The sequence below is a fragment of the Mastacembelus armatus genome, chromosome 9 (assembly GCF_900324485.2).
Source record: "Mastacembelus armatus chromosome 9, fMasArm1.2, whole genome shotgun sequence".
Lineage (NCBI taxonomy): Eukaryota > Metazoa > Chordata > Actinopteri > Synbranchiformes > Mastacembelidae > Mastacembelus > Mastacembelus armatus.
The window spans coordinates 11,430,633-11,574,811 of record NC_046641.1 but is presented as its reverse complement, the minus strand read 5'-3'; the positions used below and the strand labels follow the sequence as shown (position 1 = coordinate 11,574,811).

At 38.5% G+C, this 144,179-nt stretch overlaps 1 protein-coding gene across 4 annotated transcripts; it reads right to left on the bottom strand.

Annotated features, from left to right (window-relative positions):
• Nucleotides 1-37,860: 37,860 nt before the first annotated feature.
• Nucleotides 37,861-142,595, bottom strand: edil3a (EGF-like repeats and discoidin I-like domains 3a). 4 transcript variants are annotated; one of them, XM_026320726.1, is made up of 10 exons: nucleotides 142,211-142,595; nucleotides 115,809-115,838; nucleotides 107,507-107,635; nucleotides 86,555-86,668; nucleotides 78,437-78,618; nucleotides 66,398-66,553; nucleotides 63,777-63,921; nucleotides 63,388-63,572; nucleotides 47,721-47,876; nucleotides 37,861-41,074 (listed from the first exon to the last, which is right to left on the bottom strand). In XM_026320726.1, exons 1-10 carry the CDS (start codon nucleotides 142,278-142,280, stop codon nucleotides 40,925-40,927), a joined length of 1,317 nt encoding a protein of 438 aa, XP_026176511.1. In that variant the 5' UTR covers nucleotides 142,281-142,595; the 3' UTR covers nucleotides 37,861-40,924. The 4 variants fall into 4 exon arrangements, with proteins under 4 accessions (XP_026176511.1, XP_026176512.1, XP_026176513.1 ...); XM_026320727.1 differs by having other exon boundaries at nucleotides 115,809-115,835; XM_026320728.1 differs by lacking the exon at nucleotides 115,809-115,838.
• Between the last annotated feature and the right edge of the window lie 1,584 nt (nucleotides 142,596-144,179).

The following is a 144,179-nucleotide window of genomic DNA, read 5'->3' as shown; positions in this document are numbered from 1 at the left end:
TTCATACTGCTATGTAAACACTAGTAAAAGTGCCTTTAAGCAGTCCTTCTAAAATGAACATGGGTGGGCTAGGGGGGCGGTGGGGTGGCTGAGGTTATAAGACCACCGTACAATTCTAAAGCATCAGAATAGACAGGAAGGCCACCCCCAGACTCAGATGTTGTTTAGGGACAGTGTTATGGTACTGTGCCCAGTTGCTCCTGGTTTTTACTGAGGTTCCCTATATATGTACCAACTGAAGAACCATGGGTGGAAACTTTAAAGCCTAACTAGTCTCCAGTGGCTTGTAACAGTTTGGTAAACTTCTGCATAATGTTCTTTTGTTTCTTTGCAAAATGCACGAGATATCCTTGTACTTCAATTGACTCAAACTCTTATTTGTTGCCAGCTGCAAGAACATAAATGTATCTTTCAGAGCAACAATTAGGATATGCTTTTTCCATGAAGGAAGGGCAATTTCACAAAGTGTGATGAACTATAGAGCACAGAAGCTATGATCCAGAATTTGCTGTGCAATCAGATCCAAGAAAGTTCAGTTTTCCACCGTAGCTGCCCAACCCTGGTGTGTTCTGGGCAAAGTGACAACTCTTCAGTATAGCAGGGTTGTGTAATGCTCTCTTCATGCAAACTCCCTTTCCTTCTACTTACGGTTTGTTTTTTGATTAGTGTATGGGCCATCCACTCTTGCCCCTAAGTTAAGCATAACATCACACTGCTCCTAGGTGATTATTACAATACAAGACAATGTCATTTATTGTTAAAAAAAATGGTGTGAACCACAGAAATTATACAGGCTATAAAGCATGTACTCTACAAGAGTGCAGAGTGTTGATGAAATCTTCTTTTTATGTGATTCTGTTCGAAATCAGCCTGGCAAATAGTGCTGCAATTATGCGACATGCAGCTGCCTCTGTTTCCCTTTTCCAGGGTCTGCTCACTGTAACATGAGAAACGCTTACACACGTTCTCTACATGGAACCATCAATTAAAAAAACAGAGGGACGAAGAAAAGGAGAGAAAGAGAGAGCGGTGGCTCTAAACACTAAGACTGCCTTTAGGGCTTTTCTAATATTTAATACTTTTATAACATTAAAAGCCTTTGTAATCTAGGAAATAAAGTTATTTGAGTGTTCTGGTGAACAGATGCCTCCTCCTTTCGTTTTCATTCTCCTACATAATGACATCTCTTGGATAATGGCAAAGATTTCCCTCCAAAGATGTTTTAAATGTTGTGTTTTATCCATCACAGAGAACACCAGCTACAGTCAGCTTGCATTCCATGTCCACAGCAGTGAAACAGCATGTAGACGTCCGGTGAAGTCTCTTTCTAATCTCCACCTGCAGCACTGTCCACTTATTTTCTCTCCATCTGTGTGCTCAGTATATTCCCACTACCCATGGTTCCTCCAAAATATGGCCAAATAAACTCTTGGTGTCAGCTGCCTCCTTTGGCTGCATGTAAGCAATGTAGTCACACCACATCTGTGCTAATTATTTATTTAAAATGAAAACAAAGTATCATCCTCTGTAAAAAAAAAAAAAGCCACTAATATTTTAAAACACTGGTGATGCAATAGAATTTTATATTGTACAATAATCTGTTGGAAAAGAAGCATCAGCATATACAGGAATTATAGGAAATCAGCCATATGCCTGGCTAGAACTTATTCATAAATGACCTCCTCTGTTGTTTTCATGGGGAATAAAGCAATTAAAAAACCTTATGAACAATATATGGAACAGTATAGTTCTTTGTGTAGTGCTGCTCGTACACTTGAAAGAACCAAGCTGAAACCACAATGTTTTGTGTGTGTGTAAAGTTGGGTGGAGGCTGGTTTTGTGCTTACAAAGTTAATATTAACAATTTCTCATCTGTCTTGTATGATAAACCAGATGCTAGAGCTGAAGAAAACAGGACACACCAAACTGACAATAGAGATGGTTATAGGATGAGGTTACCTCATACAGCTGTGCTCTTGTATGGGGTTAAAGTTTGTTTTTTAAAGAGAAAAATTAAAATCCTTAACTATTCTCTTTTATGAGGGGTCTGTGCTATTTGATTGCTATATAGATACCCTGCTGGGCAATACAGCTTTTGGCTATTGAACATTAAGCTGTTTCAAATCTATTCTTCTGTCTTTACCATCAGCAGGCAGTAATGTAACAAAAACACATAGCCCTGTAAAACCTGTGCAGACTCACTGGCAAATAGCTCAATTATCGTTAGTTCTGTAGGTGAAAAAAATGTTAGGGAAACAGAGAAAAAGAAAATATTAGAGTGTGGTATTGTCATCTGTCTGTCGTGGTTAGTTGTGGTAACAGTAAGTGAGCTCGTAGCTAAAACCCCGTGATTTTTATTTCAGAGCTCTTTGATGCCATGTGGAAACTGCCTTTGCTTACCATCAGTCTCAGTCTGTCAAGTAAGAAAACATGCACCATGATGTTTGAATAATGGTCATAGGATCTGAAACTCAGTTTGAGTTCCATTTATGTAGGAAATATTATTTCCTATTCCTTATTCTTATGTCAGCACTTGATCCGAGCATAGTTTTTCAAACGAACCCCATTAAACATCTTCTCGTGCTAAGGGTGGTTAAACATGATGAATGTCCAACTGAATGATGGTTGAGTACATCACCCTGGACTCCTAACCACAGCAGTGGTTACATGTCACAAACTGCAGTCACAAAATATAGTGAAATTATTATTACATCAATAGCAAATTCCAGTGTAAGCAGGATGTATGCATGATAAGTTGCTGTGATTACAGTCTGGATTCATTTATTGTAGAGTCTTCTTTAGATTAAGTACAACACGTTTTGAAAATAGCCATATGTCTACAGAGTCCTTGAAACTTTATATCATTACCCACTGTGACTGCATTACACACACAAGCTCAGTGAAGCAATTCAAAATTCCTCTCTACTTAAGAAACTACACACTGACTCCATGGATGTTTTAACTGAATTTGCTTCTACTGTAGTGAAGGAAAAAAAAAACCTATTTGCACAGCAGGTGACATCCTGACCTAGATTATGGTATCCTATTGCATGTCATTCAGCAGAGACTATGGCTATGTTTACATTACAGGCTGAAGTTGCCCAAATCAGATTTTTTGTTTCCTTCCAATAGAGTATGAACAAATTAACTCTGACATATTGATATCAGATCTGAGCCGCTTGCATATCCAATTCCATATATTGTTTTTTCTCACTATGCATAGACATATTTCCTGTCATTATCATTAAGTATAAACACCTCACACCCTGGGAAAAAATGACATGAATAAGCCCAAAATTGGGTTGACACAAGAAACGTTTCAAACTACATGGGTATCAGGTCTCCTTTCATAAAGGCAGCCATGTTGCACCACCACGTTTCTACATTAGCCCAGGAAGGACAAACCAAACACTGGCATTAAATAGGGAATGTTTTGTTTTAAAAGCGATGACCACCGTACTCTCTCTCATGCCTAGGAACGAGTGCGTGGGGTGTGAGGGGTGCTCAGAAGGTGGGATTGTGCAATCTGGCCACGAGAGGCCAAAAACATGAATGAAAACCACCAACACAAAAAAAAATCTGATGTGACTAAAAATTTGGAGTTGAAAAATAAGGTCTGTAATGTGACCTGAGGTAATGAGGTAGATCTTCATTACTCAGTTAGGTGAAGAGGTTAAATTTAAACAGGTAAACTATGAGTGGATAGACAGATAGTGCATAGACATCAGATAATTGTTCTAATGTGCTAGCAACTAAAAATATAAGAACATTATAAATATGATGGATATCTATGTTATGTCCTTTCATAGATTTTGAAAGGAATCGATCAGTCTGAACTAAAGAAAAGGAAACCTTTGGACACTGTAATACTGTAAGTCTCTTGTACATAGCCACACGGTTCTGTGCCTGATCCTGTCAGATCTCATTAAGCTAAGCAGGGCTGGGCCTGATTAGTACTTGGATTGGAAGACTCAGACTCAGACACTGAAGTTGGACAAGCCAGTGCGGTCTTAGTGTCGGTCCAAAGCATGAGTAAATTAGAGGATTGCATCAGGTAGGGCATCAGATGAAAAACTTGTGCCAAATCAATCATGCGGATCAAGTGATCCATTTTGGTGACACCTAACAGGAGCAGCCAAAAAAAACCCCCCAAAAAAAGCAGTAAATCTCTTGCATATGTTTTTAATTGTCTTTAAAGCACAATGATGCCAATGAATTAATGACGTGGGATTTTCGTAGGTTTCAGGACTTGTTGGCTCAACCACAACTTTAGAAACAGCCTCTGACTTGCTGGTCTGCTGCACTGCTGCAAATGATTCAACTCAACACAGACCCATTGTTAGAAGAAATGGGGGGAAACATTTGGTATCACTTAATTCTGAGTGCTCCCATATGCTTCCTCAAGCATTTAAGGTTCAAGGAGAGACACCTGTGACAAGTTTTCATCTGGTAATATTCTGTAGGAATATTAAAGTATTTTGTAGAACAGTTCAATACATGAAAATCTTTAGAACCAATTAATTCTGAAGTCTGTAAAATAATCAGTTTGCAGTGGTACTTGCTCCGGCACATTTCTCTCTTGCTCATTGCTCATGTGGTTGCTGGACTTGTTGACCCTCTCTCTGCCCATTAATGTCCATTTCGAAGGCAACTGTACTCAGTGTAGTGAAAATTGATGCCACACACATTGTACTATATGTATACTGACCCAATAACTCTGGAGCTTACTTTGATTGATGTAACTGCTGTTTATTTTCATTTTCCTTTGGAGCATCTTGTATGAAGTCACATGCTGTCAGGAACCGTATCGCTGTTTACTGCTGTTTACTGGTTTATTCAGGTACATAAACCAGGACATGTAATGCTCATCTAATGATGTCCTGCAGAGATTGTGCTGCAGGATTTGGTAAAGGCATAATGCAGTAGAAATAACTGAATAACAGGTGTTAGAGAAGTTGCCAGATATTCCTCACTGATGCTTCTGTCATGGGAAAAAAAAAAAAAAAGTATGAGCTGAGCCATACTGGGCAGTACTGGATCTTTTTTTTTCTTAAGTTATGAGGTGTAACCTGGACAGAAAGTGTAGACAGAAAACTATCCAATCTCATATTGACACATTTTATTTTAGAGTTTGCATGTCTTAGGACCATGGAAGAAAACAAGCATCGGTAGTAAACGCTGACAAACAGAAATTCCCCACAAAGCTCCATGAGCCAAATTAAATCCTGTGACATTTTTCTGTGAGATGACATTGCCATCCAGTAAAAATTACTACATAATTTACATAAAGAAATACACATAAAATACATGAAATACAGATGGATGGGTGCTAAAAAAGTTAAGCACATTTTATTTTATAAGTCACCAACTACAGTAATAAAAGGACAGTGAATAACAATAATCCTAGACTGAACTGAACAGAATACTTCTCATTAAAAGCAAAAATCTATTTATGCGCCCTGGCCTCTACTGGCCTAATAAGGACACAACACTTCATTAGATGAGGCAACTCATACATTGGTAAACAAAATTATATCATCAGTGGGCAATGCTGCAAATGAACATTATTATGCTTACTATAAGTGATGTTTCATGGGTTGTACTGGCACAGCTCCATTGTACCTTGTAGAGATTCAGTTTTTTTGTTGGATCTCTAAATAGTGGAAATAGTGGATCTCTAAATAGCGTACTACAAACAATACTACTATAAACTATACTATAAACTAATAGTCCTACAGGACTAATAGTGTGTTGTTTGATTGTCAAACAAATAAAAATGTTTTTTTTTTCCTTTTCCCCTCAGCTAAAAGTTTTGCAAGCTTACATAATTCCTGGATACACATAAGGCTAAAAAAGTCATACAAGATGCTTTGTTAATTACGAATGCATGAGCAGAACAAAACAATAATAAAACCACAGGGCTTCAGCTTCTCATGACCAAGTAATTCCAGGACTGAATAAATAATAAAGTTATTTATTCTATAGCTTTGGTGGTTCCAGAGTAAAGGGAGTCAAACATCAATAATTTCTATCATCAACAAAGAGGCAGATTAAAGGCAAAAAAACACTGTTGTGTATTATTAGTGTGGCATTGTTCTCTTTTTGCAGTAAACCTGCCCTGCATGTGCAATAAAGGCACACTAAAATTTTGCTGTGCTGTAATACCTTCAGATGGCATAGCTCAGAGGTTTAACATAAATACTTCAGTGTCCCTGATGGGTAATTGTCTTGTGAATTATTTATTTTGTGTCACTCCTCTATGTAGTGTTGTCCTCTGTATGGCCCACATGATGTGTTGCAGTCAGGTCAGCTTGAGCACCAACACACCGTTTATCACACTGAAACATTTTAGTTTCTGCTCACAAACAGGGCAGATCCTATTATGTTAACACTATATCATGATTAATACAGTGACTACCTCTAAGCCTTTATCCCTGTTTAAGTGGCTTCCAGCTCTGGTTAATGACTGTATGATGCAGTAATGGGTGATGTCATTAAACTCACACTGTGCATTAACACATCGAACACTGTGTCATGCTGATAAAGAATCATACTGATTACTGCAAACCCACAGAGGATGCTAGATTTGTTGTACAGTAGATATAACACAATGTAGGTGGTGTAGTCATGTTGATTGTCTTGAATACAAACATTTGCAAAAATAAATCCTGGCTTTGTGATCAGAGATGTATATCTTGACAAGATATATGCTGAGGAAATAAAAACAAATGCACTCTATCTGTCTTCTTCTGTATCTTTTGTAGTTGTACAGTCAAAACTGTAGCTCACATACAGTATAGCTGTCTGTAGTTGTAGTTATTTGTCTTACTGAACTATAAAATTTCTAACTGTATGATGAAACACATTAAAGACTGATATATATTTCAGAGGAACAATGGCTCCATAAACAGATAGTAAACCCAAACCTGAGGTGTAAAGAGTAGATTGTTTTATTACCTATTCATGGTTATAAAACTCCACTACCAGAAAGTGCCACAACATCGTCCTATGACAGCGCAACTGCAGCTTGGGAGCAGAAAGTCATGTAAAGCATATGTGATTGCCATGTATTGGTCACTGACCTTTGACATCTATTAGACTTTGGGTTCTTTCTCAAACAAGGACCAGGGGGAAACCGCAAAGCAAGAGAAACTGCTGTGGTGGCTCTGTTATTCTCTTTTTTTAAAAGCTGGAGTCAAATATATTCAGCTGTCTAAAATCTTCTTGCTGTGCTTCATACTTCATTTCTGTATTTTTAATTTTTTTTTTTCACCAGTGCTGTTTTCTATAAACAGACTGCTGAAAAGTGCTGCTTGTTATTTTTGTCATGGACTATAAATTCTTAATGCTCATTAATTATAATGTTGAGTTTAAAATAACGCAGTATGTTCTCAATTGTTTAACCAAACCATTGCAAGATCTTTTACATCAACAAAAATGCAGTACTCTTCATTCAACAAAAATACCAGATGGTCACTGCATCACTCAAATGAAATATGACATTTTTATGTCAGATACCGGCCTAAACCCCAGTGCAGTTCCTCCAGCAAATTCCCTGCGTAGCTTGTGGCATATCTACAGCTGGGTGAGGAGACAAGATGGATCGCTGGAGTGACAGCCAGCAAAACACCCACAGAAAGACTTGGTATGGCTCCATGACTACACAGACAGGCTGCAGCGCATGGATGAGACTCAAAGCTAATGACAGATTCATGCCTGGGTTTAATGTGTGAGACTGTGTTGCTGGAGTGTTCTATAAGTGTGAGGACACTAGTTGATGTAACAAATTTCCGAGCCCTTTACCGTAACCTTAATCATCGCAAATAAATTAACCTTAAACCCTGCCTAAACCTAATTCTAACCTTCTCCCTAAAACTAAGTGTTGTCCCTTTATTATCAGTACAGTAACTCAAGACAGAGGACATATGGTGCAGTTTTATTTGCAACGAGATACTTCACAGTAACACCCATTACACTGAAATGGTACATGTGCACACCCGCCAGGGGGCACTGCACTAAACTCTTCTAAAACTCTGTCCAAGTATGATTTTTTCAATAATTAACAATATCCTTCTGTAAATGCTGGTAATGTACATACATTGTATCTTATTATATGGTAACATGTTCTAATCTGATCAAGTTAACTGCTTTGACAGGGAATTTCAAACACACATTTACGACAAAACAGACCAGGATGGAGTCCAGAACAAATGAGCACCAGCTTTGAAAGTGTGTGACATGTCCACATTAAATACCAAATGTTGCCCTGAGGAAGTGACTTAGTCATGATAATTGGAAGCAAACTTCAAAACAAATACGCAGAGTTCAAAAGGAGACCCTGCCCTTTTTTCTTTGGGGATGTAATGACTCTCCTTCAAACTCTGCAGGCACAATGTGACATTCATATCAATCAGACTCAGTCTGCCACTTGTGCTGTCTCGCTTTCTTTCCCCCGTTTCTGCCATCAACCTGTTTGCATCTTATTCTGTTTTATTTTCAGATTTTTCAAAAAGACGTAATGTGAAAACATGCACATTAAAGGAAACAATTTCTGTCTTGGCAAAAAGGAAACGGAGACACTGTTTTCTTATTAAGTTAAATGAAAAAAAAAACCATTAAATCACTGTTAAAGTAAATGTACAAGTTTGTAAAGAGAGCTAATTCCAGACATTGCTGAAGTGCCAAGGGCCGCTGGCAGAACATCTCCAAAGGCTAAAAGATTGTTTCACAACATGACAACAAAAAAACGGCATCAGCAACAACAGTTTATAGTGCACCACAAAAAAAATCACATTTCCTTGAGTTGTGCCTGCGCTGTACAGTAGAGTCATGACAAATGAGGGGACATTGAGTGGAATCCAGGTGACATTCTTTGGCTGACTGCCTTTTCTCTGCCCACCCAAGGGAGTAATTTCACACTGTTGAGAGGATCCGGCACACATTTTTCAAACAGAGGGAGGAAGCAGCTGGAATGGATGGTAGCATTTGATTTCCCATGTGTGCACCTGATGATGGGTCCGGTTTTGATAAGTTTTCATGGATTATATAACTCTGGAGTTTTCTGAAAACACCCTTACAAGGTGAAATGAACTCTCTAGGCAAAAAGCAGACAGAAAGAACATCTGGTATGTTAGTTTAAAAATGAATCTCAGAAGTGCTTTTGTTTTCGCCCTTTCATTTTGCTCTTCCACTTCTCTTCTCTCCTCAGACGTCTTGGGAAAAGCGTGGGGAGACAACAGCAGAAGTCTCTGATACGGCGACGACACCAACCCTATCTGTTTTTCTGGGTGAATTCTCATAAGGATTATCTATGGTTATGCTTTTATTTTTTGACAGGTCGATTGAACAGCACTAGCTTGTTTTCTCTCCTAACATAGCACCCAGAGCAATGGAAAATACTTTGTGTGCTATCATCAAAGACAACAATAATCCTCTGTACTGAAATATATAGAACTACTGTCATAAGAAAGCAAAGAAAAGGCGGACATGGGAGGAATACAAGAATATGACCCAGCAGAAAAGGAATATTTTTAATACTAGAGCCAGTTAACAGTGTTACAGTGGAGCACTCGCTTTTTACCGTAGGTACACTATGACAAATCATACTCATACTTTCCTATATGATCATAGCGCATTCACTGACATAGGCCTATATAATATAAGCATGACAGTTCTGTTGACCAATGAAAACTGCAATCTGTAGACTGTAAAGTAGCTCCATCAGAACCTCTTTGGCTATACCATCCTTGTCATATGAAGGAATGCCCTGGGCAGAGAAGCTGCTGAAATGGAGCTGGTAGAATCCTTTAAAACTCACTTTAGCTGCCACAAAGGTTTTGGCTCCCACATTAGTTTCTATCTGCCAGTGTGCAGGAGAGGAGAAACACCAGGGGTGTCACGAGGGACAGGCTCAACGAATGAGCCAATTGTTCAGGGTCAAAAGTGTATTTTAAACTTCCATGCTTGCAGATGTGTTTGGATGCAAAGTGGCATGTGGCAATTAGAAATAATCATAATGAGAAATTGTAAATGGAAGAAAATTTATATTAAAAACTTTAAGAATCCTTTTGCTACTATAATATATTAAACTAATTGATTTGGATAATTTAAGACAAATCTTCAACATCAATTAGTTCTCTATATAATATAGCATATATTATGAAAACTTACATATATAGCATTAATTCATAATTTAAAGGGAATGTTCTATGGTACTTTCCTGTCATATCTGCTGGATTTCTAAAACTGACTGAGCTTACATTTCTGTCAACCAGCAAGATCCTTTGCATATTTATTGGTCTTATTAAAAAGGTCTTATTGGTAACATAAAACATAATGCAGTCACTCTCCTCCATCACATTCTTTCATGACACCTACAGACCAGCCCAGTCACGTACAGGAGCAGCCACAACACCCTGAGAAAGTGAAATTCCGCAGTTCGCTGCCATTTCAACAAAGCGTAAGGCAGGTCAAAGGTCAAAAACAATCAGTGTCATTGAGGGAAAGTGACAAAGCAGCAGACCCAGGTTAATATTGACTTTCTCTGTGTACCGATGTTCTTCCTACTCAGAGACCTAAGGCAGACAGTACAAGGACAGTGGGTTTGGCTGGGCCGCCCCCATAAACCCTACAAAAAGAGGAAGGTGGTAAATGTGCTTCATCTCTTCTTCCTCCAATCATCCATGGCCATTAGATTCCAGCAGATATGAGCCATCAGGTATGATGGTGACACTATTTAAATTACTCAAACGTACAAATTAAACCCTGACAACCTCTGTTTTTCATCTGCACAGCAACAGGCCTGATAGCTTCCTGCTTAAGCGTTATTGAGCTATGATTGGCTGGTAACATTGACCTCAGCACATGATCAATCATTGCTACCTCCAGGCTGCCCTTATTATCAGTCTCTAAAGGGACAATACCATGATGGATATCGCTATAGTGATATCGTTCATCTACCTGGGGGCTGGTAATGGAGTGGGACCACCTCCACACTCAGCCACTCAGACGTAAGTGAACATAAAGAAAAGGTAGAGAACAGAAAGGGGAGAGACACAACAGTCCATTTAGTGCAGTATATGTTACGTTACATCAGGTAACTGATGTAAGATGTTTGTCAGCCTGCTTGCCAAGGCACATGCTTTTCGATGCTGAAAAGGATTGCATCCAGGTCCATTATCACCTACCAAAAGGATAACATATTTGTAGACACTGGTATAAAGATAGATGCAGTAGATTCATCCAAGACAAGATATTCATTCCGGCCCATTTGTCATTCAACATGCAACTTAACTGAGCAGCTGTGGATAATAAATTTAGTCAAAACAGCAGGTGGAGCTGTCGGTATAGTTTTTTTTCCCTTTGAAATAAATTACTCCGATCTGAATTTACTGTACCTTTGTACGTATGTAAATTTATTTTAAAAAAAAAAAGCTTAATAAAAAGAATCATATTTTTATCTGTTGTACAAGTTTGAACTTTGCAGTTTTGCAGCTCTGCAGACAGAGTGACTGAGCAAGAATATATACATATGTAAATATGTAAATTGCATTAACACAATGTCAGAATAAGTTTGACAAGGAAAACAAAATCTTTGTGCAGCACTGAACAAATACTAAAGAGATTGTAACTATATTTTGTGAGGATGTTTTTGTTTCCTTTTTCCCACCCACAAGCATTTTGACAACCAAGGGCAGTAATATAATTACTGTAAGTGCAGTGTGACCCAGTGAACAGCAGATAGCACCATTGGACACATCATACTCCACCTGTAGTTTTCCCCTCTTTATACAGAGTGCTCAAGCAGTGAGGCTGTTTTAAAAGGGTAGGTGGATGCAATCATTGCGCTTTGTATGTAACACATATGCACTAGGCTTTTTTTCCTGACCTTTCATATCTTAACGTGACATCTTTTTTTTGCTTAAGCATTTTTATATAACTCCTTTGATAACTGTAGTTCTCATGTTCCCAGAGAAGAAAAATTTACAATACATCAAAGAAGCATGAAAACAAAAGAGGGTTTGGCAGGCAGGGGGTGTAAACTTATCTTAGGCAGTGTACTGAAAAACACCCACGATGTGGTGCATTGCATAATGTTACACTGGGATGACTCGTTACATAAAATCATGTACTGTAACAATGCTGCAGGAAAGTCATATCACGATGGCATTACACACACACACACACACAGATATACATACATAAAATTCTCTTTTATTTTCACATCAGCTCTTTCTAACTGGAAATTTTTTTCTTCATTTTGCCATTTTTGAAAGCCACAGACTTTGTAAGTGAAAGCACTGAAGGATAATGGCCTTTACCTGAATTCACTTCATTACTGTTATGAACAGAATAGGTCACACTGACTCTGTCTGTGTGAATATTTGTCTTTTGAGATGTGTGTTTGAAATGTGACTGCCGAGTGTGGAACTCAAGTTTCTTTTGTTATTTCCTTTTTTTTTATTTTCGTGTTCCATTTAATAATTTCAGATATTCACTTAGGAGTCTCAGCGACACACCTAGAGTGTGCGCAGTCCTAAAAGTGTTACAGCACTGTCTGTATCTATATCCTTGCTTTTATATCCTCTCTTTAGAGACCACATGACAAAAGATACAGGTAATGAGTTAATTTGAAAAGGAAAAAAAAAAAAAAAAGTTAATGGGAATGAAGGATGAGTAGGAAAAGGAGTATGAATAGTGGCTTTGGGTAGAAGTCATCAGTGTTTCAAAGTAAGCTTCCTATTCCAGTGGAGCTTGTAAGTTATATGCTGGACAGACAAAAAGACTGGAATTAAACATTTAAAACCAGAAAATTTTCTCTCCATGAGATGGATCCAGTTTGTTGAGCAAAAGGAGCTGAGGTATCATGTTTACTTCCAAACTAGTGGTCAACATGGACATCTTACCTAAGGGTAGTTGGTCAGTCTGGAAGGTATGGGACTATGTTCAATATTAGCACTCTCCTCATCAAATCCCCCACAGCTCAGTCCAGCTGCAAGATCAGTGAGCTCCAAATACTCAGATGGTTTTTTTAACAGAAAATTACTTTTTTTAAATGATGATGAAAATAAATCATGGTTGGTTTTGAATTTAAAGGCAGCCTATCTCCACTGGGCTGTGATGTGTGCACACGTTGGACAAAATATGTTGTGGTGATTTAAGTCAACATTTTTTCAGAGCAGTTTTTCTTGATACTCTCAACATATTTGGACACTGAGGCTCCTCCCATACTCATGTTGTTTTTTGTCTTGAGTCTGTTAAGCGCTCCCTTAGCCCACCTGATCTCTTCACCTTTGGTTCTGTTTGTTGAAGAAGGAGTGAAGTGGTATTGAGGCATTCTCTTAACACACCCCTCTCCACCACCGTCGGTGTTGCCTCCTCGACCTGCATTATTGAACATGCTGCAGCAAGGCCAGGAGGCAAGACATCAGGTCAGTGTCACAGAATCAAGATCCATTGTAGTGGACAAGCTTTATTTAAATCAGGGTCATGGCTGTTCTGAGGCAAGCATGCAGCACATTACCATTTGTTAATAATCTTTGAATGGATCCTGTCTTCCTTTTAACATCATTGATGTTGAGTTCAGGGGCCCTAAACCCTATCAACAAGAGTTAATGGAAAAACAAATTTCTCAAAAACACTCCCAGATGCAAGCGTTAATGAACGTTTTTCTTCTCTTAAATCAGAAACAGGGATATCTATAATGAAATAATCATGTTGGGAAACCACCATATTGAGAGTTTGAGTTCCAAGGACATATGATTTTAAAAACTATTGATTTCTCTTAGTCTTGTAATTTGAGTCAGGGGCATTCAATTCCAAGAAGAAATATCTGTTTCATCAATGCTGCTACCAGGCTAAACTACAGTATAGGCCTGCAAGATGTGGATCATCAAGAATTTCTTCCTAAAGCCCCCAGAGCTCTCCTATGCTTTCACACATGAGCAGGCAAACCATCAAATATCCTGCACGGGGCAGAATTCTGAAGTATGTGCACTGCACAGGTCATCTAATGTCATACTGTAGCTTTCTCTCACTTCTTTCTTCCATCTGGCTGTTTTATTCAGGGGGTTTCAGTCTTTCCAGACCATGATTTTCCAGTCTGGTGTGTGATGCTCATACTTAAAGAACCTTAAGGTGGAAGAGGTATCACCTGGAATGCCAAGGCAATTAATCCTCTGTCCTGCTCTAGGTCACAGGAAGACGTACTTGGACAGAATTTGATCACTTCAAAGGAAAATGTCCAGATTTATTAAAAAAAAAAACTATGATGGTACTTAAAAGTACTTTGACTTACGGCCATAATGTGCTACCATTTTGCAATATTTTCTGTAACTTCTAACATTTTTGTGGTTCCATTTAATTTTGGATTCAAAATGATGCAAATGAAAATCCCCCCATAACAAAATCAGTCCTTTAGAATTATGTACCATTTGTGAAATGAATATAAATGTGCCATCTGCACAGCTTGGATCACTGGCCTCTATTCAAGAGCAGACAGTAAAATGGGTCGCATTGTGTTACGTTGTCCTGGAAACTCTAACTCTGAGAAGGCAGTATGCTAAAGTATGAAGAGAAGAAAAACTTCAGACTAAATATTCAAGTATTTACATATGAGTCATTATCCAATCACTGCCACACACCAGTGCACTAGATGATGAGGGGTTTAGCGAGGTGCACTGGGAGACACTCAGCTGGAAAGTGGGTGCGATAAGTGAGCGGGTGTGTTTCTGTGTGTGATGAGACTAGCAGCAGTGACTGAGCTGTTTAGTATGACAGAAAGACCAGCTGGAGTCACAGTTAAGATTGAGTGTTAGATTTTTTTCCGTTTTTCTCTCCTGCAGGTAAGAAAAAAAGCAGTGCTCATGTGCAAATTCTCTTTTCAATATTCTGATTTGCATCTGCTATCAGCAAATAAATTATAAGCTTTTGAAACCAAGCAACCAAATCAAAAAAATCTCACATACACACAATTTGTTCTTGTGTCTCAGACACAAACGAAGTAACAGGCTCGAAAATTACAACGATTCAAGTACAGATTTCCTCATTGTTTAAAGAAAGTGTTTTCACAAGATGTACCAATTTTTTTTTTCAGCATATTACAGCAAAATTAGGTTGGAAGCACATGGAACCATAACAAAATTCACAATCTGATAGGGGCTCAGGAATTAGGTTTTATGGCCAACACCGCAATGCAGTCCCCATAAATTGTAAAAAAAAAACAAAAAAAAAAAGGTTTTGATGTATAATAACTGATTTTTTTAGAGTCTGAGATGCTATGAGCCTCATTTGTTGTCATACAGAATTCATGGCTGGATGCTGTGAGAATTTACAGAATTATCAGTGTGTGCCATAGAGCAGCATTGTTGGACTTGGATGCAATGTGCATGTTTGGCTCCAAAGCACAAACTGAAAGATAAACTCAGCTTGCACTATGCCTAACAGAGAACCAACCATTTGAACAGTGTGATGAAGTGTAGCCATCTATGCATTATTATATCATCATTTTATTAGTAATTATTATTTTATATATATATATATTATTATATATTATTAATGATGTTTAATGTATAATAAGTGTAACATGTGCAGTTGTATACATATGCATTTACTAACTAATGATAGCATGTACACTGCTGTTTTATTTGAAGAGTCTAATGCTTTTTTTTAGCTGTATTAGACTGTAGTTAGTAATTAATTTATTTATTTTACAAACTCATAAACAGCTGAGGAATTTTATCATAGACAGCAATGACTACAACTACTACTGACGGCTAGTATTTCATAATAATGTATATATTTACTATATAATTTAATAGCTTATACAACCTCCCATAAGCAGGAACCAGTGTCTCAACTAAAGAAAGAAACCTCGCTCAGTAGAAGTGATGACAGTAACTGGCAGGAGCAACATTTAACTGTGTGTTTTAGCTGTAAAACAAGGACTTTTGAATGTTTATATGATCTTTTTGCATGACACATTCCTCTCTCTCTCCATTTGAGGTGTTTGTTTTCTTGTAATACCAATAATAGCAACAAAGGTGCACTGTGCATCTTGGTGCAGCCATAGGTTTTCCCACATGTCTAACACAGCCTGTGGTGTGGTGTTGTATGTTAACCAGTGAGATAAAAATTGAAACAGTAAAAATCAATTAAAAATAACGAAAAAATATTGTGGCGCTCAGTTAGACTGAAGTTATCAAACCACTCCAGTGCAGGCATCCACAGGTCTATGCTTGTGTACTTGTACCACCAGTTTTTGAGAGAAGTCCTCTACAGGTCAGAAAAATTCTTTGATACAGTGAGAGTTAGTCGCTCAGAGAGAGCACAGGTGACAGATATGCATTATGCATGGGAGAGGAAGGAAAGGCTGGATATAAAAAGAACACTTAGATATTCACAGTTACACATACAGTTGAACAGAGCCATAATGTACTGTTGCCTGTGCAACTATATTAAATAGATCTAGACAAGCACACACACACACACGCTTATACACACATACAGTACAAAAACTATATACATATATGTACATATGTGTGTGTGTGTGTGTGTGTGTGTGTGTGTGTGTGTGTGTGTGTGTGTTGAACACATTTGTGTATGGATTGCCTAAATAGCCTTCAACCATGCTGATACCTCCATCATAGCTGACCTCATGTTCCATCTCCCTCAGGGCCAGGAGGCAGTCTGGGGCTGCAAAAATACTTTAAAAAGAAAGTCTCAAGTCTGTCCATTTGTTGTTCTCTTCTAGGCCAAACGACAAACGCTACAGTAAAATTGCCTCCATGATCAAAAGTTGCAAACCTGATGTCAGCAGCAGCATGTCATACGCAGCAGTCAGCCATCTACTGGAGTCCCACAGAGAAGTCCAGGCAGATTCATGTTTGTCCTCTGTTGCGTTTGTGATTGATAATGCAGGTAGAGAAGTTGGTATAGGGGTTGACTGTGTCTGTAATTACCTACAGAAGATTAATAATAGAGATTCACTGGCAATAAGATTCTGCCTGTATCAAGTTAATTTTATTAAAATGAGGAAGATTTGGTTTGTAATTACTAAAACAGTTCTACTGTTTAACACTACGAACGTCAAAAACCTTTAGCCTTGATGATGGGGACCTATTCTTTGAACTGATCTACATTAATGTTACAAAATACTCATGTGAGAGGAGTCACATTAACTTTTGCAGCTTATTGCTTCAGTATAATATTGTGGTTCATTTTCATTGGTGTCATAAATACAGTCCCAGTCAGAGCAGGCAGCTGTTTTCCATGAAAAAGCACCAAGCAGCAGAGAGTTACTGGCTAGCAAGTGAACATAGTGGCATATTTAGCAACTAAAGAGCTCAGGAGTTGACAAAGGTATATTATGGACTTTCATTCTGGTCTGAAACATGTCTCCAAATGAATACTAGTATAATATATTGTTACTTGTTGAAGAGTTTTATCTATTTCATTTGAGTATAGGTTCTTCCATATAAGGAAAAAGCATAAAGCAAAAAAAACAAAACAAAAAAACATCCAAAATATAATACAAAAAGATTTTAGACAAAAATAATATAGAATTACAAAAGCAATATACTGCCTCTAGGAGAGAATAAGAGGAGTTGAGTTACTGTATGAAGTCAGGCAGGGTTGAAATAGCTGACATGTGAACCCAATGAAGAAAGAAGCTTAACTGAGACTCAGATGAGTCTGAGCAGAGAACAGTGGAGAAAGCACATGGGAGAGGAGGTTAGTAACACACATACAGTAAACATTTACACACGATTGTGTGGAGTGCCTCGTAATTAGTCTTTCAACAGGCTGGACATTGTTAATCTTAATCTGTCTCTTATCTCTAGTTCCAGATGAGGAGAATTAGTGGCCTTCAACCGGCCACTTGGCTTCTCTTCACGTCTCTGCCATTTCTCTTCATTATGGCTTTACAGGACCATGTGGCCCAACGCGATACTGCTACACACCATGGCTAGCTCGTTAGCCCTATTCCCATTTTGCCTGATGAATGATATGCGGCCTCTGTGGCACTGGTGACTCAGCGACATTGATTCTGAAACTCGAAAGGTTCTTTAATCATGTTAAAATTGTAATGCAGTGCTCATTGTCCTCTTAGCATCAATGTATTCTCACATTCACATGAGGAGATAAATGCACCTACACATCCACATAGTTAAACGCACAACTGGGATATTCACTTTCTTATTCATAACTCTTTAGCAGACACTGTGCCATCCGTGGGAAACTTTGACCTTGGTAGAATTGCTTTAGGTATGTTTTAGTCTTACTTTACCATGTTTTTGCCTCTGCAACCTTAGTTCAGTGTCTCTGATACTCATTTGGATTTTTTTTTTTTTGTTTTGCTTATAAAATGAGTTATCTTTCAAAAGAGAACAGGGTTATGAATATAATCATAAACACAAAAGAACAGCTGGCTGAATGTGCTGTGTTTAAACATTTTTTTTTATTTTGGGTACACCATTTTTGAGCTTGTGCACAAACATGAGTGGTGTCAAGTGAAAGGTTAAACACACTCCTGAATCCTCTAAAGCAGGGGTGGGAAACCCATGTTCCTCTAGGGCCACTGCCCTGCTTGTTTTCCAAGAGTACCCACAGCTAATTACCTAGATCAGATGTGTTTAGTCAATCAGAAGCCGGCAGATACCATCTCAGATGAGGATGGAGTGGGGGAAGATAAATTAAATTGCTATCTATCTTCAGCAGTGGGTAGCTCACGGATCGCTGGAAAGCAAGCAGGGCAGTGGCCACTGAGGAACATGTGTTGTTCACCCCTGCTTTAAAGCAAGGTGCACTTATAAAGTTCGTAAATTTGTTTCCTCGTCATCTGGGTTTACCTTAGCCTGAATGCACATGGCATCCCCTGTAACAATCAATATAAAATGAATTAATACATTCTAAGACTATACTGCATTTATTTGCCCCTGAGGCCCAGCCTTCGACAGGTTATATGTTGAAACTAGCCCATAGCATTTTGGTGAAATTGCTCTTGGCGTCGATAAAGCATTTCATAGTCATGCCATTCACAGCACAGTAATCCCAGAACAGGCTATGCCAAAAACAAGAGATAAATAAGTAATGAAGAAGCAAGTGGAGAAAAAAACAACAGCAAGAATGAAAGACAATATAAGAACACTGAGTGAAAAAACTGCACGTGCATCTTATCTATGAAAGTTTTTATCCCCCTTACTCTTCTCAATTAAAGATATAACCCTGGTCTTGTCCCAGAAGAATAACACCTTCAGCATGGACCTGTGCCATCCGAATGCTAGTTCATTAATGTTATTCTTATGCAAATGCAGTTTTCCCCTCATCTTCCTTTTTATGTTCTAATGAAGCATCTGTTGTGCAGTCAGCATCGCACGCTCTGACTACATGTAGGAAAATCACCAGATACATGTCTCAACACTCCTGAGTGTTGCCTTCGCTTCCATGACATTGTAAAGGAGATAAACTGGATACATTCATTGTAATGAAGCTTTGATGATTCAAGGAAAAGAGGTGATGCTGTTTCCTTATTTTATGCCTTATAAATATGTAAAATGTAAACATTGCAATGAAGGAATTATAGAAAATCATACAAAAAGCAATTTCCTGCCATCATAAAATGACTTGGCTCCCAGTTCACTGATTTACTGAGAAAGGCTTTATTGCATTTAAACCTCTACAGACATAAAAACCAAAGCCCTTAATAATAACGACATATTACTTGATCAGGGAGTACACTAGCGGCATGACTCTAGGGATACCAATGATTAGTCCAGTCTGAAATACCTTAGCAACTATTGAATGTTTTTCCATAACATTTGTATATTAAACAATTTGTTGTACACAAATTTGTCAACACAATAATTAGATTGGTTTGAACTGACATTACAGATGCCAGTGCATTAAAGACATGCAATAAAACGAAAGCCATTTGAAAGATACAACCCTGTAAATATTACGTACTTACTGGGGACTTGCATAATCCATATGTACCATAGTCAATAAGTAGTCACCAGAAAAAATATAAGTATTAACAAAAATATCTTGTTCATACTCACTCCTAAAGTTCACTAGAATCTTGTGACTTTTTTAAGCAACAAAATAAACTCAGCCCTTTGAGTCTTCCTAAAAACCATTAGGAGGTGATGAAAAACAACATACACGATTCAAAGTGTCTGTTTTGTGCTGGCTCAGTTATTGCAAATGGCACAAGAATTTGGTTGGAACTGAAAAGATCACTTAAAATCCTTTATGGAGGCATTGTACACACAGACTGCAACATTCCCTATTAAGAATGGTGGCCCAAAATATACTACTTTAAACATTGTACTTTCACTTAAGAGTATAGCAGCTTAACAGAGAAATGATCATATTCACATCCATCCTGGAAAAGAGGAGGAATGCTCCTTGTAATGACACTTCTCCAGAGATATTTCAGTTAACATATTGTTGTTCATGTTGGTGATGAGTGACTGTGATACAAAGCTAATGAAGAGCGTAAGTTTCAAGTGCAAACTTGTTAGGTGAAATGAGAGACTCTGTCGGGAAAGTCAGACAGTGTGATGGTGTGATTTCACATAAGGTGTGAAACCAAGTAAAAAAAATTTTGAAGTAAGAGATGCAGGGATCATAACAAAGGAGAAGGAGATAATAATGATCGCACTGAGCTGGCAATGACGTTATTACATTACAAAAAAAAAAGCATTTCGATTAGATGTGTGGGACGTATCTTGTCACATTTGTTTTCTGTTTTAACAACAAACACTTTCTTTTTGGGCGATGTTAACATGACATGTTAACATTGCACGCTACATTTCTGTTTTTCAGAGCAATGATAGGATGAGCGACTTATTTCATCATCCTTGTTATAAAACAAAGAATCCAAATGGCTCAGTAATTAAAACGTCATTAATTTTCGTTATTAATTTTGTCTCTTATCAGACTTCACAGACAGTTCTTAGTGCAAGCCTGTAAGGAAGATAGAGCTTGTGCGTTCCTGGACAGCATCACATGCTGCTACCACTCTTACATTGGCTATCTCAGTAACGGGATATATGGGGCTACAACAGACTGTACGGCATTTTGACAATTAGGCAATTACATTTCATCTGTGTAATACTGCAATTGGCTTGCAGAAATGGTTGCCTTGCGCAAGTATCTCATTTCAAACGTAAATTAGGTTTAATGATCAGTAGCTTTGATTATTCATAAGCTTTTCTCTTTACATCACAGACTTCACATGCATAATGTGCTAGTGAACGCAAACGTAGGAATGCACATACACATATATTTCCAGTGAGATGCATATTAAGTGGGACAGACCAGAATGCTAATTTTCAGTCAGATGTTTTTTTTTTTATTTCGGTAGCATGAATGGAACTGTGGCCTGTTATGTTATTTCCACTGAATAATTTTTTAGAAATAATATAGGATGATAGTGATCCACTGCTAACGCTTCTCAGTTTTGTTTTGTCCTCATTCCACAAAATGTCAACCAAATTTAAATGTAAAGTATATTACTTCCAAAAATACTGATATGAAATTAAATGATATAATACACTATGGGAACATCTAGTATAGATTTGCCATCCTCTTTGAACAATTAACAGTTTAAAGGTCCACGTTAGTGTTTGATGCTGTTTTTAGATATTTAAAGGCTTACCTTGAGTCTTCTCTCCTACTTGCACTTAGAACTGAAAGTAAATTTTAAAAAAATGTATACACGTTAGAAATTACACACTGTGAGTTATTCCCTCCATCGGTGGAGAGAATCCAGCCTGAACATTTGCCCGCCCCCACAACCCTCCACCACATGCCAAAACAATACTGAATAAGAAAAAAAAAAAAACAACTTTGGCATTGAAAAAAATGAGAAAGAAAACAAAAAAGAAAAGATTGTAATTTATTTAAATATTAACTTCTTTTAATAAAGTTATTTACAGTACACATACTTCAATGAAAAGGCAATGTTTTTCCTTCCCAATTTTTTTTTGTGCAAAGTGTCACTGTTCTGTCTCCACCGTATATCAGTTAAATAACTGAATAAACACTTATTCACAATAATCACAATCACTAAAAGGAAATACTATTACACCCCTAATTTGAGATGTTACCTTTGAAGGACAGGAAACCACTGGGAACCCTGTAAGATCTCCAAGTCATAAGAAAACTATTATATAATTGATGTTGTTTGACAGATTAGCCTAATGTGATGAATCTCCTCTTTCCATCATTCCCATCTGTTTGACCCCTATAAGACTTTAGCTGCTCATGCTTGAACCGGGGCTTACTGCTGAGCAGATCTGGCTGAATGTGCTGCATTACACAGGGGGCTCATGACGCAGATCAAATAGGCTGAGCAATGACTGGACACAGCTAAGACAGGTCACCTACCCTGGTAGATGAACAACTGGTGGCATGAGTCCTGGTGATGTCTTGAGCCCCAAGCCAACCAAAAGTGCTTGCAGTAGGTGGCCTGACCTGAACAGATGAGAACACAAGCACGGCCAGCTGCCGGGGACAGATGCCACCATTTGGAGAGCAATAGTGGGTTTTAACCATCCATGTTATTGGGCTGCGTTGTCAAGGCAGCTCTCAGGCTGGAGTCACTGCACAAGCACAATGTTTTCAAGTTTCACTCATTCTGCCCCAACAGGCTGCTTTATCTACTCTAGGTTTCGACAAGTGTTGTACTGTTTCTGTCATTGTTTCTTCTATTCTTGTCCTTATTGAAGAGACTATTACAACCCATAAGATTAATAATACACAGGCAAACAGATGCCATGATGCTTATTTTACACACAACAGGGCATTTTGTTGTAGCCAGATATCTAAGTGTTTTTGTCAATGTTGTCTAAGGATTCATATTGAAAATTCTTCCATAATGAGTCAGTATTATGTGAAAAGATTAAAAAGTCTGTGGTGCTTGATATGCTCCACTGCAGCATCACATATTAGCAGACAGGCTAAGGATATGATAAAATAGGTCTCTCATTTCATAGCGTATGACACATCAGTGATGCATATTATTATCACTTCTCCTGGGCTGTTTGACTGCTACCTTCCTCTGATTTTGATATCATGCCTAGGGTAGGAATACAAGATTTTCCTTTTCTCAAATAACCTCTGAAATCAGAGAGACTCTGCAGCTCGCTCCGTCAGAGCACTACACGGGCTGAGAATGTTCCTAACATAGTTGATTTAACTGTCATATCACATCTGCATCAGCAGCAGTGGTGCTGAATCCTGTGTTGAAACCTCTCATTAGTGTTTCAGCGCACTCTGATTGCTGATTGACCAAGTTGAGATTGCAGGCATCAAAGCTATTTCCTCTTCCCAGTCACATCCTGCCCCATAGTCCCTTCTTTATCCTGCCATGTCTCTCAAGCTTTAAGGGTTACTTTGGGTTTAGTTCAGGTCAGACCAGGTTGCTTCTTATTCAGGTCTGATTTATCCATCTCTGACTCCAAAATCTGTCCCGTTTTTATGAAACATCAAAATCCAAAACATAAAAACCCTGAAAAGTAGCATGAGATGTTTACTCTGAGATTCAGAAAAGTAGACATGAGGATAAGCTTTTTATTTTGTATTTGAGTATACTGACAAGATTTTATTGATGATTCTTACATAATACTTTTCCTTTGACTTGTGGCCTTTTGAAAAAAAAAAAAAAAAGATTTAAAAAGTTTAAAAAAGTAAACATACTTTTCTGTTATCAGAGTCACATTTGCCAGCCCTGTGACTGTTACAATCTACCTACTGTTAGCAGGCATTAACCAGCAATCAGCTTTATGTCTTTTTCACAGGATGGAAATAATATTCCCCCCCATGCATATTGTAGCTCCATTTAGTTTCTCTGAACTCAATTTCAGCACTGAATATATTTCATGCAATGAAACATGCATAACTGCAGAGATGAGATCAGTGGTTATTCCTTTTCATTCCCTCTTCATGTCGTTTTCCCCTTCCTGATGTGGATTTCAAGTCACAAATTTTCACCCTTGATAAAACGACTGAGCTGCTTCCTGTGTTTTGGCATTAATTTTTAATGACATGCAGCACTCATTGGCAGAGATGAGAGAGCGGTTGGTTTGAAAGGCTCTCTGAAGTGTAACACTGCACCCAAATGGCTCAATGGGCTTTCATGCCAAATTGGTATGATCTCTGCCATCTCAAAATGTAAATGAAAAAAGCTTATGCAAATAGGAAGAATTTTAGATTTCTGCAAGGATTTAAATATTTGTTTACTAATATGACTCCCTGGGAGTATATGTATGTTTATTTTATAGAAAGCTGTTGGGAAAACACAAGAATATGCAAATTGTGTTTACTTTATTTTTGTATATGATGACAGCTTTTGATTATATGTTTTAACATTATGCTTTTAAAAGCAACAGGAAGAAAAAGAAGCTGCACATTATTCAAGACAAGAAAAGATGCAATTGTGACTGTGAGTGAACGATAAAGTACAGGCCACCCCCACAGTTAAAGCACATGAAAATACAAATGCTAAAGTTTGTCTTTAAAGGCAGATGACAGACAGATTAGATCAAATGTCCATTTCCACAATTAATATTTATGAGTTAATATCAATATATTTAAAATCATAAAGCAACAGTTCTTAATCAGTAGGTTAACTTAGCTCAGCGTTTGAAAAACATTATGCAAAATGGAAATTTACCAAACACCAAACTGTATCATTGAATTAGGTCGTGAAAATTCATGTCTGTGTTATCAGTGACAAAAGGATGCATCTATCACAGTGACCCAGGGATTCACTGGCTGTCTAGTTAAAATGTCCTTGAGGTTCTGATCATGAATGTGATAATACGTTTACCCTCTAGATAACAACATTGCCTTTCAGATATCCTACCGAACTCTGCACATTTAGCTCTTATGGTAGAGGAAAGGCTTAATATGACACTTTTACAAGAACGCATTTTCTCAATTCAGTTTTGACTGTGTGCTCATCACCTCCTGTAGCTCTGACGGTTTGTGAGGCTGCACAGCTATTGTAACATTCAAAACACTGTCACTGAGCATTGGACACACTATACACACAAATGTACACTTTGATTTGTTCCACTGGTCTCGTACAAGGATCACTGGTCACTACAAAACGTTTTCTGAGGGAATCATCTCGTTAAAACACTTTCATTACATTTGGCTGGACAGAGCTGGCAAAGTGGAGCGCTACATGGGATGAAATGATGACAAGGCCATTCAAGCCTGTGGTCACTCACAAATATGTGAATCCCGTTGCCTGCTGAACACTATAAAAATATAACACAGCCAGTCATACAGTAAATCTGTAACTACAAAGCTTAAATGGTAGATATAGAAGTCACAAATGCAAGTTTGGGGAGAGACCTATCTGGGGAGCAAATAATATTTGTCAATAGTATGTATTATCTCACTTCTGCTATGAGATGTATAAATACAACCAAGTCAGTTTTTCAGTTACTGTGTTTAGATACAAAAAATTTATCAGTCATCATAACCTGCAGTTAGCTAAGCAGATGAATAGCAGGAAGTAGGCAGGCGCATAAAAACCTATAAAAACCAAATTAAACAGGTTAAATATATGTAACATTTTTAATTCAGTTTTATTTCTAAGCCTCAGAAAATGATTTAAAAAGCAGAGCACAAATCTAAACAATTCAAGGCCAAAGTATTGTTATGTATGAATGTATGCAGTGAAGAGGCTTTAGGCTAAAAAGCACCCCATATCACTGCAGATACAAATATTCAAGCCACACTAATACTACCTTGGGGGATTTTGTTTGTACTATCTGATTCTAATTGGGTCCACAGAGGGTATACAGAAGCATGCCTATTTGAACTACCACAAAAAGAAGTAATTTTAAATGTTGGCTGGGTTTCACAAGCCTACAGGATCAACAAACGATAACAGTTGTCATGATTTATTTCAAAACTAGTCCCATTTATTCAAAATCCCAAAACTCTATTTAAAAGTCACTGGATCAGGCCTTGTTGCCTTGAAAGTGCACTTGTGCTCAAAGTGACAGAAATATGGCGAGGTGCAAGAAAATAATTAATTAGATTTTCGAGATACCACATCAAGCAGTTTCTCAGTACCATGCCCCCAGTGTTCCCTGTGATGAAATTTACTTTCATAAAAACAGAACTATTGGCCATGAAAAGAGAGTCATGTTTTGTTGTTCAAATAGGGCAGTTTTAAAATATAAAAAACAGTACATGATTTAAAATACAGCATGAATCATTATATACTCACTCACTGGCACTATAATAATATTTTTATTAGGAACATTTTTCAATTAAATTATCCAAGATGAAATGCAAACGGACCAAGAAGTTGATGTGATAGAACCTCAAAGGGTGGTTTGTAAAATGCATTTGAGCTACCACATCTCTCTAATCATCTGAAATGCACTGTTGTCCAAGAAGGACAGAGCTGAAGGTTAAATGCAAGTTGACAGAGCAGTATGAAATTCTGATTTATAGAAGCTGCAAGGACTATTTCCCTGACTGAAGGTCTGCATGTGCCGTCAGAGCTTTAAGCATTACATACTGTGCAGTTCTGAATGGTTTGGAGGATATTTCTCAGGTTTTGTTGTTGTGCAAAAGGTGATACAGGCCATGGTCTCTCACGTTCCTCTTGACAAAGCCTGGACGTTCACATGCTAATGTATGTTAGCATAACTAACCGCAAACTTGTTTGACTGACTGCAAAGTTCTTGTCACCTTCACAGTAACATGATGGAAGGACATCCTGTCCAGGTGTCTTAATTATAGTCACCTTCACAGTAACATGACTGAGGGACATCAAGTCCAGAAAACTCATTTATCATCTTCAAGCAGAAACCACTTTCCTGTCTCTCATCATCTGCTTCACAATCGTTGATGATTCTGATCAATAATCTTTAAAGTCTTCTCTTTCTTCCCTTTATCACCATTATAAGGTATAATAATCTCCTGTAATATTAGTTGTATTATTGTTTCATAAGACATGCATTTTACTTACAAATGCATATTTCAAAATGTGGCTTGGCTTAAAAATGGTTTATGCACAAAGGTTTTGCACTGGTTTGAAAAGGCTAAAGAGCCACCTTTAAACCTGTCATGTCTATTTCTCAGGCAGGTGTCACTCTTCTGTTTTAGCCAATCAGTAATGAAAATAGTAACCTAACCTAACAGTTCAGTACAGTATTTTGATTTACATTTGTTAAAGTTAATTCAATAGTGTTTGTTAATTAATTTGCAAAGAAGAAATTTTGTCTTTGCTGTAAATGAGAAAATATGGCTTTTGGTGGTGTTCTGCCACTGAGTAGGCCAACCACACTGTGGACTGCTGCTGGTTTAGGCTAACGTTAGCTGCCACATGTTAGCTTGGGTGAGAAGAGATGGAGTGTAAGGAAAACTATGGTTTGCACAGGATTTGGAGTGAGCGCTCTATTAGTTATTAGTTATTGTGGATTTGTGCTGCCGCTCATGCTGCTGCAGCAGGGGTGCACTGGACTACCTGCTGCATGTCTACTTCATTTTCACGCACTTTAATGCAGATGTGTTTTCCCACTACATCAATTACACAGCACTGCACACGGTGGTCTGCAGGATTCCTAGGAATCATGTGTACTGACTCTTCATGTGGATTCAAATGAGCTCCAACATACACTCCAATTATATCACAGAAAATCCCCTGGTATCCAAAATTTTATTTAGTTTTCTGGTTCTCATCAACAGGAATTTAAAGGTTGGCCCACCTGTTGTGCAATGAATATTTCATTCTATTAGTGCATGTACATTTTAGGATTTTGTATTTCTCATGCTTCTCAAATGGTGATGCATTATGTTTGATAACATATGGGCTTTAGTTTTTCAGGTAATGCGTGGGATTTTAAGGTCACATTGTCAGTAGAGCTATTATATAACCTAACCAGGCCTCTCTGCACCATAGCGAGAGTCATATGCTTTATCTGATGTCCTACAAACATCGTGATATTCAGTTTGCCTCCCCTACAAACTGTATTTTCAGACAGTGTTAAGAGGTATGCCACAACAAACTGTAGAGCTAACAATTGAGTGAGTGGACAACAAATGCCTCTGGCAAAACACACTTTGTTTATATGTATCCTAGAGGTGTCAGTAATTAAGTGGTTATGGATTTATTGCATTAATATTTGTATCAGTGAAAATATGAACTGAAAGGTGAGGATGTGCAGGGTAACAGAAAATGCACTGCTGTTCGCTGTTGTTTCTGGTTACATCACTAGGTGGTGCATCTTACTATCATTTGCATAAAGTAAAAAAGGCAATACACCTCAGTGTTTCCCCTTGGGCTGATTGGTCAGGGCTAAGGTGGGAGTGTAAAAATGTCTGTTATTTATTTATTTTTAACAACCTTATCCTGAACTGTGGTTTCTCACACATGAACTTACGTGCAGAGTACTAATTATGCACTGACTGGGGGGGGGGTGTCACAGTTTTTGTCATCCCCTGGACAGTACAGTCTTCATTTATGAAGACATTTATGAATTAGGTGCAGTAATATCTAGCTAGATGGATAGTTAACTACTTACACGGTCTCTTCATCCTGCATGTCTTTAATGCATGGCGGCTCATCTTATGAAGTAGAAATGGTATGAGCCACTTTAAGGGTGTCTGATATTGTGTCAGGGGTTTCTTTGATCAAGTACAGTTTCAACATTTATAACTGAAATTATGATGAATGTGTAAATGTTTTGATCCCCCTCCCACAAACTATTTTTAATGTCTTGATTAGGGGGAGTCAAACCAGTCGTTGTCCTTTAGGAATACATCCACTGATACAGATACACACTTTAAAATAATTTGTTTCATTTGAGTCAGCTTGTAACTTCATGAAAAGATTATATAAAATCATGCGTAAACTCTCCTGACGTCTGTGACATAAGGCATATGCTTATATAAGGTATTCTTATGATACCTATTTCAACTCAGCTAGGTTTTTATTCATGTGTTCTGTTCTCTCAGTAACAGGAGTTGTTTTTGTCACCTCATTGAGACTTGCGTCGGCATACTTCTGCTGCTGAATACGCATGTGAGAAGGCATCCAAGCTGACCTCAATAATAAATGATGAGAGTTAGTTTCAGGCTTTCAAGAGCTTTTTAGTGGTAATTTCTGTCCCACTTAAATGTTGTACAGGTACAATAACCGAAAATAACATTAGCATCAGTTTCATTAGAGAGGTGAGCAGTGCACACAAGACTGGCCCAGTTCTGCCAAAGACTCCCCAAAGACTACACAAATAAGATAACAAGACAGAGGTATTTCAGGGCACTTGAAACTCCTTTGCCCTCAATACTTATTGTGACAAACAGACCGCCATGCAGAAAACTTGAGATAAGTGACACTACATATATAGCTCAAACATTGGGTTGTTCCTTATGGTTCCATCTATAGTTTCTGTAGTTGGGGTAAAAAGTTAAAACCTCCAGGTCCCTGAATAAATATTGTGGGTGGATGCTTCCCCTGGAGCAATAATAAATGTTTTAACAGCTGTAACAGCTGTGTGGCTTTGACTGACAGAAAAGATGATATAAATATAAAGGGTGGTTCATGTCACATCTTTTTTGTGCTCAAGTTTGTTATTTTAAATGGAGACGTGACAAGCACGCTGACGATAGAGAGCGATGCTGTTGCGACGTGAAGCATTGTGACATCAAATAGCAGAACTATGGGACCTAAGGGTTTTTTTTGTGCTGGAATCCACTTACATCCTGCAACTTCCTCGTCATCATGCAATGCACAAATGATGGTTCTTGAATTTTTGGACATTTTTATTATTAAACCCGTTTGCATAACGTTGACATGCCTTACAGTTCCCCTCCATACCACTGTCTATCTTTTGTCCAAAGTTTCTTTTCCATTGGTGTAACCCACTGGTCTAAATGTTACACTAACATCAGTGCTGGAAATCATTTTAGGTGTAACATCTGCAGGGATGAGGCAGGGATCTTCCAATTGTAGTTCTGCAGTAAATCTTGTTAAGACTGTTGCCTTGACCATGTGGGCTATAATAAAAAGGCCTTGTGTTAACACACCCCCAGGCACAACCACAAGCTGAGAGATATCAAAAAAATGGATTTACATAAGAATATAACTTATTACATGATCAACATAATGCTATCTATCATGGATCAGGATCAGAATTTGATTCTTTTATTTGACAATACATATATTGCTGTAGATTTTAACAATTATGGGATTTTGTTAGTCTGACGGCAGAACAGCTGCTTGGTGGTTAGCACCGTTGCCTCACAGCAAGAAGGTTTCTGGTTCGAAACCCGTCAGGGGCCTTTCTGTGTAGAGTTTGCATGTTCTCTCTGTGCTTGTGTGGGTTTTCTCCAGGTACTCTGGTTTCCTCCCACAGTCCAAAAACATGTATGTCAGGTTGATTGGTGACTCTAAACTGCTCTATGTGGCCCTGTGATGGACTGGTGACCTGTCCAGGGTGCACCCCTGCCTATCACCCAAAGAGAGCTGGGGTAGGCTCCAGCAGATCCCTGTGACTCTGGTTAGGAATAAATGGGTATAAATAATGGATGTATGTTAGTCTGATAACTGTTTATTCTACAGTCACGTAACGTACAGTGGTACTGTATGTAAAGTGAGTATTTATCAGTTTAGTATAAGGCATGAAGAGCTAGAGCTTTCTACTATGTAAAGGTTTATCAGCCATTAAAGTTTCCTCAGTTGTTTTTAAAAATCCATTATTGTTTTATTACCTTGTTCAGAATAATGGAACCTTTGAGCAGGCCCATTACAGTGAACTTTTTCTGTACTGTAGCAGGGAACTCCTGCTACACATCCCCCTTTTCTTCAGTTTCCTTTGCCAATCCTGTCAGTCAGTTCTACATGAGAACAGCAGGAGAGCATTTTATATGATCCGAGCCCTGTCATTTCAGCTCACTTGATAATGCAACGTTTTAGAGAATAGGGGTGGACATGCTCCTGATGGGAACAGGACCTTTAATCTGAACATGTTTCATCAAATGCCATTTTGTTGCACATTCTATATAGAGGGAGACTCCAGATTAAATCACACACTCTGTGAACATTTTATTCCTAACAGTTTCAGTGTGGCCTTTTTAAAAAGCCCTTTCTGAGTCATTATATGCTCCTCTTAATATATCTTAGGCTATGTATGAGGGGAAAATGTTTGATGTAAATCCTGTTAAGACCTGACCACTGATATTTTACACAATTTGTCCTTGGAGTATGGTATTTGTCAAATGATTTTAAAGTGAAGTACTGCTACTCCATTATTACAGTTTATAATAGATTCCTATTATCACAGTATTTAACATTACTATCACAATATCAATGTATTTTTTCTACACACTGCAAAAAATTAGTAATTTCTCACTCATACATTCGAGTATCTAGTCAGCTTTAAGACTTTTATACAATTCATCACACTATCATAGCAATTTATTTAAAAAAAAAAAAATCCTTTCTTCACAGAAGGCCTTTTGTAAATGAATGTGTTTTTCCCTGCTCCCACCTCTGGTTTACACATTGCAGTGACACTTTAATCCAGAGACTCATTCCATCAGTTTGCAAAGCCAAATTTAATCAGCGGGTCACCAGAATAAATGTGTCATGTCTTTTGATTGTAGTAATAGAATTATGCTCCTTGCATGAAAAGAGAGAAATGGAATTGGAAATGGAATAAAAACAGGGAAAAGAGCAAACAGCTAAACAAATGTTGATGTTAAGATGGGAAATAATGTGTGGCTGCTCTATTACATGGATAGCTTCTTGCAGATGCTATATGAGCAATCAATTGAACACATAATAAAATTATGCATTTATAATTAACATCATTGCAGTTGGAGAAAATGAGTGTACCTCGCTTGCCCAGAAGACTCCAAACTAGTAGCTCAAGGAACCCAAAAAAGAAGAAGAATCCCATAGTAGGCCCCACTTCTGGAGACATTAGACACCTTTCCTCTGCCTCCGGACTAACAGCAATTTTCACAGATGCCTAGGAAGACGTTACTAGTGTAATGAAGTGATGCCTTTGCAGATGTTTGCAGTACACACTGAGCCAGGCAAAAGTGAACTGCTGATGAAAGTGGAATGAGGTGAGAAACCAAATAGATTTGGTTTTGGATATGCTGTATTATAAGTTGCACCGGAGTATAAGTCACTTTTAGCAAAATCGACTATGTTGAACAGAACAAAGCACATACATATATATATATATACATATATATATATCTATATACACATATAGATATATATATATAAAAGTGATATAAAAGTACAAATATATGCCACTTTTATATATATATATATATATATATATATATATATATACACACATATAGATATATATATATAAAAGTGACATATATTTGTATATATATGTCACTTTTATATATATATATATGTATATGTGTATATATATATATATATATATATATATATATATATATATATATATATAAAAGTGACATATATATATGTATATATATATTTATTCATTCATTCATGTCAAGTAATGTTAAACAACTACACCAACGTCGGGGACAAGATGAATGCTCACTCCAAACTTTGTTTTAGTTTACTACCTGCACTTTGAAGTCTGCTGTATAACGCTTTCAATTAAGTCAAGAGAGCCAGCTAACACTAGTGACTCGACGGAATGACTAAATGAACACATATAAGTCACTTCGCTGTATAACCCTAAACTCTCAAATCACTGTAGTTGCCTTTGAACCAGTAATCACCTTTAGGTCCTCTTCAGCTGTTTGTAACACTGGAACGACATCTGTGGAGACTGTCAGACGTCCAGGTCATTGTAAGTCTGAAGCGCCAAAGATGGAAGCTTGACATTCTTGAGGTTCTTGAGGGCTTTTGCACAATGAATATTTAATAACATCCAAGGGCTTTGTCCAATTTGCACCAAAGAATTTCCAGAAGATGAGATCACAGTCCATGGTAGCCTATGTGGAGACACTCTGCTGTATGAATGATAGACTTTTTTTTTTACAAATAACATTAATATTCCCTGCTCGAATCTTTGTACTCTTTCATGCCTGCAGCAAATGTCAGTAGTCCAGGCACACTGGCTCAAACTCCAGTATGCCCAGCTAAAACGTATGTTTTCAATCTTTACAGTGGGTTTATATCAAATACAGAACACTTTGTGTGCATGTTGTACATCATCAGCCATCTATACGTTTTAATGGCCACCAAAACAGTCTTATCATATTCATATCATATTCTTTTTTTTTTAACAGGCTGTTTAAAACGCAGCCAGTGCTGCATTGCAATCATATGCAAATTAGTGACACATTTTTTCCCTGAAACATTTTTGCATAATATTTCATAATATCATCAAACTGGAATTATGTTTTCAAATTGTGTCTCAGAATTTTGGACTAACCTATCTTTTCTCTACTCCTTCCTTAAGATGGAAAAAAGGAGAAAAAAAAAAAGCTGCAGCTCCTGTCAGTGCTGTCAAGGCGGTTCATATAGGAGAGGCAGGCATCAACAATTAGGGAAGAGTTTTTTTTGGCTGGTTAGTTCTTCATTTCATATTTTTTTACGATACAAAACAGTAACAATGGATCTCAAAACTGAAATAATCAGTTTGAGGTTATATGTTATTGACTGTACAGCATAAATACCAGTGTCACACTAGTCTGATCATGGTTTAGAAATCTCTCTCTCATTTCACTGACCAACAGGAGATGACACATAAAGCTTGAATCTAGTTTGGTCTCTGTTTCGCCCCCGCTTCATTTTACCTCATATTAACTGCAGGTAATGATGGTTAACCATATGTGTTTTATTTATCACTATTTCACACTGTTACCTCTGGTGCTGCATTCTCTTAAAATATTTACGAACATTCAGATTTGCTGAGTAAATGCATGAAAATCAGAGGTAACATTACCTAACATAAGTCTGTCCTGCCAGCCACATTAGCCAGAAGAGACATTACATGGAAGTTCAGCTAACAACATGGCATAGTTGCTACTTTCTTTAATATATTCAAAGTTGCAACCAAAGTCAGAGATCATCTAAACAACGAGTTACTGTGCCTGGCCTGTGTTGTAATGTGCTACATTTTGTGATAATGCTTCTCTCTGTAGCCTTTCTCACACAGTCACTCAGTGCAAAAGTTTTTGTTTCTCTGCAGAGCATGTGCAACTGTCAGTTCTGTTTCTTCTTTTTACCTCTCTCAGAGTAGTAAAATAAACAAGTACAGGAGCGGTAGAGCAAGAAGGAACTGTCCTTTACCATTTAATCGATCACATTGCATCAATCTTTCAGACGGCAAATATACTTGGGCGGTCGTCAATATACTTGGGCGGCTTGCCAAAGTATGCTCTCTGTGTGGGAAACAGTGAATACGGTTGCTAAGCATTGTAATTATTTATTTTATTTTTTTTATCTTTGAAGGACTAGGTAAAAAAAAGGTAAAAATCTGAGTTGCTCTGTGACAGACTTTGACAATGAGGTTGGTTACATGCAAATTAGATACATTACCATTTATTGTTATTATTTTTTTTTTTTTACTAAGACAATTTTTAATCTTGTACACAGGAGGTGGCCCAAACCTTTTAAAAAAGCGGTGCTACAACTTCCTCTGCTCATGGCAGGTGGATATCAGTTCTCTGTCTAAGGAGGATGGGACTGATCTAGAATCCCACCCACTCATCAGCAGGGGAGAACCCTGGTTACTATTGTTAGATATGCATTAGGTCTGTATTTCTTTTTAAATGCATTTTCCGCCCCCTTCTATTTTTTTTTTTTAATTGCATAGTTTCAGTTTGAAGATGCAGCAAACATTTGGAGCAGATGATGCATCTTAAGCAGGAGAGTGAAGAAAGAATCATTTGATAAGTCATGTAAAAAATATTTGTTTTTAAATCTTTTACTTATCAAACCAGTGTTTATTTATTTATGTATTTTTGTGTGTGCCTTTCTTGAAAGAGACATTGTTTTGCACTTCACAAGAAGATTGTTTCCAATGCAGCAGCAACTTAGAAAGGTCATGGCACTGTCAAATTGTCATGGTCGAGCGCTGGTGCAAAATTAAAAGTTTGTCTCACTCGACTGCAGCTTGATGTGAAAGAAATGAGAATGTGCAGAAAGCCAATCATGAACTTCGTTTGCAAATCTGGAAAATGGAGACAGAAAAGGAAATCCCATTTAAAGAGTTAAAATTGAGGCTCTGAGACTTAGAACTGGATACATTTTCCTTTCTTCAGCAGAGAGAGGTGTTTCAAAGGAACTTAAAGCAAGTAAAGATATTGCATTATTCACTCTTTTTCAGTCCAAGATTGATTCATATTTTGGAGTGTTTTTAATAAAAGTGTTTGAGCGTTTGACTGCTGCTACACTGACAGGAGATGTCTGTCTGGTTAAGTCTGAGTTCAGGAAAGGGGACTGTGCTATGCCTGGGAATCAGGTTGGTCAAGGAAAGGTACGCCCTGCTGAGGCAAAGATTTCTGCCATTATTGGTGCCGACCAATAGGTGTGAATCGCTTGGGTTTTAGGGAATGGCAGGTTATTATAGTAGCTTTAGTGGCTGCACAGTCGACCTCACATTTGCCTGGTCTGTCAAGTTAAGGTGTATCCTATGCTGTAACCATGTGTCAGCAGATCCCAACTTCACTCTTCCTTACCAAATAGAAGCGAATACCATTGTGGTTTTGGCAGGTGCAGTTCTTCTGGAAGATAACCAGGGTGTGAATCATCCAGTGAGTTATTTCTCACGTAAGGTTAATTACCATGAAGTTAAATATTTCACAATCCAGAAAGAAGCCCTTGGTCTCTTGTTTCCTCTACAACACTTCGAAGTTTACATAGGATCCAGTCAACAACCAGTAAAGGTACTGACCACAACCCTTTGGTATTTCTTATTAGGATGCAGAGTCATGACTAAACGTTGGAGATAAATAAAAAAAAAGCTAAGACTGTGGCAGATGCACTGTCTCGAACACCTAATCAGCCCAACCAAAACTAGTTTTGGTCAACTGGGTGGGGGCTGTTACTTGTCAAGGGTATGACATCAGGAAATAACCTCCTCAAAAGAGACAGTTTCCTGTTCCACAGGTGGACTGATGAACTGGAACGCCGCTGCGTTGACGTTGGTGCCGTGTCAGAGACTGTGTCGACTGCATAGCTGAAGGCTTTGTTTGTTTGTTTTGCTTCATTTGACTACACGGAAAAGGTGGTGCAGTAACAGGAGGTGGGATGTAGGTGCACACATGTAGAGTTACTTTGTACAGTCACACTCGTGGCAGGTGACTCTTTATTTAAGGTTTAGAGAGATTGTTTTTGTAAACAAGACAGGCAGCCTTTTTGTTTCTTTTATTTTACTTGTACACACTGCACACTAGTTAGCTTAGTCAGGCTGTGTTTTGTTAGTTCTTTGATTTTGGACACCGTCACTTGTAGTCTTCTCCCTGTCTTCTCGTTTTGAAGCCATTTTTTATCTCATGTCAGTTATCTAAGTAATAATTAATAATCCAAGTAATCTAAGTAATAATTAATAATAATATATAATAACCCACCCAAGTGCACACACACAGCAGTGAATACACACACACACCCAGAGCAATGGGCAGCCAATGATGCAGTGCCCAGGGGGCAGTTGGGGGTCCAGCTGGGGGCAGCAGTGGCTGCCCACTGCTCTGGGTTCAAGGGTCTCACCTCAGTTGTGGTATTGAAGGTGGATAGGGCACTGGCGATTCACTCTGTGCCACTGACAATTCCAGCCAAACCTGAGACTCAAACCTGCAATTTTCAGGTTACAAGTCCAACTCCCTAGCCATTAGGCCACAACTTTCACCTTTAACATTTTTAGAATAATCATGAGTGAAGCAGCCAGATGTGGTGGGTTTTACAGAGTTTAAAACAAATAGCTCTAAGAATATTTCAACAAGAACTGAGTTACTGTAACTAAACACGTGTTATTGGGATGTGTTGATATGTTTGTATGTTCATTGCTGTTTTGATATAACCACTATAAATACAACAGGTAAAATAGGTATTGAACACGTCACCATTGTTCTCAGTAAATATATTTCTAAAGGTGCTATTGACATGAAATTTTCACAAGATGTTGGTAACAACCCATGTAATCCACTCATGCAAAGAAATCAAACCATAGATGTCTATAAATTCAGTTATGTCAATAGCACCTTTAGAAATATATTTACTGAGAAAAATGGTGACGTGTTCAATACCTATTTTTCCCGCTGTAAGCTACCAGGCTATTTGCATCTCTGAGCACACTCTGCCAGTGTCTTGTGTGTCTGTGCTGGGGTCTTCATTTGTTTGTGTCAGGGGGGTTCCCTCCTCCTCTCTAGTGCAGTTTGCACTATTTTCATTTAATGAAATAATGCAACACAACGCTCTCGAGTTCCTCCTCATCTCTGCCATATTGACGCTTCCATGCTTTCAGTCACTCTCTGCAGTCAGTGTGCTTGTGATGCTCCAACAACAAAACCCAGCAGAACAGAGGAGCAGGGGGAGGAACAAAGTGTGCACGCAATGCATGTGCATGTGAAAGGAGGTGGTGTTTGCACAGACGTCCACTCTTTCATAGAATGGGAGCAACACACTGAATATCAAAAGTATTGATACCGTCATGTTAGTATCAGTCCAATACCAATACCAGTGTTGGTGTTGATACTATAGATATTTGGATCGATACATCCACCCCTATTAAGAAGGATAAAGGGAAAGCTAAAACAATAACTAATGGAGCGTGGAAGTTGAAGTACAGAATACACCCAGTGTTAAAATGTAAAGTTTCACACAAGGAATTCATGAAATAAATCATCAGACATTTAACAATAAAGCAAACAGAATTTTCACAGATGTCTTTTTATTTGTCAAACTGAGAGCTTTTGTTTGAAGCAACATCTTTTTTGACTGTACACAGCTTCTCACTCTCCTGTGCAGGCTTGAACCTAACCAGCATTATAATAGATACATTTTCTACATAGTGATTGACACTCAAGACTCAGGAGGTAAGAAAAAATGCAGATGCAGAAATACAAAGACATGACGAGTTTCCACTTTGCGGCCCTTCTCTGCACGTTAGATGAAGTTTTGCAATGCACGAGACAATCGATGGTAAGTCTAACATAACAGCTATTAGACCGTTACTGTATGATGTGTAAAAACATGGTGTGCCCGTGGACATCTCTGTTATACTGTACTGTTCAGACTCGTACATCATGCAAACATCTCCAAAGCTTTGTGGTGAGTCTGCTCTGTGAGAGCTCACAGGTACCTAATGACGAACATCAGTCAGATCAGATCTTAGCCAAGATATAGCTGTTTGGGAATAAACAACTAAAGCATCAAAATGGAAAAGAGTTTAAGACAGATTACCTGTGAGAAGCCATCAGAATTTGCTTTTTCTTTATCAATGGACTTAAGGAATTAAAATCACTGATTTACACCAATAACAATTTCACATATTAGTAATCTACAGTCTTTGCAGTGAAACTTATGTTGAAGTACAGACTGAGTTTATCAATAACTTGGGTAAACTTTTCTAATATATCCATCTGTAGACACATCAAAATCATTCGAGAGTGCTGTGTCATATGCTCCATATCATATTGTGATTTCCCAAACCAGAATACATTGAACTATATTCATTTACAGTTATCCAGACAATAATCGTAACATTTGTTTTGTTTACAGACTTCATACAGTTACTTGTCAAGTACAACATCCACGTTGATGGTGTGACTGAAACGTGCCCTAGGACAACAAAATAAAGTAAGTCCCAAAATACTTAGATTGTGACAGTTTGTTTTAATGGTTTCTGGATGTGTTTTTATTATTTTGGATGTACTGTAGAATTAGGTCCAAAAATGTTGGAGTCCAATGCATTTTTATTCATTAAATATAAAGTGATGAAAATAACATTGTCACTGTATTTTCAATCAAGTCAGCAGGCCAAAATTGGAAAGGCTGGTGCATTAAATTGAGGTTTTGCTGCAAATGTCTTACTTTCTCTTTCAGGACGTGATGCTTTCCCAGAACGGATGTGCCGTACCCCTACTACATGTACTGACTGGGTAAGTAAGTGACTGAAAGCTGACAGATTTTAAGTGCAACATGAAAAGTAGACATAGCTCCCTGCAGCTTATATTGTAGCACTCCAGAGCTTTTGGGAAAACTGGTCAAGAGAGGAAACCAGTAGAGTAATAAATTTAAGCTGTATTAAATGACCTTTAAGGTTCTGAAGCAATATCTCAGGGTCTTCTTTACTTTAACCAGCTAAGCATTTCTGTTCACTTGCTGTATGCATCCAACAGCAGAACCCATACAGTGAAAACTGCATTAATAAAATGTTTTGGCTTGATTGACATAACAGTATCTTTATCTCTGTAATGTCTGGATAATTTTAGCACCCTGAAACCATTTGAACATGCAGAAAGCTATGGTCATGTCCTGTGAAAATACTCAAAACCTCTATAAAAATGTCTATTTTTAACCAGGATGATGATTAAGATTAAATCCCCTGAAATAGAGATATAATCCATATTTAATTTAGAGCTGAGTACTATTACCACAGTTCATCATCATTACAGATTTAAGATAATGACATGTTAATTCATTTTTAATTTTGGACATTTGCTGTCTTTTGAAAATAAAGAAATTAATTAGTTATTTATCATATCAAAGAGAGTAACTAAAATAAAAGACCATTTCAATATTTCAATGACAATAACTTTCATTTTACTTTTTTTTTTCTTTAAATAATAATACACAGACATTTTTTAAATAGGTGGCCGATTATACATTTGTGGGTTATTATGAATGACATCTATCCTGAGCTTTTTAATTATAGATATCCAAGACAGTATGGAGACATTAAACAAATTTGTATGCATCTGACAGCTGAAGCAGACATATCTAAATAAATACACAGAAGAACAAGAACATACAGTAATTCCAAATATCTTGGAAAAAGAATAGAATAGATACAGATAAAAAAATGGACACTCCTTAATGAGAGTATTGACATTTCGACAAGCCCATAAACCTCAGTGTGTCGGTGCTGCAGTACTTTTTTTTGTTTTGTTTTGTTTTACTGCAGTGCTTGTTTGTCTCACATATCAGTCATTTTTAATAAGCTTTTGCAGTGTGTTGTAATGTATCAGAACTATTTAAAAATGCACATAAAAATAGGTTCCTAAATCATATCCATTGCTCTCAGGGCTGGAGGTTTTAAATGATTTGTCATAATATACATTTAGAATTCACCCACCATGCAATTTCTTAGTCTTTTACATATAATACAAGAGCATTAATAGTGTTTTGATTGATGCAGTAATGCCAGTGTTCATTAGGGTAAAAGCATGGCTTGAGGAAGTGTAGAAAACAACGTGAAAATATATTCAGTAACGTGGTAACGTGTGATCTCTACATGGTATTTTAAAGTGTACTAGTGATACGAAGTTGGTTAATTATGTCCAATGAAGCACGGCAGACAGATTTCACATCTTTGTTAAAAAGTGACACTGTACAATAGCTTTCATGGCAACAAGTTAAAACCACAGAGATCCCCCCACCTCCCCTCCCCATTTCTGACTACCTCCCCATACCCACCATTCCCATATATATTACAGAAGTTTAGTCAAAACAGGATGATAGATCTTGAGAATAATAAAAAGACAAAGATCACACAAAGAGGAAACTTAAAAACAGAAGTGGATCAGGGGCAGGTTTTAAATCATTGTATAAAAGAACAAACAGCAACCTACCACAACCAAACACTTATTTTTGAAAAATCCATTGGAAATTGATTTATTTTTACAGGTTGCACAGTTTATCTTTGAAATACTGGGTGAGATACTCCAGTATGCCAAGGGACAGGGGATGATGGCGAGAAAGATGGAGGCAAGGACTTCACTCTTCCTCTGTGCATCCGAGTATTTCTACACGCAAAGTGATCCTGCCATACCATGACCAGGGAAGGATCCGGATGAGCCGAGTGTAGATGGGTGGGTCTATCACGTTCTTTCTGTGTGTGTCATTGTCAAAGTTCCCCTGGAATACCTGTACAAACGGCAACATGGAGAAATTTTCAACCTTAAACTAAAATTATTGTTTTTTTTCTACCTAGCAAACCACAATGAAAACCCACAAAACCATTTAAGGGCTTTTAAGAGCTAGAAATGATTACCAAATGCTGTAACAGTTATATTATGGAAAAGACAAAAAAGAGAACTTCCCTCGTGCATTTCTTGACTGATTTCACCAGATGTTCTACCTTGAAGGCCTCATGCCTGAGCAGGTACTGAGTGAAGTGCAGCCAATCAGGGTTTCAATGCAAGAATGACAGGAACAGTACGCTCTTGGAATTTGGTCAGATTTTTGGTCCTATTCTCATTTGTTTTTCTTTATCCACCACACATGTGAGCATATCAGTTAACCAGTGAAACAATGGTTGAAGGGTTTATTAACTACCACATACAAACAACCATAATTGCCATAAAAGGATTATTAGAAAATTTGTGTTGGTGTATGCTTGATTGACAATAGTATCAAATATATTAAAAAGAAATGTATCTACAGGGACTGCTTCATTAAAGGATATGATCATTTTAATTAAACAGACGTGATTATGCCTGTGTAATCATCATATAAAGGGATTCACTTTTTTGTGTGGAATGGAAAATCAATGGGCTAAATCCAAGCAGGTGTTGGAGATGGAGGTTGACTGTTTTTAGTGTAAAACTTCAACTATTCCCTTTGGAAAGTCATAAGTGCTGTTTCTGGATTTTGATGTTCTCCAGTATAATAAATGGGTTTTCAACACCCACAAGAAATTTCAAGTGCCACACTACCTGAGGGAACCATGAACCAATGATTAAGTAATTAGTAAATGACTCCATACATGTTAGCACCTCTTGGTGATGGACTGAAGAGTTAATCAGGACCGACTTATGCAGAAAGTAATTGTGAGTCTATTTTATCAATACGAAGGCTGCACAATTAGACATTTTTAGATTGCAAACCTGATTCACACCCTAATATAATACATCAAACTGAGCACTTCTCCTTTTGCCTAAGCTGTATCAACCAATGACAGGGCAGCGTTATAACATGTGACAAACTGCACATGCTGTGACATCACGCCCCCCCCTGCTTAATTCTAACAATAGGGTTTGTGTGATGGTGGCTGTTTTCTCTGCATAACTATCTCTTCCGTCTATTTTTGAACAAGACAAATCGTGTCTAGCTGAAGCTTGAAATTCACTTGTGAAAGTATATACGCAAAAATGCTATAATTATTAGACAGCTATAGTTATTATTAGATAATGATAGTTATGCACTGCAGAGCTAGGTTGTTATTCTACCTAGTGCGTAAGAGACACACAAATACTAACATAGAGAACCAACCGGTAATGTAGCTGCAGACAAACTTTGTGTTTACAGTTTCTACCTTTTCAAATAAAGTGAACCACAGCACAGGCTAATGACAGAAGCTATGTTCTGAGAATGGCTATACTGATATTAAAAATGTGTGATTAAAGAAAAAGTTACCTTTTCTCTGTTACACTACAGTATTTGAACACACAGACACACACACACACACACACCCTCACACACCCTCTCACACACACACACACACACACACACACACACACACACACACACAGATAACCATGTGTTTGAAGTTATAAAATTCTGATAATCAGGACTGTTACCTCAGACATAAGACTCTAGGTTTGAGGCTATGGCTGACCGGGGCTTTTCTGTGTGAGGTTTGCATGTTCTCCCCCATCTCTGCACTGCTTTCTCAATGTACTGTGGCTCTATTTCACAGTCTAAAGATATGCATGTTAGATTATTTGGCAATTCTAAACTACTCATATGTGTAGATGTCCATTTCAATTTGGAAACAGAAAACGTTTTTTCTTGTAGCCCAAGGTTATTAGTTATCAAATCTTTGCCTTCCCTGTGGCTCATGTGTGTGTGTGCGTTTTTTGTTTTTTTTTTCTAACATGACTGCTTTGATGTAATTCTTTATTTGGCGCATGTTTGGTTTTCTTGTTTTCAGTGCTTTTGTGACTCACTCGTAGGACTGAAGCTGAACTCAGAAGACAGCTGTACACTTTCATTACTTTTCTTATTTCACATGTCAAATACAAACGAGTGCGCGCCACCTTTTCATCATGCATTCTTTTTCATTATTTTCCTCCTGCAGTGAAGTGCACACTCTTCCCTGTGTATCTCATCTATATTGTAGCACAGTGCTTAGACTGTAGTCACATAAAGGCTGTATCTGTGGAAAAGCAAACAAACGCTAACTGCAGGGTCACCGGTTTGATCTGCAGCTTTTCTAGTGCATGTTGAAGTGTCCTTGGACAAGAAGTATAACAGTATAAAAGTACTCTGTTATAACTAACAGTAAAAAAGTACTAATAAAAAAAATACTTGAACACCAAAGGTAAAAGTACTCATTAGGGAGAACAAGACATTTCACACTCATGTATATTATATTGTTGGATTTATGAGTATTAATGCATTATTGTTACATTACCTTAATGGCACAGTATATTTGGAGTTTAGTAACTTCTCATGCAATCATATTATTATACTCTATTTTGTTTTATTCACTGGTTCTGATATGTAACTAGTAACTGAGGGTTACTGAATGCAGTGGATACATACTATATAACATATTCCTCTGAAATGTAGTAAGGTTATAGTAGGAAGTAGAAGAGAATGAAAATCCTCAAGAAAAACACTGAATTTCAGGTTGGCACGTACAGTATTTCTGGCCTTTATGGTACCTGCACAAATTGTTATATATATATATATGTATAATGTATTTATTTTGGTACTGAAAGTATACCATATGCATTTGCCTAAAGTGTGTTATTTTTACACAGTATTACTGGCTTTGTGTTGTCCATTTCAGCTTTAATCAATGCAGACTGAGTAACGGTTAAGTTAGAACAGTGTCAGAATCTACAAAATGGTTGCACCAGAATCATATTTCTGCAACTACATTTAGGTTTCATTAGGCAGAGGAAATAATAGATGTCATTTGTGTCCCGGGACAGAAATGAGAAAAGAAAATACAGATACAGCAAAGTATAAATGAAACAGCTACTGCAGCTAAATCCCAACAGGCACTCCCTGACTTGTGGTCAGCCTGCCTGACTGCAGCCGCACCAGGACAGCAGAGGAAAAGCTACTGGCAACTTAGTGGGCCTCACCTCATCTCCCCCATGTATAATCATATTATCCTACAGTTAAGACACAAAGATACAGAACACATTTCTGTGTGTGTGTGTGTGCGTGTGTGTGTGTGTGTGGGTGTGTGTGTGTGTGTGCGTGTGTGTGTGTGTGTGTGTGTGTGTCTTCAGACTGACCCAAGAGCCACAACTCTGCTCCCAACTATTGATTTTCTAGGCTGGTGGAGTCAGGGGTTCACATTACTAAGGCAAGCCTTGTGCGTCTCTGGAGATACAACACTGGCCATACTGTATTATTTAAACCTGCTGTACAGGTCAATTGAGCAGGTCCCTCAGATCTCTCTCTGTGCCCTCATGTTGCCTGAGCCAGCACTGGTGATACCAGGAAAAGTCAGCAACGTCTTCACTGACAGGTCAAGAGTGCATGTCGACTTAGAAGAGCCAGTTGCACTCAATCAAGCTGAAATACACAACAAGCCAATGGCTGGCATTATTATGATGATTATTATGATTATTATTGTTATTATTATGGTTATGATTATTATTATGTTTGTGTTTTTCTAATCCTGAGCTGCATTAAATCTTGGAGCCAGTATTTTCCAAAAGTGTAGAAAAAGAAAATAATACTGGTTAAAATGATTGTATTCTCAGCTATCTAACATTCAGTTATCCTCTGACCTGGATGGACTTGAAGACTCTAATGGCTAATTAACCCTGTGTCACCTGAGTGAAAAGCCATTAACCATAAATCAATTACTTTTGTGCTTGATTGCCCCCATCAGCTGGCTGTGTACATATTGACACCCAGGAAAGAACAGTGGTGCAGGACGAGGCAGCTTAGTGACCCAGGTGTGGAAAGTGTATGCATGTGGGAATGCCTTCAAGTTGATATGTATAATTATGGAATGTATCCCAGTTTAATTATGACCAAACAATAAACTACGGTGTTACTTGTCTCAGTTACAAGTGAAGTATGCAGGTATTTGGGATTTGTGTAAAGAAAAGACAAACAAGACACTGTGGATTTTGGAGAGGGATACTGTTGTCTGTGCCACCGCACCCCGCTTTGACAACATCTGTATTCTGACAGTGCTTCCACTCTCAATCTAGATCTAACTGCCTGCAGCCTCTGCCACACAGGAGCTGGAGGGGGAGCTGAGAAGAATACTTACAAGCCCCTGCCACTGTGCTCCAACCAGACATACACACATACACATACACATACACACAGTATATCCCTGCCAAGTCGAGCATTGTGGTGTGCCAGGAGGAGCCTCAGGAGTCCAACAGCCAAATGTGTCCTCTAGCATTAATGGCTGCTTCAGCTGACTGAAGGGGGAAAACACCTTGAAGAATCATACATCTCGACAGCCCCTTGGCTCTGTCTAGTGACTACTGATTGACATTCTCAGTAGCCCCCGCTAAACACGCCTGCCCTCTAATACAGAGCATAGACACTCAGATCGACTGCACATCCTTTGTTCTGCTCTGAATTATACAGCATCAACGACACATGGAATGCTGTACTTGCTGTACTTACTAGAATCACTTGTATCTGGTATAAAATGATTTTTTAATCCAGGTGTAGCTGGATGGAGGTGTTGTGCTTCACCTGAGTTCTTTTGTGAAAATGAGATTTTAAAATAAAATCATATTAACATAAGAGGTTCCTGAAATGCCACTGTACGTTTCTCTCTTCCCATTGCTGTCTGTGATAATACTTGCCAGAGCTCTGGAAAGCATCCAGTGCTCAGTATTGAGATTGCCTGAGTGAAAGTCATGCTGAGCATGCAATGGCACGAATCCAAAGATCATCATGGGTGTTGAAATTATAAACTCCTCAAGCAAGGGATTTGAACTGCAGAAATGGAAAAATAGTTTTGGCATCGCTTGCTGCAGTGGCTCCACACCAGGATAAGGCTATGAATTGATAGCTGGCTATTGAGAGGTATTATTTGCTTTAACAAGGTGCTGTCATATTTCAGCTTGTACTCTTATCACATCAGACAGAATAAAAGCCCTTCTTTAGGAAAACCTTATTTTGAAATTGTAGTTTAAGTTTCCACATAACATCCGCAAACTGCTCAGGATTAGCTTTTACATGAGTAGCAGCTGATGCTTTCATGTGTATCGACTGCAGTTCAACTGTGGAATCAAGTACAATGATAAATTAGTCACTAAAATATTTTAAAATGATGGAAAATTAAATATAGCCACAAATTATTTCACATCAAAGAATTATTTTAAGTGTGTAAAAGAAATTTGCATTTTATAAATGAATGTATGTCAACATGGATTAACTATTGTCAATCTGTCTTAAATTATTAATCAAATACTTGACCCAATAATGGCCAAACCCTGCATTCTCACATGACATAGCAATTAGCTCGGTGTGTGTGTGTGTGTGTGTGTGTGTGTGTGTTTAACCTTGTCTGAGAGGTTGCTCAGCTACAAAGAAGATTGCACTCAAGCATGAACTACACCTAAATATCCCACATCAAATTATCTGTGCAAACCTTTCCACTTGGTCACAAAATATGCGCATTAACAAATCTTTCATTTATATGAAACGACTTTTACAGTCAAATTAAAAATATTTTACACATATTCAGAGTTATTAGTTCATGGAAGTGTCTTCTGTAAGTTTAAAAACATTTACAATATAAAGTCATTTTTTATATGATGTTAAATACTTCAAAATTATGTTCAAGAACTAGATAAAGACCAAGTTTACACTGTGGATTAATAGAACAGATTGTTATCTCAGTTTCTTGATTTTCCATAGACGAAACATCTCCACTACATGAATAAGCAAAAGAGCTTATCTTTCAATAGCACAGCAAGAGAGAGAAGTAAACACTACCTCTCTTGCCAGCAGTATCTGAAAGACAAGGGGGTTCAGCTTTAGCTGTAACCATGTGCCTGCAGCTCTCCTGATATCAGCAGAGAGGATGCTGCAGGCCTGCACTGTCTCTGTTGTCGTGGGCGATTGGAATGGACATGTGTACTTTGTTGAAGGGCCGTAAACAAGATTTTCAGCACAGCACTGGCCAGGCCAGGTTGACAGCATGGCCTTATCTGATCCCAAACCAGAGAGAGGCAATAGGACCGACCAGGCAGGCTCTGTCTGAGCCACACATAAGGAGATGCTAAAGGGAGGTGGAAAGAAGAAACAGACAGGTTCCAAAATGGACATTTTCACACCTGTCTTTTTGACATTTTGCTGCATTGTATTTTTGTCTGCTTCAGGCTTCTGTGCTTTTTTTGTATTACAAATGTCCCTTCACTTCATTGTGTGATTTTATTAATTTGAAATGCTACAGTAGTACCCACAGGCATGTTTTTATGCTTTGGCAGTACCTTTCAACTTGTTAGTTTTGTGTACATGACAATAAAGACATTTTATCTCGTCAGAAAATATGTTGATAGATCTGGCGTAAGGCTCTTTGACTAGTGTTTGATCACAGTCATTATGTAGTGTGAAAGCTGCTTACCTTGTCCTTGCCTTGTTTCTCATCTTGATATATAGTCCACCGCTCTCCGTTATTGCTGTACGCAACTTTGTATGAGCCCACAAACTGGACATGGCCAAAGTCTTTAGCTCCCTGGGTGATGATACCTGTTACCTTTGTTGGCACAAGCAAGTCCACCTGGCATTGTCCAAGGGAAGGAAGCAAAAACAGAGAAAGAGAGGAGAATGATCAATTTCATTGCTAAATAAATGTAACTAGTGTCACAGACATTAAAATGATTATCTTTGTTATGTCTTTTGATGTTATCAGAGGATTTACTGTTTACAGACACCGGGTGCAGTTTCAATTATTCAAAAAAAAAAAACAGTGAGGCTAAGTTCAGAACGTTGCTTCAGCAAAACAGAAATCGCTGCAGCAGCTTCTGAAACCCAAACTGCTCCATTTGGGTTAAATTTTAATGGGTTCTCTTTTGTTGCAAACAATTTACAGTGCACAGGCACCAATCAGGAAGCAAACATTCTTATATTGACATTTATGTTAAGCTGAACCCTAAAACACAGGTATTATAGCTCAACTGTATTTACCTGGCTCACTCTGCTACAGATTGTCTCAAACAAGTTAGATTTTTTCCTAAGTGAGAATTTTCCACCAATGTAATTATGTCAAATGAATAATGTATGTGAACAATATATCGTGGAAGTTAAAGAAAGGTGTTGCCTTATGCAGTGCATAAACACAACAAACCTGAATACTTCTACATATCAAAACAACAAACAACATTTCAGTAGCTGCCCATGTGACTAACTTTCTTCGAAAAGATCTTGTTTTATAATAAGACACTGTAAACAATCAATGTCAGTATAACTTTACCATACCTAATCTTTAAAATGCTAATAGCCAAAATGTCAGTATAAAAATGTCTCGCTTATCACATACATCTATGCAGCACTGATTCACAGTTCAATGCAGGATGAAAAACAGCGTACGACTTGGCATTTTGCTGTCACATAGGAAGATAGTGGCAAAATTTAGAAGCGCAGGGAGAGCAAGAGAGAGAAAAGCCTGCAGATTTATTTCTTGTCTTGAAAATACACAGCACTAAGGCAATCATACATCACACTAATTGGCCTGGTCATAGGCCAGCATATACTGTGTCACACTGCTCTGACAAAACACAATAGGGCTCTGTGCAGATTAAACAAATAAGCAAACAAACTGAAGTAATGTGTGAGGTACTGTATGGCTCAGTTTCATTCCTTCTGCTGGCTGACACTTTGGAGAACACACCATGCTTTAACTACCTGCAATTTGTTACAAACAGAAATAATTTATTTATTTGTTTATTTTTAGCAGTGATGGGTATGAGCTCAATCTGAATTTTCATCTCTGAGGTTTTAACACTGCCCAAGAGTTTGTCTTTCCTCCTACCTACCTCAGAAATGCTCCCTGGCCATTACACAGGCCTTCTCAAATGCAATGCTGCTGTGCACCTAAATAGGCATAAACCTGGGTCATGTAGACAAAACCATGCTTTAGTAACTACAAAGCAAACTCTTGGTTCACTAAAACGCATCCGGGTGGGATAACTCCCAGCTCGAGATGTTAAGCTAATGAAAGTAGGACAAAAAGGTATTGAAGTTTGTCTGCTGACATAATTTAACTCTTAACAATGCTGCATGCTTCGCTTGTTGTGAATACAATAGTCATGAATTTTCACCTACAAACAGAAGCCACCTCCACCACACTTTTTGTGTAAAGTAGTGCTGGTTACTGTTTCTGAATGTGTGGCAGCAGTGTGCACTATTTTCCTGTAATGTATAGGAATACTTTTGAATACCTGATATAATGACTATAATGTCACAACAAACTGTGGGATAAAGCAGACAGAAAGAAATCTTGGCAAGGGCTGCTTGGTTAATTTAGAGGGGCATGACACCTCATATTGTGAAGCTTTGATTATGTTCCAGTTGTAGAACGTTGAGGTAATCTCATTCTACCTGAGCACTCAAGTCTGCCACCAAGACAAAGGCACTCTTGAAGGGGAACCTGTAATTGCTGTCACAGGTAGCGGTCAAAAAAATACGACCGCCCCTAGCGATGTCGGCTCTCAGTGCTTTGATGGCCCAAAGTGAATTAGGGAGCGAGATAAGCTTGTTATAGCAGGGCCTGTCCTCCAGCCCATACCTTCTGTTCTTTCTTCCATCACACTCTCAACCCCATTCCCTCCTCCATGAGCTGTTAACCCAGACAAACTAGAAACCTTTGTAGCAATCTCTGAAAACTAGTGGCATCAATGTTCCGAAGACATAAAACACATGAATCAGTCTGAGGATTTTACTTGCTGTCTCTAAGATTAAAAAATAGAATTCATTCATCTCTAATCTGAGCTGCATATCGAAAACCATGACAGGGTCAATTACTTATTTGCACTTCTTTTTGGTGGCAGTGTGTAGAAGGGCAAGGCTTGTGCCCTTCTGCCAGACAAACACTCATCTCGTTTGCTTAATAAGATGATAGTTAGTGTGTAAATCTCATGTTCCTGTTAGAAGTGGCTTTGCCATTGTAGGATTATATGATTAATGCAGTGAGAGACAGCTTTATAAGGAGCTGAATGAGGCTCACCTCCTATTTTATGAATCCAGCACAAACATACAAAGCCTCCTGCTGACAATCTCATCCAGGCTGTGCTAATGTGTTGAAGATTTTCACTCCTCACAGAGGTGTGTAATGTATGTATTCTCTGACGTTACAGTGCACAACAGAACTGCATGCACATAACTTACAAAGCCATAAGGAGCATAGTGCTACGGACCATCAACCCCACAACAGGGCAGCTATCATTAAAGCTTAAATCTGGTGTGCGAGCTTAAAACACATCATGTTTGACTGCTCTTCTCTCCACAGGAAGCCTCGATCAACAACCGGCCATTTTCTTTATCATACACTGAAATGCCACAACATGCTGACAATCTGTACAATGTAAATGTCATTTGATATTGCTGTTGATATGTTACAGCCATTATCACGCTAAACAGTGCAAAATCTGGTTAAGGCTCCTAAAAAGAAACCATGTTGACATGAAAATTGTTTTAACAGAAAGACTAGATTCAAAATCAGATGTGGGGTTTGAAATCAGTGCACATTTTGGGGTCTCTGCTGCTTCAATTATGACATTTTCTTTTTGGATTTGTGTAAAATAGTGAGAATAATCAATTGTTGCAGTTTATGTTAATAACTGGATAGATGATTGTTAAGAGTTAAAATACAGTCATCAACAGTCAGATTCATTCATAGCATACAGAGTGAGAAGACCAGAAAATATAACCCTGGCTATGTTCACAAGCTATCATTGACAGCTGACCTGGGAAACGCTGGAACCCTCACAGTCCCTTAATGTGTTTGGGGCCACAGTACAAGTGACCTGATGTATTCAGAGCCCCATTTGCATGAAATTTTACATGCTACCAGCTATCTGAGCATAACGTTACATGTCATATGCCAAAGCACACTATTCTGTGCTGCTGCTGCAACACTACCTGCTTCAGAAAATCTGCTTTAAGCAAAACCAAAATTACAAAAAAAAACAGGAGATGAGGCTGAGTTTCCAGACAGATGGCTGACTGAGTGCAGCACTTCTACTGCGCAAAGAAAAGCCTGTTTGTGTCATGACACCTTTCTGAGTTAAAGATGTGCTGTTCAACAGTTGAGCTTAGTTTACCTAATTCTATAAGATGAAGCAGTGGCCTGACTTCTCAGAGAGTTTGATGGGTATGTATGTGACATGTATTGCTTTTTCTGTGTGAAAGCACATTAGCTCCAGCACCACAAAAATAAAAATGAACACATAAAATGCTGTGCAGCATATTTAAAGCTGTACTCAGCAATCACATCAGCCAAAATAAATTAGAGTGAAAGTTGCACTCATTAATTTTATTTGTTTGGGTCATTACTATAGCAAACAAACAGCCTGTAGCATTTGATAAACTGTTGTACAAAGAACCCTAATGACTGATTAAAAAAGAAAATCTAGGTTGTTGATTATAAATAGCTGTAGGTCATAACGAAAAAAAAAAAAAGTTTCTTTAGACCTAGCAACGTCATCATGACTAAACTGAAATATTTTGACAGTCCACCTTTATACGCTGAGAGAGCCTAAACAGCAGTACTGACCATGTTGGGCAAGAAAGATGAAAATCTGAGGACGGCGGCCCCCAACAATGTGAGTAATACAGGTTCATACACTCAAAACCAGCTTCATTTTTCTTTGTTTTGTTTTTCTACAGTATGGTTTATCATGTGTTACTGCGAGTATCTGTCTCACTTATCATTTGTTGTATTATGTGTATGTCAGAGGCAACATACAGCATCACATAGTGATATTATTACTGAGCCCTGTTGTTCATTTTGGCATGCTTCTTAGGTGGCACTCCTGCTGCAAGCACACACTGACTCACATATCTGTGCTGAGTGCTGGGACATACGGTGGGTGAATCACATGAAGAAACTAGTGCAGATATTGTGAAGGCTGGCTCAACTATTGTGGAGCACTGATGATAGTAAAGGACATGTCAGAGAGAGAAAGCAGCATGCTGTCTTAGACCGGTCACTTCACAATCCAGCATAAACCTAAACATCTTCTCTTTGTTGGTATTTGACTCCTGTGTAATGTTTTTTGACAGAGCTAAATGTGGAATGTGAGTCGAACACACTCTGCTGAAAGAAACATCTCCATGTGGAGCTGTCCTGGCACGAGGATAGATGTCATTGTTACAGAGCAATAGGACTTGTTCTGGCAGTACATCATGAGAGTCAGCTGGTTGGCTGGTCATGGCACATCACACAGCCAAAATACTGGGGGTGTAAATAAGGGAAAGGCACGCACGCAGTGACTCAGACCGGATTGCAAAAATGGTGGCAAGCGCACCAATTTGTAGGCCAAACAGTTTTACATGGCACGAACATCACTGTGCATTAAACATCCTGTCCTTTGCTCCTCCTCCTCTTCACTCCAGTCTGCATGCCAGCACACATGAAGCAAATAGTGCACGTAATTGAAATTGCATTCTTTGTTATTCTCTCCAAAAATATCTACCTGTGCACTTTTTCCATTTACCAAGTACGTGCCTAATGTGCTCAAACACGTAAGGAATGATACCTGTATGTGAGAAAGCACTAAGCAATCTGAAAAAGACAGAATAAACCTTGGTGGTCTTCTTATTTCTTATTTAGCTCCACCAGTAGCTCATTATTTTTGATTTATCCAGTTAAATACCTCAGTATTTCCACAACACATTGTAAAGATTTTTGTACAAATGTATGGTCCCCGAAGAATGATGACACGCCACACTATGGTAGCAAACATTATGCCTGTTAAATATTAACATTTTACTATACGAATATTAGCAACTGACATTTGTATATAGTTCAAAGTAATGAAGTATCCAAGCACAGCATGCAGCATGGTTGCTAACTCTTAGTGTTGCTTATCATTAAAACATAGACATGTCTGCCTTACTGTAAAACGCTGCTTGTTTAAGCTCATTCACAAATAAAAGTGTTGCTGTGTTATGTATGATTACAGATTTAACATTTTAATATTAGCCTGGATTGAAAAAAAAAAAGACCCTTTCCTTTAACAGCTTGCAACACACACACCTGCATGGTTAGCTTTTCATTTTGTAGGCATCTTTTTTTTTCATTTATAATTTAACACAATAACTCAAGTGCTTTAAAATAGAAAGCGCAGGACCATTAAACTATAATATAATTCCTGTCACCCGCCCGACCAAAACAAAGAGAACCTTTCCTCAAACCCAGTGCATTAAAGAACATTAGTACCTGAACGCACAGCCTTAAAACAAAGCCTCAGTCCAGCGTTTCAAGTTAGGTCTAAATGGCTGCAGGATGTGAGGAAGAGAATTGGGCATGGAAAAAAGGAACAGGAAGGAAATCAACCATGGTGGTCTGGATCATTTAAAGCTATTACAGCAAGGAGAACAGCATCTGTAAAACCAGTGAGTTGCATACCGTGTCAGTATGAGTGAAGTGGGAGACTCAGATCCATATGCGTAAAAAATGGTCTTGACGCTGCACCAGTAAGGGACTTGAGGGATTTCACACTCTGTTTAATGTTCACTGTGACTAGACAAGTGATAGACGCTTACTCGCTGATAAAATCTAAAGTGGTCTGTCTCCCTGTGTGATCTTGTCTTGAATCAAATCTGTGGTTCATGCTGGAAGAAAATAACAATAAAAAAAATAAAATAAAATAAAAAAAAAAAAAACCTGCTTTCTTATGGAATTTTAACCAAGTGAAATGTGAAATGTTTTATGATCTAAATGGTTTAAAATATGGTGTTCCCATTCTAACCACAATGATACAGATTTTTAAAGGTCCTACAAAACAGGTGAGTTAAAAATAAAATCCTCTAACAACACTGGCTGCTGTGTGTACAGCTGATGATATCTCGGCTCCTCTCTCCTGCTTCTCATATGGTATATAAAATATTCATATTCAATTCTCACGTGTGTACACACATACACATGCACACACACACACACAAAAAAAACATAGTGTTCTTTGCACGCAATAAAAAAGGTAACCATAAAATTACAAAACACCTTTTGTGGACATAAGCGGCCTCTGTCAGCTAATACACACTCTGAAATTAATAAATTCTCAGTTGTATACAGAGCCACAGCTTAATTTTGGACTTCTCTGCACTAACTATATTACTATAGCATGCTGAAGTGCTTTTTAAATACAGCCCATGCCTTCCTCAGTGCATACCATGAAGATGTCTGATTTAAATAGATGGAGTGATGGGGGGGATACCCTGCTTGCCACAAGAGACGGTGAAACTACAAGATACACATGCAGAACACACTAGACCTAATCTCTTCAGCACTGATTTAAGCTCTGGTGCCTTCCATTCTGACAATTCCTGCAGATCCAACGATTGTAGCAGGCGCTGCCGCATACTCATGAATCAATCATCGGAAGATAGAGCAGATAAATGCATCCTGCGTTAGGTAAGGGCGTGAGACAGACAGAGGTAGAAAGGGGGAGATAGAGATGAAGATCAGGATGTGGCATTGAAGGATAAAATGGGTTCCTTGGATAATGAAAACAAAAGAGTACCATTACACAGGTTCCAAGCAGACCTGTACATTTAATGATATAGTTGGAAAGAGGGCACACTAAAACCCACCCAATTGAATCAGGGAAGCAGATGGATTTACCATCCCTTCCGTAACTTCATTTGGAAGCTAATTGAATCAGCTTACTAGCTGCAGGGAAACTGAATAAAACAGAGAAAGAGAAAGAGCCATATTGAACAGGATTAAAATGAGGCTCTGATGATAATGCCTTAATAAAATTTACATCAGCCATGTCTTAAAATCAATGGGGATTCCTTCACAAATTCTTCTTGAATTCTTGGATAATGTTCTCAGGATGACTGAATTAGGAAGACATTGGCAGGAAGTCGAGAACCATATTTATATCTGTTCAAATTGTACTAAACATAGTAATGTAAAGGGGTTTTTCCAGTAGGTAGCAGATTTTCTGTATAAGACAGGTCCCATCTGACAATCCACTCCATGGAAGTCTGATAATAACCCACAAAAATCTCTTTTGAGTATGATCAATTATTTATTAAACATTTGGGTAACAAGATAAAGAAATTATAAGGATGGAAAGAAAAGACAGGCGAGAAAAGACAAAATGGGGTTGGGGAAATGGCACCAGTATCATTGCAGCACTATAGAAGTTATAACAAAGATTTAAAACGTCCATTACCATATATCAACTTATAACACATTGTTATAAATTAATGTGGTGGCCATTTCAGTCCATGCTTGTATGGTCTTTGCTACTTTGTCACACTGCTAACAGTGTAATTCTATATATTAAAATCAGAGGTAAACCCAAACTGTTTTAGCCTGCAGTAGACCCAGAAAATATCATCCTTTGATGGTTAGGAGGAAAAGTGTTATTGTTAATTAATAAATGCAGGGCTGGATCTGAAATTGTAGTAAACGTAACATGATCATTCATGTCCAGAAACACGTTAGGTAAAAAGGGTGTGAGTCTTATATTCATGCAGTCACTTTATATGGCTACATGGTGCAAATTTGATCTTGCCCTTCTCAAACTGGGCTGGCACATCTGCAAAAGCAGGTGCTGGCTGAGTAATTTGCAGTCATGCATCTGTTATCCTGGCTTCCAAGCTTTGTGTCAGTGGGCAGTGCCACACCTCAGACCTCCATCTCAAATAGTGGAAAAAAAAGAAAGAAAAAAAAGAAGTTATGTAGTTAATGTATTACACATGGCTGTATATGTGGTAACAAGTACACAGAAGGCATCTTGGCATCAAACCTTCAAAACTGTTAATTGTTTTGTTTGTATTTGCACTGACAAACTGTTGGCTCAGTTGGAAATGTGTAAATCCTACTGTGTGCTAGAACATGAATATTATCATGTTAACTCGTGAAGGTGGACTCAAAGTACAGTTTGTATGCACAGACAAAAGTCGATGCAGCATTTACAGATTCTACGGTATGCTGAAGCTGGCGTTCATGCATTTCACTTAATACTTTTTTCAGCGTAACAGCTGTGGCTAAATGGTTGTGTGCCTCTCACTGATTACAAGAGAAACCACCTGGAGACATTGTCCCTCTAACATTCTGTTTCTTTAATTAGTTCAGCAAGAATACTTCGCTGCAGGTGCTGTTCGTATTGATTCAGTTTTGTGCGTAGAGTAGTAGGACAAATAATGATAAAACACTGAGCAGTGTGTAAAATAAAGGACGTATTTAAGGTGATTCGAACTTTCAGTTTGTATTTCTGCACTAAAAAGAGCCTCTTTCTGTTTTCAACAGTTCTGTTTTTGTTTTTTGTTTTTTTTGAATCAATATCGTATGACAGTAATAAAAATGCTGGGTTTAAGAAGATTCTCTCTGTGAGCTGCCAAAAAATTCAAGGTTGCAAAGATGGCTTTCCACTGGGGGGGGGGCAGGGTCAAACCTGGAGAGCAAGGACACTGAAGATGGTTCCCCCTTCAAAGTTCCTAATGCATTCTTACTGTCCGTTTTCAATAAAGTACAAGTCCGTTGTTCTTGAAATAAAAAGATGATGATTGCTATTCCCGATGATCAAAATCCCACTTAAATCCTTTCATGCTACAATGCCTTTACTATCACTGAGACAGCTTTTTTTTTGTTGTTTTTTTTTTTTGTTTTTAAAGGACACACTTCATCTTCGCTGCATAAACACTCAAGAAGAGATGAGAGTTTCAGTGGGACAAATTAAAGCCACTCTCCTCAGTGGATGGATGAAACAAACACCCAGCTAATTCTGTTGATTAAAAGAAATAGAGTTCTTTGTCAGCAGCACTGTATTTCACATAGAGATTCGATTAGGAAGCAGTGCTTGGTAAAACTGGTGTAATGATAATACCCGGTTTGATTACAACAAATTCATGCGCACAGGCACTGAGCAGGAATCAATCTTGCATTACGTCTACTTATTGTACCTTCTAGCCTCTCCTCCACATCAGATGATGCTCTCCGTGAAGTGTCAACATGCAGTGATGCTTTAGGAACCACTGCCAAACAGCTGGGCTAATTTACTTCTTTAATATATTCATTTATGTGATTGTGATTCAACACCACATTTTGAATACTGAATGAATAAAACTTTAAAATGCTTACAGTCTGATGAGCACTTTATGACAACTAATTTTATGACAACTAAGCCCATGTTACAAATGTATCAAATGTTTGACTGTACATAATTAAATCATCAGAATTCACAATTATTCTAACTACTGACAACAATTTAATTCAATGTTCAGACACACTTGTATGATGACATCTATGTTTATTATTATATGTATGTACTATTTTAGTAAAATAAAGCCTAGTACCTTCCTCTACAAACATGTACTGTAAGATTCATTCAATATAACTTACTGTTTCAAATCTTGGGAACTGTGTGCACAGTAAAAGCTATATTTAAAAGTGAAATCTATTAACATTTGCTTTTTGCTAAATTTATTTAATTTAAGATTTGCTCTCAAGAAAATTAATTTCACTGACTTCAGCTGTTCTGAGCTCTGCTTCTGTCTCACTCTCTCTCCCTACCTTTCTTCAACATAGGGAATCACTCATGTCCACACATGCATCTGGTTAATCATCCTACACTGTCACCTATTAGCTCATCTGTGGTCATTCTCCAACTTATGCCACAGTCTGACTTTTCTGGAGTTTCTCAATCACTGTAATCCAACTGATCTGGGTTAAGAGGAGAGCTTAATCAAACCAAACTGTTACCTGCTTCCAAATGTTTGCATACAATGGTGTTTCAATCATGCACATTTATACAATACGCCACTGATCCAGAAGAAACACATCTGCTTCCTCTCAGCTGGGAAAAATCAACCGATTATGTGTTACCATCAGTAACATGAAAAGGCTGTGCCACTGACAAGACAAGGAGAAGGTGAGAGGGAGACGATGACCCAAATGCAGCTGAGCAGCGCAAGACTGATCATCCCAGATTGTGCTGGGTTGCATCCCTCTGAAGTGCTGCTTGTACTGTACACAGCCTGAGCACGACAACAGTATACTCTGATATTCAGCCTGCTGCTAATCTCCTCTGGCATCCTGATATCACCCACTCCGTGCTAGTAGCTGTGTTCTTCCTAGAGAGTTGGATGAATTAAGTATATCTACTTGACATATAGATGGATGAACATTCTTTAGGGACTGTCACACAATCTTGGTTCTGTTGTTGGATAAAAGCCAGTATCACAATGCTAAATGTCTGAAGTATCTTCACTTATCTCCATGACATTGAGGGATCGCACCAGAACTTTGTAATGTTTCTTGAGTTGTAAAGGGAGACTTCACTGATTTTCAACCAGATTCCTACATTTTAAACATGGGGTGTTTATATCCATGAATAACATAGAAACCTTGCTCTGTTTTACCTATGTAAAAAGCACTGTGTATACACTTTCAAACACATTCGCAGGATGATGCAATTTTTTAGACTAGTGTAGGATTTCTCACCTTGGACATAAAATTTAATTTTTCACTGTTTTCTCCAGTCTTATGGCATTAATAAAAAGGGCCTAACTGTATTAAATGATAATCTATGTGGGAGGAGGGATTATTCCTTTAACAAGACCACAGACGGCAGCAGGGGAAATGCAGTCACAAGGCATTACCTATAGAGATGAATACATCCTTACTCTTTGACAGCTGGCAATGGGTTCTTCTTGACTGACTTCAAAAACATTAAGCAGTTGTAGAGGTTTAAACATTACAACCATCAAGAACCACCATTTTCTGCCTACCTACCCAACACTGAGCTCCTCAGGGACACCACCGTCTTTATAAAGCTCAACTTATGCATGTATATCACCTCATGCCAATTCATAAAGGGCATGAGTATTGTAGGTCACATTTAAAACCATCCTCGCTTTTTCAATGATGTGAATGATTCCATGTCAACCACTGCCTTGCTGGGTCTAAATCCATGAATTTTACTGATAGATTTTGCCAAAGCCAGGGAACAAATAGCCACAACCCAATTCTGTCATACGGCCGCAATATTTTTCAGAGGACTGCCAACTTCTAGAAATAAAAAAGACTTTAGGGGTAGCACCATTTATTGTTTTTACACACTACTCATATTATTCACCTGGAATCCTGGGGCTAATACACTGTACACTGGAACCCCAGCAAAGTTTCATCATAGCACATACTTTATACTGAGCCACTCAGATCATCATAGTAGTCATTTAGTATGAGGGTATCACTATTTCCCCAAGAATCAGAGACTCCATTCCTTTGCATGCTGCTCCAACCAAATGCCACCAGCAGATAGGAGCCTATCAAGTTGTCCTGCCAGTGTTATTACAGCTGTGACTGTGATAGGTCGCTTCACTTATTTCTCTCCACTTGTCTTTGTCTCTCCTGTGTGGGTTTAATGTGCTTTGTCTTTTGGACCTGTGTGTTTCACCACAGAAACAGCTTTATTTTTTCCCTGATGTGTATGTAGTGCTTCGCTTGCTATGTTGCCACTATTTACTTCATCCACATCTGCCTGTGCAAACTTCCACTCTCACGGTAGTCATTTGCTTAATTGTTATGTGTGCCTTGCTCTGCATATGTTAGACTACATTTACTCAAGTTCCCGAGATCCTGTTATAAAAAAGAAAAGAAAAAAAAAAGGAACAGGCAGGAAAACACTTATTTAACTTCAGAAAGCTTAAATCTATGCCAAAGAATTTGAGTTATATGTTTTGTCACTGTCCAAAGATGCTGATGACACAAGTAAAGCTTCACGTAAAAATTTAATAGGCCTTTTGTCTACTTATACATAATGACATGCATCACCTGTTCAGCCAGATATGATTTATCAGCAGATATGAGGAGATGTCACTGTTACAGCACTGATGTGACAGTATGTCTGCATTAGCACCAATGTACAATTTGCACAGGGACTGATGCAGTTCTTTCAAACATTTCACACATAAGCTTTACATGTAGCTCACTCTGCATCATCAGTGACAGAGGTGATTATTGGGGTGCCACTGCCATACACCACACATATTTATCACTTTAAGGAGATAATTGGATGTGAAAACCTTGAAGACAGGAGATGACAAATGAACCCACAAAAGGGAATTACTTTCATAGCTTATCCTTTAACCTTTGCCGGCCACAAATAAATTTAATAAGCTGCAAATTAAGTGACACATTTTGTACTATCAAAGTCTACACAAGGCCATGTCTACACCATTTACTCTAAAAACTCTACATCTTGTCATTTACTGTGCAGATGTGCATGGTATGGATTATAAGGAATGTGCTTTATCAAAATATGAAGGCTGGTTTACTGAACTGAGTTACACTGCACATGTGTTGATGTTAATGTGTTTATGCCTAAACAGTTGACTAGCAAGGGTGCTTGGTTTTACAAGGCAAACTGGGAGAAAAAAAGCCATGAGCTGCAGCTAAGTGGGACATATTTGATATTGTTACAAGCCTTTCACAGTTTGTTTCATTTGTGAACCGTTCTACAATTTACACAGCAGTGCTTGTATATAGCCCCTAAACTGCTTATTTACATAGCACTGGCTGCTTGTCATTTTAAGTTGAACCCATATTAAATGATAAGATATAAATATAAAGAAGTTTGAGCTAAGAATTTGAAGTTTTACTTCAAATATTTTATTAAAATGGCCTCAAAAACTATGTATTCAATGTTTCAAGCTTTCCTTCCAGTGAGTGGAGACAGTGTACATGCCACCTGAAATGTGGTTCAGAATTTAAAACCATAATGCAGGGATGTTTGTACTTACTAAGTAATTTGTTGACTGCAAAACAATTAAGATATATGACATAAAGACACACAGTCACCAAGAAATTCTCGACAGTAGTGGAGTAAAACCTGCCAGAAAATTTGCACTGCACATGTTGCAATAACAGAGACATTGTGAAATTGAAAAGTAGCTACTGTCTCTCTGGAAACTTCTTTTTGCTATATGGACATGTTAATGTGCATAATTAACTAATCAGCTTATGCCAGCTGGAACACTTGGCAGCTCACTGAGAGCTTCAGCTCTTCTCTTGAAAACATCTTGAAAGATTCTAGCTTGGACTTCCTCTGTTTAATTTTATACTCTTGCCAGCTCTTAATACATTTGTCTTGGATATTTTCCAAACAGGTTCATCTCTTTTTTAGATTTCAGTCTTTTGTCTGCACAAAATTTTAAGTCCAATTTAATTTATTTAGTTTGCTTAAAGCTATGTTCTTAACATATGATTGTATTTAAATGATCCATCAAATACTTGCCATTGTTGCCAGGTCACCAGTCCATCACAGGGCCACATAGAGACAAACAACCTCACACACACACACTCACTCCTATGGGCAATTTAGAGTCACCAATCAACCTGACATACATGTTTTTGGACTGTGGGAGGAAACTGGATTTGTAATACAAAATAAAGCATTGTCAATGTCTTATCAATCAGATTGTAAAATCTCATGAGACTATACTTATTTGATGTAGTTGCTTGAAAATTACACAAAAAAAATAACAAAACAAATAGATACTCTAATAACTAATAAATCAATCAATAAATAGATAGAGCATAAAACATAGAGAAGGAAAATCATACTTGAAAAAAATGTAAATCAATTTATGACTCCACTGCTATACAAGTTTGATATTTGATGTCTGTAAAGAGTTTCCCAGTGCTTCCACTCCACAGCAGAGCAGTTGTCTTGATTAATAGGAATACTTAATTTGTCATTAAGGCTGATTAATTCCATTAATCTGTAAGGTTTAAAGTCATTTAGTAATGTCACTGAGAATCAATTATTTGCCATGGTAACCAGTGTAAAGAAGACACCGATAGTGGGAGTTTAATAAATGTATATAAGCTCATCACTAAATATTAAAAAAAAAAGCTCCATTGCAACAGTTGCGTTAATATAAATGTGAGACAGCACTCTACAGTATATAACCCTTAATGTCTACTTTTTCAGAAACCAGATATTGTATTTGCCTTTGTGCGCAGAAATGGTCTTTGGCAGGGGAAGCCATTGATTTTCTCACTGTGTCTGTATAGCATCTCCTCTTTCCTGCCGGCACAGCTTGTAATATGAGACCACAAGTTTTCCTTTACCCACAGCAATCAATTTTGCTTAGCCTAGCTCCCTGGCCTGGATGGGAGCCTGCCTAAGTAGCTTTGTCTTCTGACACCCGCAGCCCTACCCTTACTCTCAGCAAAGATTTCGATGTAATAAAAAACATATGTGACTTGAGATCGAAACAATCTAATAATGGCCAGACAAGTCTGTGTAACTACTGAATGCTAACTGTGCCACAGCTCGGGAGGACTGCAGCTGCAGGAGAAAGGCCAAGAAATTACTCTGATCTTCAAATCGCTGAGAATATGATTCACATCCCAATGTCTCCTATGCTACCAGGGTTAGAGCATAGAGATGTGCTTTCTCACTCTCAGAAAGAGCATTTACTGCCATACTGGGCATGATTGGGTCTGATTGATATGTATCTTAAACTCCACTGGCCTCCATCAATCTCCCATTTTGTTAAGCAGAAAGACCAGAGTGTAAATGTTCACTTAGAGACATGTCTTGTCCCTTACAGGAGACATTTTCAGCCATCAGTTACTGTAATGAAAACAAATGGATTGGCTGGTTTCATTGCAACAGAAAGCTTGGGCTGGAGCCAAAGATAACAGGGCTAAACTCTTCAAACAGAGCTAGTGTGGGTGCTGGATTCAAAAAGCCTGGCATGAACAAAAAACAAAATGACTACATAGTACTGACTGCTTCTAAAATGGTACTGAGAGCTAGCTAATAAAGCCAGGATTTTTGGGACATTTCATTCAAAACTGACAATGTAAGCATCAAAGTCTTTCCCTATGAAATATAATTAAATCCACTTACATGCATTACCATGTGCACGCCATGAGTTATTATGCCATTATGACAAGTGGGTAAGAGCTAATCCTTCAGCAGAGAGAAAGCCAGCTATCTGCAATAACCTGGTCGTCTGTGGTTCATCTCCCTGATAATATACTGATGCAATGTCTACAGTAGCTGCAATAGATAACAGATTTAGCTGAGATACCATCTTACCTGTAGCCACTGCGACTGGTCACTGTGTCCAGCTGTCCAAGCGTTGACCTTGCCCTGTTTGTCCAAACGGGCCTTCCCAGGTTCCCAAGTGAACATGTCCATGTTGAGTGTCCTGAAGATACTAGAGGCTGTGACCTGATAGTCCTGAATATGGCCTGATTTCATTCCCAGGGGTTCAGAACATCCTGGCAACAAGAAAAAAAAAAAAAAAAACACATTTCCTCTATCATGCCTGACTGCACCATCCCCAGGCCCTCACCCCAATAAAAAAAATATATTTTCAGAGCAGTTACCATATGAAAAAATACAGCATGAATCTTTTGTGCAACGCAACAGATCATTTTACCTAATTTTCTGACAGCTAGATGAAATCAGTTCAGCTTGCTTACCTGTTAGCTCACAGCCAAGCAGCTCCATGCGTAAGGTGCAGTGCCTCCTGCAGACTTGGGGGTAAATGCGCACATACTGGGCTTCAATGGGAGGGGTGAAGGAGTTGGCTGAGGGAGCATTGTTATCGACATTTCCTCTGAAAATCTGTTGCAAGGGATCAAATAGGAGCAGATGGGGGCAGGGAGGATGGAGAAGCAGATCAGTTTTGCCATAAGGTAGCAGTCTATCTAGTGCTGTCTCTAGTGTCTACTCCGCACTCAACAAATTGCTGTCATTCAAGGTCAATGAGCTAGAATTACAGGGAAAAATAGGCAATTTCTCGCACCATTTGAGCTCGTAAATTGTAAGAACAGTGGTGTGTTTTGAATTAGTGCTTGTATCGCCATATCTTCTGGAGTGTTTTATCCAAATGACCCAATATGGTGTGATTGGAAACTCTAAAATCTTCCAGCTCTAAAACTACTACTAAATTTATACTCATGCTCAGTCGATGCTGATTCTTGTGTGCCCAAGTTTGACTGATAACAGCAGGCTTAAAAAAACAATATTAAATAAAGAAAATATATATATACAGTGGGTACGGAAAGTATTCAGACCCCTTTAAATTTTTCGCTCTTTGTGTCATTGCAGCCATTTGCCAAAATCAAAAAAGTTCATTTTATTTCTCATTAATGTACACTCAGCACCCCATCTTGACAGAAAAAAACAGAAATGTAGAAATTTTTGCAAATTTATTAAAAAAGAAAAACTGAAATATCACATGGTCATAAGTATTCAGACCCTGTGCTCAGTATTGAGTAGAAGCACCCTTTTGAGCTAGTACAGCCATGAGTCTTCTTGGGAATGATGCAACAAGTTTTTCACACCTGGATTTGGGGATCCTCTGCCATTCTTCCTTGCAGATCCTCTCCAGTTCTGTCAGGTTGGATGGTGAATGTTGGTGGACAGCCATTTTCAGGTCTCTCCAGAGATGCTCAATTGGGTTTAGGTCAGGGCTCTGGCGGGGCCAGTCAATCACAGATCACAGAGTTGTTCCGAAGCCACTCCTTTGTTATTTTAGCTGTGTGCTTAGGGTCATTGTCCTGTTGAAAGGTGAACCTTCGGCCTAGTCTGAGGTCCTGAGCACTCTGGAAGAGGTTTTCTTCCAGGATATCTCTGTACTTGGCCGCATTCATCTTTCCTTCAATTGCAACCAGTCGTCCTGTCCCTGCAGCTGAAAAACACCCCCACAACATGATGCTCCCACCACCATGTTTCACTGTAGGGATTGTATTGGGCAGGTGATGAGCAGTGCCTGGTTTTCTTCACACATACCGCTTAGAATTAACGCCAAAAAGTTCAATCTTGGTCTCATCAGACCAGAGAATCTTATTTCTCATAGTCTGGGAGTCCTTCATGTGGTTTTTGGCAAACTCTATGCAGGCTTTCATGTGTCTTGCACTGAGGAGAGGCTTCCGTCGGGCCACTCTGCCATAAAGCCCCGACTGGTGGAGGGCTGCAGTGATAGTTGACTTTGTGGAACTTTCTCCCATCTCCCTACTGCATCTCTGGAGCTCAGCCACAGTGATCTTTGGGTTCTTCTTTACCTCTCTCACCAAGGCTCTTCTCCCACGATTGCTCAGTTTGGCTGGACGGCCAGGTCTAGGAAGAGTTCTGGTCGTCCCAAACTTTTTCCATTTGAGGATTATGGAGGCCACTGTGCTCTTAGGAACCTTGAGTGCTGCAGAAATTCTTTTGTAACCTTGGCCAGATCTGTGCCTTGCCACAATTCTGTCTCTGAGCTCCTTGGGCAGTTCCTTCGACCTCATGATTCTCATTTGCTCTGACATGCACTGTGAGCTGTAAGGTCTTATATAGACAGGTGTGTGCCTTTCCTAATCAAGTCCAATCAGTTCAATTAAACACAGCTGGACTCCAATGAAGGAGCAGAACCATCTCAAGGAGGATCAGAAGAAATGGACAGCATGTGAGTTAAATATGAGTGTCACTGCAAAGGGTCTGAATACTTATGACCATGTGATATTTCAGTTTTTCTTTTTTAATAAATTTGCAAAAATGTCTACATTTCAGTTTTTTTCTGTCAAGATGGGGTGCTGAGTGTACATTAATGAGAAATAAAATGAACTTTTTTGATTTTGGCAAATTTAAAAAAAAAAATTTAAAGGGGTCTGAATACTTTCCGTACCCACTGTATATCACAGAATTCTCAAGTCCAGGCTTATTGTTCCATGTAATCAATTCAGATGTTTGGATTGTCAGGGTCATTCGGAGCTCGGCCAAATGGAGGACAGCTACGGTGTGCTGTCAGGAATGATAGAACACTGTGTGGCCTATTTGGTGGCTGTTCATCCCCAAATAGTATAAAAATTCAATCTAGAAGTCATAAAAGTGGAAGGGTTGAGGGGCAACAAGATGGGCCCGGTGTGTGCTAGCTAATTAAAAAGCCATCTCATCATGTCCTCCACCCTGCCCTTGACTGAACGCATTGTCTCTAGTCACCGTGTGTTCACATGTATGAGTGTGTGACTGTCTGTGTATTAGAGTGTGAAAAGCTTAAGGGGAAGAGTGGAAAGATGAAAACGGACATGCATGTCTGTTTGTGCGCCTGTATGTGTCTCACCATGTCATCATCTTTGCCCTTGACTTTGTATGTTCTCCAGGTTTTCCCATCATCACTGTAGGCTACTTTGTAAGACTTGACATACTCCGGGCTGCCGATACGCTTTGCACCCTGGGTAATTAGGCCTGTTACCCTCATCCGCCTCTGCAGGTTTATCTGTGGAGTAAAGGAAAAATAAATGTAACTTCACTTTCAGACATTAACATCTTTGTCTGCCTTTGTGCATGAACAATGCAAGTCATGAGCATCAATTCACTTCCTTGTATCTGTTCTGTCAGCACCATCCATCTTATTCCGAAAGTCTGTGATCAAATGGAACATTTAATCAATCCTCACGGTCTGGATCCAGTCTGTCAACCTTCTACAGACTGTCAATATGGTGCCAATGTAAAGCAGCTTGGAAGGCCAAGACAAAAAGAGAGAACTAAGAAAGAGGAAAGTGATGAATGATTCCATAGATCCTACTTAGCACGCACAAAGCAGGATCATTATCTAAGCATGGCTGAAGTGTCAAACACCAGTTTAAAGCTGCCAATAAGTTTGCTTTTATCCTGCATTATTTTGGAGCATTGGTTGAGCATGTCCTCAGAAATTAATGCTGCACATCCATGACATACAGTGATCACTATAGGCAGAAAGTAGAATGTTTTCTGTGCCAGTTTCTATTTACATTGTGAAAAAGAAGAATTTCACAAAAAAGATATTTTTGACCATAACCTGGGCCCAGGTGCATATATTTTCATATCAACCAAAATAACACAAAGTACACAAGCAAACACAAGCATCGCAGCTGGTGTTTATGCATATGTGATGGGAAAATGCAGGTATATCAGGTTTGCTTTGACATGGCAGGCAAATTTGTATATTTATATATATATATATATATATATATATATATATATATATATATATATATATATATATATATATATATATATATATATAAGTATATTTCAGCAAAATTGAATTTTTTTTTTTTTTTTTTTAAACACACTTTCCTCTTACAATGTAGAAACAGGTAGCACGTTTACCAGGGTTGAGATTTGCAATCTTAGGATAGATTTTGTTGATTTTATATGCCAGTGTAAAGAATCAGAATGTTAACTGGTGATAACTGAACTAAAAATGCAGAGGGGAAATGACTTGATGGTCTTAATGATTACATAAGAACATTTTAGTTGCAATTTAAAAAAAAAAAAGTCAAATGTTAAAGAATAACACAGTTTGAATCATTCATATTTGATCATAGGAGTCACTGCTTATCACACTTCAACTGTTTGCTTTAATTGCAGCAAGCTTCAGAGACCTATGAGTAATGGCACTTCCATTTTATTCTATAGTCTATGTCATCAACCTGTCATTCCTGGTTGACTCCAAAAGTGCATCACCAACCATGTAATTCAGGTGAACTTGTGACTTGAGATGTCTCCAGAGTTATTGTGTTATATTGCTGTAACATTTGAGGGCAAAAGCTCACTTCACTGTGGAGAAGGATCTGGTGACTTTAACAGTGGTGCTGTGTTTGGGTGCACACTGTTCTCGCATGCACATATGAATATTGCCTTTTATTTTTTATAGTTAATATTAATATTGATTAAAAAAATATAAAGCAAAATAACAGAAAGCATTTCAGTGTTAAAATACTGCCATTTACCTGATACAGTCTGTAACAAATGAGCTAAAGAAAAAAAAACCTGATGGTGACAATTATTCAGTAATCATTTTGGCTCTATATGCACCATATAAAGCTGCTTCATTTTCAGGAGAAAGACACTGGCTGATGAAGCTCACTCTGACAAAATATAGCACGCAGCTGTCTAGCTTTCTATAGTAGCAGAACTGAAGGCTAGAAATAATATAGGATTGAGTGAGGATTAAGCAAAGGGCCATTAACCTGGGATTGCCAACCTCTTTCCCCCCTAAAAATGCAGACTATAACAGAATTTGAATTACTTTCATCAAATGTAGTAGAACTGCTCAAGGTGGTATATTTTCTTACCGTTTCATTTTTAACATCATGCATTCAAGTCAGGAAAATCCATAACATAATGGGATATTGCAAAAAAAACAAACAAGTGTGTATTTCATTTGAAGTCAGTTTCTATTTAAGAACATGAACCATTTTCAAGCTGATCCATGAGAAATGGAAGCCTAACTTCACTGACAATGTGATCACATTCAGGATGGCACTTGAGCTCATTTTCCAGTGCAGAAATGGTAGTATTACTATAAAGTAAGGCAATTTACAAGTAAAATATTTGAGAGCAAAAGCTCAAACAGATAGGCTGAGCCCACTAAATCATACTCTCCTTTTATTGCTGATGAAAAAACTCTTCAGCTCTGCCTGCTATCGACATTAGAGATTTAAGTATTGGCTCCTACGGATCCAGCACAGAAAAGAACAGTTTATATTCACCGATCTTGTCTGAACCGTGAAGATATAATGGAGTAATACATAATAATTCTATTGCAGTGTGGATTTCCTTTCTGCTTTCCATTTGTATTGACAAGACTGAATTACATATATATATATATTTTTCTAACTACTTAAACCAGGGTAACAAATTAATTATACATGAAAAGTCCTCTTCGAGCACTCGAGCTGCAATGACCCACTCTTCCTCATTTACCGCATTTCTTCACTCTTCTCAGTTTTCTCCACAGAGATAGATACGTCTTACACTAATTAGAAGCCCTGTCACAAAAAGGCCATCGCTGGGGTAATTTGGGGGTGATCCTTCATGTTTTTAATGACCACTCAGAAAAACGCCTCAGTCACTTAGCCGCTAACCGTGATGCATTTATTTGTCTGAATGAGGCATCGCTGGAAACATGTAGTGTGCAGACCTTTCTCTCCAGGCTTGTATGTGTCAGTTTTAATGAAAATACCTCAGTGTAAGAGACAACCTAAATCACCTGCAATACATGTAAAGCACACACATACACATACACACACACACAACAATCAGGCTCAATTGAAAGAATATCCTGTGTTTCATGTTAATCTTGAGTGATTTTTCCATTACGTCCTCAGCTGCAATGCTTGTGCACTGTCAGGTAACCTTTCTTTCTCTAACCCTCATCCCTCGATCCTTTAGCCCCCTTTTCTGTGTGACTATATGTTCCAAACACACAAACTACTGGTATATTTATCTGTGTGAAACCACAGCGTGGAAGTCTGATTAGGATGGGAGGATACAAACTACATAATAAAGCTTAAGTTTACCTACCTACATTTAAAGGGCTGTTCCAATTTTAAAACCTGGGTCACGAGATAAATGCAGCCAGATACATAGAGGACTTTGATGTAAACCTGCTACATAGTGTACCTGACCTCGGAGCACGACAGTGACCCAAAGTAAACAGCCAACGCTGGAGTGGCCTCAGGGCAAGTGTCTGACTTTATGGAAAATTAGTCTTTGAAAGAACAAAAGCAAAAATACACTAAATATAAAACAGTTAAAAGACCAACACCAAAACTACAAGTGAGTAATTAATAGAACAATATATGGCCGTGGACACAAAAGACTTCCTGAATCTATCAGTCTTCGCTTTAGGAGGAATTAGTCTGTGGCTGAGTTAACTTCCCATTTGCCACAGGTCTTCATGAAGTGGGTGGGCAGGATTGTTCAGTATGAAGTTGATTTTGTCCACCATCCTCCTCTCTGCCACAGCCTCCAGACTGTCCAGTTACAGTCTAACAACAGATTTTGATTTGGCCTTCCTGATCAACTTATTTAGTCTGTTGGCCTCACCAGCCTTGATGCCACCTCCCCAGCACACAACTGCAAAAAACAGTGCTACTACAGACTGACAGAAAATCTTCAGTAGCTTGTTGCACACGCCAAAGGAACAGAGTCTCCTGAGGAAGAAAAGTGTGCTCTGTCGTTTCTTGAAGAGTGCGTTTGTATTATTTGACCAGTCCAGTTTGTTGTTAATGTGGACTCCAAGATAGGAGTCCACAATCTCTACTTCCTCTCCAAGAATGGAGACAGGGACTGGGGTCTTCCTGCTCCTCCTAAAGTCCACCACCAGTTCTCTGGTTTTGCTGATATTGAGGTTTAGGCAGTTGTTGTTACACCAATCAACAAAGCTTTTTATCAAGTGTCTGTATTCCTCCTTGTTATTACTGTTGATGCATCCAATGATTGAGGAGTCATCAGAGAACTTCTGGAGGTGACAGGTTCCTAAGTTGTAATGGAAATCTGATGTGTAGGGTGTAAACAGGAATGGTGCTGTTTACAGTTCCTTGGGGTGCTGCACATCACCACATCAGATATGCAGCCATCTAAGTGAACAAACTGTGGCCGCCCAGTGAGGTAGTCTGTGATCCACTCCACCATGTCTGCGGGAACTTCCATATCCTGCATCTTTGCACTGAGCAGGTGGGGCTAAATAGTGTTGAAAGCAATAGTGTTGCAGGACCAGTCTCTCAAACACTTTCATGGGATGTGATGTTAGCGCTACTGGTCTGAAGTTACTAAGGGTACTGGGGCGGACTCTTTTTTGTAATGGGACAATACAGGAAGTTTTCAATAACTTAGGCACCTTTTGAGTTTCAGAGAGAGGTTGAAGAGGTGCTGAAAAACCTCTGCAAGCTGTACAGCACACACCTTAAGTACTCTGGGACTGATCTCATCTGGTCCTTTTGCTTTGTTGGTCTTTAGTTTGGATAGTTCCTTCCTCATCTGTTCTGTGGCAAAGACTGGGCCACTATATACTGTGTTGATGAGGAGTCAGAGGGTAGAGAAAAAAACTTTGTTGATTAGAATCATTGTTGGTTCAACATTTGCGGACACCACTTTGAAATCTGGAAAGTCAAAAATGCCATTTTTGCCAATTTTATATATATTACATATATATATTTATATTTATATAATATATAGAAATATAAGTTTGTTTGTTTTTTTTGGATGAAGATCAAGGCAGCGGAATCTGTGATGTCACAAAGGACACACACACGCACATCAGAGAAGCAATATTGAAGAAGTCCATCAAAAATCTGTAAAAAATGGAAGAATCCGTCATAGGAAATACACCTCCTATATCGTTTTACCACAGTGTACTGGAGGTACAAATAAGGAATGAAATGAAGGACAGCGAAGCAATGCTTATCAGGAGTCAAACTGAGGGCAGAGTCTACCTAGATATCCATGAGGATTTGCTAGCTGACTACCTTGATGAGAAGGAGCAGATGCAGAAGACAATCTGTCAGCTGAAAGCTCTGCTAGAAGAAACTGAGGCTAAAAGATGAGCTGACAAAGGCCATGAAGAGAGAGCAGCAGACCAAAAGCACCCGGGACCTGCAGATCGAATTCAAATTTGCCAATCAACAGAATAGAGGTCAGTCAAACTCACCTGGAGGAGGCAACAAACTGACTGCTGCTCTGAAGGAAGCAGAGCAGCAGTTAAACGCTGAGCGCGCCCAATGGGAGGAGGACAACTTGTCAGTTGAGGCAGATGTGACCATCTACAAAAACCACTATCTTTCCTAACTGAAGATCTAAAGATCTCAAGTTTGAGACTGCTCTAAGAGAAGCCAATGATCAGCTGCAGCGTGAACGTCTTCAGTGACAGCAGGAGAAAAATAAGCTCAATGCTGCTCTGGAGGAGGAAGAGCAGCATTTGGAGTCTGAACATCTCCAGTGGCAGCAGGACAAGCTTTCCCTCCAGGCAGGGGCTGGAAACATCCCAAAGCCTCTATGTTTCCCAACAGGAGATGTTTGAACAAGAGAAGACCAAGCTTCAGACGGCTCTAAAAACAGCCAGGGATCAGCTGGAGAGTGACAGTCTTCAGTGGCAGCAGGAGAAAACCTCCCTGCTGGAGAAATTCAGCAAGACTCTGCAGAAAAAGGAGCAGCAGTAGGAGACAACAGAGCAGTTTTTGAGAGACCAACTAAGCGCTTGAGATCAAACTGGATAAAAAGAAAAATAAATGGTACAGAAAATGAATCCCCATGGTCAGCAATATAAAATGAAAACACAAATACATCCTTATTTGTATATTTCTGAGGACTATTCAGTACAAACTATTCAGTACAAACAAGTATAATGGATAAGGAGTCGGACTTGTAACCTGAAAATTGCAGGTTTGAGTCTCAGGTCCGGCAGGAATTGTCGGTGGGACGAAGTGAATAGCCTGCGCCCTGTCCACCTTCAATACCACGACTGAGATGAGACCCTTGAGCAAGGCACCAGACCCCAACTGCTCCCCGTGCGCTGCAGCACTGGCTGCCCATTGCTCCAGGTGTGTGTTCACTGCTGTGTGTGGGCACTTTGGGTGGTAATGCAGTTTCCCCATTGTGGGACTAATAAGGCTAATAACTGAAACTTAAACTTAAGAGAGACCTGTTTGTACACCAGAAAAGTTTGCTCCTCACAAATATACAGGTGCAGCCCCCAGCCGTCTGTGGAGAGGAGATCTCTCTCTGAATTGCCTTTCCCGAGGTTTCTTCCTGTCTTCATGGGGAGTTTGTCCTCATCTTCTTAGGGAGCTTGGGTTGGGCATTTATTGCTAATCTGGATCCAAATTAAAACATCTATTTCATTTGTGCATTAAAAATTTAAGCAAATTTAAATTAATAAAATATTAATTGAAATTCATATTAATTGAAAAATAAAAAATAATAGCATATTTGCACATGTTTGGTTGAAAGGTTGAAAAGCACAGATGAAAAAGCACATGATTTTCAACCTTCAGTTTAAAACAATAAAATCAAAGTGGCATTAAATTTGTACTGCACAAGATGTAATCAACTTGTGTGCTCCTGCCTCCACTCTTATATGTCGCCCTATGCTCCTCCCTTTTCTGGAAAAATGTGTTCACTACAGCCATTTCCATCCTTTTTGCGAAGTCTACCACCATCTGTCCTTCTGCATTCCTGTCCTGCATCCAAAACTTACCCATCACTTCCTCATCACTTCTGTTTCCCTCACCAACATGTCCGTTGAAGTCTGCCCCAATCACCACTCTCTCACCACTAGGGAGACCCTGAATCACCTCATCCATCTCCCTCCAGAATTTCTCCTTCTCTTCTAACTCTCATCCTACCTGTGGGTCATAACCACTGACAACATTCAACATCACACCTTCAACTTCCAGCTTCAGACTCATCACCCTATCTGACACTCTGCTCACCTCCAGAACATTCCTAGCAAAATCCTCCTTCAGGATAACTCCTACTCCATTCCTCTTTCCATCCACACCATGATAAAACAGCTTGAACCCTGCTCCTAATCTATAGGCCTTGCTACCTTTCCACCTGGTCTCCTGAACACACAAGATGTCCACCTTTCTTCTCTCCATCATATCAGCCAACTCTCTAGTTTTCCCTGACAGACTCCCTACATCCAAAGTCCCTACTATAAGTCCTACACTCCTGCCCTTCCTCTTCTCTCTTTGCCTATGAACACGCCTTCCTCCTCTCCTTCTTCGACCAACATTAGCCCAGTTTCCACTGGCACACTGTAACTGCACCAGTGACGGTCGTTGTTAACCCGGGTAGCGACCGATCTGGTATGGAAGTCATATTTGTGATTCGCATGTTTGATTTGGCTTAAATTTTACGTTGGATGTCCTTCCTGACACAACCCTCTGCATTTACCTGGACTTGGGACCAGCACATGAAGACACTGGATTGTGCCCCCTTGTGGTTGCATTTGCCCCCACTGTGGTGCCATTATCATTGGATATCATTATATCTTTTATATATATATATATATATATATATTTATATATATATATATATAATAAACATATTTATTATTATAATTATATTATATATAATATCATTGCATTGACTAGAACTTTTTTGAAGTGTTCTGTATTAAAAAAAAGCATGCCCCCAAAACATTTTTGTTTTCAAACTGTATTTGCAAAACAAAGACAGTTTGCATAGTGTGTTTTAACCCATCTTTTCTCTGAAAAACATTCACTACTGTGAGAAAAGCTTCAGCATGTAACCGCTGTCCTGTACCATCAGGGCACACTATTTTTAAGCAGCCCTGATATAATTGGGAATGATTTTCTTTACATTACTTTTAAGAAAATTATCAATTTTAGATCTTGATCAACACATTTCTTTATACACAGTATATACACTAGTTATACCACAGTGCCCAGATTCTGTATTTTGGTGAAAGCAACAATACCACAGTGTAAAAACATGATTAGAATCATATGCACGTCTTTATATTATATTATATTATAATTTCTGATGCATTATGATGTGAATCACTTTAATGTTGCATCTTAAATACTTATAATTTGAATTACTTTACATATTTCTGGGTAGTTTGTGAATATCACACTCATTGCACTGTGTTCTGTATTATTATCTGCTAATCAGATAAAAGAGAAGTAAAATGTACAATAAAGAAAATGGGATGTTATTCACAGTGAACAAAGTCACAACTCTCTACTAACCAGTGAAAAACAACATGAAATAGCTTTTTTATACTACATTAAATGTTCTCCAGAGCCCATTAGGCTATATTTAAAAAAAAAAAAAAAAAATGGAGCTTACTACACAGTGGTTATCTCTCCAGATATTTATATTACTAAGATCACTGTCACTAAATATAATCATAACAGCAGATCTCATGTGAGATCACATGCATAAAAAGGTCAAGAGCATGGAACGTGAAAAGATACCCAGTGTGATTACACAGAGATCAACATTGTTCAGGGAATTGCAGCTGTAGTGTAACAATTAGACTGTCCTTGAAAATGCCTTCTCTCTCTCTCTCTCTCTCTCTCTCTCTCTCTTTCTCTCTCACACACACACACACACACTTAACAAACCTTATCTCTGTCATTGTTCTCTTTAGCTGTAACTTATATGTACAGACATTAGGTACATATTCAGATTGGAGTCATTTCCTTCCTTCTTTTTGGTTGATTTGATTTTTCATGTGAAAGTTTCAGTTGTGACTAGTTACTCTTCACAAGAGTGGCCACTCAACTACTATCCCTCCCACAAGAGTAACAGCCAATTATATTAAATCAGGTTATCACTGTGATTAGTCAAAGGGAAATTGGAAAATCTTAAATGATGTGAAGAAAAGGCCCAGATCTAAAATCCACTGAGATGTCGTGGCAGGACCCACCAGCGTGAGTGCATTGAAGCAGCTCTGCTACGCCAGCGATGCAGTGATGTGTTACTCAAAGTAGACATCAGGTTATCACTTGCAGTGCTTGAGGTGAGGCATTACATTTCAGAACTGGGTAAGTAAAAATAACTTTTGGCATGAATCTGAGTGCAAAAATGTACTGCAGTATTTTATGTACTGACGTATATGTATGTATATGTTTTGTTCAGTTAGTGTTGATTGTGTGACTTTAAAACAAACTGTGATGGAAATGCATTGTCAGGGTCACATCTAGACCACACAACAGACTAGATATTTTCATTACCTAAGGCTGAGATGAAAAGGGAGAAGCTTATCAGACATATTTATAATTAGAGTCTAAGCTAGTTTTATTTATACATAGTCAAATGCTAGCAAATGTGAGCACACAAATAGAGTTCAGTCATTATGTCATTAACTGTTTAGCTTCCATGGAGTTTTGTATGAACCCTCTTAGCCATCACAATTGATTTAGATTGTGTCACTCTTCCACCACAGCCGGCTGCTGCTATTTTTTTTTTTTTTTTTTGTTGATATTGGTCAGACCGGCAGCATATTTCCCTTGAGTGTTCAAATGCAATTTTATGTGTGAGCTAGTCATGGCAAGGCTGTGGAAACCTGATATTCTCACAGTGCACAGATGTGTAAACAGGAGCAAGCCTGCATGCACGCACGCAGTCGCACACAATCCGCAAAAACACACAAACAATACGTATACAGTGTTTGCATGCTTAGTCGGTAAATTTAAGATGCATTATTCAAGTAGGCTGCTCTATGTTTGATTTACTCATTGAGGTTGAGGCAAAGAGAGCTGAACATCCAAAGACACATACTGCGTCAGAGAAATCCTTACAAATAGCCAAAGAAATCTGGTCTGTATTCTGATAGGGTTGTCATCTGTCAGTGTAACCTGTTTCACATGGCAGACATGCAGAGTCATGCTACTTCACTCTAGACCAAGGCACACCACCAACTCCTTAGCGTAATCCCAAAACACTGACACAACTACAGACCTGTGTACTCACGTCCCAATTATCCAGGCCCTCTGTAGAAACACACAGTGCCTACAGCATCCTATGCAACATCCCACATGGCGTCATTAAAGTCAAACAAACTGCGGGAATGTCTGATGTTGCATTCTCCTCACCCTTCTCCATGTGCCAGGCTCCTTTTCTTTTACTCATGTCTGCTGTGTTTTTGACTCCCTTTTTCCTTTTTTTACAAATCCATTTTTACCCTGTCTTACTATTCTCTTGTTGTTAGGTACAGCTTCACTTTCTCCATCATGCTGTCACAGTGCAGTATGTTTTCCTATTATATTTTGTTCACGGTTCGCTGCCCGTTTATCATGTATCTGATAGCAGCTTGCTTCAAAAGTTGCTGTCAGAGTTTCTGTTGCCACAAAAGTTACTCAAAAGTAAGGAGATGTAACAAAGCTGAAAAATCATCATTCATTTATGCTTAATTATGAAGTAATTAGCTAAATTATTAATTAGACCCTATATTTCTATCTGGGCAGTACAATCTGCAGCACAGGACCAAGCCTTGGAAGAGGACTGGAGTTGAGGGCAAATTTATACAGTATATCATAGCTATACATCATCTGACAGTTGTTTTATATGCCACAGCCTTTGCAGAGCAGGGTCTTGATGTATGACTAGTTGCCCAACATAAATCCAGAAAATCAGCTCCACACTGGTCTGTGCCCCATACAATCAAGCCAGATCCCTGCAGGTAAGGAAGGTTGCAGAAACTTTAATATTATTACTTAAATTATTGCTTGATGCAATGAAATCTACTACATAGGTTATTAGGATTGAGATTAGGTAATAATTTCATGTAGCAAATCATTATTTAGGATTGAAACAGTTCCAGAAATAAGAGCAATGACATCTGGGTGGGGCGAGCTTTGCGAGGAGAGAAGCTTGGGATCTGATGTGCGGGGGATGTGCACTGATGTGCAGGAATAATTCACCGGGCAATCTATTGCATTGATCTGTCTATGTAGCTCTTTAACAATAAGCACTGACTAATGGCACAGCATGAAGGTTAATTTTAACAAAGCCTAGAGAAGAACTGCATTTATTATTGCTTTGCTGCTGCAAAACATCTCATTTCATTTCACAATTCTCAGGACTGGATGGAGAAACCCTAGGTGGTCACAGAGACATCAAGAGCCACTGCATTGTTAAGATGAATTACATTTTTTTATGGATAACAGGAAAATTACTTTAACTGTCAACTGTTGTATTATAAATCAAGTCTCCCCCTTGACAGCACGGTCATTTGCATGTCAGAATTTACACGAGATATAAAGAAAACTGCATCAATTCATTGAAATATTACAATAATGCACACCATAGCTTTGTTGCTAGGGAACCTCTATTGCTAAGCTCAATTTATGACACAAAATACAGCATATGTGAAAAAAAAAAAAAAAAACCCGGCTACGACTGTGAGCATGTCACAACTAAATGTCAACACGGTTCAGTAACTGTTAGCAAATCATCACCACAAAGTGAAATGCAGCGGCTACTGGCTGAAAATGGTTGTGCCCTCTCACATTGTTCCTCACACTTGAGTACACCTGCATCTGTTCCACCCCCCACTTACACGTTTTATGTCTCTTTATTACCTGTGAGTGAGTCGTTAATTTTACAGTATGTGTAATTAACTCTGTAAGTTAAAACTGTTTTCTCACAGTCACCAGTTATACAAGCCATCTACGACAAGTAAGTGACGTTGTACGGTACAAAGCATATAATAATACAAGTCAAACAATATTATTTAAAGTGACAAACAAAACATACAAAGTGTATGTAAACATTAATATTGTGCCTGTGTCTTATTTCATTTGTATCTGATCCTGGACTTGTTTTGCATGCCGCCCATCCTGTCATCACGCCTTACCTGGATCCACGGCCATCTGTCATTTTCGGCTGCAGTCCAGGCGTTGACCAGGCCCTTCTTGTTAAGACGTGCAAAGTACGGGTACCACTTCTGCAAGCCAAAGAGAGCGCGGTGGGTAGAAGAGGCTGTTATCTGTTGGTTGGAGATTATTCCACCCTCCATGCCCAGTGGACCAGAGCATTCTGAACACAGAAAGGGAGAAAGAGACAGACACATGTTCAAATAACTTTAGGACCTAAAACTGTTTGCAACTCAGGCCTTGGAATGCATATAGATTTTCAAAAATACCACAAATACTGTGCTTTGTAATGTCATTGTATATATCCTTCACATCTTGTTTTGTCTTGTTTCATTCTTCTTTTCAGTGTTTCCACTTCACAGTTGACATCTTTGTTTGAAACCTTGTCTCTTCTACTTTCCATTAAAACTGCAGCTTTCCACTCTCTGGCATATGTTTGTGATGGCTTCCTATAGTGACTTTTTCTTTAAGGAAATGTTCACCATGACTCTTTGCTCTCACAATAAATACTGTTTTGACTCATCACAAGAAAACCCATAATGTTTACATTATGGCAAAATCCTTTAGAATCAGAGCTGTCAACACGAGGAGTCTGCTTCGTTTTCCTGTTTCCTCTACATCTGAGTGACAAGTTCATCTCCTCCACCAGTAACGGGGAGCTTCAGCCACTGCTGGACAGCATCATCGCCAAAGTCCACAGTCTTTGTAAAAGATTTCTATATCCAGCAGGATGCAGCATCAAAGTGCGAGAGCCCAGCAACAATATCATCAGACAAAAGCACAGTCTTTTCTTCTTTAAGCAGCTTCTTGTCCTTCTTAATCCTAATTGGTATGTCCAGGCACATGAGAGTTATTTTAATGGACATACCTGTAGTGAAATGTTTATCTAATAAAGAATGTATCGTTCTGAAAAACAAGCACTTTCTTTGGGGTTACATTTTCAAAACGTTTATTGCAAAATCACACACATACATAACACACATACACTGAATAAACAGATGGAAAGGGGCATGTATCCATAGGGGATGGATAAATATAGCACATCCTACACATATAGATATGCCTAAAATTCAAAGACAAAAGAAGTTTCCACTACAAATTAACTCTTCTTAATTGCTCACCTTCACACAAAACATATGGTATTCTATAAAAATAAATATGTGAAATTCCACCAGCACAACAGGTTCAATTATGATGTGGTATGCATGAAAATGTATAATTATAATTAGAGTATATGATTATAAAGTAACAGCAGCCTGTAAAAGTTGGTGGTAAAGGTGTGCAAAAAAAAAAAAAAACCTGTTGTATATTTGCATAAACAGTTGGTTATCTAGGCCTTCAGAGTCCTTCAGCCTTAATGAAGTGTGTTGCAAAATTGTGCAACTGCACTGAAACTGTCTCCACTGGATAGAATTCAAGTGGTAATATGCAACTTTTTTACTAACAAATAACTTAGAAAGTGGCTTCCCATGCTGTGCAAGTTGAGCACAGCAAAAACAGCTGAGAGGTGACACAAAGTCAGTTTGAATACTGTTTTGCAGTGAGGATGCAAACACCCCCACATCATTACATTTCTTCTAGCCCACAGAGTCTAATAAACATAAAGAGCATCACAGGTGCATTGTGTTGTATTAGCTTCGTTTGACTGTTTTAAGTTTTAATTAGTGAAGCATATATTCGACTAATTGCAAGCAAGCATATCGCTTATGTCAACTATATGCCAAGCATATAAAGTAGCTGACACAAAATGCAAGGCACTGCAGCATTAAAGCATTATTTTCCGTTTTCAAATCTATCCTAGTGCAATGAATACTCTACAATTCTGCAGCTATAATTTCTCAACTTTAGTACCCTTTTCACTGGTTAAGGATTGCTGGATGGTATTTCAGTTTTTTTTTTTTATAGCCACTTTTTTATATAGTACCTAAAATTCAAAAACTGTTTTTTTTTCCCCACTGCCTTTTTGTATTGTATTACCTCAATAAACAGAAAGGGATTCCTCCTACTCTTTGTATTTATTTCTAATGACAGCAGGGATAAAAGTGATTAGAGTAATAAAACAATAAAAGAGAGGGCACTGAATGTATTATGCTTCTTTTTGTCAACAGTGTTGAATTGGATTAAAATTTAATCAGCCATTTTGATTTCTCTGGTGAGCGTGCCTCTGGTCACAGAAGATTAAAGCTACTGTGTGCAAGACCTTAAGAACAGTGTGGTGTAAGCTGGGAGAACCTGGTTGTGTCCCAAAAGTATGTGGACATATCAAGAAAAGAGTTCAGTCAGAGGCACTGCTGTCTGAGCTATATGTGTCAGTGTAAACCAACCTTCAGGGGAAGCCTGGAGCAATGGCTGTGATGTCATCTTTACCATTTAAGCAAAACACCTTGTGTGTTTCAAGCTCAGCACTGGCACACAGACAGACAAGACACACACACACACACCTACCAGCACACCATGAAACTGGCAATGCTGAGAGCTGGGAGAAGAGCTAAGAGTCAGAGAAGAATGGAACAGTGAAAACAATCCTACTTATCCAGCTGCAAAACAATGGAGTTCTAGGTAACAGGGAGCCAGGAAGATGGTGAGTAATGTTTGAGGTCAGTCCAGAGGGACTGGAGGAGGGCAAAGAGTATATATACACATATATATATATATATATATATATATATATATATATATATATATATATATGTGTGTGTGCGTGGGTGTGTGTGCGTGTGTGTGTGTGTGTGTGTGTGTATTGACAGAGATGTGTTGATATATTCCAGTATGTTAAATCACTCTTGCTTCACTAGTTCTTCCTTGTGTGTGTGACTCACTGCCTCCTGACTGATGAGAAGATGGTGTAGGTGGATGCAGAGGCCTACTGCTGAAACTAAAACAAGCTGAATTTCCAGTATTTGATGGTTGAACCTAATTCAGCCATCTTAAAGTCTTATTGAGGATAAACCGCTTTTATCTTGAGATGTGATAGATCAGTTTAAACCAAAGGCACTGGAGGAAAAAGTGCGAGCAGAGGAGTTTCGAAAATGATCAGTATTTTCTAGTGATTCCAGTTGCGTTGAGTTTTAGCATTGTAACCCTAATCTTTGGAATTCAGAGACAATTCATATCTGTTAATTTTAGCAATTCTCTTTCCTTAACACAGAACATCAGCAAAATACAGTACATGTATATAAAAATCGAACTGTATGAACAGTCTACAAAACTGGAAAAAACATCCCCTGGGCTGGTGAGCAACTGAATAGAATTGATTCATTTCATTATATAATTTTTAGCCATAACCATGAAAATAAACAAGCAATATATATTTCAAAACCTAAGGGTATGTTTGTAGCCTCAGCAATCAATTCCACTCAAAAGTGAAGTGATAGGAAAATGTCTTTAGGTTCTGCATTAAGTTAAACAAGTGCCCCCATGAAATGGCACAATGCACTGGGCATATGTTTTGTTTTATTTTTTATTCTTTTCTAAGTACAGTTTATTAAGAGTATTTACTCAACCTAGCGGCTCTGTAAGCCTTTACCTAAGACATTGGGTCTTGAGCTAAACACCGACATCAGCATGCTCAAAATGCACAGATCACAGAAAGAAACAACCTGACTATGAGGCGACAGTGCCATCCTCTGCCTCACCATGCAACCCTGCTAAGTATTATTTGGCAGTAAACATCAAATAGAGCTACTGTACAAATGCGTCTTGTAGATGTTAAGGTATTTTTTTCTTGTCCAAATGTCAAGAATGTAAAAGTAAGTTAAATCAAATCAACATAGATTTTCTTTAGGAACTCTCACAATTATTTTAGCACCAGCAGCAAAGTGGCAAGTACGCTGCTTTAAGCCCTGAAACAAAAATATGTTATCTATTTTTTTCATGTTACGACTTGACGTCAGGGCTGAGGTACAATGTTCCACAAACAAAACATTGTATTTGTCTAGATGTTATACCTCCTGGGCAGCTCTCTTGTAACATATTCTATGTCGAAGTTGTGGCACTTGCACTTGCAAAGCCGTGGCCCTCCGCACCTTGCGGCAGTGACGGGCCACTCTTAACGAGCTGCCTGCCAGTGGTCCAGCAGAGCAGCGGAGGCGGCTAGCCCCCAGGCCGTGGCCTGCTGGCCCCTGTGCATACATCAGCCCTGTGACAGAACACATCACTAACACCACTGCTATCCTGACGTGACGGCTGAATCCATCTCCCACATTCCTTACCTACAGCCTAAACAAATAAGAGCCCCAGTGAAATTAATGCCAGCAATACTAATGAGCATGCAGCAGAAAGACGGGATAAGTAAAAGAATAATACACACACAAAACAGACATGAGCCATAGAGCAAAGGTTCTAAAGGTGACTAAGGAGACTAATGAGGGAAATGCACGTATAATATGTTGATATACGGAGTGTGCCAGCATTTGTGTGCACACACTCATATGCAGTTATGCACAGTAAGAGTAGGATGACTAAATATACATTTTCAGTTGTGTTCTATACACACACATGTATAGCCTAATCTGAGCTGGCTGACAAAAATGAAATCGGACTTGGTGGCTTTTGGCTTTTCATGGCTTGAGCAACGTTCGCATGCTTTTGGGAAATTCTGAACAGTCATCACCTTTCCTCAACATTGAATCTTTTATCCCACATTACTCTGAACAATCCCAGTAGTAACAATCCCAAATTTGTTCAATAGAAAGGCTGAGGCAGCTTATACCAGTTGTTCCCTGAGTGTACTTTATGACTTCTTGTGTACTTTACTGGTTTTCATGTTGGCGAGTGACAGATGTGATTCTTCTCATTTTCCATCCAGAAAATAGAAAGTCCTAAAACTATTTCAGGGCAATAGTATACTCATTGAACAGGCAAAGGCAAAAAGATATATCTAAATTTAGATATTCTAAAATTTATTTTCTTACATAAAGAAGCCTTGTCAGAAAACACACAGCTCAGTCTGAAAGCATTAGAACTGTGATATGTTTGGCTCTACACCAGCACAATGGATTTCAAATGACATAAAAAAACCAAGGTTATAGCATTGACTTTTAGCTTAAGGGGTGTTGAGAGTTGTTTACATCTATGTTAGACAAGCAGTGTAGGACTGATGGCTCTTTTTACCCCTGGGGTAAATGTATAAAAAGGACTATAGTTTCTATACAATTTATCTGCTCTGGATGTAAACATCATCAAATTAAAGGTGAGAGTCAGCAGTTTCACTTTATGGTCACTGTTTTATGTTAAATCTATCATGGTGAAGTACAGTACATATAAGTTCAATCGAACTAGAATAGACTAAATCCATCTCCTTGAGTTTTTCACTCACTATAAAAATCTAATTCGGCTGTGCTTCTTGACTCTTGTCACAAAATTCCTTCTGCTTTTTGTTATTCTTTTCTGCTGTTCCAATACAAACTTGTTCAAAATTTCTAGTTGCAGAGGTAAAGTCTATTGTAGAACTGTGGTGTACCTAAGATAGAAAATCTGATGAATGAAACTGAGTAGCAGTGCAAGGGGGACTCATGGCTCCAACAAGTCCACTGATACATTAATCCTAGTATGTTCCTAGACTGAGCAGACAAAATCCCTACAACAGCATAATAAACACATGAAACCCCTTTGAGCTCTCAGGCGTCTCGCAAAAAAGAAAACCACTTCTGATAAGACAGAAGTAAGCTCTCTTTCTTTCCATGTGGCCAGTGGGCAAAAACATAAAAAATAAAAATAAAAAGGAGGTTTGCAAGAAGAAAGTACCCGTGACTTCTTAACAGTAAAAGGTTTTAACTACTATGCTTTAGGGTTTGTTGTGTTTGTCTGAACAGGAAGAATGTGTTTTTTTTTTTTTTGGTTAATGTTTTTTAATATAATGAGAAATTTAGAATTAGTTTATGATGTAAAGGCAAAGGCAAATTTATTTGTATAGCACCATTCATACACTACGCAAGTCAAAGTGCTTTACAAGGCATGTAATTACATTCGAAGGATGGAAAAGAGCATTTAAAAACAAAGACATTTAAAATAAAATAAATGTAAATAAAATAAAGTAAATTAAAATAAGATGTAAAAGCACATTAACAAAACAAGGATGAACAATTATTTGAAGGCAGCAGTAAACAACAGTGTTTTCAGTCCGGATTTGGATGAGCTGACAGTTTGAGCAGACCTCAGGTGTTCAGGAACTTTGTTCCACAAGTGAGGAGCATAATAAATGAATGCTGCTTCACTTTGTTTGGTTCTGGTTCTGGGAACACACAGTAGACCTGTCCCAGATGAACTGAGGGGTCTGGAAACCTCATAGGGAACTAATACATCTTGAATATATTTTGGTCCACAACCATTTAGTGCTTTATAAACTAGCAATAAGATTTTAAAATCTATCCTTTGACGAACACGAAGCCAGTGTAGTGATCTGAGAACTGGTGTGATATGGTCCAGTTTCCTGGTGTTTGTAAGGACTCTGGCAGCAGCATTCTGGATTAGCTGCAGCTGCCTGATTGACTTTTTGCTAAGACCTGTGAACAAGCCATTACAATAATCTAACCTACTGAAGATAAATGCATGAACAAGTTTTTCTGCATCTTGTTTAGACAGAAAACCTTTTATTCTAGCAATGTTTTTCAGGTGGTAATAGGAAGATTTAGTGATGGATTTTAAGTGGTTGTTAAAATTCAGGTCTGAGTCAATGATTACACCAAGGTTTCTGGCTTGATTTGTAGCTTTCAATGACATGGAGTCAAGGTGAGCAATGACCTTTGACCTTTCATTTTTGGGGCCAAAAACAATCATTTCTGTCTTGTCTGTACTGAGCTGGAGAAAATTCTGGCGCATCCATTCTTTGACTTGATTAATACACTCACATAATGAAATTAGAGGACTATAATCATGAGATGATACATAAAGTTGGGTGTCATCTGCATAGGTATGGTAGTCAGTGTTGTAGTATTCCATAATCTGAGCAAGGGGCAGCATGTAGATATTGAAACGATATGTAAATGAAACTTAAATAAATGGTCTGTGCATACTTTTGCATATTTTATGTTGTTTAGATCTTGCATTCAATTACGACAATGGTGTCTTTTTAACTAATAAGCATATGCTTGTTATCAGTCCCTTAACAAAACCAGCATGAAGAAACAGCATGTTTGGGTGTTGTACTTTTTCTTTTCAAATTGTTGTTTAAGGATTAGAAAGTGTATCTTGTGATTGCAACACTTTTTGTCAAGTCTGAGAAAGTCTGCTCTGTCCTGCTGACAGTGGACAGCAGCAGCAACATGTTGCCACTCACTGCTTTTTTTTTTTTTTTTTTTTTTTTATTACAGACCCCATGGCTGTGGCCACCAAATAACAGGCCTCCATCTTCCCTACAATGTCTGTAACTCAGTGTCTGAGAAGTTTCTCACCTGTCACTGTGATTCACGGTAACAAAAGAACAGCTGCATGCCAGGCTCATTAGATCGTCATTCATGAGGGGCTTTGCATTGACTATTATGGTTAAAAATTGGCGTGTACATAGCGGGAGATGCCACTGATTCACATGTGCACAATTCTAGGTGGCCTGTGATTTATAAATGGAACATTGCTTACAGGTGTGTGTCTGCATGGTTTTGTAAATATGAATATTTTAGGAGTATGCAATTTTTTTGTTTTTGGGCACCCATACATTTTTAGTAAGAATTTTATGCAGTTTTATAACTTAGACTCCTGATTGCTTAAATTTTAAAGAAATAATAAATGTATTTCAAATAAAATGTCTCTTATGACTTCTACTTATTAAGTAGAGGAAAACTATAAAATACAAACTAAAAAAAGACATTGGTGAGTTACATGAAAAAAATAAAAAAAATAACGAAACAAATGTAAAGGCAAAGAAATACCCTCAAATTAACCTCTGAAAAGTTTGCATCAAAGATGGGTGCACTATTCACTGAAGCATGGGTGGATGTTCTTTATGGGAATTACCAGCAAACTGTCTTTGATCGATCAGTTTGCTTGGCTAATACTACCCACTGTGCAATTACCTGCAGCATCAGGTGTGCTGTTAAAAATCAATGGGAAGTTGTAAAAGAGTTAAAAGACAAACATTAAAAAAAAGAAACATGAGCACTTACTGTATTGACAGTTCCTCCCCATGTACTCCCCCGGGCATTCACAGGAATAGTTGGCAACCAGATCTGTGCAAATGCCTCCGTTCTTACATGGGTCCCTTTCGCATTCATTAATATCTGGAAGAGCCAAGAAACAAAAGAAGGCACATTCATTTATTTGAAGCAGACATGTAGGCAATTAGAAAGACCTCATCCTCATTAGAATGCATTGGTAGGGAGCATGTATTGAATTTTCCCTGTGTTACTTGATTCCGCCTGCCCACAGAAGCTCTCACAAAGACACTGGTTTTTTGAAACTAATAAATCAAATACATGTACCTCCTTGGGACAGCGCTAATGCTAGAACACAGACCCAAGTTTTCAACTGTTAAGAATAATTAACCTAGAGTACTTTCTTTGTACTTTAGATAATTCATCCAGTGGTTTTCCACTGTGATCATTGTACAGAAGCCATGCTTGCTCAGTTCTGTTTTTGTTTTTAAAATAATAACACCACTTACTGAACAATGATTAGAGCATTTATAACAGTTATAACAACTGTTACCATATGTCTGCTGCAGTTGCCGGCCAGTTTCTAGAAACGTTAAAGCTAATGGTAAAATAATGTTTATGAGAAATAAGAATTAAGAATAAAGGTGAAGTACATCAGCAACTCTAAAAAAAAAACAATCAGAGTCAGAGTCAGTTAAAACAGCTTTTCTTTAGTTTTTTGTTAATCTGCTTGCACAAATAATTTAACCAATTTAGCAGAAGAACTACCCATGTGGAAGTCTTAAACAGTCAGCTGCAGATTTAATTTTATCTAATCACTGCATAGTGGCACACCATGCAGACCAAGCGATTATCAAAAGACTGTGCATATTGTTGGTGGGTACCTACACTAAATTGCAATATAGCACACAACACACAACACAAAATCTTCAAAATCACAAAAACAGATAAGAGAAAAACAGACTCCCAACATGATAAATTATCAATTAGCATCTACTGCCCAGCCATCTCTGCTCTGTAATTACTCTATAAACATATAGGTCTTCTCTGACCTGTGTGCGCTCTGTTACATTAGAATGTAAATATAGATGAGATAAAGAAGATTATAGGGTTGGTTTAGGAAGGGAGGGGAGATTTCTCTTTTCCTCAAATTTGTAATGATTTTCAAATTTGCCCATGGTGGCTACAAGACTTTTAATCCTTTAAAACATACCCTGAGTCATGTGTGACTCATAGGTATATTTTGGCTGCATGAATATGTAACTAGGCATGAAATTTAGAATGAAGTAAAATGCGATTAAAATATGGCTGTTACAGTGCTTCGACTCACTAAGGTTTTATCTATAAAATCTATAATAGTCACTTGGGCATATTTGAAACATTTCATAATATATCTTTCTTTGATGAATGGCTTGTGCTCTGGAGAATTACAGTCATTGTTGCCATGCATAATGGTCACTGAGGTACTGTGACTAGAGGCACAGTAGCATCTTTCATAAGCAGCAGAGCAGAATAATAAAAATTAAATAAATACATCGAATGAAATAAAAGAGAGCGAATGAAATAAAAGAGAGGGAGATAGGCATACAGAGATATGAGAAATGAATTGTGATTTGCCCCAAAATTCACAGGGGACACACAAGACAACTACAGTTGGGTGAAATGATGAAATTGAGCTGTAAAACCTTTCACGAAAGGTGATTAAGAACGTTGGACTTGAAAATTAACGTCCCACTTTTGTTCTCATTTTGCCTGTGTCTGGATGGAATAGTATATTATCTTGAACACTGTAACTGAGAAAGTGTGTATATGTATGTATTCATGTATTCACTCTGCTGTCTACAGGTTAACTTTTTCTTCGTTTTTCGTGTAAAAGGCCATTTTAAAGTTGTTACCACCTTATTTGTCAGATCTCAGAACTTTTTTTCTTCTTCACTGTCCCAAAAACTCAGACTGAATTTGGAAAATGTGCTTTCAAGTGTGCTGCTCCTGCCGCCTGGATTGAACTACAAAAGGATTTTAAGATCAGAAAAAAAAGGCTGAATTTATCAGGATTTTAACCATCAGAGTATTGAAAAGTGCACTTTTCACCATACCATGATGTCATTCTTATTTATTGACACAGTGCTATTTTATAATAATAATAATAATACATTTTATTTCATGGCGCCTTTCAAACACTCAAGGTCACCTTACAGAGAGAAAAAGGAAGCATACAGCATGAAATACATAGAGTGCATTAAAACAACAATAAAATCAACAATGAATAAACAGAGGGCCAGAATGTAAAGGCAAAAGTGCGTAGCATCCAGGAAGTGGGCGATGTACAGCAAGAGCAAATTGAACACAGAAACCCAGGTGACAGAACAACAAATATGAAACAATATGAGACAATATGAAATAGGCGGAGGGTGGTAGAACATCACGGGCTGCTTTGAGAAGTTAAGACAGTTAGGTGGAAAACGCTATACGGAACAGAAACGTTTTGAGTGATGATTTAAAAGTTGATAAGTCCGGAGACGACCGGATGTGATGAGGGAGAATGTTCCAAAGGCGGGGCGCAGTGTGGCTGAAGGATCTAGCGCCCATGGTGGCCAGGCGCACTGTAGGGGTGCAGAGGAGAGTGGAACTGGAGGAACGGAGAGTACGAAGCGGAGAATAGATGTGAAGTAGATCAGTGATGTATGGTGGGGCAATAGAGTGGAGGGCTTTGTAGGTGAGAAGGAGGATTTTATAGTTTATACGGAAGGACACAGGGAGCCAGTGAAGTTGTTTAAGGACAGGGGTAATATGATGTGAGAATGGAGTTCTGGTGATGATGCGGGCAGCAGAGTTCTGGACAAGTTGAAGTTTATGAAGTGATTTGAGAGGTAGACCAGTGAGGAGTGAGTTACAGTAATCCAAACGAGAGGTGACAAAGGCATTAACGAGTATGGCCGTGCTATCGATGGTGAGTGAAGAACGGATGCGGTTTATGTTACGGAGATGGGAGTAGGCCGATGGGGGGAGGGGAGGACAGTATTGTTGTCAATTAAAATGGAGAAGGTGCTGGTTTTAGAAAGGGTGGATTTGGTGCCCACGAGGAGAATTTCAGTTTTGTCGGGGTTGAGTTTCAAAAAGTTATGGGTGAACCAGGATTTGATATTATGTAAGCAGGTAAGGAGGGAGGGAGGGGGGAGGGTAGAAGATGGAGCAGCAGAGAGGTAGAGCTGGGTGTCGTCTGCGTAACAGTGGAAATTGATGTTATGTTGCCTAAAGATATGTCCGAGAGGAAGGAGATAAATAATGAAGAGGAGGTGCCCCAGGACAGAGCCCTGGGGCACGCCACAACTGACAGTAGAGGGCTGGGAGTGGAAGTTCTGGAGATGGACGGACTGGGTGCGGTCAGAGAGGTAGGAGGTGAACCATGAGAGGACCGAGCCGGCTATGCCGATGGAAGCAAGGCGATGGAGGAGAATATTGTGCGAGATGGTGTCAAAAGCTGCAGTTAGGTCAAGGAGGATGAGGATGGAGACAAGGCCAGAGTCTGCGGCTACTAGGAGGTCGTTGGTGATTTTGACCAGGGCAGTTTCAGTGCTGTGAAGATGGCGGAAACCAGATTGAAAGTGTTCGTATAAGCTATTGGCGGCAAGGTGGGTATGGACCTGGTGGTGGACAACTTTTTCAAGAATTTTAGAGAGGAACGGGAGATTGGAGATAGGGCGGAAGTTGTTAAGGTTCGCAGGATCGAGGCCAGGTTTTTTTAGGATTGGTGTGATGATGGCTGTCTTGAGTGATGGGGGTACGATACCAGAACTGAGGGAAGTGTGAATAATGTGGGTAAGATGAGGAAGGAGAGAGGGGAGACAGAGCTTGACGAGGTTGGTTGGTAGGGGGTCAAGTTTGCAGGTTGAGGGTTTGGATTTGAGGATCAGTGAAGAGATAACCGTGGTGGGTGGAATGATAAAACTCGAAAGCAGGGAGGATACTGATAGACAGGGTAGGGTACAGTGGAGGCAGTTCGCAGTGTCACAGATGGGGGGAAATTGCTGGTATATATTTTCGATTTTTGATGAGAAGAAATCCAGGAAGTTATTGCACAAGGTGGTGGAGAGTGAGGGGAAGAGAGGAGTATCGGGAGGGCCCAATAAATTTTTGACAGTGGAGAACAGGGGACGCGTGGAGCCAGAGGCGGATACAATAAGAGAGGCATAGAAGTCAGATTTTGTTTGGGTAATGGTTTGCTTGTACTTCAGTATGTGGTTTAGGTATAAGTCCTTGTGGGTGGATGAACCGGTGTTTTTGAAGAGACGTTCAAGGCGACGGGCTTGGGTTTTGAGGAGGCGGAGTTCGGGGGTGTACCATGGAGCAGAGTGCGTGAAGGATACAGATCTAGTTTTGAGTGGGGCGAAGGTGTCGAGTAGATTTCGTAGCTCACGGTTGAAATTGGATAACATGTTGGAGAGGGACGGTGTATAATTAGAACATGAAAGGTTGTTGAGAGCAGCAGTGAAGGAGGGGAGGTCGATGTTCTTTAAGTTACGGAAGCTGATGGTGCGGGAGAGGTGGGTTTTGAAGATAGGTAGTTTGGAGTTAAAGCAGACTAGTTTGTGGTCGGAGAAGGAGGTGTCGAGGGTAGAACATGACTGAGCTGTGACGCCAGAGCAGCAGACTAAGTCGAGGGTGTGGCCTAGAGAATGTGTTGGGGAGGTGATGTATTGTTGGAGCCCAAAGCTGTCCAGACAGGAAATGAAGTCTTTTGTTGTGGTGTTGTTGGGATTGTCGAAGTGGATGTTAAAATCACCAAGAAGAATTATGTTGGCTGACAGAGAGATGAGGTTACCTAAGAGGTCAGACAGTTCATCCAGGAAGGTCGGGTTAGGTTTTGGTGGGCGGTAGATAGTGGCCAAGAAGGTTGGTGTGTGACCGTGAATACGTGCTATGAGAGCTTCAAAGGACTGAAAGGTGACAGTGGGGTGGATGGATATTTTGTATTTAAGGTTGAACAGTATGGCGAGGCCGCCACCGCGACTGTATAAGTCTCTCTTGAAAATGAGATGGGGAATATTAATGAGACTTTACCTGCTCATGTAAAATTAGATAAAAATAACAGCATAATTTACTTATTTCTATTGGTGGTAAATAGCTGGAACATTTTAGGACAAGGTCTGCTGTGTTTTGTAATGTGACAGAAACATCTTTATGCAGATACTGTATAAGCTACGGGGGGGATCCCTGCAGTTGAATACTTGTCTGTAGGTCATCAATCAAGGGGTCTATATGTGAAATAGAAAAGAATAGTAGTGCTACAAATGTGATGTGACTCAGCTTGTATATCTGCCTCATGAAGAAAGAAAAGACATGTCTTAGCCAGCATTTTGTCTTCTGGCAAATAAGCAGTTTTTCACAGATGGCACTATAAACATTTGTTGATCAAATGCAAACTGCAGGGTCCACTTGTGTATAATTAAAATGGATCTTCTATATTATAACAGTATGGTCTGTCATGCTGTGAAGATTTATATATATATGGCATTTGTTATAAAGGTGTTGCCTCATTTTTGTGTTTTTTTCTTTGCAGAGGTGGTTGGATAGGTTGGGGTGTTTTCGGTACGCTGGGCCTTCTAAACATTTGCCATAATCACATGCAAACTATACAGTTATCAGTTGTTTTTGTGCTTCTCTATAGTTGATTCCAGTAACTTGTTTGTTTCAGACATTATTCTGAACCTTTTGATACTTTAAGCCAGTCTCCACATTACCTCTGTTCTTTCTTTGTTATGCTGCTGTCTCTGTGATGAACTACATGTAGAACAGGATGAGCTTATGTAATTACACATCCAAAAACAAGCAGCATGAATAACACAAGAAACTACCCTCTTACTGACAAACCGTTAGTAGCACAGAAATGAACAAACAAGCGCTTGTCAAAAGGAATCTTCATTATGGGCGGTTACTGTAATCAACAGGGATTGTTTTAATTATTTCCAGTTCAAGGGCCCCTAGACACTGATAAAAACCATCCTTATAAAGGGCCACAATGGCCAGTCCTTATTCAACAATTCATCTCTCTTCAAGAACCTTTAATTGTTAGCAACTGTGGCAACAATAGAAACACTACTATAGTTATTAATCAAGGGCTCAGAATGCCTATTGTACATGAAACATCATCCATGCATTCACTGCAGGGTAATCTGCACCAGGAATATTTGGTCTTTACTAATAACCTTAAAGAAACACTCAAATGGAAATGTAATTTTATATTTGTGAACAGTGAAATATGCTGATTTGTGTAAAGTAGTAACATTAATATGAATATCTCCACATACAGAAAAGGGCACAAAGGCTGCAAATGCTAAATTTTGTCTGAACTGCCTACTTCTTAGTATTAATAAGTGTAAAGTGAACAATATTCATCTAATGCATCTATATAAATATCACAGTGACAGAAAAACAAACTGAAAAAAAAAACAAAACACATCACTAAATCATTACATTGTAACACCAAATCAGTTAAAATTGTAAAAATGTAGAAAGAGGGAAAGAAAGACGTGCTAGCTAAATAAGTAAACTCCGTTTACACAACTTCTTTAACACAGTTACGTGCAGGCATCCAATGAGTTAACCTCAGCGATAATAGTCTAAGTACACCATTCTCCATTTCAATATGTCATTAAAGCCTTAAACATAGTTAAACAACATTGTGCAACTGATGTCTTCAGTTTAATGAGGAGGATGCTCTCATGGTTCTAACGATTTAACAAGCCGGTCTGAGTAAAGATTTCTACAGTGGATGGAGACAATATAACTACAAAGCATAGCATTCGATGCAATTCAACACACTGGTTCTCCAGTAATGCTACTTTAGTGAAGCTTATAATGTTTTTGTTTAAAGTACGGCAGAATGATGCCAATTCAACTGAGGCTATATTTAGAGGCATCACTGTGGATTCTAAGCTTTAGGTTATTTTGTCTTCCAGGTACCCAGGTTGAATCAATTGTGGAACTGAACATAACTATCACAAAGGTTCATCAGTATGACTAATATATTGACACTAATAGTTTTCTTTTATTCATCCCTTGTATTTTAGTTTTACAGTACATTAGAGTTTTTTAATGTGAAATTTAAAAAAATTAATTGGTTCTTCAGGTGAGATATATTAACAAAAACAATCGTGATACCATAGACCCCATCACTGTGCTATCAACTTTATCATTATCATCAATCCCTAATGCTTGCACAACGCTTCATAAAACTCCTAAAATGTATTTCTTCAACTGCAGGTCAGACTCTCATCGGTACACTGGAACGTTTCACTCCCTGGCATCGCTCCTATATTGCTCCCCCAGAAAACATCTCAGTTAGACAATAATGAGAGCAATGAATAGTGCTATATGTCAGGAGAGCTGAATTTGCCACGGTGTGTCCAGGGAGCAGCAACAAGGCCAGCATGGGGAGGGGTAACTTGTGTCCTCTCCAGTGGGCTGCGCTGACCTCTCCATTGCCTGCACCTGCTACAGCTACAGCAATACATAGCTCGATGACTCTGCTTTCCAGCTCATTCAACACTAGAGCTATTGTGTCAAATCCTGCACACAACAGAGTGCTATTGAAGACATAAATGTGCAATAAAGAAAAAAAAAAATTCCAACTGTATTAAATCGTTTATGCCTGCCTAAGTGTAAATAATTGTGCAATAATTGGTGTTGGGAGACACTTTAAGTAAGGGCTTACAGAACTGACACCAAGTCAAGAAAAGATTATTTATGCATGTCAGAAATAAAACATGTAAAATAATGTAATTATGTTATTTTTAAAAGAAAAACATATTCACTATAGCACTTCAACAAGTTTCTAAGTTATGTGTTGTGCTGACAGTTATCAGACAGGAGACATTGAGTGTAACCGCACTTGTTCTGTGGTTAAACCAGGAAAATAGGGGTAGATACAGTGCAGTGCAACTTTAGCAGCAGAATTAGAAAACCATTCACATCTACACTGATTGGTGTGTGACAACTGTAGGAGATTTTAGGTTGCTAAAACTGATTGAGCAATATGCTAGTAGTCGAATCTAACCCGTGGTTTGTTTATCCAACACGCCAAGGTGCAAGACCAAATGGATGCAAGTTTGTAGATAAGAAAGTGTTATTTCAGCTATGGTTTACAGCATATGATTCTTTCTTTTGTGTGTACAGGTTTCTGACTAGCATGAGCCAAAAGACAAAAACCTTGAATGAACAAACTGTTATTTATGAAATTATAGTAGAATTACAATACAAAAAAAAAAAAACCATCGTGACTGGCTATATATTCATTCTTAATCTATGGTACTGTTAGTCTTGTTTTCTCAAGAGAGGACAAAGGAAATTAGATATACACAGTTGATTTTTTTAAGCCTTTTAAATTTAGCTAAACTTAAAAATATGTATTCATATATATTATATGTATATATATATATATACAGTAGAGTAAGCATTAGCCCAAACTGACCTGATAAACAACATAAATCACGCAAACCACTGAAATAAATGCCTGCTAATAGCTTGTAATCCTCTCACACTTTTAAATCCCCCAAATGTAATTAGCAAAATGAAAGGTAATGTCCCGGCAGGATTGTCCCAACATCTTATCCACTTCCTTTGTTAAACTGGAATCAGATGTTGGATGAAAACAATGTTTTTCCTCTAACTAAGAGACTGTAAGCCACATAGCTGGGGACTGTCTTTTCATGAGATGTCCGATTGTGCTACATCTCTGCATCTGGATTCTATTTAACACTCATGCGCAGTTTTCCCCAGGGAGTGGTTTTTTTTTTTTTAATGTCACAGAGCCAACTGACCAGTAAGTTGTTGCTCTTGACCTCTCTACCTATGCAAAGAGCAGTGGTTTGACAGGGATTAAGTGGACAACCGGTTGTGTATGCCTACCACATCATTAACCTCTGACTTTGAACACCCATACTTCCTTGAAAGCAATCATCCAATGTTAATTTCTGCTTAGGGTTTTCCCCCTGGGATAAGCTGCTGTTGCTGATGCCCTGTAATTCATAGTGGTCCTACGGGCGTTGGATTTGATAGTGAAAAAAAAAAAAAAAAAAAATCTGCAATCATTAGGGGAGTAATGACAAACATACAGCCAATCATTGTCTGGAAACAAGTCTGAGTACAGAGAACGCATATCATTAACTTTTAAGCTCTGACAGAAGCACTTTTTTTTTAAGAATTCATGAAATGAAAAAGCATTAAAAGAATTTCATGTCAAAGGATAAAGATCACTTAGTCACCAAGGGCTCCACCTCAAAGACATAATAAAGAAAACTAGTTAGATGGTTAGACGGTATACTGTCCATAGTCAACAACATATGGTGTTAGTTGGTAACCACCCAGACATACCTGAGGGAGCAGAACATATGATCTAAAATAATATGAAAACAAAACAGCACATCTTGTTCTGCTGCGCATGCCATGTTATACACATGACGATACTGTATTACAATAGATAATACCATAGGAACAATAGACCGTGTTCTGCAGATAAACAGCATATAAAATGCTGTTTTGTCTTTCATTTCCTCTGTGATTAGTGTGTTTATCTGCCCTGTATGCAATCCTCACGCTTTATTTTCCTCTGGTGAATGGTACTTTTCCCCACTCATTTTTGGCAGTTTGATACAGCACAGCACCCACTCGGAGGTGGAGATAAAAGAGCATGCTGCTTATATCTTGGTGGAAAAGACAGGCCACTTCAATAGGTTGTACTGTATGTATGAGACATAGATATTGTACAGCATCTATGATCATCAGATTATTGCGTTCCTATGTCAATCTAGCATTGGTGTACATCAAGAAATGCTTCATGTGCTCCGAGCTGCATCTTCATATATGTGCAATCAGCCTTGGATGTTGTGTTTGACAGGTCCTGGTGCAGTGAAATGCGTCTAGTCCACGCTACACAAGGCCAAGACAAGTCCTGTCATACAGAGAAGATAGAACAAGGAAGTGCCTGTCTCTGCTGTCAATCCATCCTGTCACTCCTTGCCTTACCCATGCCACTGAAGTGACTATCACCAAATATGACAGGATTTTTATCCAGAGTCTGATGAAGTCACAGTGGTTGGTTTCACAGTGAAACATCTGAGTCTATATTTGAGTCTGGACATACACATCAAGACTCAGCATGTTGATTTTAGTGATCTTTACAGGAATTCCCAAATCTCACCTCATATGCAGGTTACTTTAGACAGTAACACATACTTTGCGTACATGTTTCAAGGGATATGATGACGCATGGAGCTGTGAATGCAGGATTACGAATAGCGTATTCCAAGGCCACACTTTTTGAAGTGGGATTAGTCCACTGAGAAGTTATTCACAGCAGCACTCCAAAAGCCCTTGAAAAGGTGTCTTAGGATGAATTAGGGAGAGGTTTGAGCATCTAAGAAGCAAAACACTCATCATTTCAAAGAACATGCAGAACGAGAGGCTCCGCTGGAGCTGGAATGTGCAGAATATAAGAGCCCTCAGCTCAGACGCGAAATGACACTTGAAGGAAAGCCTTAACTGTCATTTTAAGCCCAGAGATGGAGCCTCCACAGCAGGTGTGTGAGGGGAATACTGATCTAACTCGGAACAACACAGTCTGATCCAAAAACATCACTGAGGTACACTTACAAGAATGTTTAAATGGGATGAAATGGAGATTGAAAGTGGAGGGAGGTGATGGGCAGAGAGCATGAAAGTGTCTTATCTGAGGGAAAAATAAGGATAACGTGAGTGACCACAGATATAATAATAACTTTCAACTGATTTTTTGCATTATAGTCCTCTGACTGCACACACTAGAAAATTCGACCAGACTGGGAGACTACACATATTCCATTTATAGAAACAATTTCATATTGGCGATAACACAGGCCCAAGATTTTCACAGAAAATCACACAGTCAAATGCAGGTTGGTGAGCCATGCCTTTTTCTCGTTAGCCCTGTTGTGGTATGTCTTGCATGATATAAAAAGACACTTGTGTTGCCAAAATTCAGCAAGACTGTCATCTTTTTCAATGCTCCAACTGGCTCTGGTTTTTGCTTTAATGTGCTGGCATATTTGGTAGCTGGGAAAAGTAAGCAACATCTGATTGGTGGCATTTCCGGAGTGTCTCGCTCACATTGGCTATTGTGCTGGAGCCTCCCCGAAGAAGAATCGTAAACATGAAATATGTTTGGTATTTACGACGCTCCAACTCGATCAGAAGCAGTAAAATAATCATACCCACACCACGCACTTGAGGATTGTTTAGGCAGATAATCGGTTGAGACAATCCTCGAATCGGGCCACGCCCCCCCATGATCCCTGGAGGGGGCAAATTGGGCATAAAATTGGACATAAAATTGTCTAGTGTGTTGCCAGCCCTAATTACGCTTACACTTAGTGACAAATCTAAATTGTGTTGTATAAACATTTCAGTATAGACATATATATATATATATATATATATATATATCTATATACTGTTTATTATGCCATTAGTTTGTCATGCTGCAGATATGTCTAGAAAAGTTCTTCCCAATCAAGTGACAGACTGTAAATACAGTACATATATTAATTAAACTCTAGGCCATGACAAATAAACAGACATAATTGGGTTTAACAAGTTGAGTTTAAAACCTAATATATAAAGAAAAAGTTGAATCACAACTAAATGCATAAAGAAGATGGGATTCATAAAGGTCAGATTCTGAATTACTTATATTGAATTTAATATTGATAGTGCTGCCAAATTAAGATGCATCAGTAGTTTCAGCAGAAATCATTTCACACTGATTTTTATTAATTCATTTCATTGCTGACCTTCCCTCTGAACTACCCTTTCTGTGTCTAATGAACACAAGAGGAGGTTCTGTGATTGCTTTAGTAAAAGACTGCTATCATCCTTATTCACTATATCTATATCACTTTTTCAGTGCTGAGTCATATTTATGATTAAATCACAAGTAGAACTACTACATACACTGAGAACTCACTGTTAGGCACCAGCCAGAATCCAGTGTTATGGTTTACAAACTGCACATTCTCATGGCCATAAAGCCTAATCTTTTTTCTGTCACACTGAATTAACAACACTGATACTAATTTGGCCACACACTGACCATCCTGAATTCACGCAGCTCTGTGTAGTCAGGCTGAACATTTGTCAGTGTTTGGTTTTGGCTTGCATTACCAGGCAAAAACCCCGGGCAGGGCTCAGTTAGACTCTTTTCCACCACCTGGGATTTGGAAATGTATCTCTATTTATGCTTTGGCCATCTGCCAACAGGTCCATGCTTACTGCTGAGCCCAGGAGGTGACAGTGTGGCTCAAGTGACTGAAGAGGCCCTACATAATTAGGTCCTGGTAACAGCTCGTTCCCCACAACTCCTCCATAGGAAGGATAAACCAGGTGAATGGGTACACAGGGAATGGCAAAAGGGAGGAGAAAAAAAAACCTAAATTGAACAAATATAGTAGATGTCTTTTTTGGCCCCTCTCTTCTCATTATTCATCATATTTTTAATTCTACATAACATAACATAAAAAAAAGAAAAATGACCAAGACTTTTTGCCATTTTCACCTTTAATCTAAACAAACATAACTGAAGAAATCAAAGCTCAAGCAAAGCCTCTTCTATAGGACTTCTCAACATTCACATACTTTCAAAAGTGCCGGCCTTTCCCTAGCAGAGTATGTTTTGGTAACAGGACTGCACTTTGTGCCATCACTCTGACCATTTTATGTAGCTTTAGTTTCCTGAGCCATTATATTTGGTTTTAACAGTGAAGGTACGCTGAAAAAAAACTGCCTAGCCTGTAATTTTGCGAGCAATACACCGCCTTGGCAAAGAAGAAAGGTCATCTTACTTAAAGTGTGTTTCTACAGCAGTTTTTATTTGGCAAGGGTTTGCAAAACCGAGTTCTTGCTGAAGGCATATGGAAAAGGTGACATATCACTTGTGTGTTATCAATGATGGGGCAGTGCAGTCGCAGATGATGGTATGAAAAGATGTATAAGTCTAACAGCAAAAAAGATCAGGGCAGATTGATAATGATAAACTCTGTCTTTTGTCAATCCCTGTATTCAGTGAACCTGTGAAAAAAATGGTCAGTTTTGATATGTCAAGCAAAAGGTTCCTGCTAGAAGGCTAAATCAAATATCTCCATGGAACAGAGAAAGTAGCCCTAAACACCTTTCTTCCAGCTTGTTATCCAAAATGCCCTCTGACAGAGGTGAGATGGGGTCAGCTCCTGCTGGGATGGAGAGGGGCAATACTCATGAAAATACACATTTAAACTACAACACTGATCTGCGGCCAGGTCTTCACTTTGCGGATGCATACACACACACGCGCACACGCACACCCTCACACACACACACACACACACACACACACACACACAATGAAAGCGACACACTAGAAGAGAACACCAACATGTTCTCTATAGCTGCTAGAAATATCATTAAAAGACACTCATACAGTTATAGTATACTTCATTATACTATTACATTAAAGGTAAGACTTCTACATGTTCTAAGTAGGACTGAAGTTTTAATATCTACTGCCCACTAATTGCCTTTGTGCTGTCTTTATTCTGATCTAAACAAGACCAATGAACAACAAGAGTATGCCACTATCACTGCCTCTTATTAAAACCAAATAGAAAGCATACAAATAGAAATGTAACTGGCATATTAGTAAGACATTTGTTATTGTTCCTTTGTCCCTTAGCTTAAGAAGTTGACATAATGTCAATTGAAGTCTGATTTCTTTCTTTGTGCTCAGGACTGAGCTGCAAGTCCATGTTTTCTCCCACCTACATATTATACACAACAAGGACTGATGATTTGAGACCACCAAGGCTCAGACAAGATGGGGAAACTGTACTCCAACAATTGGCATGTCATTGATGGTGGAGCCCATTCCAAATGAACTATACTTTAAATGTACACTGTGTGTGCGTTGTTTATAAATGTCTAAACTAATGGGGTCAGTATGATACAGTTATGTCACCTCTAGCTGACTAACTACATCAATAAAACTGTATACTATCACTATAATAATAAAAGAAGTGGAACGAAGGGGAGACATTTGTCTTTCAAATTATATACTTATTCTATTTTCTTATATATTTTTTTCTCTTTTCATTCATATCCAAATGCTGTTTGTATCAGAGACAGACGCTGAGATGACAATTCAAAGTTTGCACAGTACACTGTGGATGTTGAGGGTTTGATTTTAAATATCCCATCCCCTAATGTGTTAAAGCTGTTTCAGGTACCAATTTCTATTTCTGCACATAGATAAAAAAAACATAAAGGCATGAAAGATGTTTGAGGCTGGATTGACCGAGCAGATTCTAACTGAACTACCACATGAAGAGTTGCTCTGTTGTTTCCAGTGACAGAAATGTGCGTTGCTTTAAAGGAAGAAAGAACAAATGTGCAGTGAGCTAAAACAACACGACTGCTGGCCCACAAGCATATCCATCTTTCCATTTTGATCTGCAGAGATGCCTGTGAGACAGAAAAGAGAGCGCACAGACACACACTGTGCCCCTCCATGAGTTGTTGATCATTGGCATCTGTCGGTTTGGCTGTGTGTGATTGTGGTGGCTTCTTTGAATGTTCGGTGGACTATGGACCTATCCCCCAGGATTCTCTACACTCATCTCTTCCTGTAAATGCAGCTTTCTGGCCACAGACTGAGAACACTGGAACCGTGCATGTTCAGAGAGGGTCTGGAAATGGATGTATCCTCCACACAGCTCCACATCACATCAATAAAGCAGCGGGGAGAGCCTTAAGGCTGCCACTCTTCACATTAGCTCTGAGTCCACTTCATATAGAAGAGCATGTTTTCAGATAGTGAGCTTGGGAAACTCTAGGAGTGAATCTATACTGACTAGATAAACAGTGAGATTTTTGAAGAATTGCACAAAATGTGCCACTGTGAAGTAAAAGTCATTGGAGCCTCTTGACAACTACAATAAAAACTACAAAGCTACGAGAAACTTTGACTGAAATACTGTAGCACGATCACTAGTCGTGTATGTTTAACCATTCTGAGAGAACATACTGTTGTTATAAGGGTACTAATGATAATTTATGCACATAAAAATAAAAGTGGCATGCAGATTAGTTTAAGTTCTTTAAAACTTCTCAGCTCTTGTAACCCAGAGGCTGTGAAGACGTGACAGATTTATAGCTACAAGAACAGACTTCAGGCACTGTGACTAAACCAATGCCTCTTGTTTATTTTGAAAATAGGTTAACTTACTGTGGACAAAGTATTCCTTCCTTATCATGGAAAAGTTTTTTCTTGAAACTTTTTCACTAACTTTCAGTTGTACTTAAGTCAATCTTAATCCATTTAACTAAGCCTGCCCGCAAAACATAATTTTTTTTTTTTTTTTTTTCAAACTCAAAGTGAAAATCCGCCCTAAAACAAAATTCAGCTATTACTGCTTATATGATCTAAGACAGTTACTGGATTTCTGTACATGAACAACTCTACCCTTGAGCTATAAACACAACCACAACTTCACTTTGTGGAGCTTTGCTTCTGAGATGATGAGAAATTTGATTTTGTGGATGCAGTGGCAATTTGCAAGATAATTTGTTAGAAATATGGGTTTTCTTATTGAGAACATATAATTATTCTATGAAACACCACTCACTGTGGACAGAAGGCACAAACAAACAGTCACTTAGTCCATATGCTCGCCATTCTGTGTACTGTCAGAGATGGTAGATCTAGGCACGATAGCGCTAGCAGTCTCCATGACGTGCACACTATATAGGTGTGGCAAAGAACTGCTAATGTACAGTATATTCTTTATTAATAATAAATATTATTTACTTATAAAATTTATGTCTCTCTGTGTTAGGAAATATAAATATATATAAATAAATATATATTATCTGTATATTTAGAGATATTTATTTTTAAAAATCCCTATATAGTTATTGTTAGTTAAGGATATAGCTGTTACTGAGTAAAAGCCTTTTAGGATTTTGGGGCCCTGGGAAATGCCATTAACATTTTAGGAGAGCTACAAAAGCAGAAGGAAGTCCTCATGCTTCATCGTAATCTTTGCTGGAGTGACTTTAACAGTGCCGCCTCACAGTCAGAAGGAGATAACAACTTCAGAAAACCACAGTTCCCCCAATGTCTCCCCTCCCTCACCCACTGGCCTGTGTCTTGGTGGCCTCAATGGGAGGAGTGGAAGATATGCCAGCTAACAACAGCTCTCTCCCTCCCTTCCCCTGCTGTCAAAACATACTGTAGATCTGTCGCTATAAAGTCACCTCCTGTGACGCAGTGGCAGGTTTGAGAAGGGCAAGTCATTTTTCGCTTGAAGAAGTGCAGGTAACCACACGGAGGGGGAACAGTAAAGTGAAGCGGTGGGCGTTCACATGGGCGGAAGGGATGCTGGGAAAAACTGTCGGACCTGTGCCTCTGCCTTGTTCCTGACAAATGGAGTTTACTGTTGTAGTCAAAAGTTAAAAGGTTAAGATGTCCTTTTGATACACGTTCATGCTGCCTCAGGATAGGACTATTGTCTATACTATCATTTTTTTCTCTTAAGCCATAACCCAGCAAACAGATGAGAGTGGAAAATCAGTCAGATCAGTATTTCGCTTGATATTCTCCTCACACTCTATAAAAATCCACATGAACGCAAGGAGTCAGAGGGCCTGGTGAAACATCAGAAAGAAAAAAAAAAGAAAAGAAAATATAAGCACCATTGGATAACCCCTTACCAGGTGTAAAATACACTAAACACCTCACTAATGCAGTCCTAAATGTTGTGCCAAAGCGTAAGCACAGAGCAAGTCCTTCTGGAGTCTCTTTCTTTTTCTTGTGATGTGTTGAAAGGCCGTCTGTGATCTGCCCCAAGGTGAACTGGGTAACAGCAATGGCTCCTTGTGGCTTTATATGAGGTCACAGTCATAAACACTGGCTGATTATCCTCTGGCAAGAAGCTGAGGAGGCAGCAGGGCTAATACAGCATGATAGCAACTGTCAATACATGATCAAATACAGGGTCATGCTTTAAAAAAAAAAAAAATCTCTCACATCCTACATTTAGCCTAAATCAATCCTGGCCTGGCGGGCTACTTCAAAAAAGAAAGGCAAAGACATGTATTGATCAAAGAGCAAGACAGAACATGCTCAGTGGACTTACAGGCCATGGAAAGATGGAAAAAGACAGTTTAAAAGTGAACACCAGTAATCTATGAGACAATTTAACTAAAAATAACTATTTTTTTTTCTTTTGCAGTGCCGTTAGGTATTTTTGCATAAACAATGCACAGTCCAAAGCTGTTTTTTTTTTTTTTTGCAGTAACCCGCACATACAGTATCGCTGAGTGAAATCTTAAACAAACCAGACAAAATCAACATTTTTAAAAAAAGTCAAGGAAAAGGAGATGCAAAGATTTTTGCTTAAGCTCTTTTACTCGGAGATAAAAGAAGGCAACATATCATCATATGATCAGACACAGTCTAAGACAGGATGTAGTGTTACTGTATCAAATTAAATTAGGTTGCCCGTATCAACCTCAACATGAGGTGGGTGTCTTATATAAGACTGTTTGTGATGAGATATCATAGAAAGTAAACAAAAAAAAAAAAAAACATCTAGAGTGAAAATCCCAACAGTTTCGACTTTATTTGTCCTTGATATACTGAGAACGTGTGCCCTAAAAATGATCTGCAACCTCATGATGACTGAGGCAATCTGTCCCAATCTTCACACTGTGACACTTCATTACAGTGTTTGGCTACCTGCCCAATAACGTGCCACTTGTTCTCTTGTCACACAGGGATTTGACACCACACTATTCGAAAGATGAATGACTTTGTGATAATAAGGGCACTAATAATAAAAACAGTGACTAAAGTAGCCTGTTTATTTATTTATTTGAAACGGATTTAAAACAGCTATATGACAGTATTTAGCAATGGTTTTGAATAACAGTTTTAAAAATGAAAAGTACAATTAGTACCTTGGAAGCACTGGGATAAAAACCTAATTCTATACATGGATAGTATTACTGCATAGTGCAAAAAAAAAAAAAAACACCTTTAGAGTTCAACATTTAAATGAGATACAGTGAGATTTTGTTACAGTTACTATATGTATCCTAAAATATTGAACAAAAGGATTAAGAGTATTTACAGTATACTTTTTATTTTTGAACTGGATCCAGGATGCTGAATACATGATAGCAGATTGATGTATAGCTTCGTAGATTGTGTAGTACAAAGATGTAACATAAAATACAATATGGGTAGGCCAACCCTGGCTTTTTACTTGTTACTCTTACTATCTCCTTGCTCCGACAGAGCCAAATCCAATTTCACACCTCTGAATGTTATCCTAAATACATGCACTACATATCCCTGCTTGTTAGACCAGTTTTATGAAGCACAGCCAGGAGTGATGTCGCACATGGACAGCTAGGATAAGTACAAGCTATTTCAGACTTCTTTGGAGTGAAGATACTGTATGCACTTAATGTTGTTGACTTCTTCTTTTTTGTCAGCAAGTCAATACGAGGTGTTTAAAATTTCCACAATGAGAGGAGACACCACACAATCACAGCTCAAGGTGATGACAGGATGCAGTCACAGCAAATATGCATATGCAAAGTTTTACAAGTTTGATTTCACTCTGCAGCTTTATCTTTACAGTAGGAATTATTCCAAGCATCAGACCCTCATTGTGTTGCAACAGCTGTAAGACTAATGAATGTATTGATTAATTCATAGTATCGACAGATGCAGTAGTTAAAAGTTATGTACTAGTTGAACTGTCATTAGCAGTGAAAAGGGATACATCATTATCTAGCCATTCAATTTTGGCGATATTCATTAAAATAACACACGGTAAGACAGATTGTTCATCAGGACTAAAACGCTCCTTGTTTTTAAGTTGTTTTTGTTTTGTATCCTAGAGAAGATCTGACTCAATATTTTTTCCTACTGTTATCCTTTTCATTAAGCTTGTCATCCATTAAAAGCCAATGCCATACCCCAACAAAGCCAGCTAAGCCGTCATTCCAAAAAGAACAATTATTTATGTGACTTTATCATTTAATTGCAGGGCTTATCCGGACGCTAGATTTGATTATTAATGTCTTCAGATACAGAGTTCTCCCCATTTCCTGCTCTCACCCACTCCTATCCATTCAACTGTAATGACCATGTGGAAAACTGGCAGACATTAATGTGTATTCAGTCCACATCGAATCGGTTTCTCACCATCCTAAGGGCTTAATAGGAAACAATAACTAAATTATGACATGAATGCTAGCCAATTGGTCACATTTCTAGCTGGAGATAAACACAATGACATACTGTTTATATAGTGATTTGCTCCATTTCCTTTTATGTTGTTTATGTTTGAATCATATAGGAAAAAAAAAAACAATGGTGTGGAAATCTAAATAATGACTGACACCATCCCAAAATAAAAGCATGTTTCTTTCTTTTCAATTTACTATTAAATTGCTGTCTTTAACCTTGGTGCAAATGTGGCAGAGTTATGAGGCAGATAGATACAAATAGTTTATGTTAAGTACTGGTTAACATCTCTCATTCTCTCTGTGTGTGTCTGTCTCTCTTTCTCTTTCAAACCAATAAGGATCCATCTCACCACACAGTTTGCACCATGATACATTAAATCCACTACTTCAGAGCACACCTGCAATGAAGGACAACTGTGCTGTGCAGGCTAATGCAATGCTCAGCCAAGCACACACAGAGGCAGGGCAGCCACATGACTTGGCCTATATATCACACTGCAGGATTTAGCAAGATTTAGCACTTACAGAAAAAAGCTACATGCTATTTCCTAATCCCGAGATCTATACAAAATGCAGGATATGAATGTGTAGGTTTGATGCAATACGTGCGTATCTGCACTTCTGGCTCACTGATGTTGACTCCGCCTGGTATGTGACATCCTTTGTTTTTCAAACAAATTGACACATTAACTAGGCTTCACTTCCTGACAGTAAATAACAGACTTTTGTTTTGGCAAGTGGTGCAGAAAGTAATATCGACACAAGCAAGACTTGACAGCATCTAATAGTTGCTGTGAAATCTATAGTCTTCAAAACTGAGAGAACTGCTGAGAATAGTAACTTCTGCTGAGAATACTTAAAAGCGAAAGAGACTGCTTCAGAAAAAAAAAAAAATAAGGAAGAACTTGAAATGTCAAAACAGCTCACTCCAGCTTCTCCTTGCTGCAATAAACTGTTAGAAAATCAAACAGTGCAGTTTTTGGTTGTAGAAAGGCTGGAAAAAGCATCAATAATCAATCGAGGTTTTAAGAAAAGCGACATTTATCCTTTGAAAAATGCCTTCATTGGCATAAATTTACACTTGTAAAACCTCTGATTACATCATAATGCAAAGCCAGCGGTGCACCCAGGCAGGATGTGTTTGTTTTTACAATTGTTGGTCTTAGTTGCATCCACGTTTGCATTAATGATTACCGCTGTGCCCAGTTTCAGGCATTAGATGTTCAGAGAACGAGTTCGGTGATAAAGCATCAGTTGTGTTAGGTTTGAGAACAATGCTCCTAGTCCTCATGGGACGTTAAATATTGTCTTGCAAAAACCCTTCTGATACTAACCTTTATTCACAGCATGATCAACAAAAGAAAGCAATTTCAGCATTTCTTTTCACTACCAAATACACTATGATTTTGCTGAACTAGTCTTTTTACCAGCGACTTATAGTACTTCCCGTCAGCTGTTCAACATTTATTCATTCTCTAGTCCAGTATTTGTGCTGGAAAAACTCATCATGTATCTATAGAAATGTTAAAAAAAAGAGGCACAGATGTTTTTTTTTTCTACCACCTAACAAATGGTTGGATTTTATGTTCTATTCTATAAGAGATGGTTCAACGTTCTTTTGGATTTTAAAGTCATACTTACTGTGCTGGCAGTGAACTCCACTGAAGCCCGGAGGACACTTGCAGACATAACCGATGAAGGTGTCTCCCCTGTAGGTCTCACTGATCTCACATGTTCCTCTGTTGTGGCAAGGGTTTGGATGGCAAGGGCCTGTGTGAGAAATAAAAGCAAGAAAAACATTTCAGGAATTCTGTTTTGTGCCATTTTTTTGAAAGTATTATAACAAACTACACAAAAAGCACACAGACTTTGCATTTGGAGACATTTACACTGAAAAAGTTCTGATGAATAAATTACATTTGGACCTTGCGAGACAGTGTATGAGTAAAAGAGTTTGACAGGAGAAAAGTGAAGTTGACAGGAGAGCAGGGAGAGGCTGCCTTTAAGCGACTGCTGCTGGTCTCTGTGGTCTGGAGGACAGCCCAAGGCGCCATCTAGAAATCATTGAACATGTCCCCTCCAGGAAGGCAACACTTCATTCTCTCAGTGCTAAGTGGAGCGCCCAGACTAGCTGCAAGGCAGAGTCCTATCGTCTATATGCACTGAAAAGTATTCACACCAGCACACATGTACTGTGACATGCTCTCACACATAAAAACTGAGAGAGCAGACGTGAACTGCTGAATACAGAGTGGCACCACTTGAATTTCAGGAAGATTATGACATCAATGATGCCAAACCACAGAAAAGGCAACTAGTGCATTACTTACAATATAACAGCCCCTTTCTTTAAAATAAACAATAAATAAAAACATACAGTAATATGCACAGTTTTTAATGTTTTCATTCCCCATTCAGAAGGTCAATTATCAAGTATTTAGTGTACTGCATTTATATTCTACAGTGTAAAACATTTGCCTCTGAAAATGTGTTTGCTCGGGTGATCGCAAAGTCTTTTCCTGCTCCACTGGATGTGAAGCACAGGCTCACTGGATAATTAATAACTGACCTTCTGCCACTGGTGCTGGTATTTATTCTTCAAATAACAGAATGTGCACTATACAGTATCAGCCAGTGTTGCAAAAGTGCCTGAACCTATCAGACCCTTCTAACTGCGTAAAGGCGTCTTTCAAGGCTGTCAGTGCACAAAGTCATCAGGAGATAGTTATGTCTCATTAAATTCTGCCATGGGAAACTTCATGAAGCAGCAGAGTCTAAACACGACAATATGTTTACTAAGATAGCTGGCCCTTAAAACATTATCAACATCAACGTCATATATGAATGTATCAGTTTTTGTAATGTTTGAATTAATTGTTGTTGTTTTTGCTTATTGTTTTGTTGTGCTACGGCTTCAATGTTTTCAATGTATCCAGTCACACTGAACACCGGCCCAGTTTGTAAAAGTTTCCACGTTTCCATTTCACATCAAACATACATCAGCACAACACTTTATTATTCCTGGTGAAAATCAAAGGTCTACACTTATGCTGTACTCCTTCCTAGGGTCAGACTAGAAAAAGATTATGTGTCACACACTGACGTCTAGAGGAATTCAAATTCATAACACACTAAGCACATGTTGCTGCTGTGTACACAGTTCTCTAATCATCATTACCACTGTTTTCGCTTCAATGTTTGTGTACCAATCACTTTTTGGGACTTTAGATTAAAACACACACACACACACACACAAATTCTCTGAATTATTCTCATAACATGGAACATTTTTTTCTTCACTTTGGTGAGAGTGTTTTTATTATTTGTGCTTTTTTTCAGCTCACTTTCCTTGTTATGTTATCTCTTTGGGACCAACAATGATAACCAAGGTTTTGAATAAAAGTCATTACAACCAAATGTATATCAGACAGCAATGTATTACTTCACTGGCAGTACCCACGACATGGTGCCATATTACTGCCTTCTAAAATCTCCCCAGGACTAACCTGAAGTGAGGAGCCAAATGTAAATGACGAGGCCTTAATGCAGGGTTATTGGTTTCATAACTCAAGGGCCTGCCAATAGCTCTCATCTTTTAAACATCGAGCTGTTCAATTCCAGTAAAGCTGTCAAAACTTTGTGGATTGAAATTGAATGGGAAAACTTTTAGAAGTCTCCCGCTAGATATTAATGCAAACTCGACTAAAACTCCGCAACATGATGAACATTAAAGGACCATGTCTGATGGTTGATGTTGGTCGGTCCATATCTTGTAGTCTGTCACAGAAGAATCAAAACAAATTTGCTTGTTATCTTTTTTAAATCTCTCAAACCTTCCTGTCTCACGACTGAATTTCTATTCCAGTCATTTTATAGTCATGTCTTACTGTTGACAGAAAAACGTTGCTTTGACAGGTCTCTTATTTCATTTTTAGTGATAAGCAGCGAGCAGAAGTCTCAAGGGTAAGGCTATCATGCCCTCTTAAGTCAACTTGAAAAATGAACAACCATGAGCACAAAATTTGACAATGTCAAGTAAACACACGTGGCCTTGAATTGCACACTGCATCATTTGCTCAAGACCTCGACCCAACTCAGAAAACGTATTGGCATAAAACGAACTTAGTAAAGAAAAAATAAATAAATAAACACCACTTGCAAGCTTGTTTTTGTTCTCTCGTCGGAATTAGCAGCCCTCTGGATATGAATTACAAACAAGGTAATCCTATCGAAGTCATGCCGTTTCAAAGCCTGGACCTGTACCAGTAATAATGAGAGTGGTGGCTAATCAGCTGAACAGAGGAACGTATAATAGCTTTCACAGAGGCCCTGCTCTCTGGAGGGAGAGGGAGGGTGACAGGTTTCAGGGCTGTTTTGACGTGACAATCTATAGTTGTACCAAGGGGTACTGACAGCCTCCCTAATGGAGAGTGCATAAAGCAGAAAAAGCAGAGAGGGAAAGAGGTGGAGGGAGAGGGAGTCAAAGTGAGAGTGTGAGAAAGAAACACAAAGAGTGTGAACTGTATGACAGCTATGTCTTGAATCTGAAATTTGTTGCATTTTACATATATAAAGCTCCAAAATCTGCAAAAGCAAAATGTCAAAAAATAAAATTATTTTCTGATATTGTGATTGATGGAACTGGATGACAAATATAAACCAAGAATACTTCAAGGTGAGGGAAATGCTATGTAAAATCCCAAAACTGTAGGACTGTAACAATGTTGAGTCAGGGAAAAAAAAAAAAAAAAAAAAAAGTCAATTTAACAACTAAGAAGACGCAAACTAGCAGGAATACTTGTAATCATGTCCTCAGTGGGCTGAGATTCACAAAACCATTCTTAGGAAAATAAACAAAAACACCATCTTCACACAGTCAATCTGTGGTTGCTGGTAGAAAATGTCCGTTTCCTGATTCAAAAATAGCGAAAGATTTTCTACTTATTCCATTATTCCATTTTGGGAAATAAAGTAATATTTTGTGATTTAAAGAAGTAAATGGATTCATTCACTGACAGACCATTTTCGGTAAAGCCTAAATATATGAATGAATGACAAGTACGATGGGAGCAGCTGGGAGCATTGGACAAAACACATTGAAGAGAAAACATGCAACTTTTTCAAGAAGACAAAGAAGGCGCCATTGTGTCATCTGAGAGGATCACAACGGGGTGTCAGTGGATGCTCTCTTCACTCTATGTGCAAGTAGTGTGATGCATGTCTGGAGGAAACATTGGCAGATCTCTTGTGTGAATGTCAGCTGCTGCTCTGCTGCGTAAGCCGAGGCTCGCTCAGTGATTGATGTGAGCCTTTGCTGTGTCCGGCAAGAGAGCTGTGATTTCTTTTCTAACTGCAAAGAGAGGGCAATCAATCAGCTGTGAAAACCTGACCAGTGGTTAAACACAGGAAAGCATCCTTTGTTTCTTTGCAGATCAATCACGAAGGCCTGACATTTTCAGGGTTAAGGCTGCATATGTGCTCTTACATCTTAGTTGACAGCTGTCACAAACATTAGCTGTTTCCAAATGTACAAACAATACCAGTTCCATAAAAGAAAAGGATAATGTTGAGTGTGTCCTGCACCTTATAACGTACCCTGTTATAAATGATATATTTTACAGCAATACGTTTTACAATGCACCGCTGAAGCTGAGGAGCTGGAGGTATTAAGGGATATAATTAAATGCCGCGCCTCTTGTTCGCTCCGTTATCCATTACAGAGTCAGAGAAAACATTCCTCTATAAAAATGTGAGAAATACATTACCACTGTTTCACTGGCAATTAGAAGCAGATATAAAAAGGAAAGACTTTCCACTGTTACTCCAGTGTTCACTTAATCTCAGTATTTTGTTCATCATTGTGTGGGGTCAAGAGGAGTTAGGACACAGTGTTGCTGACTGTTCCTTGATAAACATTTCAGCTGATCCCAGTGAAATGTTTCAGGCTGTGGAGCCAACTCACCATTTAACATTTACTGTACAGAGTGAAAGAAGTGCCTTACAACAATACTGTAACTAATCATAACCAAGCATCCAAGTCTTGATATTCCATTGACAGGTGCACTAAACACTCTCCCTTACACTGTGCCACCATCATTGAAAAGCCTTTATCTCAAGACGTTTCAGAAGACAGTTAATAAACGGCAAAACTCAAATGAAAATCTCCCCTGAAAATGAAGCTGTCAGCTCAGTTCTAATTTCTACATCTTACACAGAACTGAGTTAACAGTGAGAAGCAGGTCCTTTAACCACCTTGTTAACCTTTAATACAATCTTTAAAAAAACAGATTCTACCTGCCTTAAGAGTGTGAAATTTACATTAAAGCTCCTCAGCTCTGAATGTGCACCCATCCACATCACAGAGACATCTGATGTGGCCTAATTGTGTCAAATCTATTTTAATCCAGCCCGTTTTTCCTCTGATGGCTGCACTGGTTCATGGGCTCATGGTCACTGCACCCATCCTTCACCTCGACTGATGAAAGTTGGCACCGTACCACCAATATTACATGAGTGCTCTCAGTGTGAGCCGCCATAGAGTCGTGCTTTTAGTGAGACCTTGGTTTCCTATTCTCCTGTGCCCTTGCCACGCTGCCATTTCAGCCCATCACCGTTTGACAATGTCAGACAAATGCACTTAGAATTAAAAGTAGTAAGAAACATAGTGGTTTGGAATAAGTCACATAAATAACAAAATGGAGAGGTCACAGTGAAGATGAGCATCATTCCAAGATGATCCATAGAAAGGCAGAAATAGAGGCTGTCTTGTCGGAGAGTAAATGCCATGAAAATGTCAAAGCTATGTCCCCGTTTTCCAAAGGTCTTTTGGGAAGACATTTTCCTGACTCTAAAGATTGAGAGCAACGGCACATTGTATTAATCGTATGGTAAAAGAAATTAGCTGACAGAGGTTTACTCCAACCTGTCCACTGGGGGACTTCTGTTCTGCTTAGAGACTGACACTTACTCATTCAACCTTAAGGCTCAATTATGTTTCTTGCAGTCTCAGTTGAGCTGCAGTATTTTAAGTAAACAGACTGCAACCAATGGATTTTGCTATTTACGGTGTTTGTCAGGACACCTGCAGTGTCTTATCAACAAGGCACAAAGTGTAGATTTTTTAATTAAACAGACACACACACACACACACACACACACACACACACAATGGGATTTGCAAAGTTTTTGTTTGCGGTTGGTAAATGTTGTTCTTTAAAGATCTGCACACCAACACCAAACATACTGTGAAACATCTTTGCTTTATCGACACCAGGAACAGTGTGAAAGGACAGTCTGTGAAATGCATTTTATACTCAGAGTCAAAGCCACAACAAAACTAGGGCTATGCAATTTGATCGAATTTTGATTATGGCACCAAATGATCACAAAAACAATGTGACTGAGAAAAAAAATTATTTTGCCTTATTCCATTTTTCCTCTTTTGGGGGAAGGAGAACAGCAGCAGCAATGTTTGGTCACCAAAAAAGGTATTACCAGTTCTGTTTTCTGGAAACAGTTTGGACTGTAGGAATCTGACTTGGATCAAAAACATATTAAGTGCAAGATTGGCTTCACGCTGGTGTCTGCACCAATAGATAACACCACGTTTTTTTAACCACCTGAAAGTGTTTTTGTAAATTCAATAAATGCAACATGTTTCCAAAGTCAGTCAGTAATCATGTTTAATAATCATGATTTCAATATTGACTAAACTTATCATGATTATGATTTATTTTCCATAATCAAGCCACCCTATATAGAAGGACCCTGTGTTTTTGTGATTCCTTGTGCTAATTCAAGCAGACAGATGACAGTCAAATTATACCACTCTCTCTTTCTCTAGGTTTTATACCCAGATATTCAATATAGAGCCGATTTATCTACTTACGACACTGCCTCGTGCACCTGACGAGCTCATCTACTGACCATGTAATAAGTTACAGAGGATTCTTCCTAATGGGGATATTTAAGCATAGAATGAAAGACCATTTCCCACCCAGTCACTTCTTATTTATGGAAAGAAAAAGTGTCTGGGTGTGTGTATGTGTGTGTTAGGCTGCCATTACGAAATATAACAGACAACATTAAAACTTTCCAACATCAAACACAACAAAAATGGTCCCAGTCAGCTTACTCCATTGGGTTGTTTGCAGCAACAATGTGAAGTCACCCATGTCCTCTGTAATGTTATCAAGAATTTTCTGTTTTTGCAAAAATGAATATACTATAAATGTAAAGATAAATCCCACCTAATGTAGATTAAAATTCACAAATTTCCTCATTTATTATTCCACTGAAGTCGCGCACAAAAATGAAATTCAGTACTCTGGTTCAGCACACTAAGCATATATTACTGAACCTTGACATTTCAATTGTAATATCTTTGATGCCATGTCAGTATTCATAGACTTACATACTGCATGCAATTCAATCACATAAGCATGGACACAGACACAGAAATAAAAAAGAAATACAGGCTAAATGAACAGTGCCTTTTATAGAAGACCAGGCACAGTGTGCAAATATGTAGATTAAAGATTCAGACTGTGAAATAACAGCTAATCTGCTAAAGTCTTTAGATCTGTCATAAGTAATTTGACAATCCACATCCCCCTGTCCTATTTTCTTACTCCCCAGTCCAGTTATAGGTCAGTGGCCACAAGCCAGACCTAATTCAGGTCATTTTAGATTCAATAGTTATTTCTTCTGCCTTGTCACATTTGCTCTGTTACTTGAAACGTGTTAAGTTTGCGCTTTAGTCCACCAGACCATTCAAATTTACCAGGGTTTTCAAAACAAAATCTAACTTAATAACTTTTCAATATTCACTTTCAGTTCTGCAGCAAATGTATAGTTAGATGATGTATATATTGAATATGCGCATGTACATTATGTTTGCATGTACATGTGTAGAAATGCTGTGCTTCTGATTAATGTGATTAGTCTGAGATTATGCTAAAATAATCCTGGCAACAACAAACTGCTTTGATTTCTGTGATATTATGTCTCATCTAAATGAATCATTCTTGTTTTAACCCATCTGATCTCAAATAAACCAGCAGTGATTAATATTAATGAAAGACACATAGACAAACACAATTAGAATACACTTAGAACTAGGAAGTTTGTATTCAGTTGCAGTACTTCCCGAGGATGTGAAGTGACATTTTAATTACATCACTGATAAAGATAAATCAGGTTCTTGTTTACTGTTGTCCTCTGTGGTCTTGCCTTTGTAATAAAACTCTCATTACATTAGTTCTTTCAATAATGAGAAGCAGTACTCCTGAATACCAAACATGTTCTGTAAGGAAGATGATTTTATAGAGAAGTTTCTGTATAATAGTCTTAATCTGTACTTTGCTACCTATTACCTGCAAACACTAAGTGCAGCGCAAAACACATTCCCCAGAGACTGGCTACACGATACATTCAGATTGATGTTAATGGTATGCGTTTAGGGATGCAGTGCATTATGCTCTGGATAAAACACAGAACGTTTTTGAAATACAAAAATTGCTGTAGATTAATGCTACACTTAAAATAAGTTAATAGATTATAAAATTTGCAGTCACACATGACAAATAATTTCCCCCCCCCAAAAAATTCCCTTGAAATGATGACAATTGTCCTCGGAAAACTTCAGTCGAGAAGAAAATCCATCTTAGAAAAGCAATCATTGACCTGAACAATCTCAAAACTCTGCAACACACAAGGACGAGACATTTGTCATGAGTCACACATTAGAAGAGATTTAAATTGGGCTGCCAGATGATGTAATGGTGAGTGAGGCATGATCAGTGAATCGACGCAGGGCATGTGTCGATAGGCAGTAATGAAGGAACGTAGAGGTTTGGCCAAGATTTAGAAACCCTTCACACACACAGACACACACACACACACAAATGTGGAAATCATGTTACCAAGCATAAAAATTTCCCACCTGCTGAAGTTGGTTCCTCACCATCTGCTGCTGTTGAGAGGAGGGGAAAGAGGGAGGAGGAGAAGACAGAAAAATTATATTAGCTTTACCACAACTATGTCACAGTATTCAGTGCTGCAGCTGCACATAACACTGCTGATTCAACTATATTATTAATCACAGTGTGCGCCACCATATGTGCAGTAACATTTGACATGTAATCCAAAAGAGCATGCAGTGTAAAGCCAGACACGCCTTGATATCAGTAGGTTACAACATTCTGCCAAAAAAAAAAAAAAAAAAAAACTGGCACTATGTCATAGCCCACACCCAATTTCTTTACTATTTCCTGGTCGGTGGCCTCTGACTACTATGTCTTCATCATTCTGGTCTAGCATAGGACTGACTGCTTTGGCATACATAACTCGCTTGCTGTATCCCTGGCTCCCAAGCTCCAGTTCAGCTTCACAGCTGAGATTTGGCCTGTCTACCATAATTACCACAACCCTCTATCTCCATCATCACTTGCAAAATTGTTCCAACAACTGTGCAAAGTTACAGAGCCAGAATACCAAGGGCATCAAATGGATGAAATGACATATGGCAAAACTGACATTATTGTTGTGGATGATCAGAAATGTGTTAGCGCGTGAGTCAGTTCTCTAGGTATGGATGGATGGACAAACGAGGCCTAAATACATTGGGATTTGGTGCTCCGTAGACCATATTAAAATATGGATGTCTGTTATTTCACAATAGCTAATCATACTGCCCACCAATGAGCATCCTTGCTTAATTAAAATATGATTCAATGCCATGTACATGTTTTCATCCACAGCATTGAATAATAATTATGCATTAGCATATGGAGAGGGCTAAGGTCACATAGATCATGAGGGAGACAGAGAGACAGTTATAGATGCCGGAATTTCACATAGCTGCAAATGAATCCAAATCCATGTTAGAAAATTGAAAATTTCATTCAGACCAGAAAAAAAAAAAAAAAAAAAACATTCACAGAGATTTTTCTCCTCTTCACAAACCAAACATCACTGCTCTTTTCAGCTTTATGTGTGGTGATTTTAGATATGAAAATAAAAATCACTTTTCAAAGCATGGGTGTTTAAAGTTTTGTATTACCAATCTAATTTCATGTGGTACCTTATTTCTGGGATCTGTATTCAGTGTATCTACTTTATTATTCAGTGTTAAAAAGAAAAAAAAAATTGACAAAACTTAGGATACCCTTAAAACATGATTTCAGTTCAGACAGCAGCCACAAATCGTTTCTCACCAGCTGGAAACTGAAAAGAAAAAGGATTCACTTAGACCACATTATGATAGGCAAAATTAAAAAGCAAACCGTAGCCTTTAACACTGCCTTAAATGTGAGAGAACACTTAAACTGAAGTCACAAGGAGCCAAAACAACCTCTTTCCCAACCTCTCATCTGTCTGGCAGCAGAAACTCCCCTCTTCTGTGTCTTCCAATACACAAGGGCCAATGTAATCCCCAAACCGAGCACATTCCATGGTTCACTCAGTGCGGTTTTCTGTCTGCCATTTCCTCTCCTTTCTTACCACAAGGGTCAAGACACACATACTGTATGTTATAAGCCTGCAGACATATACCGTATATAGTATACACACACACAAATACACAGTCACAAAGAAAAAGAAAAAAAAAAGCATATGTCTCTGAGTACAGACAGCTAGACTATTCACACCCACACATAAATACACAAGCTGAGAAAACAAAGATGCATAAAAAGATTTTTGGTTTTGTTTCCAAATGCTCAAGTGGTGAATCATAGGAGTTCATAAAATATTGAGCGCTAGTTGTACAATACACTGGGCTGGAGAAGTTTGTGTTTTCGGTTGTTGATGTTCTCTAGATGAGTCAAAACACCACAGGCCACGTGCATTACATGGCTTTTTTCCCCCACAATAGAAAACCAATATTGTCTGACAAAAGAAAATACATTTTGTAATTAATAAACAAGCAACTCATTGATTAGAAGTGAGTTTGGCTTTACTGAACCTGCCAGCACTCAAACAACAGCACTGATCATTTGTTCAAACACTTAAAAGACTGATTTTCTACTTTCCTGACACATGGACTTTTATAGCCATAAGAGTATTTACTGCCCTTCCTAAGTAGCAAAAGCAGTGATAATGTGACACTGTTAAAACAAAATGTCCTAAAGAAGAACTGTGAATGGGTTCACAAGGTGTGTGTTAACTCTGACGAACGCTTTACCAAGTAACTCCACTCCACGTGTAAAAACAACAGTAATGTTTTCTAAACCTGAACCAAGTAGTTTCAGCTGCATAATTTTATCCAGACCTTATCCATTAACCCAGACATGCATTGTTTTTGGAACAGTCATACAGTGTGATTTGTTTTCAAAGACACTGACAGTTGACCTAGTTGTCCTTAAGTTGTTTTGTAGTCAAAGTTGAGTTTGAATGTGTTTTTTAAATGTTTTTTAATGGTTCTAAAGGGATACTCTTGAAACAATGTCTAATTCTATTTGTATTTGACATTATTTTTATATTATTATGCAATGCTGCCCTGTGATGGACTAGTGACCTGTCCAGGGTATACCCCTGCCTTTCACCCAAAAGAGAGGTAGAATAGGCTCCAGCAGATCCCCGTGACACTAATTAGCACTAATTAGGAATAAGCACATATAAATAATGGATGAGTAGATGGATATTATGCAATGCTTTGCAAAAAGGATGCAAAGAGAATACTATATAGTACTTAGCAGTTATTTATCAATACCTAGCTTCATAGACAATTACTTGCCTGCCTCATTCTACTATTGAAGCTACTGCTACAAATATTCCCACAGAAATATTTTATATGATGTTCTCTAAAGGATATCAGGACTAGTAAAGTAGGTTAGTGGTATTTTTCTGGTATGCAATGTGGGGAAAAAAATGACAAATTATTATTTTAGTCAGATCCTGGTAACATGACTGGTAACATCTGTGTCCTATTTTTTTCTTTGAGCACTGAATTGTTTTTGTTCAAACGCTCCTGCAAATGTAACTGATCTTTCAATTTTCATCTCCATAAAAACTGTCATCAAAATTAAACTAGTATGTCTCCTTTAACAGTGGGACTATGAACAGATGTAAAAGGAATCTTTAAGCAATCCTGATTTACCACTCTCTGAAAGAGTAAGGCATAAACACTTACATCAAGCAGTCAGTTCAGTTTAATGTCTACTAAAACCAATTCACACATTTTAGCTACACATAACATCAAATAATATAAGTTATTCCTCTCCATTATTTAGCAGCATAACTGTTGTGGTAACCAACCTACACGTGCCAGGAGTATTTTATGGTTACAGTCCTCCCTTTGTCATGTTAACAAGATGAATACAGACAGACAAGGAGATTACATAATATATTGTTTCATTTTATGAAAGAAAATACTTCAGCTACAATTTTAGGTTGCGCTAATAAATCTGTAACACATAGAAGGCTATAGAGACGACTTGCCTGAATGGCCTCTCCTGCTTCCCAGGAGGTCTTCTCTGTTGCACGATAAGCCTCCATCCCAGGACATATTGCTTTAATCTGACTGACAGCCAGGAGGCAGTAATAACCATCCATAATCTAAATGGGAACCAGCTAGCCTGTCCAGCACAGGGCTGATATGACCTCAAGGTGTTCAGTGGAGATAGACAGGTCGGTGCACAGGACGAGTACAAAACCCAAACAAAACATGCCTGTTGTACACATACAAAACACACATATGCATATTCTGTAGGGAAGAGGATACACAAATTTATTGCATGTTTACTGGACCCTGTAGTACAAACAACCTGTTTTAATATGTGAGCATCCACATCCAAATAATGCAGTATAAATTACAAATCAGGAAAACAATAGAGATAATTACTACATATATAAAAAGGTTTGGCAATAGTATCTTGTTCTATACTTTTCTTTCGCACTTGTGCCCTTGGCATTAATTTCTAAAACACATTTCACAACACAAATGTGACAAGAATGTAGATGTATTTAACTTTGCAAAGAGCTTCAAAAGGTCTGCATCCTATTAACCGTTGATAATAAATTAATGTATGAATACCAATATGTGTAGAGTAAAAATCAGCTTATTCTTTCAATTTCACAGAGTGGAGTAGATGGGCTGGTTGTCACAGGCTGCATTTTGCATTTTGCTAGTCCTAGTTCTGGTAGGACAAAAAAGTAGTGCCAAATGGCTTGTCTCAGCAGTGAACACTTCCAACTGAAAGATCTGAAAAGAGGAGTAATGGTTGGATATCTATCCCTTTATAAGACTGTTTCTTCAGACCTACAACAGATTTTTCATGTGCATCAAACAGGAAAAATCAACACTTGAAACTGGAATCAGAATTTAGTCACCATGTTATACATAGGAACCGTTGCTGCCTTTTCCACAGCTTATAGAAAGGCAGCCAATTTGACTGTTGCCATGCTATTGAATAAATCCCACTTGTATCGGTCAGTAGGGCCCTACTACACCTACTACAGGCAAGAAGATTTGGTATTCAATGGTGATTAGTAGCATTAGCACATAAATGTAGGTGATGAGATTGTTATGATTGATTAATGCGCTCCCATGGTATGTACTGACCAGTGGTGGTTGTATACAGATGTAATGAAAGTCACGATGTTGTCCTAAAACTATCCAAATGGCTTTAATGCCTAAACATAACTGAGTAGTTGTCTTGCTTAAACGTAAGTAAGTAAAGCAGGAATGCTCGGTGTTCATCACTTTAATGTAGACAATAAGGATGTATGGGATGATAACGGCTTGGTAAGAACACCAAACTGCCTATCGAATAGCTGAGAAAGGGCTAGTAACACCTCTGCTTAGTTGAGGCTGATCATCAAGGCACAGATCAGAACCACTGACTGGGGAATGATTTGCTTAACTAGACTTCTGATTTCAGTTTACTGCAGAAATGAACAAGAATTTGAGTGGAAGGAGAAAATAACGTTCTCGCCTTTGGTAAAACATAATGACACGTCCCATACTGTGCTCTGACCTGGCACTTTAAGACTGAGCGAATGGACAGATTTCAGGTAATCATCAGGAATTTATAGATGTACAGAGTAGATGATATATTTGTACGAGGTACCAAGAGGAAAGCGGTTCACTTGAAGTGAATGGGAGTGTGAAATGCATTTGGATCACCTTGGATAAACCATGTGATCAAAGTTTCACAAGCTCAGAAAGAGAGAGGGTGTGAGACAGAGAGAAATGAAGCAAAGGAGAAAAAAATCCTAAAAATAAGAGAAAAGTGATAAAGAAATTATGGATCTTACTGTATGTGGCACATCTGCAAAATTGGTAGATTAAATTGTTAATTAGTACAAAAAGAAACAGATAAACAAATTGTTTTACATGGGGCACTATCTGTGTAAGATTTTTACAATAATATTTTTCATTTGGTCTGTGCGTGTGTTTTCTCTCTCTTTCTTTAATGTGGCAAACCTAAATTTTAACAAGCAAAAGCTTAGCCCTGCTTAAATTCCTGATAGCTGGGAGTGTCCTGGCAGATCAGTTGATTTTGCTCACAGTAAATACAGACATATTCAAGTCAAGGAGTACAAGGACTTTACATGATACATGCTGACTACTCAACACACCAGTATGACAGTATGATAGTGTGACCACTAAAAAAAGAGAAAAAAAAATATAGGCTATACATTAAAGAAATAAATTTCCATTAGGTTTTAACATGTTGCAGTAAATATATGGCAATTGTTTTGAGTGGGATGAGGTTGCACAAAATATTTTATGAACTTTTTTTCAGTATTGTTTGCTTGGTATTAGCATTTGCCATGTAACCCCACACAGCTTCCATGATAAAGGATTTACTGATGTATCAACATTTGTCTGGTTGAGAGGTCGACAGAATGACTGCAATTATTATAATGATGATAGCAGTCCATTACAGAGGTGTGGGAGCCAGCATCTATTCATACAGTATTATGTTATACTTGATGACTAGTGAGTATTACAAGGTTGTTGAGGAACTTTATTTTTTACGTTTTAGATATTAACAAGAACAGTCTTTTTGCTGGCCATTAGGTGGTGGTTGTTTTACGTGTGGTTGCCCATAGAATTTGCATATGAATACATTTAGGTGAAATGTCTTTGGAATGCACTCACCTAATAGTATACTGTACACTGCATTCAGAAAGTATTCAGACACTCGGTACCACATAATGACAAAGTGAAAACTGAATTTTAAAAAGGCCTGTAAATTTACTAAAAGGAAAAAAACTGAAATATCATATTTACATAAGTATTCTGACCCTTTGTAATAACACATGAAAACCTCCCATTTCTTCTGATCGTTGCTGAGATGTTTCTACACCTTGACTGGAGTCCACCTGTGGTGAATTAAATTGATTGGACATGATTTGGAAAGGCACACATCTCTCTATAGAAGACCTCATAGCTGGCAATGCATATCAGAGCAAAAACCAAGCCATGAGGTTAAAGGAGCTGCCTACAGAGCTCAGAGACAGGATTGTTGATATGCACAGAGCTGGGGAAGGCTACAAAAAGATTTCTGCTGCACTGAAGGTTTCCCAGGAGCAGACTGGCCTCCATAGTACTCAAATGGAAGACATGTGGCACAACTAGGACTCTTCCAAGAGCTTGTCTCCTGGCCAAACAGTCGTGGGAGAAGGGTCTTAGTAATAGAGATGACTAGAACCCAATCGTCACACTGACTGAGCTCCAGAGATCCTGTGTGGAGATGGGACAAAGCTCCAGAAGCACCATCACTGCGGCCTTTACCAATCTAGGTTTTATGGCAGAGTGGCTAGACAGAAGCCCTCATGGAGTTTGCAAAAAAGTATCAGACTGTGAGGAACAAGATGATCTGGACTGATGAAACCAAAATTAAACTGTTTGTACTCAGTTCTAAACATTATGTCTGGAGGAAACAGGCACCTCTCATCAGCTGCCCAATGCCATCCCAACAGTTGTAGTTGTAGTTGAAGTATGGTGGAGGCAGCATCAGGCTGTGGGGGTGTTTTTCAGCAGCAGGGACTGGGAGAAAATGGCTGTCCACCGACGGTCCCCATCCAACCTGACCGAGCTTGAGAGGATTTGCAAAGAAGAATGGCGGAAAATCCTCCAATCCTAGATGACTAGTAGGTCAGGTGTGCAAATCTTGTTGCATCATACTCAAAAAGACTCAAGGCTGTAATTGCTGTCAAAGGTGCTTCAACTAAGTACTGAGTAAAGGGTCTGAATACTTATGTAAATGTGATATTTCTTTTTTCTTTTAAATACATTTACAAACATTCCTAAAATTCTGTTTTCACTTTGTCATTATGCACCAGTGAGTGTAGATTAATGAGAAAAAAATGAATTTAAACAATTGTAGTATCAGGCTGCAACATAACAAAACTGAAAAAACTGGAATAACTAAAGTCCCAACAATATTAGCTGGCCAGTAGTAAAATTGAGCTTTCCTCTGACATGATGGCCCTGTAAAGCTTATCACTCTTATCTTCGTGACCAGTCAACCCATGACAGAGTCAAAAACAATCTGGATTATCGATGGTATTCCCATTTAGTGGTGTAGCATCAAGAGTGACAGTCGGCTGTCACTGCTAATGCTGGCAGCTCAGACAGCGCTCGCTGGGGCTGACAAATCCTGTTTGTGTCTGTCAAGTGTCCCATGCTATTAATCTCAAGCAGTGAAACTTTTGTTGGGAGTTTTCAGGTTTCTTTCCAGCATTTGGCAGTGAGTGGGAGATATGAGCTGTTTTAATCAGGATACAGTAGTTTAAAAAAGACAGAATCCATAAAATTATAACACGAACCAGCTTAATTTGCCACAGTTACTGCATTTAATTAGTGCATGACTCAACTCGCAGCTCAAAATGTTCCATGTGTTTTCAGCCATAAATGAACTGTATTAATTATCACAATCAACTTGCCAAGCAGTCACAGAATATGAATGATATAAATTGTTATAGACTAGCTAAAGTGGTAATTCTAGGTAAGAGTGTTCATTAACATAAGTGGCACTCTCTAAGAAAAAGCCACTCGTATTATATGATCATTATATTTGGAAAAGCAGCCTGGACTTGTGAAACGGACGGTTAGAGAGAACTCAATCCAGCTGGCAATAAACATCATTAGAATTTAGATTTTTTTTTTTTTGTGACAGGATAAAAAAAAAAAAAAAAATCAATATCTAAAGTGTTTTTTGTTGCAAATGATGATTTAGTTAGCGGCACTGTGGTGCATATGGCAAGCTGTGCTACATGTGCTACATTAGCACTACAGATATCACCTTTTCTTGTACCCCCTACCCACAACACATATACACAGACACCCTCGCTCTCCCACCCCGAGCAGATGCTCACTGCATCTACCTCCCACATAACATCACCCTCAGAAGTGTTTGTTCCATCACAGCAGTGCTTATTAACATTAAATCAACTTGCTATGGAGTGGGTGGCTAACTGTGAAATGACTCACAGACACAATACCAACAATAATTAGGTATTAGGCATTGTTGATGTTCTTCCAAGTAATAAGTGCAGTAGAATATTCCTCTATATCAAGTGGGGAGGTAGACACTATCTTTCTGTAAGTAAAAAAAAAAAAAAAATCCTTCCATCCTTGTTTTACATTTTTGGACAATGGAGCAGGTGTACAGGGAGGGTAAAGTCCTCCATTCCTCCACACATCACTCTCCAGAATGAGATCAAGGACTTTGTCCTTACAACTCTTCAAGGAAATGCCATTCAGTCTTTTGGGTACATACAGTAGTAATAAAATAAAGTAGAAATACTTTAAAAAACAGGGCTACACAATGGAAAAAACATCTTCAAGCATTGTTTTTTCAATGTAAATGTCAAATGTTTCAATGTACATTTTTTTTCTTTAAAGCTATATTTCCTAAAATAATGATGAAAGCACTGCCCAAAAAAGGGAATATACACACACTGCTCCACAAGCAATAATGGGTGTGTTTAAAAGAGTTGTGTTTATTAAATTGTTTTAATTGGCTGCCGAAGCATCAGCCTAATAGAGCAAATCTATACAGGCAGAAGTTAAATAATCCTGAATCTTTTCTATTTCCCTGGTGCTGTAAACAACAAATACAACTTTATTCTTCTTCAGGAGTGTGGTAAATAAATGAAGATAAAAAGTACAAACTGTTACCTATCAATTCAGCAAAATGCATCTGTCAATTGCAATATCTGAAATGACACAATAAAATATATGATGCTATAACACTTTTCTCTGGCCTAAAGATGTCTTAGTGGTAATGTTTCTTGGCATATACTAGTTTCACACAGCAGGTGAATCTAAAAGAATCAATACACTCACAATCTTTGCTATTCTTTAAAATAAATAGGAACACTTATCCACAATATTCAAAACGTGCATGTTGTGTTTGGATCATACATATTAATGATCTAAAACAAATCAGTGATCTTAAAGTCATTCTCTTTTGACAAGTGTGTCTGAGTTAAATGATGTAAACCATAAAACTGTTTCAAATCTATAATATTAAAAGAGTGTACACTGTATGTGATTGTTTGTGGAGGGGCTGGTCAGTCAAATAGAGCATCAAATTGCTATTCGAAGCATAATGGCTGCCACTGTCTACAGGCAAGTGTTTCTGTAATGTGGTCAATACACACTGCAGACGTATCCAAGGTCCGATTTATACTGTGTTTTTGACATGCAATCAGTGTTTGCTCTGGATACCTCAAAAATAGAGAAGCAGACACAATTGACAATTTGGCCAACAACTGTAGATAAAATGCAATCACCAAAGTTGATAGGTTCTGTAGGCAAACGGTAGAAAACTGAAAAATGTTGCGTGCCACCCAGTCTGATAACAAAACCATTCAGTTACCGATTAATTATTCTTTCTCTTCTAGAAATAATTCCAAACTGAATAACAGTTGCTGCTCCATTTAATGAGCAACAACCAGATGCCTTGGCAAAGAAGCTGATATGCATGGCAATGCATGTGCAAGTGTTCCTTTTCAGCAGGGAGATGTTTTTTTGAAAGCACGTTCTTGATTCATGTTCTTGTGTTCTTGCTTCGTATGCTACTGTGCTGTGAAAATAAACGTATAGCCTATATTCCTATGATTTATAAATAGCATCACATACAGTAAATGTCTTAAACCAAGCAAGTTCCTCATATGGGTGGGGTTATCAGTCTTTGATAGATAGATAGATAGATAGATAGATAGATAGATAGATAGATAGATAGATAGATAGATAGATAGATAGATAGATAGATAGATAGATAGATAGATAGATATAGATAGATAGATAGATAGATAGATAGATAGATAGATAGATAGATAGATAGATAGATAATCCTTTTGGAGTGTGAGAAAACCCTAATGTATTGTTTTTTGTATTAAAAAAAGAAAGGAAACCAACACAAACAGTTGTTATTGCTTTTTAACTGAAAGTTAAAAAAAAAAAAACAAAAAAAAAAAAGGAATCATAAAAAAGTTTTTCAATAGACCAATGCCACAACACCATGTGGTCAGGTCAAAACCTCAACAGTGGATATGTAAAGTATATTAAAAAGACAAGGGGAGGTTAGGAATAATGTACTCTATATTTATTTGATCAGTTTAAAAAAACAAATGCAAATGAGGATGCAAAAATGCCAAGAAGAAGACAAATAAAGGTTGGACATAGTGAAGAAGAAACAGACAAAAGAAGAGACAGCTGACTGCAGCTCTACAAGCTAAAGCCAAACCCCTCTGTAAGAAATAGACCGCCACTGTCTTAAAGAAACAGTTCACACAGATGAAATGCTTCCTTCACTCTATTGTGCACAAGTCAAAGTGCGACTGGCGAGTGCTAAAGCATTCTGACCCCATTATTCAGCACAAGCTGTTTTCAGAAATGTTATGCTAATTTTTACGTCCCTGTTGGATAATACGTTTACTTGAATTATCTGAGAGGGAATTGACATGAGTCACCTTTGGGAAAAAACAGATCTAAACGGGCATAACAATAATCAGTAATAGAAATTTTTGGGTTAACTGTAAGAGGAAGGCTTCATCACCTGTGAGCACATATAATATTACACCAACAGGGTAGTTCAACATGCTGCAGCCTTATCGTTTGTGGCACAGAAAACGTCTGTCACGGACTTTGGGTGTACTTACAGCAAACACCTTCCATAGCTGCCTTCTATATTAAAGCATTTTATAGTCTCTTCAGGAAATATTCAGACACCTTCACTTTTTCCACACTTTATGTTTCAGACATTTAGTCAAGCAAAGTTATTGCCAATTTAAGGTAACACTGTATGCTTTTAGAAAGGTTTGATAATTTATTTAAAATAAGGTACTCAGAATCCTTCGTGTATTTACAAAAGTACTCTGCCCCTTAATTTGTTACCTGTAGAAGTCCCTTTGGTAGCAATTACAAGTTTCCTGGGCAAGTCTCTACAAGGTATGCACACCTGGATTTGGGCAGTTTATCCCCTTCTTCAAGGCAGATCCTCTTGAATTCAGGTCTCAGGTTGAGTGTACTCTGGAGAAGGATTTTTTTTTTTGTTTTTGTTTTTTTTTTTTAAAAAAAGGACGTCTCCGTATTTAGCTGTATTCATCATTACCTCCATTCTGACTCGTCTTTCTGTTCCTGTCACTAAGAATGACCCCCACAACATAACGCTGCCACCACCATGCTTCACTGTAGAAGTGGTATTAACTGGCTGATGAGTGCTTAGAGATCCTCTGAAAAGGTTCAATATTTGTCTCATGAGATCATAAAATCTTTGTCCACATGTGCTCAGAGGTCCCTGACCGAGGCCTGTCTAACCTTGTAGTTTGCCCAGAAATACAACTCTTGATTAAAATGTTCTTACATTTTACAATAATTGAGGCCACTGTATTCCTGGGAACAATAAAAGCTTTAGAAATCATTTTATAAACTTCACTCTAATCAATGCCTCACCACATTGTTCACTCCAGACCTCTATAGAGAGTTTATTGGAGTTCATACTGTAGCTTGGTCTTTGTACTGACATGCAGTGTGTATACACAGGTGTATTCCTTACTAGACTTTAGCTAACCAATTCATTTTGCCACATCAAGTTCTCAATGCATTGATAGGAAAAATAAAGCAAACAGGATGCCTGTGCTCACTGTTTGAAGTGCTACAGCAAAGTGTCTGAATACTTCTAAAACTTTTGTTTTCACTTTCTCATAATCGGTTATTGAATTTAAAGTGATGGTTAAATGACAAACTATACTACAGGTTAAAAGATGCTCCAAAGAAATCTTAAGAATCCATATATGTTCTGTAAAAAAAAAAAAAAAAAAGTTCACCGGTTACCGATAAAAAAGCTATTAAAAATTAATCATGAATACCGCAGCCCTGCTTTATATTGAACTTAACGGCATATGAAAGCAGCAGAGGAAAAGGCGAGGTAAACCACATCACTGTAGATCTGCATAACTGACATGATTACTATCAGAACAACTGATACAACAGCTGTTCATGGAAAGATTGAGAAAAGTTAGTATTTTAGGGAGAGGGTTGAGAAATATGATGTGAAGAGTATAAATATATCACAACACCAATGTATTTACGTGCGTTTTCAGAATATTATTACTCAAATCCATGTTTTAAGTTGAAAGACAATAGCTGAAATAAAAGAAGGCATCACTCCACACCAAGTGATCCCGCCTTTCATTGTGTACCTTGCTGTTCACCAAATGACAAAGAACTTAAACTTGGAAGAGTAAACTGAATTCTTGTTTCTTTGCCAAGTGTGTATCTGAAGTGTAATTTGTTCACATCAAAGAAGAGGAGAGAAAACCCTGACTCATTCCACTGTATCCCACATTGTTAGTGCAGAAAAGGAGGAGGGATGAAACTCTCACTCCTCCTAATTGGATGTAATAGCTAGAGGGAATAAGATCACTCTGGCCTTGGGGAGGGGAAAGTGAGAAGAGACAGAAGATGTTTAGAGAGGGCTGAAAATGCTAAACATCTGTGGAAGAGCAGAAAGACAGAGGCTCCGGTCCTAGTGAGTGGAACACAAACACAGCCTACAGTTCAAAAACAGCTCTATAAAGACGGAGAAAAAAGAATATAGACAAGAATGTGGGCTGGAATTAAAATGTGGCAGAGAGGGGAAAGGCAGAGGAGAGAGATCTGAAAAGCAGCACACCAAACTGATGAAATAGGTGTTGATAACAGACAGCATGCTGGCCACTAAGCCTGTTAAAGCTTTTGGGAGGATCAGGTCCAAAGAGAGGAGCTCTAGGTCTTTGTTGCAGGGACATATGAAGATGAGAGAAACCTAGGAGCACATATGAAGTCAGTCAGTTGCTGAGGGGGGTCCTTTAATTTTTCCCTCTGTGACTTAAACATTTCTCCAGTAGAACTGAGGTTCTATGGGCCTGTATCAGTGTTTCAAGAGGTCGGAGCAGCAATTCCCTCATTTCTAACACGTCGAAATCTAAAGACTCGATCAGACCTGCATGACAGTGAAACTTCAGTTCAGTTTGTTGCTTCTATTCTGAGATGTGACTAGTATGGAAGCATAGGAGTTATGCAACACATAGAATCCCAGTGTGTTTGGATATCTGTTTTTTTGTATGGCATATTTTGTATGGCATACATTGAGTCATAACGTTTCCGGTCTTTATGTTAAGTTAAGCTAAATGGCTGCTGACAGCAGCACTTATTTTTTTCCCCCATAAAGACACGAGAGTGCTATTGATCGTCGTATCTAACTCTCAGCAAGAAAGCAATTAAGCACATTTCCCAGAATGTCAAACTATTTTGTCCACTTACTTCCAGTTAGCAGCGGAGCCAGCAGGTAGTCACTATATACTTACATTTCCACCTATTTTGTTGGGATACACTTCGCACTTTCTGTGCTGACTAAAGATCAAAAAGGTTGAAAGTTTACACATTGAACTAATCAAGACATTTTCTTTTATTCAGGACAAACTAAGACAGATTGAATACATATACATGCAATGTTAGTCATTCCTTTAAAAGTTAACTTTATTCATCTGTTTTGTTTCAACTCCATTATTCCCACAGCCCTACAATATAATTTAGACTCTGTGTAAGCCTAACCAAAACCTACAGCAGCCATGACCAAGAATCAGCATCCATAATCAGTACAGTGTGGTTGAGCTGTGGTCACTGTGAGGTTAGAGGTTTCACCCATAGTAAACTTCACCTCAAAGGGCTGCACACACAAAGTTCTCTGTTTGAAATCCTTGTCATGAAAATACTTGTGATGCCACAACAGCCTCCAACAACAGCGCTCAAAGCAGTGGGAATCTTTCTTCCCAGCCAGAGGTATCAGAGGTATCCCACCCTCTTAGGACTGGGTAAGTTTGAAACACTTTCTCTGAGAAAGGCCGACTTCATACTGGGACAGTCTGTGCTGAGATATGTTCCCACAGGAATCCTAAATTCCAGATAAGACCATCAAGGCTACAGTGTATGGTGTGGTTAGGAACTAATATGTGTGCTCACAAAAAGCCAGAACAGAACAGTTTGAAGGTAGCGTAGGGGTTAAATAAAAACAAACAAAAAACGCCCAGTTAGTTTCTTTCTTTTTTTAGTGTAAAGGTCTCCATCCTTGTTAGGGATAAGCTAGTCCCCCATCCATCCCGCTATTGCTCTCATTACTGTGTATCCTGCCTCAGCCAGCATTAAGGCCTGCAGAGGTGTGCGGAGGGTTTTCGTCTGAGGATAAGATCAATACATCTCCTCATCACAGGCCAGAGGCAGCAATAATGCACTCAGCCCTGGGCCTGAAAGGTTCACAGGATTTTTCAGCAGCGTGGGACCAAGGACTCTATCTATTTTGAGATTAAACCATTATCAATGTACAGTATTAACCATGAAGGCACTATGAAATAAGAATATGCTATGGTTCTAAAAATATGTAATATTATACATGCACAGATTTTAAGATATTAAGAAAAATAAAGAATATGGATTAACTCATAAGATAATATGCTGCCATTATAAATCTCTATAAAACACAATCACCAATGCATCATGCCCTTTTTGTGAGCACTTAATTCATCCAGATAAACAGTTAAAAACTGGATTTGGCAAGCTTCAGCGTCAAACCTCCATAGGGCGAAGCCCAGCTGGTCCAACTTTGCAAATGCAGCGTAACACATTGTACCTCAGCATTTTCCTTTCATATACAGCATCATCCCATGACACTGCAGGGTCAAAAAATATATACTATCATCTCTGACCACAACAGCAAGTTGAGCCATAAGTTAGCTAACCTTTGACCGTCCTTACACTGTAAAGCGATTTATTTTATGTGATGGCCTCAGCAGCTAACTGATTAAAACTGTTCAGGGGCAGGTTAACTACTGGGGCAGTATTTCTTATTGGTTTACTGTCCCTACAGGCCCATTGCAGAGACTAATTAATGATGGTTATGTATGTGATGTGAGCATATAAAGTATTGCTGGAATACTGAATTGACAAATATGACTTCTCCACAGCCTAATGACATGATCTCTAACCATCATCATCATCATCATCATCATCATCATCATATATCTCTAACTATTAAACAAAGCATAGAAAATCATTTAGTAATGTAACTATCAACTCAAGTCAATCCTGTTTTTTACATTTTAAATTAACATGTAGCCAAATCAAATAAAGAATTTCTAAATCCCTCTCTGTTGTAAATAAGAAACTGGCAGAGAAACCTAACATTAAGGATTGTCTTAATTAACATAATTCATAAACATCCTATTTTAGATTCCTGCTAATTAAGAGCCAGCAAAGCTCATTTGGTTTTGTAAACATTTTACTGTTTTCACAATATTTTCTTTTCAGTATCACCAATATAGAAGAGTAATGTCACTGTGGTAATGCAGTGGCATTACATTTTAAATAGTTATGACATTATAGCTGTGATGTATTGACAATTTAATTATACGTTTTATTTAAATGTATATAGAGGTATAACACAAGTCAGACTTTACAAATAATAATTTTAATGTAACAGTTTCTTTCAGTATTTAGTGTGGAGTGGCAACTATGACTGACACCTCCTTCCACCTAATGTCCATCGCGCAGCTTATGTTACAGCTTCTGTGTGGCTCAGTTCTAGTTCGCAACATGCCTCTCTCCCTTTTCTGTCCCCACCCCCTCATCTCTCTGCATACCCATTACAGACGCCCTAGTTTGCTCATGAGCCAGGAGAGCCTTTCTAGCCTCATTACAAAGTTGGACGCCTCCCATCTTTTGTACCTTTTTCCCAAACAAGATCTCCCACACTCATGCTTGTATCCCAGAAGAAGCATAAAAAGATTCATCAAACATGTATAAAGAAGTGGAGCTCAGATCTCCTCTGCATCTTCACAGTAACCACTGAAGAGGAAGGTGTCTGTGATGGAAGCTGCCACTGCAGATTAACAGGCGACGAAAAAAAAAAAAAAATGAGCAAAGGGAAAATGCATCTGAGTTGAAAACTGTGTCACTAATTCGCAGGATTAATGCATATTCAACAGCACACCAAGGCATTTCTGTGACCCTGTTCATTAAGTGTTTACCTCATTAGCTCTCTTGTTGTCATGATGTTTTCCATGTGACATTTTGGATGAAAGGGAAATTATGCCACACAAATACATTCTGTGACTGAGCAACCCACTGATTCAAAATTCACAAAGGATACACAAGTATGACAAATTCAGATGCTTACTGTTTTTGTAAGTGTGTGGGAGGCACGCAGAGATTCACATAACCAATCATATATTTCATAAACCCAGGATAATCATTTAATTGAATATTTACAAATTTTTAGTTTAATACCATAATATTAAGTAAACATGCCAGAAACCTGGACTCTTCCCTGTTTGCCTGGTTGGCACATAGTAAAAACTAGAAACTAGTCCTGCACACAGCAACCTAGAACAGCAAATCATAACAACTTTTTGTATAGATTAAACAAATGTGCTAATAGTTTAGTGGCTCCAGCTTCACTGTGAACAGAAAGGTATGACAGATGTATCAATCTTCTTATCTATTTTTTGTTAATAAAGTGAATAAGTGCATTTCTCTTACATATATATATAGATATATATATCTATATATCTCAACCTCCACCATAGCTCCCATCCCAGATAAAGTGACACACACTACTGTATTTGCAATGGAGAACATCACCCTTACACACACAAATCCTGCACCAATTCTAAGTGTCTTGCTATACACAGCAGGTCTTTCAGATAGTACTATTGCTTATTTGGTTAAGGTCATAAAGGCACTTCAAACTGTGAAGCTGCATGTTTCTCCACAACACTATATGCATGTTAGAAGAACATAAAGTGGTAGTTGCAAAACTATCTTGTGATCCTTGTTCAGCTTATGTTTCTCACCCGCTGGCCTAAGCTGCGCATTGCGTGTACTGAAAAGGGCAGACAAATTGAATTTCTTCATCCTACCTTCCCCTTGGTCAGTGAAATTCATGTAGCAGGGCAGCGCTACGTACTTCAAGGGCCTTAGTGCTGAGGAAGACAAGGCTCAGTGTGCAGTAGAAGTATCATCACTAACTAACTGCAAAAATACAGGCACCAACAGAAAAACATGCAACACCAAAATATGTTCCATAGTTCTCAATCAAACACAGGAGTGAAATCAAACACTTTTATTCATAACATCAAACCAAATCTTCGCCCAGCTGTCACCTAATCACCATGGACTAAGGTGTTACAATTATAACTACCAGAATCTGTATGCGAGAGAAAAGGAGAGAAGAAGAGAAAGAGTGCACATCGCAAAAAAATTCCTTTTCAGTGTACTAATCTGGTTAAAAATACACTCTGTAATTTAAATGTTTTAACTTCTTCAGCTGCAAATTTATCTTGTCACCTCCTTCAACACTACACAACTCCCTCTGCACTTTGGTATGATTTTACCTACATATCGCAGTAAGACAGCCGTCAAAAACAGCTGAGGCAGGTCAAAAAGATCACTCCATGTATCTCAGACAGCTGAAAATAAAAAATAGACCATCTTGACGAAGTGCCTTGTTGAAGCAAAAGAGAAAAGCTAAGACAACATACAGGATGCTGAAAGATGCCAGTGGAATTAATCTGTTTGTGCAACATGGACACATAAGAATGTGTGAGAAATGTTTCTTCTTATAAACTGGAAGGCAGCCAAAACCAGATGACTTTGGGCAAAACATGGGGGCACACCCTGGACTGAACATCAGTCTATCACAGGGCTGGGACATAGAGACAGACAACCAGTCACAGTGACATTCACACCTACAGGCAAAGTCACCAGTCAACCTAAGCTGCAGGTCTTTGAACTGTGGGAGGACACCGGAGTAGGAAGAGGACACACAAGCAGACTCGGATAAAATGCAAACTCCACACAGAAAGGCCTTGGTCGAACCCGGAGCAAATGTTGAACCTGCGGAAGCTGTGAGGCAATATTGGTTGCACCACTGTGCCAGAGTTAAAATGAACCCTCCATCCTATTTTTTGAACTGACATCTCTGTAAATAGACTGTGGCAAAACCTACAAATACAAGTGGGTAGAGCAACAATCAACTTGTCTACAGTTTTATTACTGAACTAAAAAAAAGAAGTTGTACAGTAGAAAAACACAAGCTGAATAAAGTGCATCATTGTCCATCGGCATAAAATTGAGTTCAACTTATTCCTGTCCCCAAGTCAGAGAGACCAGTCCTCATGTTGACCTTTGTCAGTCGTTTGCTTTTAGTGCTCAGCTGAAACTTTGCCTCAGATGCAGTGGTACAATATTTGATTGCACATTTTTTGTTCAATTTGTTAGGGCTTCAGTTAGCATATAATTGCCCTTACACCCCTAAAAAGAATGATTTGGAGAAATAAAGTCTTCTAATCCTCATTTGCATAACTGTACCTAACAATTATCAAACAGCCCTTACCCTTTTTATAGGTGACAATGGATTGTGATTACTTTTTTTTTTTTTTTAGTTTTTTTTAATGAGCTTTACTTTGAAGTTTGAAGGTGAGTGGTTGCTGTTCATTGAACTTCAAATTGAAGTGGATTTTCATCCTGACTGCTAGCTCTGTCTGTCTCTCCCTCACTCTCTCTTCCCCTGTCTGGTAGTGCACACCCCAAGGGTAATCTAAAACATCTGGACTGGTGGTATTTCACTGTAAAAGATCACACTTCACCTCTCAACGGACTGCGTATACTTTATGCCATTACCTCAAATAACCCTTGTGAAAAGTAGCTGGCAATAGGCCAGGGCAATTTGTTGACATTTGACTTAGCTAAAGCACCACTTTTCAGCTGCAATTCGGCACACGCAGATCGATAACATCAAAGACCATATTAGAAGCGTTTTTTTTTTTTTAACCATTTTACAGATACACAGCTTCCTGTTCTCAATCAAACACTCACCAAACACCCCCTTGTTGGCATTCAGCACAATTTAGTGTAAAAGCAAGCTGGCTGACATGATAAATAAAGGGATGTTGTTTTGTTTTTTGGCAGATGACTGAAGTCTGGATGAACATCCACACTGCAAAAGAGCCAGAATTGCTTCCTAGACTTTGTGTGATGACATTTTTGGGTTACCTCTGCGAGCGCACAAACCCACACATCTGTACACACAGTAAAACACACCGCATACTCTGTACAGTTATCGACATATCAAATATAAGTTAATATGCAGTAAACCACAGAGCTGATGAGTCCAGCTTGTATCTCCTAGACATTACTGGAATGAGAAAGGAAAAAAAGAGAGACTCAGAAAGGCGGCTGGATGAACAGAGTCAAGAAAGATGATGACACCTATAAATAAAGTTTTTTAATCAGAATCTCTCTTTTTTTAGCTTCTGTGGCATCATTTACTTTATAATCATGCAAATGATCAAAGGGTTAATTTTTCAAGTGAGCTTCAGTGTGCAGACTGTTAGATGAGGCTCTCGAGTTAAGTATGTCTTTAGAATAAGAATGAGTAGCCCACATCTCCTTAGGGCTTGTTGGAGGTAAGAACTTAAGCCACCTGCACCCATCTGATCTTAAATAAGTAGATTGGACTTGTTGGAAATGCAGTGGTGTTCCAGGGCCCAATGGAGAGACTTTATCAGACCAAAGCAAAGCTCATTGCTTTAACTCCTCAATGTTATTGTGACTAAAGCAGGCTTAACTGCAGTCTGCACTCCACAATAACCAAAGCATGCTTGTCCAATAAATATAAGTAGAAATGTTGCAAGCTTAGGGGTTATTCAAATTAAAGAAATAATAACCACAAGAGTTCAATCCATTACAAATTTACTATGGACGATACACCTGACAATGCAATAAAACTGGAAGCATTACACACATATGGTAAAAAAAAAAAGGATTCTTTGAGAAATGAAAAAAAAAAAACTATAAGTTACAAGACACACACTCAAACACTCAACATTAAAAAGGTTTTATATCCTCACACAGAGCAGCTACTACATCACAAAAATGTGTCTGGAGCTGGCTTTTTGTGTAAAGATGAAACATTTAAACGCTCAAAGATCTGTGTATCATTCACTCACCCATGTTAAGGCTTTAAACTCACTGTCTTGAAGCTTTGGCTTCAAAACAAAGCTTAAACAAGCTGAAACTGTCCACACTGCAGTGCAATCCCACACTCAATCCAAAATAATTTATTCCGTTTATTGATCTGCTGGGGGAAGGTGGTCTCTTTCACTCATGGCCAACATTGATAATGAATAGCTGATGCTGTTCTGACACCTGCCTGACAAAGTGTGTGTGTGTGTGTGTGTGGGTATTAGGGTTGGAGGGGGGTGGAGGGGGTTGTTGGGCTCCAACAAGCCCACAAGAACTAATTAGGGGCTACTCATTCTTATTCTTAATATGCCTGGTTTTGTGAGTTTCGCATTCCTACCTCCTTCACATACCTGTATCTCACCAGGTTGACACACTTTCGATCTGTATACATAGGTGTTAAAAAAAAAAAAACAATACAATAGAATTAGAAAAGCAAAACAGATCATTTATACAGTAATTATAGGTCTCGACTGTTGTGACTGATTGTAGGCTTTAACATGAATTGCTTTTTTGCTTGCAATGAACACTGCCATTAGGTTCACGCTTAGGCTGTCTGAGTTGCACATGTGCTTGCTGAATAATAAAGTGTATGTAGCTCTTTTTGTTTTTGTAGAAAGATAAATTTCTCACACAGACACCAGACTTTTCTCTTTCAAACTGCACTGCTTTACTCTGATTCCCTGAAGAACTAATTGGGTTCCTGCAAAGTAATTATACAGTACAAGTTAACAAGAACAGGGAATGATGAAATGTGTGCTTTCCCATTTCATGTACTCGCAACAGAAGCAAAGTGAGAATTGAAGGAACGCGGCTTTGAAAATGAGGCCAATTTAAAATTCTTTGGACTGCATTTCTCAGAGCTCTAATCTTATTCAACTTTTTAAAAAATGTACACCACGTTAGAAGTAAAGAAGTACAATCGAATGTTTTTCTAATGCAACGAATAACAGAACCTGACCAGCTCGAAAATCATCATTTTACAGAAAACTAGAAGCCATATAACATAAACTGCAGTTTAATACTGTCAGATGTAATAAGCATTTTGAAGGTAATGCAGTGTTGACACTTTAATTAAATGTAAACCCATGTTTGTGCTTCTATTTGAAATCATTGAGTATAATGAGTATGTACTCTGGTCCCTACATTAAGCTATAGCACACACTGTGATAAATGCATATAATTAAATCACATAACAATATGAAAAAAGTTAGAAGTTGCAGGTGCAGCCAGAAGCAAATGTAAAATGTGCTGTTCATCCTCTACACTGCATATAGTGCAACCAAATGATTCAAATGCCAAGGCCTAAAATTTCATTTAAAGCATTCCCTTAATGTACTACATGTTTCTTGTTAAATGTTATTTATCTAAACAATAATTTAGGGCCATCTGTGCCAAACATGAACACTGTCAGACTAAATGTGTTCTGTCTTGATGACTTCAGGCTGATTTTTCATAGAGTATAATATTTTTTTAAGACCCGAGTTAAGAAAGAAGCGACTCTCAACAAACTCGTGGACAATTGGTAAAAATACGCTACACAACATCAGATAACTTCATTAACTGTGGAATTTTTGCCATGCACTCACTGTGGGCTTTCACTGTGGGCTTGTTCTTGCCTCCGAACGTTGAGTCATTAATCGTGACCCAGTGGGATTATTTAAAACCAGCATGTGGTCTCATGAAAGCTCAGACTATGAAAGGATGGCCTGCTGCATGGTCTTAGCTGAAAAAGTGAAGTACACTCAACATGAAGTGACACTACAAAGGAAACATTCAAATAATCATTTAATGTCTTAGAGGGCTCTGAAATTTGATACTGGCATTAATAGGATGCCAAAAATGTCAACGCTTAAAGTAGTCTTTACAAAGACATACTGTATGCTGTTTTTAGTAAATGATTCATCTTTAAGATGTCTGGGAACATTCAGAATTTCCTTGCTCTTTTGTGAATAGAAACATCTGGCATTGAATTAAGGGTGGGGCAGAAAGAGGCAAAATCTGTGTGAAAATATGTTGGGTTTTTTTTTTGCTGATTAATCGCTGTTTTGTGTTTGATGTGCTTAAACATCTCCTCTGCTGTATAAATGCAGAGTTGATAAGCCTGAAGTCACCTTGAAAATCTAGAAGTGGGCCTGAAGCATAGTACATCAGCAACACCAATATTTTAGTTGAGTCAGATAATTAAGACAAGCAAGGTGATTATTTAATTACAAGGTAAAAAGTCGAAACTGAAAACATAAAACAACAGCAACACAGTCATCTCGCTTCTGTCTGAAAGCTTATGTGAGTGTGCACAGGCTCAAACGACTTATTTTACCAGTGCGCTGCCCACCCTCACTTCAGGGCCATATTCATGTTCTTTGGTAAGCACTTCCTCAGCGTGTGTCCTTGCAACCTCAATAACAGTGCCCCTTGTGCCCTCCCAACAAGTCAAGCATGAAATGTAGGCAGGACAACAGAGGCCTGACTGCAGCAAAGACAAAGAGCACTGTATCCATTAACTTGTCAGCAGAGAAGACAAATGAACTCTCCTTCAAATATTAATGGGATAAAGGAACATCTGCACTGACGATGAATAGTCCAATCAACTTCTGCAAACACAAAAAAAATTGAAGACTAGCTGATGCGACCAGTGGCAGGAGAAATATTTGTGGAAAGATTGATTCATACATTCTGATGTTGAATGTTGAATTTCCTTATGTGTGGGTTGTCGTCCTATGGGGTCTTTGAATTCCTTTGATTATCATGGCTGCTGATCTGACCTCTCTGTGCTGACTTAGGACTGTGCCATTAAAAACCAGAGTAAAGGGCACTCACTGTTGATAAATGTCACCAACTATAACCTTAGCTGGCAAAGAAGAACATCTTCCAATAATATCCACAATCTGTTTGCAAACATACGGTAAGCTGTATTTTTTTTTCCTGTTTCACTTTGTTGATTTGACTGACTCTGACAATAATGAGACTTTTATTTTTAGAATTTTCCTGAAAAAGCCAATATTAGAATTATTTTCTTTATTGATTAATCTGTCCATTCTTTCCTCAATTATTTGGTTTGCCTATGGAATATGTCAGGTAACAGTGAGAGCTGCCCAGTATAACTGCCTGAAAGCCTGGGAGAACATATTCATATAGCTTATTTGATTCACAGTCCAAAACTCCTAAATATTTAGTTCATAATCACATACGGGATGACAAAGAATAGCAAACAGTAACTTTGAGAAGCTTCATCCAGTGAACTTTTGACATATTTGCTTAAAAATTAAAAGAAAAAAATCAATTTTTAAAACAACTGCTGATTATTTTTGGTTTAGAGAATCAATGTGTCACCTAATTGCTGCAGCTCTAGTCAATACTGTATGCCTGCAGTAATTTGTTTACAAAGCTGACCTTATATATCTGCAGTGATGTGCATACGCCCCAGTAAAATGATGCGTCCATGGAAAATTTAAGCTGATTAGTCTGTATAGTACCTTTCTTGTTCCATGGCCCCATGACATCCCAAGCAATATTAAGCTACACCCAGCAAACATTAGCACCCCCTCCCTTTCCATTTCCAGCCAGGTATTTTGTTTATCCCAAAGTACCAGATGCCAGCCCTACTAGCAATAGCCTTCTGTAAGTCTTCCCCTCAAGTTTTAAACCAACAAATCTGTAGTCTGTGAGCATGAGCAGCAGGTGATCAAGCCAACCTAAACCCACAGCCATTCCAGAGCTCAACAACATTTCTACATTGTGTTTGACAAACTTCTTTCACAGTGTTAAGCTTGTGAAATCTGCGAAATGAACAGTGACCAACAATATTAACACTAATCATGACTCACCAATAGCAGACCAGCACGCTGCCTCTCCAGATGGCAGTGCATTTGTCTAAAAGGGTCTAATTGTGCAGCTATTAGAACAAAACCGAGAGTAAAATTAAGATGCATAAAATTAATTAAAACTGACTCTCTTCAAAACAAGCACAAAAACATCCCAAATTTCCATACAGAGGGCCCATGGGTGCAGTCATATGCTTTGTCCAGGCAGACAGGCAGGATCCCAAACAATGTGTGAGAGTCAGCACCAGTACCCAACCAGAGGAAGTGATGTATTGCACACTGACTTGGAACAATGCAGACTGTTTTACCTGAAGGTGACTGTTTCTGCCCCATCAATTTGTTTCAGGGGACAGAGGCACCCTGTGAACATCCTCTATAGAGTGTTTGTTAGCTGAAGACAGCTGCTGTCATTGAACAATGAGAAAAGCTGACTGGAATGTACATTGATATATTCTTTCTGTCTCTTTCATGTGAAATGGGTGTTGAATGTTTTGGAGCCCTTTTCAATCTGACTCAGATCTTTTTGTTTTTTGTTTTGTTTTGTTTTTTTCAACGCAATGAAGCAATTACATTGCTAAAATAGCAAAGCGAGGATGACTATTATGGCTATAGGGATGCTCACGCACAGATCAAATATTGTTAACACCCTCCATCTACCTCCTCAGACCAGCTTCAGGCTGTGGATGAGGTAACAGCTGAACAAAAATCCCTTTACAATGCCACAAATCTAACTGGATTATGATTAATTGAGATACGAGTTCTGTGTGTATTTTTAACTCAGAGAGTCTTGAAACAAGTGGACCCTCGGTACCACAGCTCCCCGCGTTTCCTCTGCATTCATTATGCCAGCCTACCGGGGAGTAGTATAATGTCGTCTAACCGCTGACTCTAAATTGACACTCCAAGGCTTAAAAGAGCCTCAGAAACTCTGCTTAAAGCACACTCCTGGTGCAGGGACTGAGGTCTGTCTGACATGTGTGACTCCTGAGGCAAGCATGTTGCTAAATGAATAGAGACAGGGAGGATGGCATGACCCACTTCCATAAGGGCTACATGGCTTTCTTCACACAAATCCCACAGGTAATGTTCTTTACTGTTTGTGGGAAAATATACAAAGGGAAAAAAGCTTAAATATTCCCATCACCATCTTATCAGGATGTGAAATGGTTATAAATGTTGATATGGGGTGTCAAGTGAATCTATAAGCTTTTAACAATCTCCTCTCTACATAAGAGTCTGACAGTTTTGGGTAAGGCTCTACATTAGATTTGAAATGAGCAATTGACCTTCTCGTGATGTAATTCCAGTCAGTAATGGCACTGCGATGCAACTAATACAGGAGCCTCTCCATGATAGCATCTGGGTCGCTCTAAAGCCCACATGGAAGAAATCTTTTTTTATCTTTTTTCGCAGTTCAATTTGGAAAACAGGGTGATGTGACGTTCTTGTTGCCTTAATCGACCGGGACCATACCTGGGCGCACAGCTTCTTTTGTAGCCTGTGGAAGCGTCACAGGAGCGAAGCAAACAGCTGAAGCTTTGCACAGTGAGGGCGCACAACAGTAAAAGAAATATATACATTTACTGGAGCAGAGCACATTTCTGCTTTAAAACATGCGCGCCTGGTGCACGGGTGGATTTGGACCCTTAATCACAGCGAAATTACGCACGGATAAAACATTTAATCATCTGTTTGATCGAGTCAAACTCGTGTCCTTTAAACACAAGTAAACCAATCAACTAACGCGTCGTGCTCAGATTTGCCGGGGGTAGTTTTGTGTTCCCAAAGCGTGCAGACAGGCTGCTCATATTCCGCAAATAACACTGGCTCTCCACAAACGCGAACACCTCAATGCGCCCAGCTGTTCGCGTGTTTACAAAACGCATCCACTTGGTCACTTTCAACATGTGAAAACGCCCCAGTCTCTACCGATTAGTTTGTGGTGGGCGACTTGCGTAAAATGTTCAGACAGCGACATTGGCAGCAAGTCACTTTTCCACTCACCTTTCACATGCTGCGGGACAGCGGCGCTCAAACACAGGGCGAGGGAAAGGAGTAACGTCAGCGGTCCCATCCTCTTTGACAATACACAGGTCTGACTTCCAAGGTTACTGAGATGTGGTGAAAAAATCTACCATGGAGCAATAGGCAAAAGTTCTCCCTCCTTAGCTCTCGCTGAGCTGCGGGATTGTCCTGGGAGCTGTTGCTATACGTCCTGTCAGGTAAAGTCCTCCTCTGTGGTGAGCTCGGCGCACTCACACTCGCCAGCTGGATGTTTTGTTGTGCAGGAACAAGTGAATTGTGCCCGCCGGGTCCCCACTCGGCTGCTGTCTTTCCCTCTCCTACCGCAGTGGTGAGATATTGTGGAGAGAGCGACGTGTGCGCTCTAACGCACCCGGACAGCGACTGTCAAGTGTCCAGGATTTAGTACAGTCTTCTGGTCCGGATTTCCAAAATAAAACGCTCCAGGACAGTAGCCTAATTTTAATTCTCTGCTACGCCACATTTGATTCAACGGAAAAAGTGAAAATGTATCATGTTTTAATTATGTGCTATTAAAAAATTTTTGGTATTTTATTAAATGCACAAATAGCATTGACACCTCTATGGAAGGTCATGGGAGATGTGTTCCACTCTATTTTCGCAATTAGGTTTTATGAGAGTTAAAAAACGAAATTAGAGATTGTACCAGCTACCTGACTCTTCCTTTTTTTTTTCAAAAGAAAACCATTTAATGTTTGTGTTTTGAAAGTACAATCACTACTCTCCCGGTTTGGCTACGTGAATTGACGTATCCTTCCAGGACAGTGTTTTTGGATGTGCGCTCTACAGTCAGTCACTGTGAACCCACTGATGGTGCAGTCACACCAAAACCCGCGTGGACAAATTCCGTCGCCAAACGAAGTGGAGGAGGAAATAGCGCGGGTAAGGTTGTAAACCAAAACCTGCAGGAGTTTTAAATTAAAGAGCGTTTTTATTATTCAGTCCCTTATTCTCACACTCACTGCAAGTGAGTCTCATCAATCCATCTCTGCTCTTGTAATACCTTTTCTGTTAAGTTATACAACAGGAATAGAGACAAAGATTATTTTCTGAATGGAAGGTCAGCCTCATGCTCTCTCTCAAACCAGCTGGACACTAGTGAACCTCAGAGTTTCACTGGTCAAAGTTCAGTCAAGTTGAACTCTGGAGGGAGCTGTAAGGAGGTGTCCCAATAGAAATGAATGGGAAGCACTTTTTGGTTTAACTGCACTGTCTTGCAACTCTTTCTCCTGAAGAGCATGTCCAGAAAGCCTGCCAGGTTTGGGACTTTAAATCGTGTAAAATCAAATTCAGCTTCTCCATAACCTGTTTTCAGTCCCCATGGTTCCTGCTTCTGAACTTTTCTCCAGAAAATCTTGTTGAAAGTGAGATTGTGAACCAACATCCTCATCCCAAAGATTAAATTAGGTAATTCTGTAATGATGGTAGGCTCAATAAGTCTTTGTTCTTTATATTCTGTATATTTTATCTCATTATGCTATTAATATATTATGTTTTTGTTGTGATACTGTCAGTTGTTCCTTAAAAAGACAGGTGTAATGGCCAGTTCATGCTTTCTGTGTGCATGTGACAGAAAGGATGTCACCTGGACAACCCAGGATCATGCAAATCCCACAGCAGTATACTTAGATGCACATCTGCATCATCAGTCCATATCCACATCTGTGAAAGTCCAACTGGAAGCCATGAATTGGTGTTCATAGTGGTGGTATGTGATATTCACTGAAACACTGCAACAACATGCCAGTGTGTGTTTTATATGGTTTTTATGACTCCATGAATTTGAATGGCATCTATGCAGAAGGTTTCATGGCCTATACTTTTCTTTTTCCAGCTAAAAAGTCCCTTTAGATGCAGCCATTCAGGTACCGCAGACAAGACCCAGATGTATGTAAACTGCTGTAGGTACTGAACTGTGCTATTGCATTTT

Coding starts and splice junctions, on each gene's coding strand:
- edil3a (XM_026320726.1), bottom strand. CDS start 142,280: ATGGGACCGCTGACGTTACTCCTTTCCCTCGCCCTGTGTTTGAGCGCC. Junction 107,636..115,808: donor TGAGGAACCAACTTCAGCAG/GTGGGAAATTTT, acceptor TTTCTCACACAG/GCCCTTGCCATCCAAACCCT. Junction 63,922..66,397: donor AGGGCAAAGATGATGACATG/GTGAGACACATA, acceptor CCCTTGCAACAG/ATTTTCAGAGGAAATGTCGA.